Source organism: Prionailurus viverrinus, chromosome E2, assembly GCF_022837055.1.
Source record: "Prionailurus viverrinus isolate Anna chromosome E2, UM_Priviv_1.0, whole genome shotgun sequence".
Taxonomy (NCBI): domain Eukaryota; kingdom Metazoa; phylum Chordata; class Mammalia; order Carnivora; family Felidae; genus Prionailurus; species Prionailurus viverrinus.
The window spans coordinates 41,887,220-42,031,398 of NC_062575.1; the positions used below are offsets into that span (position 1 = coordinate 41,887,220).

A 144,179-nucleotide genomic window follows, 5' to 3' on the forward strand; every position below is an offset into this window, starting at 1 on the left:
AAATTTATAACCAAGAAAGACATCTTGTTTTTCTTACCAGTCATCAGGTAGGAGAGGGAAGGCTCACCTGTGAGGTGGGTGCCAGCTGCCCGGGGGGGGGGGGGGGGGGGGGGGCCATGCAAAGGAGGACGGCTTCTCACCTGTCAGAGGAGAGGGAAGACGAATTTACCGTTGGCCGTAAAACCAGTCAGCCTCATTTCAGCTCTGGGTGGGAGAGACTTCACCCGCTCACACACAAACTACAGGTTTGCTTCCTGAAAGCCTGGCCACTTAACCAGAACTGGAACACGAAAGGAGAATGGCCATGTGTCGGCTAGCCCCTCCATGAGCACTCAGATCCCCGCCCCGGGTTTTATTCTAAGGAAAGAGCTCAGAGAAACAAATAGCATCAGGGATGTTAAAAAATACATGTATCTGGTTTTCTCTGAGTTCCACCCTGGGCTCTTGTCCCTTCTCTCTCATCTGCTTGTATACACAAGTCACAGATAGTATTCACACTCCCAACAAACTACAAAGCCACACAATAGCTATTGGACGAGCCCGCACCATACTGCTGAAACACCATAATGTATCAGGGGACTGAATTCCTAATATTTGCATTCTAGATGCCAACTGTGAGCATATTTTGTGCTATTTTCAACAAATTACACCAAAATATGCAAAATGTTTATAAGGCTGCATCTTCTATTTTTGGCTCCTGTGTATCTGCAGCTTAATAGTCCCTCGGAGATTTGTTTGTCTCCTCAGGAGAAAGAGGAAAGTGGAAAATGCAAAAAAAAAAAAAAAAAGAGAGAGAGAGAGAGAGAGAGAGAGAGAAAGAAGCAGAAAGAAATGAAGATGCTTTGTTCATGCAACAAGTTGAGTTCTGCAAGTTTTCGGGAAAAGAGCAGAGCCAGCTGTCCCAAGGGACCTCTTCAACAAGAAATTTAATAACATTATTTGGATTCTTTGTGCCCTGGATTTCAGATGTATTTTTAATGCATGTGTCTTAAAACAAAACAACCATTGTCAAATGCTGTATTCTCTTCTCACCAGTGTAAATGGTTTCCTAGACAGCACAATTCTGGGAGCATCGTAAGGGCTGTGATCAATGCGAGCTCGAGCCTTGCATCCTGTGGCTTCCCAAGGATGCCCCCCCTCACCAGGGGAACTTTGTCAGCTCTCTTCCCGAGAAAGGTGTCTCTGCTCTTTCTGATGTGAGCAATGACAGCCTCTTGCCTTCTGTGCCATCACCATGGCTTCCACACTCACACAACCCGGTACAAGGACCTATCTCTGTCTCCAACCCCGTGACAGAGCCGTCCTGGCCACCCTGCATCCGTGCAGCATTAGGGTTGATATGCCGGGGCAGAATCCAGGATGCGGGAGTTGAAAAATGTGTCCGGGTTGAGGAGAGCAATGGTTTCCAGCTGCTGGATCACAAAACCAAGTCAAAAACTTTCGATCCAACTTCTCCATTGGAAATGCTGTCAGACAGATAAAAATGGCAGCAGCGGGGGAGGGGGTGGGCGGTGGGTATTGTTTTCCGATATTCTTTCTCGTGACCTTAACGTAGGAATTGAGCCTCGTGCTCTTGTTCTGTAACTGGACCAAGCTTCCTAACAAGACTGAAGCTTCAGTCAAACTCATTATTTAGCCAAAATGAATAAAGTCGGAGGAAGAGAGATTTAACTGAACAAGTCCCCGCTCTCGGCCAGCCTCCACCTATAAAAGAAAAATGGGAAGCAGGTAGGTATTGCCTCCCAAATCCTTATACTCACAGTAGGCCCTCCAGATGGACTCGGATGTTGGATACGCCAATGACACATGGGTGAATGAACTGGGAAACTGGATACAGCAGACTCAAAAGGAGGTAAAGCAACACCATTCAAAGGGAGAGATCGAGGAGGACCTGAGTCTCCAAACACATCAGGCTGCAGGCTGGCAGGTCCTGCTACTGGGCAGGTCCCAGCTACTGGGCTACTGGGAATGCTGGGCTGCTCGGGGCACCGGGGCCCGGGTCAGAGGATGCAGACCCAAGCCTGCGTTGAAGGCAAAGGCCAACAGCTCCCTGTCCCTGGGCAGAATGGAGAGCAGGCTTGATGGGGCAGGGCATACCTCTCGATGAAGAGAAGGCAGGCAGAGCGCTCACAAACCCCAAGCCCCACCCACCTCCACGGTCCCCACCTGTTCCTGTGGCCGGGTGCTTCATGCACAGAGACTTCTGTGACGTAGCCTGAGTGAGAGAGAAAGATCCCGGGGTCTCAGCAGACGGAACCCTGCCAGAGGCAGAAGAGCCCGTCAGGGCCGCCAGGACAGAAAAGTCGATGGGGTCAGAAAGAGCCCAGGAAACCACAACGAGAATAGCGCTTCTGCTTATGGAGAACGTGACCCACGTGCCAAGCACCATCCTTGGGGTCATAGGTGCGGAAACTCATTGACTCCTCACCACCACCCTGTATCCCACGGAGCTGCTGAGAGACAGAGCGGGGTGTCCGGGGGGTCCAAGGATGGAGGCCATCACGAGGAGGTGAGATGACGGAGATTGGACCCCAATGGGGGTCGGACCCCATCTGCATTGCTTACAGAATGACCATAAACGCATGCCAAACAAAACCCTTTCAAATGGATGCCAAGCTAGAACAGTGCCTCATTTAGCGAGCTCCATGGAAGACAGGGGTGGGGAGGGGAGGGGTGCCAATGCAAATGCAATTGAAATGGTCACGAGATAAACATTCGAGGACATCAGCAACGTGATTCACTTGGGATCCGCTCCCCAGTTGGACACTGGGGAAAATAATCGCATTCAATTACCAACAGCTCTGGCTTCATCCCTCCAGCCTGCAAAGCCTTGTGGTCTCCCGGTGAGCAAACCACTCCCAGGGCCTGCTGCCTGGTGGTCTGGCCCTCCCTGGGGCCCAGCCGTGCCCCTCAGCCTCTACCCCCGGCCCCAGCAGAGCGGAACCTCCTTGGCACCCCTTCCCCCAAGACACGGGGAGCATTTGGAAAATGCCCCCCCCCCCTTGTCTTGTGGCTCCGGAGGGAAGGGGCAAGAGAGCAGGGGGAAAGAGGCAATGTTCATCCTGTAGATTGAGTCAGGAGGAGGACACGGCTTGTTTAATCCTAATAAATCAGCGTGTCCCTGGGAGGTAGAAGCAACAGGAGACGGCACGCCAGGCGAGCCGCACGTTGACCCAAGGCAGAGCTCGCAGAGAAATGATGTCTCTTCAGCAGACTCCTGGAGAGACGGTCTGCATTTCTTCTGACAAATTAGAAGTGCCCTGAATGCAACCATTCCTCAGAAAATAGGCCTGATTTAGCAGTGTGCAAGCTGCCATTATCTCGCTGCATAAAAAGACCATTTAAGCAGGGCAGCGTCTAGAACACTGGCCCGCTGGAGGCAGCTTTTCTGAAAAATTACCCCCTCGACTGCCACCTAAGCCAGTCACTACCCATGGGGGCGGCCTCATTTACAACCTAGAGGACCAAGCAGGCTTTAATCAAAGGAAAGGCATCGTTTGTCTTTGGTCTCTGCGTGAGCGCTCCGGCACCCCCCCACCCCGGGGCCCCCAGCCCCTCACCTCGACTCCAAGGCCAAGCCAAGTCTGGAGCCACCCTGCGGGGACCTCCAGCTCCACCCCACCCAACGTTCCCCGCCCCGTGAGGGCGGCCATCCCCACCGAATACCGAAGCGATTACAAAGCAGATCCGGAGGCAACAATGCCCCAAAGATGAAACAACCCATTGGCTCCGTGTCCGTGTTTGAAAACTTTGCACGCAAAGATTACAACCTGTCATTATGTTCCCCAGAGACACACTACCTTTTTAAAAAGTATCTCTAATGAGATCTACAAATCTATGTTGAAGACAGCTTACTTTATTGTGTTTGTAAAGATGAAAATGTTTTAAATAGGTTATGGCTCCCGGGACTGATAGCCTCACCATGAGGGTAAGGTCATTTTGAAATGTTAATAAAAGTTTTCATAAAATATGACGGCCCTCCAAGAGGAATGTTGGGAGGTAAAAATAACTATAAAAGTATAATTTCTACCCGGGCACACACGCAGTTTTTCTGCGTCAAGATGTTTGCCCGATTCCCCCTTTAACAGGGGTTACAGCTTTTTCCAGCTGTTTTGACGGCCACGCTGGGATTCGATCCTTATTAGTCAGGATGGCAGCAGCCTTGCCCAGGCTCTGCCGCTTGCTTATATTAGAAACTTGCTCGGGAAGCAAAGTCTCGCACTGCCCTGACGGTGAGGCTGATTGTCTCGCACTCGACCTGGGGTTGGCTCAGCTTGCTCTGGGCGAAGCTCTCCTCACTCCCAAGAAGCGAGGCAGAGAAGCAGAACCACTAGAGGGACCAGGAAGGGGTCCCCTGGGGGCTCGGCCACCATGCTTCGGGATTCCTGGGCCACTGCACGGGGAACACGCCAAATTGGTATATTCAGGTATTTCCTATTCAATGAGCGCCTTGGTTTCTAAAGTTAACCAGCCCAAAGGAAATGTCTCCGAAGCATTTACTAGGTGATGAGCTAACAAATGGAACCAGGCCATCTGAAACCACCCGTTTGCCAGATTCCATCGGCTCACATCCATCCTGATGTTTCTCTTAGGGCATGTGGGATGCGTGGGGTCCTCAGGGGTCAAGGTTGGGAACAAAGCGCCATGTGTATACTAATGAAGAAATGAAGGGAAAACTCAGAGGTACTAGAATCTGGGCTCAGAGACCTGGGGCAAAGAGGACAGCACCAGAGCCTTAACTACACAATGTATTGGCTACATTACCTCCCATGAGAGATTTCCTTTCTCAGCACTACCCAAAAGCGTAGCTAAAAAATATCTATAGCACGTCACTGTCATGGACCGCTGGGGACATAGCCCAGCTCTTCCCGGCCCTTGCTTACCCTCCCACACACGCCATGGGACATTCATCTGGAACCCCAGACATCTACTGCTTCCCTGTCTTTCCAGACCTTCCGTTTAGGATACCAACTCGAAACCCTGAGGCCTTAAGGACTCTGTTGTCCACAAAGCCTGGCTCTGACGAAGCGAAAACTTTGCCATGAGTTGTAAAACTTATTTTGAAAATATTGCTTTCCTTTCCTTTGGCTCTGACCTGGCAACTTTCCTGGAAGTAGGGTGGCAGGATACCACAGTTCCGGAGCTAGAGGGAGGCCTGGAGGGGGCCAGGGGAACATGTAAGGAAACAAGGGATGGAAACAGACCTTGGTTAAAGTCTCAGAATTTCATTCCACGAGTCTCCCTAATTCTGGGTGAGATACCACTGACTCCATTCACTGCTTTGCTCGATGCCTCCTCCCCAGAGACGGCTTTCTGATCGTGTCGTAGAGACCAGCCCCGTCAGTCTCTCCACCCTTCCCTTTCCTCTACAGTATTTTTCTTCTTAGCATCTATTTCTCTGAGGTATTACAATACGGACTTACCTGTTTTTGTTTCTCACCTCCTCCCACCCCCAGCATTAGAATGGAAGCTACACAAGTGAAAGGACTTTGCCTTGTCCACTGCTCATTCTCGGTATCCAGAACAATGCCTGGCACACAGCAATGGTTCAATAAGTATTTGTGAATAAATAAATAGATGGACCCCTGTGAATAGAGCACTGTCAACTCCCAGGCTCTCACGAGACCAAGAGGCTGCTCAAAGCAGGTGCCCATTGCCAAAAGACCCCTGCCTTCTGTGTTCCGGAAGGAAGAATCCAAATCCATACCCAGAACCTACTTGTGCACCCAGCATCACGTTCGTGACACAGCCCTGGACAGCCAATCAAAAGTCCTGTTGGCTTTTGCAGCTTTCTACTGAGTTCGTTCTACAGAATTCCAGATCCAAGCCTGACTGAAACAAACAGACAGACAGGCAAACAGACACATCAATGTAAAGAGACGTTGAAGGAACAGGGAACAGAGCGTCTTCAGAGCTCATAGCTCAGAGCAGCAGTGGGCTCACTGTAGCTGGGCGTGCAATCAGAGGGTGATATGCATCTATCAGGAATGCTTCAGAAGGAATTCCAAACTAGCGGGAGGTCAGAGATTAGAATCTAAGGTTCCTTTTTAAATGTTATGGTTTGTAGCGGACATCATAATGACCCCCCCCAAAATGTCCACATCCGAAGCCCACAGACCAAGAATATGCTACCTTACATGGCAAAGGCACTCCGCAGATGGGATTAAGGATACAAACCTTTAAGGTGGGGAGATTATCCTGGATTATCCTAGTGGGCCCAAACTAACCACTTCAAGTCAAGAAAGAAGAAAGAAGAAAGAAAGAAAGAAAGAAGATAGGAAAGGAAGGGAAAGGGGGAGGGGGAGGGAAAGGGAAAGGGAAAAAGAAAGGGAAAGGGAAAGGATAGGAAAGGAAATCTTTCCTGGCTTTGATCACTTGAGGAAGAAAACAGGGCCCGAGTGATGCAACTTTGCTGGCTTTGAAGAGGAGGGCCATGAACCAGAGCATGAGGGTAGCCTCTAGAAGCTGGGAAAATGCAAGGCAATGAATTCTTTCCTAAAGCCTCCAAAAGGAATGTCTTGATTTCAATCCAGTGAGACCTGTGTCAGACTTCTGACCAACAGAACTCTGAGATAATACATTTGTCTTTATTGTTTAAGCCACTGAGTGCGTGGTGATTCGGCAGAGCAGCAATAGAAAACTAATACGTCTTATGATGTCTTGCCCAAATAAAAGAAAAAGTGTTGATCAGAAAACCCCGAGTTCCAAGGTTATGCCCCGTGTGATCTCCAGCGCGAGATAAATGAGTTCCAGCGAAGTGGGTCTCTACTCTAAGCTGAGCACAGTAACTGAAGGTGGCAGAGAGGATATGCCAAGTTTAGAAGGGATATTCTGACCCAAGAGAGCTCAATATTTAATCCATTTAAGCCCTAGAAAGTATTTTCTACTACACATGAATTAAAATTTTCACTACCAGAAGGTGAACCCTTCTCCCTCCTGCTCGGACTGGAGAAATCTGGGTGACTCCCCTGAGTTCACATCTCACACAGTCACACGGGTCCTTAAGACCCAGAAGGGACCACATCACATCCAAGGTGGGGACCTGACTGGAGAAATAAGCTGAGAGGGCAAAGCTCATTCGTTCCTCTGCAGGAAGCTGCCTCGCTAATATTTCTTGTCTCAGAATGAGGGAATAAGTCCTATTTCAGAGCTGGAGGAAAGACACCGCTACAAATATCAGCCAAATGCCACGCCATATTTGCATGTGAAGTTTATTCTCGTCTCAACTCCCAGTCCAGAGGCTTCAACCTGTCCGTTTTGGAACCAGCAAATATTTAAGCCTGTTGAATTGAAAAAGGAATCACTTACCTACCTTGTGACTCACTCTAACTTAATACCAGGCCCTTACACTATTTAATAGCATTCATATGCCCCACACATTGGGAAACCACAAGCTACTTCACCAAACCTTCACCGCCTTCTCAGCCTAGGACCCAAATCGGACTCAGCCCCTAGCACTCAACATCTCCAGCTTCTCTCTATAATCACCCTCTCTGCTTCCTGACAAAATGACCTGAGTGTGCGTACCTGGGGGCCAGGTGAAAAATGAAATCTTGGCCCAGATCCAGCTCTGGGTAGGTGGGTCCACCCAGTGGCAATCTCCAAGGCCCCAAATGTATAATTGAAATGGACATACTTGGAAGTTATTAAATCTCTAAATTGGTTCCTGGGGCCTTTGGGTAAGAACTATCATAGTTCCGAAAGGCAAGTGGAAGTCTCTGAAACTGCTCCCTGTGCCCAGCCAAGAGAGTAAATGTGTGTGTGTGATGAAAGGGTATGGCTCCTGTCATCTCTCATTTAATTCACCAGTCTGATCCCCACAGAAATCAGACAGATCCTGAAAGATGGTGATGGGCAGCCTTCGTAAGATGCACGCACTCCAGAGGGTGGGGGATAAACCCTAAGAAAATCCAGAGACCCATCAAATCAATGACCGTACTTGGGATCCAGTGGTCAAAGACACACAGGGACAACCCAGGCTAAGTTACTGCACTTCACGTTTCTTCCAAATAAAAATAAAACACTCTATCAGTTTTCCCCCACCCCCACCCCAGGTTCTAGAGCGAGTTAGTCCACATTTCAGAATATTGCTTCAACTCATTTACTGAGTGATGAGAATGTCTTCCAACTTTGAGAGGGGCCCAGATCAGGAAAGGGCTCGGCAGCAGGTCCAGGATGCAGGCGATCCCTGGCGACCCAGAAGACACAGTGTTATGAGAGGTGACTGAGGTGAGAAAAGACTGTGCAGAGTTGACACAGCCAGGAACTATACACCATACGAACAACAACGCAAATGTCCTCCTGGGCCCTGGGAGAGACAAGTTCCCGTGCAGTCACAGCTACCCGTGGTGACCTAGGTTCCGTCAGACCTACCAGATCATAAGTTCAGGCAAATTCGGCAGCAATCCATTGTGAGATGGAAGGATTTCATGAAGGGTTGGCCAAAGTGGGGCCAAAGGGTACAAGTAAGCTGCACGAGTTGGTATCCCAGACCTGTCCCATCCACCACTCTTGTGCCGGTGTCTCCCCCAGCTGATACCTCTGCTATCACAGAGACCTTATGACCAGCTGATGGAGAAGGAAAAGGTATGAGCTCAGTTCTCAGATCAGTATGTGAATATAAGCTTCAAAGATACCACTGGTGCACCACAGTCCCACTTAGTGATGGCCTTAAAAGACAGCAGGAAGGGAAATACTTCCCAACAGCCTGAGATTTAAGGTGGTGAACCTGGTAATTCACTCTGTAGATGAGGAAAAAGTGGCTTGACCTAGTACTATATATAGAATCATGGACAGGGGTGAATGGCTTGGTTGGTCGGTCAAGAGGCCTGGGAGGAAACCAATTGGGAGACTACGGAGAAAGGGATCAGGAAGAGAGACATACGGGTGGATCTATGGGACAGCACAGAGTGTGAGGATATTCGTATTGCATGATAATGCCCACCAGGAAGCATAAAAGAAGCACTAAGCAATCAAGTAGAATGAATGACTGAGTCAATGAATGACTGATCGTGCAAAGATTATGTATGGGCCCAATATCATGGGATCCCATTTCTCTAAGACAAATCTAGCCACTACCACTGCCAAATGTCCGACTTGCCAGCAACAGAGACCAATGTTGAATCCTTGGCATGGCATTATATCACAAGAGAGTTAACCATCCACTTAGGGGTAACTTGATTACGTTGTACTGTGTCTACCCTGAAAGAGGTAGTGATTCAATTTAACCAGAATTGACACATATTCTGGATAAAAGTTCGCCTTTCCTGTCCACAGGGCTTCAGCTAGTGCCAGTATCCAAGGGTTTACGTGAATACTGGATCTCACATAATGTGAGCAGACCATGGGATTCACTGGGCCTTTCAATTACGACACCACAGGGGCACCTGGGGGTCTCAGCTGGTTAAGTGCCTGACTTCAGCTCAGGTCATGATCTCGAGGTTCGTGGGTTCGGGTCCCACGTCAGGCTCTGTGCTGACAGCTTGGAGTCTTGGGCCTGCTTCAGAATCTGTGTTCTCCCTCTCTCTGCCCCTTTCCTGCTCTCTCTCTCTCTCTCAAAAATACATAAACATTTTTTTAAAAATTCAATTACCACAGCTCAAAGGAAGTTGCTGGCTTGACAGAGGAATAGAAAGGCCCTTTGAAGTTTCAGTCCAGGCACCAGCTTGGAGGTGGCATCCTAAAAGAATAGGATGTCCCTCTCCAGAATTCAATCTCCACTCTAAAATATTGAAAATTATACGATTCTGTTTCTCCAACAGGTAGCATACCTGGGGTCAGGAACCAAAGGCGGAAGTCCCTCTTAATGGGGGGCATGAACTTGGGGAATTTGTGCTTGCTGTCCCTGTGACTCTAAGCCCACTGTATCTAGAGGTCCTGATTCCCAGATCAGGAACTCTTTGACCAGAGAACTTGGCAAGAGTCCCATTACATTTTTAGCTCTTATTGTCACCTGTTTATTTAGGCTTCCTATGCTAAGCATCAGCAAGGAAGGAGAGGAGGATCTAGGATTGTTGTCACATGATATGCAGGCAGCCAGCTGATCCAGAGAACATCTCTTGTCACCAGAGCCCTACCTTGGAAACAGATGGATGAATGCAGCAGCTGTGGCTGGAAATGGGTGTGGTGACTGAAGGGCCATTCCCTTTAGAGATGGTCATTGCACAAGGTGAGTCACTCAGACCAATAGGAGTGCTGGCCAAGGAGAAGAATAATGGGTGGTAGAAGGCAGATATGATAAGTGACAGAAGTGGCCAAAGACCAGCTTCAGTGGTGGGGATTGTAGCTTGTCCCACTCTCTTCTCTTCTAAGTGTCCCCTGGCAGAGAGACCAGGAAAGATCCTGGAAGAGCTGTTTATAAAACACACTCCATGAAACAGGTAGATCTGCATGACACGAGGGGTGGACTGTCGTGGTCTGTGTGTGATTTACTCGCTCCCACTCCTGAGAGTATCGGTGGCCGACAGCTCTTAGCTGGGTTCCTCTTTTGGAAGCTGTCCTCTTGCTTGGAACTCCCCCAAGCTTTTTCCAAGATTGTACCCTTTCCCAACAGGCAGCTTATATCCAGTGACTGGCTGGTGGGATGAGAGGAGTGGTATAGGGACATTCCTACAGAGCCACTCCAGCTCCAGAATGCTCCAGCGGATTTGCTGAGACCTCTGTTGCAACTATATTATGGTTTCACTTTTCCCTCTGCCCAACATTGCCCTCCTTACCCTTTACAGGTGTTGTTCCCTAAGAGCACTCCCCCAGTGAACACTCTACACACAAACCTCCGAATCTCAGAAGATGCTTCCTGGGAAACCCAACTTAGGACAAATTCTCATTTTAAAATACAGACCTGTTTGCATTACCATGTGTATATATACACACACTCGCCTAAACTAGTCTCACTTCCTGTTCTGCTGAGGACAAAGACCAAATGTCTTACCCTGGACCATAAAATTCTGTTTGGTCTGCGACCCACCAACTCATTTCTGTAGCTCCTCTTTATACCCATCTCCTCTCTGCTCTCTGTGTTCTGGCTGCACTGATCGTCCTTGGGTTCCTGAGTTATGACACGCTTTCTCTTGCCCCAGAGTCTTTGTACGTGCTGATTCCGTTGCACCGAAGGGTCTTCTGTTCTATCGTCCTTCAAACTTCAAACCAAACGTCTCAAGGAGCCCTCGATCTTCTTTGGTCTTCCCTCATGACACTTTTTGGTTTGAATTACATGTTGGTGTCATCATCTGACTGTTGTTTATTTTGCGCATCGTTATTAGCGCCAGCATCTAGCACAAAACGTAACTCGTAGCCGACAATAAACATCTGTTAAATTAAGACACCAGTTCCACGTTAAACGAGATTCAAACCCAATACACCAATGCAGCCTTTGTCACCGGAGGCCGTCTTGCACAGGTAGTTTCCCTGCCTGGTGACTTAACAGATAATCCCGGGGCCTAGTACCTAGCAGGCGCTCTGTAAATAGTACCTGAATTTATGTTTGCATCTTAAGCAGTTAGTACATATTTCTGGTTTGGGGTTTTTTTTTTCCTGTTAGACTGTGAGCTCCTTGAGAGAAGGAGCTCCCTCTTATCTAAATGCTAAGCAAGGGGCTGGGCAAATGTTGATTGAATGAAATCCTCAGGAAGCGTGAAGGTAAGCATCTGCCTATTGTGAGATGACCCTTGGTTTCTACTTCTTCCGGACAGTCAATATCACGGAGGCACACACAGTGCTAACACGGGGTCCAAGTGTGCTGATCAGTTCATATTGGGAAGCCTCTTCTTTCTTAGCAGAACTACCCTGGCCTTCACTCTGCCAAACTGACACGTTTTTCAGATCGGTCTCGGCTCCCACGGACGCTGCAGGACGGCCCCACCACAGGGCCAGGGAACTCAAATGCTCACTGGGCTGAGTGTGACAAGAGGGAGACGGCCCCATCCAAGGAGGCACCAAGGACTCACACAGGATACGGGTCCGGTGCGGCTAGATATTCGGATTTGTCAAAAGAATGCAAAACTGGGCTTATATGGGACTCTCTCCATTTTATATTTATCCTCAATGTTAAAAAAGAAAGAAAAAAAAAAGAGGACAAAAAAAGACATTGCGCTCTCCAGATAAAATAAGCCCACAGAAGAGCCAAGTTCATGGGCTTTGGCAAGCTCTGGGTTGGAAGTCAGAATAGGCAGCCTCTCTGATCTCGCTGGAAGACCAGCCAGAGCTCCAGGAATACCCGTGTCTCAGTTTCCCCATCTGTCAAATGAGCCGATTGGGCCAGATGTTCCAGCTGTCCTATCCCGGGTGTCCTTCTGAACCCTGCTCTTTCTCTCACCTCTGAACAAGTCATGTTCATTTGCAGTTTGAAGCCAGCAAGGAGAAAGGTATTTTGCCGGAATTTCCATTTCTTTGAAGGGCTAATTACAAAAGACAGGGGGGAAACGGCACACCATGCTCGCTTTCACATCTCATTACATTTACTCAGCTTTATTACTAATTCTTTGTTCCTATAATTTTCCACCCCGGGATCTGCATTTTTGTCTAGTTACCCCAAGTCAGGAAACCCGCCTGAACGCAGGCGGCCCCGATCACCTCCTCCGGTGTTCGTGGATTTTCAAGCGATAAGATAAGCTTCCTGAGCAAAGTGCTTCTCCGAAGAGCATGCTGTCCAAGGACGAAGCTGCAACCAGCGGCAATCTGAAGGGCAGCTGGGGGACGTGCTCTCACGGTCACAGAGACCCCCTGCTTCCATCCGGGACCCACAGACGCCGGCAGGAGGCCTGTCCTCCAGAAGGGCCTATACGAAGAGCGGGAGGAGACACACATTGCTGCCAGAATCATCCCACATCTGCTCTGGGCTGGCAGCTGACGTTTTCTCGTGGAAATGTCCAGCCTCCCCCGCAGATCTTCACCCGGGAAGCCGCACACGGGGACACGCCAGCCCCGGCCACCTGCACTGGGTAGCAAGCGAAACCAAGCCTGGGGTTCCGGAAACGCATCTCCAGTTACTTTGCACGAATTCAGGAAACAGGTCCCCAAAGAAGCAAGAGATGGAAAGTACAGGAAATGTGCACACATTCACCATGAAATACCAACCCAAAGGACAAACTCGGTAATCCCACCAATGATGTTCCGAACCCGTGATGGCTAGCAGCCGACAAATACCCGCAGACCTCAATCCATTTTTATTGTATTCAGGCTGCAGGGTTGTATTTCCTGCCTCCCCTTAGCACCACACATACAGTGTACTTGAAAACAAAAATCTATAATATTGATCCCGCAATGTCACCACAATTATTCTTTTGAAACAGCCATTGAAAACAAATTACATCTGCACTGCCTTTTCATCCGCCCGCTGCAAGTGAGCAATGCTCACGGTGGCCTCCAGCACTGGGGCGTTAGCACTGTGTCACTGCCGACAGGACAGCCTAGGGAAAAGCGGTGGGGGAGGGGGCGGCCAGGACGAAAACCAGATCAAAGGGCCATTTTCGGAGGGCACAGGGCCTGCCCGGCCCAGCATCTAGGAGGCGTCCAGACCCGGTGCGGCCGCAAACGCGGTGAATCTGAAAAATCCTGGGTCTGCTTGTCGGGGCCCGGGACTCCTCCCGGCTCAGTAAACCAAACGCCGTCGTCGGACTGATTAAATTGACAGAGGTTTAACCAAGGCCTCATTTTCGGATACTCAGTTTAAAATCTAATGACAACATGTATTATTTTGAAGCAACGTGGTCTCCACCCGATGGCACATAATTCTATTGACAAATGGAAGCATCCTTCCTGGAACAGCGGCCTTTAAAACAGGAGAGAGGCCCACGCCCCCCGTCCTTACACCCCCAAATCCCAACAGACACTGGGATGATCCATCCAAAAGGTGGAAAGGGGTGTCCTCCTTCGCAGCAAGCTGCACTCCAGGAGTCTCGAGAGACCCACAGCGTCCCCCGCCTTCGAGCCATATTGCTAAGGCCTGCTGCAGACATGGTGTCCTGGCCTCAAACGAGATCATGACCCCCTCCGAAACCTGCCAGCCAGGTGCCCTGGGTACGTCTGCCGTTGGGGGCCTGCCTGTTTGTTTTCAATTGTCATACTTGGAAAATTTCTCCCTGCGCAGTAATTAAATTCCATGCCACCGAGCGGTGGGCAAAGGGAAATTCTTTTGTTAAGGTTTGACCACACAAGTCACAGTGGTGGCTCTTGCAGGCGGGAAGTGATAACTTTGGAGCATTAAAAAAACCAATAGCCTTGTTGACACGGACATGGGAACCTAACCCCTGAAGCCTCCTGGTATGACGCATTGATTTTCCTGTCCGTGTACAGTTCTAAAGCCATCCATTCTGCATGGTCAGGACTCAAAGGGCCAGAGAGAGGAAAAAAATCTGTTCTCTCTGCTGTACCTCCAGGCAAAGTTGAGAAATAAATTCTACGTTTTGAGAGATGATTTGTTCAAGCCATGTTTAAGAGAATATGATTGCATTAAAAAGGGAAAAAATATTTTGTTGCCCTGACCCTCACAACCTGTAGCCACTGACCCTCATGCAAAATCTTGACATCACAGACCCGGCCTAGAAGGGTACGGAGAGCGAGGGGGGTGTGGAGGGCCTCGGAAATTGGGGAGCCTATTTATTATCGTCCAAATAATATCGCCGAGCTGTCGGAAAACCGCTCACATAAGCCTGTTCTGTCCACCTGTCGTTCTTCGGGTCCTTCTGCCACTATTATTTTGCAAGATCTGCCATTCTTCCCCGTTGGAGGGCCCCTCGTGATATTACTATGCTCCTGCTTGCTTTCTGATCCTCCTTCCTCCGCAGATGGAACAGGCCAGGCTGACCCACTCTTCAGGGTCTGCCTGAGAGCGGTCCCCAGCCACACACCTCGCCCCGTCCCCGTGTGCGGTGGGGCTGCTGGCAGCCGGGCAGCAAAGGGCGCCCCCACCAGCCTCCCGTCTCCTCCTCCCGTGCACCCCGGGGCCCTCATTCAAAAATGCCTCCGTGTCACCAAAACGCCTCCCCGTTCTTGCCCGTGACAGGGGGTGGTATACTCTGGGTGATGGAGAGAGAGGCCAGGCTCCGGGGAGATTTGCTGAGACACTGCAGGGGACTCCGTGTGCAGCCGGTCTCACACGTTCAGTACTTTTTTGAGTGTTTAGCTATTTCAGTTCCAAATAAAGCAAGCCTCAGTGCCGGTCAGGAGGCAGAGCTCATAGAAGTGGAAGACGAGTGTTCGAGCTGCAAATTTGCAGTGCTATTCTGCAAAGCATTACATACATCATTTCCTGGTGCAGAGGAATATTGAGCTATTTCAGTGAAGCCAAAAAGGAAAGACCGAAATCGTGTAATTTCCCTGACCTAGACAGAACTACGGACTGAATACAGAAATAGAAAATGCTAAAGTGAATGTTCTTACAAGGTTTGTCTATATAAACATAGACTCCACATATCCCAAGTGTATGCAATGTGAACTCAATCTCAGCATGCACGCACACCACTGAAAGTCATAAACCCAGTCACACAAAACATCCCTACCGGATGATTCCGTCTTGCCAGACCTATAGAAGTATTCTTAAATTAGGTTGGTGTGAATGTGTGCGTATATTTATTATTAAAATACTTACTGTTCTGCCTTTTGAAGTAGATGGACAAATGATTTAGGAGTGGGAATAGACTAGAAACAAAATTAATGCAAATAATGTGTTGATTTTTTTTTAGCTTGATTAGCCAAGCCAATGGAAAATTCTAGAAAACGTATACAATTATTTTAACTGTCACAGGCTGGCAATTGTAATTGACATGATTTGTACGAGATGCAGTGTAATAACTGAATATATTAAAAAAAAATCTCATGCCTTGATTACCAGGAGAACATTACTAGTGCCACAATATTATTAACAACACAATTATCGTGGCATCCCTAGGATACGCTCTTAGCACTTCAATGCATTAGTGAACCTTTGCTAACGAAGAAAAAATTAAAGTACAGCAAATTTCAAAGCACCAGTTGTACCCAATATCATTAAAAATTTATAAAACTTCCCCTGAACATGACAAGTGTTTGGTTTAAATGAAGATCAGCCACAAGGAGAAAGCAGAAACCTTGTTACCCTTTGTCTCCTTCCCTACCCTATCTCTCTGCCTCTCTCTTTCTCACAGACCTCCCCCAACCGGCACCACCTCAATCCAGCTGAAATATGTAACCATTACAGAGTGACAGCTTGACACACAATGACCCGTCAGAACATTCATCTCTCAATGTTTTATTTTAGTGAGGGGCCAAACTGCAGAAAAAATAAGCAAGTTGTTTCAAGGCTTGGAAGGAGATCAAACATTTCTGGCATCCCCACTTACCAGACCTTTGATTTACAATGGGCTTGTCAGAGCCCGATTAGACAGTGTGTGGTTAAAAACCTACAGAGGCTCCTCTGTGCCCCAGCCCAGCACCATGTCCCCCACAGAGAGCATCCCTTTGTTCCCGGAACCAGCCAGCCAGGCTTAGGCACAGAACTTTGCACCCTTGCAAGAGGGCCGGGCAGCAAGCGTGAAAGCCAGTCTCGCTGCAATTAAATCCCTTTCCCCAAGGGGAAGAGGAAGAGAGAGAGCAGAGAGGGGAATGGAGAGAGAGGGTGCCGCCCGAACTCCTTCTGCCATTTTCTCTCTACCTCTCCCTTCCAAGTCAAAAGTCATCATCTTCCTCCAGGAGAAAACATACCCAGAGATTGCTACCACCAGTGAGCTTTCTCAACCTTATTCAAATGGAAACACTCAGCTTAAAAGAAAGAAAAAAAAAAAAAAATGAGTTGGACCAAAAGTGCAGGTGTTTAAAATATGTTCGCGGTATTACGATTTTTGCTAGTAATTACAACTATGAAAATGGCTGGAAATATATTGTTTCAATTTGTATGGAGAACAATTGCAGAGAGAGAGAGAGAGAGAGAGAGAGAGGCATGATCTGTGCCTGGCATTGGAACGTGTAATTCCTTAACCCTATATGGCAGCACAGGGCTCGCTGGAGCAAATTATGAATACATGTGTTTGGAGAGCTTGAGTAGTAAATTTGGGTTTTGTGCATCCGTAACAATGCAATCTGACATGTGTGATTTATGGAATATTAAGTTAATACAGTATTATGAAATTAGCTTAATGTACTAAAGCTGTAATTTTAAAGTGAAAAACAATGCAGCCAGACGTAAACAATATCAACATTAGCATTTTGTGAAAGCTGAAACCAATTCACTCAAAACGTGTCTGGAGAGTCATAGATTCACCTCGCCTAGACAGGCCCAAGTCTCAGGAAAGTTTCAGACCCCAGGACAACGTCCCGAGCTCCGTGGGCCAAGCCGCTCAGTCTCAACCCAAAGCGGGGTGTGCCGGCCACAGGGGCCAAACCAGGGAGCCCGCACCACCACACCTCTGGGAAAATAGCCAGAAATTACCCCGAGCTCTTCAGAACAGAGGCAGGGCAGAGTCAAGGGCCTCACTCTGCAACGCCCTGGAAAGAAACTCAGGAGAGAGAGGGCTGGGGTGTGAGACACCATCCCAGAAACCCGGGGGTCCAGTACCTGGAGTGAACGTGAGGCCAAGGAAGTGAGGCCAAGAAACGTGAGTGTGTGAGGCCAAGGAAATCTTATGGACTAAAAAGGCAGATCTAGAAGCTCAGTTCTTCAGCTCCTTGGAGGAGCAGCCTGCTTGTGACATGAAGGGGAGTCCAAAACCTTGGGGTTACATCAGCATAAGCCATCCCCAAGCCAGCCCAGGACTCACGGGAGGTGGAGGCTGAGCGAGTGCTGGAGGTTTCCTTCCCTAACTGTGGGCTGGGTGGACCGACTAGGGCCTGATGAGCGTCCCCACTGGTTCCTGAACCTCCCCCGTTTACCTTCTCACTCTCCCGGGGCTGAGGACCCACTGAGGTTTAGCAGGAATGGAGACTGGGGAACCGTGGCTCCCCACCAGACAGATGTCTGAAGAGCCAGGTTTCGAGATGGCGGGGAGAAAGAAACCCCTTAGAGAAGTTTGCCATGGCTTTCTTAGCTTTCCATTGAGATTGCCGGAAACGTCATGAGCATAAGTGAATGGAAATGTCTGGAGCCCAGACGGGGCCCTTTGGGGCATTTTGCTCCCTTGGTCCAAGTGTCCTGCCCCTTGGTGAGCGTCAGGGTGGTAACCCAGACATAGAAGTCCTCAAGCCTCGTGGAACTAGAATTAAAGCACGGGATCTGGGTTCACTGGGGCTTAAAAGGCATGCTTGTCCCAGTTTACTTAGAGTTCCAAGATTTGGGATTAAAGATAAGCCTGAACATCCTCCAGGGGTGGAGAACCACACATGTCGGTTCCGCCATTTTGATGAATACCAAACCTATCTGGTAAAGGACCAGATGCCAGGGACCACGCCCAGTCCACAGACAATAGGAGGCCAACTCTGATTAAATGCCCCATGAACTTTCTTGAAAGAGATTAGTCACCGAACCCCACTTTGGAGAGACCCGGTGTATACACATGTTTAAACATTGACACGAGGGTAAACATATATACACTGGGTTTCTTTTTTTTTTTTTTTTTTTTTTTTTTTTTTAATTTTTTTTCCAACATTTATTTATTTTTGGGACAGAGAGAGGCAGAGCATGAACGGGGGAGGGGCAGAGAGAGAGGGGGACACAGAATCGGAAGCAGGCTCCAGGCTCTGAGCCATCAGCCCAGAGCCCGACGCGGGGCTCGAACTCACGGACCGCGAGATCGTGACCTGGCTGAAGTCGGACGCTTAACCGACTGCGCCACCCAGGCGCCCCTACACTGGGTTTCTTAACGGCATTTTCCTTCTAAAATTCCCGACATGTGGCTTAACGTGGTAATCGGGATTATTTCATTTATCGACATGTCACAGTGTCTTCCCATACCCGCAGTAACAATAAAAGCATTCTACTTAAAAGAAATGAAAAGTATATGTCCAAGTTAGAGAATAAACAGTTGCCAGAGTTCACACTGGGGCAGATCAACTCTCAAGTCTCGCAGAGAGGTTTTGTGCCTCCTCTGTCTTGCAAAGGCGTCTGGCTGTTTTCTCTTGGTTTGTTGGCTTTTATTTTTAAGATGCCCTACATTTGTTACGGGAGCCAGGGAGGCAAGAACTGAAAGCCAATACTCGTGTTTTAATTCCATCAAGTACGTTTCAATTCCCATTCTGCATTTTGCATTAGGAACCTAGACTCAGACAATCCTTCACAGCACCGTGGCTTGCGGTCGGGCACAGGGGCTTCGCCTAACCTGACAAATGCTTATGCTTCACAGCACGAGGACAAACGGGGCTCGGAGTCAGGAACCCGCTCGCTGCTCTCTCTCCCTGCAAAGGGCAAACATATTGTCTGGTTACAATGTGTTTATAGAGAGAGGCCACCACACGTCTTACTCCTAATGTGAATGCCTTTGGAGGCACCTTTTTGTGTTTCTCCTCCAAAATTCTTAATCTCCGGAATCACATAACCCTCCCCAAGAAAGCAAGGGGCTCTATCCCAACCTCAGAGCCAAGCAACCCAGCCCTTCTTCCCGACTCCCCATCTCCATAAGCACACTCACTCGGCTCCAGCGAGGGACCGGGACCGTCTCTCTCCCCTCAGAGGACGGGAATGACAAGGCAGGCAGCTTGCTCGATTCTGAAAGATGAACATGTTTCAAATGAAACAATTAAAATTAGTATACATCTGCTCCCGCCTCAAATTTTGTTGTTTTTTGGTCACTGCTTTAAAGCGGGCAATGCCCGTTTTCGTCACCTCTGATTATTTCTGCATCACGTGTCAATATATTTTAACTGGAAGAAAGAGAAGAGTAGCGGCAAACCCTGGCACAAAGGGTCAGACTTAAAGGTTTGCTAAATTCAAAGTCACGCAACTTAAAAAAAAAAAAGAAGAAAAGAAAATCACACAAATAATGAAAACTGCACACAGCGTACAAAAGTATGCACGCAATTGTGTGTGTGTGTGTGTGTGTGTGTGTGTAAAACAGGCTTTCTGAATGCTTCCTATTCTAATAACACTTTAAAAAAAAAAAATGAGACTAGGAGCGCCTGGGTGGCTCAGTTGGTTGAGTGTCTGACTTCGGCTCAGGTCATGACCTTGCGGTTTGTGAGTTCAAGCCCCGCGTCGGGCTCTGAGCTGACAGCTCGGAGCCTGGAGCCTGCTTCGGGTTCTGTGTCTCCCTCTCTCTCTCTGCCCCTCCCCAGCTCATGCACTCTCTCTCTCTCTCTCTCTCTCAAAGACAAATAAATAAACTTAAAATAAATAAATAAAATCAGAATATATGCCTTGAGTTCTAAAAAGCAGTCTCTCAGTGAACTTTTTCAAAACCAGTCCGCACCTTCCAACTTCCGTCACACAGCATCCTTGCTAATCTCGCCGGAGGTTAATAATTCAGCCCCAGAGCTGTCAGCCATATAGGAGAAAATTCTTTCTTACCATCTGTCCCTCAATCACAAGCAACGGGACTATATGGGTTGACCTGTTCTATGATAGTGGTGGCTCGGAGGGGAGAAGCAACGGAAAGAAAAATTGTCTAAACAGGCTAACCGTCCCCAGACCCGGGCTGTGGGCTCTTTGCAGCCAGCAGGTGCGTGGACCCCATTCTCGCCCCCCACTTAGCAAATTATGTATAAACAAATTAACTTCCTGGGCTGGTTCCCTCTGAATTACTCCCTGGTCTCGGCGTGGTTTTCCATCAGGACAAACCTTTTCCTTTCCCTTATGCACCAGCAAACATACTGATACAATTTAAAGGTCATGTTCTTTTCAAACTGACAGAGCCCTCCAAAGTTTTGACGAGAGGCCCTCCAAGCCTCACACCCCTACAGGCGGAAAGGAATTAAGTAAAGCATCACTTGGTGGAAGCTCAATCATGTGAACTGATTAGAAAATGCATCCGGGGAGGGGGCCTCCGCAAGGTGACGGCAGCTCATCTCGAAAGGAGATGTCACACGGCGAGGCAGAGAGCCCCCGACACGGGGCTGGGGGAGCCACGTGAGGGTCAATGAAGATATAATGACCTCCCCGCGAAAAGCCTCTTCTTTCCCAAATCCCCAACGAACACCACCTCATCGGCCTCACCTTTTTCTTCGGTCAAACTTTACCCCAAACCCGAGACTGAATTAACGGCGTCGTGTCTTAACCTCCAAAGGACATTTGCTTGATAACTGAAGAATCGCCAGGAGTATGGATTCCGCATACACGTGCATGGTGTGTAGACATTGATATGTTTATTTGCAGTTGTGTTTGTGTTATCAGGGGACAGGCAGTTTGTGATTTTTTTTTTCTTTTTTATCTGTCCCTGGAACAAAAAAAAAAAAAAAAAAAAACCCTGGCACTGTATCGTTGATGTTATCAGCAGACGCTGTGCCCTGGGAATCTAACCAATAGTGTTGCGCTCTCTTCTGGTTATTACTATTTTTGTTACTGTTATTATTATTTGACATTTTTGCTTTGATGACTTTGTTCTTCAACCGAAACCTGCCGAGGATCACTGAGACATAACTGTGCTTGATGGTCAAAGAGGTTCCTAACGCTCTCTGTCCTAACCTGTGTGGCATGGTGACATCATCCTCCTATGATGGAGACTGGGGACCTTGATCGAGGCCTTGGATTTCTTGCACACCCCCTAACCCAAGGTGGCCTCCCCTCCAAGGTCTCTCCCTCTGGATTCTTCTGAGGGTCTCTGTGTAACCCCAGGCTTTATCTTTAGGGGGAAAGACCAGCCCACCTCCAAACACCCACCGAGAACTGAAATAATTTATCCCAGAGGAAAAAGAAAATGGTTTTGTTGTGATTGCACACACATCCTCAAAGTCAGCCCCGAGCTTGTTAGATTTTTACTGGAATGACTTTCCTTTTGAAGTTTCCCTCCTGGTTTAATTGATGCACAGAAATGCACAGCCTTGGCTGCCCCTGTCATGGAAGGCTGGGGCTGGAAATCCTGGAATCCAGTCATCAAATAGGTTTTCCTTGTCACTGTTCCCTTGACTTCATACCGCTTGTCTTTCCAAAATGAAGCGCCCCCTTCCCTCTCTCCGCCACAGACACGAGCTGCCCCAACCCTCGCCCACTTCCTCCAGCTGCCCATGCCTCCCTTACCAGACCTGCCCTCCCGGTCTCCTTCCTACTGATGCCCCTCAGCCGTCACAGCCTGAGACATGTGTGCTGTGGGTCCAGAGCCACCCTGCAGGACACAGGGAAGACTTCCCAGAGCAGGTGGTGGTTGAATTCAATCTCGGATGAAGGCATGCATTATCAGCAGCACAGTCACTGTGGACCACTTGTTCAGAAAACGTAAGGAAAAAAGCACTGAGGTTCTCATGAAAACTATACTCCATGTTCTTACAGTCTGGCCATCCGAACATTGCCTATCATACCTTCCCTCGGTCTTATTTGGGGGCGGGGGAATGGGGCGGAGAGGGTAGCCAATTAAAGTGAACCAAATCATCAATCAGCATCCATTAATCAACCTTTATAACCAAGCACTCGCAGCTATTGGCTGGAGATGCAAACAGAAAATATCTTTCCGCTCCCCAGGAGTTCAGTGAGAGCAAGACAACATTAACTGCCCGGCCCTTCTGGAAGTCCTGCGGGTTAACAGAAACTGATACTAAGCACCCGAGGGTCAGAGCAAAGGCAGCAAAGATTGGGGCCCCCATATCTTCATTTGGTCTCATTCCTAAATGCCCATGTCCCGTTGCCACACTAGTAACCGTCGCAGAAAAGGATCGTGAAATACGCTGGGAACGACGCAGTCGGGCCTCAGACCCGAGGACTCTTGTCCTCGTGAGAAGGGCTTCAGCTCAAAGAGGATCAAGGTGTTTCGTACCCGTGGGCTCTTCTGCGTCCTTGCTAAATCTGTCTTCCTCCATTTCTGGAGGGAACTTCAAAATCTGCATGGCTCCTCACATTTGCCAGGAAGGGAAGGAATCCAAGACCTTGAAATAGCGGAGGCTCTCTCCCTCATTTAAAACTTTCGTTCCTGGAAGAAGTTTAAGGATGTTGTATAAATGTTTTAAAGACGTGATGCAGAGGCATAGCCCGCTCCCTTCTCCTCTGGGGAGTCCGTCCTGTTCTCTGCAGACATCAGGCCTGTGGGTCAAGCAGGGCCAGTCATGACACCCTTGCTCCTGTGCCCAGGACAGGGCTGTCTGTCAACTGGAATGGGGGGAGGGGTGGACACAGGTCAGCGTGCCCCAGAGATTGGGGGGGGGGGGACACAGGTCAGCGTGCCCCAGAAAATGGGGGGGGGACACAGGTCAGCTTGCCCCAGAGAATGGGGGGGGGGACACAGGTCAGCTTGCCCCAGAGAATAGGGGGGGACACAAGTCAGGTTGCCCCAGAGTATAGGGGGGGACACAGGTCAGCTTGCCCCAGAGATTGGGGGGGGGGACACAGGTCAGCTTGCCCCAGAGAATAGGGAGGGACACAGGTCAGCTTGCCCCAGAGAAGGGGGTGGGGGGACACAGGTCAGCTTGCCCTGGAGAATGGGGGGGACAAAGATCAGGTTGCCCCAGAGGGACCTTACAGACAACAAACTCAGGCTACAGGGGTTTTATATTTTCAACCTTGTACTACTGTTTTACTGTCAACAACCACGTTTGAGAATACTTCTCTTTTTTTTTCATTGTTTTTAATGTTTATTTATTTTTGAGAGAGAGAGAGAGAGAGAGAGACAGACTGTGAGCGGGGGAGGGGCAAAGAGAGGGGGAGACACAGAATCCGAAGCAGGCTCCAGGCTCTGAGCAGCCAGCACACAGCCCGACGCGGGACTTGAACTCATAAACGGTGAGATCATGACCTGAGCTGAAGGCTGACGCTTAACCGACTGAGTCACCCAGGCGCCCTGAGAATACTTTTCATGGAACTTCTGTTTGGCTGTTTTATGGCACCATGCTTCGGGTGAGCCCGGACGAAGCGTTTGAGGGAAAATGTTCTCCGCTGTGTCCACGTGAAACAAGGACACCGACACCAGACCCTCTTGGTTCAGCCGGTTCGTCTGACCAATGATGGCAGCCCCCACTCCTCCGTGCCTCACGGCGCGAGGGTTGTTTCAGCCAAGAAGAAAGACCTCGCGGGGTCGCCCTGGCCTTGAAGTGGCTTCTCTGAGCAGGCCCCACCGATGCGTCTGTACCTTGCAAGGCTGCTGGCCCGGGTCTGACCCTCGGCGCGGCAAAGTGCTGCGTGCTATTTATCTCACCCCCAGAGTCTGAGCACAAGTCCCCACGGTGCGTGTCTGGGGTCGGCCGGGATGGCCCATCAGAAACCCATGGTTCTGGTGCTTCGGGTTAGACCCTGCCTGTTCCCTCAAGGATAGAGCATCACTGAACTGGATGATATTTTTGTCTCCTGTGCCAAAGCAATAAAAGCCACTGGCCTGGGCTGTGTATCCTGCCTGTGCCGCTAACAAGACACATTCCTTTCTGTTCGTGGCAAGTAGTGTAAGTTTCTGTCTTATGTCACAATCTCTGACAAGTGTTCCAGCACAAAAACAGTATCTTGGCACCAGGAAAATGACCATCGCTTTAAAAGATGAAACTCTCAAGGACACCAAAAGGGTAAGAGCCGCGGGAGAAAAGCCAGCCCCTCCCATGCCCGAAGACCACCCTACAAATCACGTCAGAATTGTTCCGCTCTTATCAAACTCCCCGGGGTTCACACCAACCACTCGGCCCAGGGATGCTGTTTGGCAATTCCACACACGCTGAGGCCACAGCAAACTGATTGGAAAGCCAGACCGGGGACAACCTCTTTCCTTCTTCCACTTTTTATACTTCGTTGAATTCTGTTTTACTTCTGGATCTTCAAGAAGAATGAATTCTCCAGGCCCCCGGGTGGCTTTGTCGGTTAAGCGTCCGACTCCTGGTTTCATGACTCAGGTCGTGATTTCACAGTTCATGAGTTTGAGCCCCGACTTGGGCTCTGTGCCCACAGCACAGAGCCCGCTTAGGATTCTCTCCTCCTCTCTCTGCCGCTCCCCTGCTCATGCTCGCGCTCTCTCTCTCTCTCTCTCTCTCTCTCAAAATAAATAAACTTAAAAAAATAAAGAATGAATTCTCGGTGCAGGGTATCACTTCTCAGTTTGGAGCACAGAAGCCTTATGCCTCTGAAGTACCTTTCAGAGACAGCATTTCTGATGGGGGAAAAAATATAATGGCTTTGAACTTCATCACATGGCCAACTTCCTTTTAAAAACACAACACAGTCTCCCTCTCTCTCTGCCCCTCCCCCGTTCATGCTCTGTCTCTCTCTGTCTCAAAATAAATAAACGTAAAAAAAAGAAAAAAAATTAAAAAAAAAAAAAATAAAAACACAACACAGGCTTGTTTAATAAACATGGCATCTATGAGCATAATATCTCAGAGAGGCACAGGGACGCCTGGCTGGCTCAGTCGGTAGAGTGTGCCACTCTTGACCTTGGGGTTGTGAGTTCGAGCCCCACGTTGTAGAGAGATTACCTAAAAATAAAATGTCTACAGGGGCGCCTGGGTGGCTCAGTCGGTTAAGCGTCCGACTTCGCTCAGGTCATGATCTCGCAGTCCGTGGGTTCGAGCCCCGCGTCGAACCCAGTAAGAAAAACATTAACTGAAAACTAGGGCTTATTTGTGTGTCGGAGCCCTGCATGTCACAGGGTGCTGGTGACCACCAGTCTAGAATCCACAACTCTTTCACCATCGGAATCCAAGGAGAAGCCAAAGCTGAGCCTAGAAGGTTTTGCCCAGGCAATACCAACAACTCCAGCACTGGACCCGGCAGCCCCCTGAGTGTGGGCGGCTGAACATGAGACCCTCACACCTCACCATCACGCCCCTCAGTCTCCCTGACGGAGCTCAGCCTCTGAGCCTAGAAGGTGAACGCAAGTTTGAAAGTCAAATTCTCTTTTGCAGAAGAACCGGCACTCTGAGCTAAAGTTCCGATTTAGTGCGTTGAGTCTTAGTGACATTATGCGTTGACAGGATGAGTGGTCGTGAGTATCCCTGCTTTCAAAATTACCCACAACCCTTAGAGTTCAGATCAGAACATGGTTTGCTCTGTCTGGGCAGGAGCCAAGTTAGATCAAGTTCAAGGGTCCTCCGAGGAGACTCAGGGTGTGCAGGTAGCCTTGTTTGAGAGGCCATGCCGGGTCACCCAGCCACACCCACTGAGCAGGAGCCCCGGTGCCCACCCAGCACACCATCCTTCTTTCCCTGTGACACCTACTCGGGGCACACGGCCTACTCCACCAGCCACGCCCAGAGCACGCCTGCCCCCCAGGTCTCTCGTACCCAGAGCCAGACAGAGCAGGGCACACAAGGCTGTCACAAGTGCATTCCACGACCTGAAGTCCCAGATCCCCAGGGAAATGTGTTCCTGCCTTCCCTCTCTTGTTCCAGGACCCTCGCCAGTTACACACTCCCACCCGGGACAGCTTGAGCCCCAGGCCGGGGTATAATGGAGCCCTCGCCACTCTGCTCCCGCAGGGAGTCTCCCACCACCAGCAGAGCCAACTTCCGGCCCGGCACAGGCTCCAAGCCTTTTATAAACTGAAAATGAATGAGGCTCCCTTAAATAAGGGAAGTGGGTGAGGGGATTCCAACTGCCCCTTCCCTAAAGAGCTTGAGTTGGGTGGGGGGGCCACTATGACAGTCCAGGCATTCAGCAGGCTTCCCTCAAGAGGGAGGGGGAGAGAAACCTGCCCGAACGACCATCCCCAGGAATCCTGGAAAAGGGAGAAAGGAGGATGTGCTTGGGCAAAGAACATTCCCGAAGGGTGGCAGACATGAAGACAGGGAAGGGGGCAGAGCAAGGAGACAGGTGTATGTATGTCTGTGTCTTTCAACCAGGCAGTTCAATCTCAGGTTATTTTATTTGACAAATAAAACCAAACTGCATATTTATGGACTAATGATGTGAGATATGGCTCTTTTATTCATACCCACTGCTGTTTAAAGACCAACTGTAAATATTCCTAAGACTTTTTGCAACTTGGTGTGGCACAGGTAGGCGGCCCTGAGCACAGCCTTGAGGCTCTGTTGATGATGGCACTGCCTCAAGGTCAAGGTCACAGTTTTATCACCTTTAGCAAAGTTGACTGCTGAGAGAGAACATCGCCGCTCAAAAAAAGGCACTCACTGCCAGGTTCGGTGCTGGGCTTGGGGTTTCAGAGCCTGCTGGAGCATGTTGGTCCCTGGTCCTGATGCTCGGCCATCACAAGGAGTCGGCGGCTGGGGCAGAGGGAGGCTGTGGCAAGATCATTCCACGCCAGAGCCGAAACATCTCCCCACTGCCCACCCCTTGCCATCACGCATGAGGGAAGTTTGTTAGCTCTCGGCCCAAAATGAGTTAAGGATGTATGGTTGCAATCATCATGCCTTCTCTGCCATCTGACTGAACCACATCTGACTCCAAAAAGTAGAAGCAAGGGAAAGAGGCCGGGTCACCCAAGGAGAAGAAGACAGTCCTCTCTGTCTCTCCAGGGGCAGAGTGAGGATCCCCACTGGCCCGTGTATCCCACCCAGAGCACATATTGCTGGCGGGTGGGAGCGGGCCGAGGAGAAGGGTGACCCCGGAACTGAGCAGAGACGGTGCAGGTACCGGGGAGACACCTGCCAGCAGACCTCAGGGGGCCGAGTGTGCTCTCTCCCGGGTCCCACCAGGTCTGGACGGTCGGAGCAGACCACGGGCTCAGGCGGCTGAGCCTGTCCACAGCGAGGGCATTAGAGGTGGGGAGGGGGGCACACAAGGGAAGCCCCAGCCGGACCCCGTCTCAGGAGGGCCCCCTGAGTAAATGGAGTCACTATCACAGAAACACCACCTGCCGCGGGCCCCTGGGGGACATCTCCCAGCTTAGAGATGACCCAGAGCAGCCGTCACTCAAACAGAACAGAACCTCCACCTTGCAGAAAGCCCACCACAGGCCAAGGACCTGCTCAGGGTGCCCGGATCCCGGGGTCGGCGCGGACACAGGGCTCCACGCGGCACTTATCTGCAAGAAGTTGTCCCCAGCAGCAACTCCTGCTCACGGACGAGTGAATTCCTGATTGCCCGTGGTGAGAAAGACACACCTTCCCATTGGCTGTTTAGTGACAGCTCTGGATCCCATGCGGGACGGGGCACATCTCGGAAAAGTTCGATCCCGGTGGGTGGAGAAGAGGGGACTTTCCCAGGGAGGGAGCAGCACAAGAAAGTCACAGGCGTGAGAGGCTAACAATGCAACCCGACCGTTGTTCCAGGTGCAGGGCCTTGCGCCACCCGGTTAGGCCTGCCTATCTGACTCCTCTCCAACCACCGCGGATGCGTTCTCTCAGCTTCCATCACACCAGCTGCTCTGACCCCAGGGCCTTTGCCTGTGACTTGCCCCGCGTCAGGAATGCTCTTTTGTTAGGCCTTCCCTTGGCTGGCTTTCAGATCCCGAAAGCCTAAATAAAGCCGCCGGTCATATCCACCTGTGGTATTTTCTTTTCAGAGAGCACTTCCCGCTCTCTGAAATCGGCTTCTTTCTTTGTCTATTGGTTCCTGTCCTGCTCCCCCAAAGTCTACCACCTCCACGAACGCAGGCATCTTGTGTGTTTTGTCCACCATCTTCAGAGACGAGGACAATGTCAGCTAAGGGTCAACCCTTCACAGCTAAGGAATATTTGGTGGGTGAGGGGAAGGCACAGTCTGGCCTCTCTGGGGCCTGGGCGCCCGTCAGCGGAACCTGTGGCTGTCCATCCTTCTTCGGGGTTGCGGAAACAGCATGGGAAACATAGCTCGGGTGGCTGGGAGCCAGCCAGGGCAGAGCCAATGGGTTCTGTGCAGAAAACACTAGTCATTTTCCGCTAGGGATGGTCCGGGCTTGCTTGCACAGAGGGTCCCTGAGACGCTGGAGCAGGGCCACTGGTGGTCACAACGGAGAGGATCTTTGCACTCACTCCATTACAAGTGCTACAGAAGGTTCTGCCCAGGCATTGCTCCCGGGGTCTTTCAGCCGGGCCTCCAGGCACCAGATCCTTTGGGAAATCAGCCTGTGTCTTGGCTTCCCAGGGAAGGCTGCCGCACACGGCTCAGCCGGGGCCAAGGCGTGCTGCCTGCCACTGTGTCAACCCCACGGCACAGGGGCAGCCTGGCAGGTCTCGGGGTCACAGCCTCACAGAACTGGCATACACCCCGAATCCGTGTGAGGGCCAAGGGACCGATTCCCAGTGCCCATGAGAGCTTCCTGCAAGACTCTGGAACACGGGGGCCCGTTCAGAGGAGAAAGGTATTCAGGATGCAGAGAAAGACCCCACGAGAGAGACCACAGCTCTGCGTGTAAGCCGCCAAGGGCCCGGGGGGCCAGAGGAGGAGTGGCCTTGTGCATTCGCAGGGGGTCCCCGATGAAGGAGTCCACGACTCACAGGGACACCTGTTGGGTGAGATGTCCGCCATGCCTCTCAGCCGCTGAGGGAGTGTTAAACCCAGATCTCTGGACCCAGGTTGAACCACTTACTAGGTTCAAATGATAGGACGTCTCAGTGAGCCGGTGTCCTAACCTAAAATACTGAGGCAGTCGCTACCTATGCCCGTGGATTGTTGAGAAGAGTGGACAAGGTCACCTACCTCAGGAGCTCGGCGATTCCTGGCCCTCAGTTTGTGTTCCGGGCTATTAGTGCTGCTTCTCCCCGGCACCTCGTGGGCCTGTCCTTCAGGGCCCGGCCAGCAGAAACCCCATGAGTCCCTAGATCTTTAGATCCTTCGCTCTAAAGCAGAAACCCCATGAGTCCTTAGATCTGAAGGGGGAGCCTGGCTGAACACACTGTGCCCTGGCTGAAGTTTCGGGACCCCCTGAGTCGTCCACTCTGCCCCTGTCCTGCCCCCGTCCCCTCTCACAACCTCCACGCCATGATCCTCCTCTGCGTTGCCACCCAGATAGGATTCTTGGCCCATTTCTTCTTCATTCCAGACAGTGGATGTCGGAGCCTCAAATAGCTTGCATCATGAGAAGCTGATATTCGAGGCCACATCAGAACATCAGAGATTTGGGCCACATAAGGACACAGAAAATACCCACTCACCAGGCTCTGCACAGCTGCTCCTCTCCCAAAAGGAGATTGGAAAGGGACGTCATCTATAGAAAGAACATTCCAGAATCACAATTATGTAAGGCTCCTTTGACCAAAGGGAGTCGGGTGCCGTAGGATGAGAGGGCCCTCCCTTCGTCTGTGCAGGAGAGAGACCAGGTGAGGCTCCCGGCCTCCCCTGCCAGGGAGGCACCGGCTCGGGAAGTTGGGGGTTTCCCTGAGGAAGCAGAAGATGAAGCATTTGTGTTTTGTTTGAATTGATAATGATGTCAGTTTCTGTTACGGGCTCGTTACAACAAACCTGGGACGTATTAGCGGCTCTTTAATTGAATTTGGAAATAAGAAGGAGAGTTTTGAACTGTCTTGTAAATAGTGGATGCATGGGCCTCCGTGGTGACTGCCTACAGCATGAGACAGAGGGAGGTGGGGACGTGGCGTCCCTCTCACCCGCCACCGGGCCCCCGAAGTGCACTAGGAGGTCCTGCTGGGCTCGTCGGGTTAAAGAGGAAGATCAGACCAGAAGCGATTCCCAGAGAGGAGAAGCGGACCCGATGAGATGCAACCTTTTATTTTTCATCCCAAACCAACAGCACAAGAACTGTTGACCGCCCAGCCCAAGCAGAGTCTCCTCCTGGGAACCCCACAGGGCCCCCAGCAGCCCTCGCCCCGTGACAGCCTGCCCCCCGTCAGCCTTGCCCTCCGGGAGGTGAGTTCATCAGCCCAGGACCTCCCTGCCACATCCTCCCGGAGCCCTCGCTGTCCAGCCCACGCCCTGACACAGGAAATCTAGAAAGTCCTTCCTTTTTGCCTCACCCTCTCCTCTCCTCTCCACTTGTGTCCTCTACCCCACATTCTCCTATCAACCCCTATGCAGCCCCTTCCAGAAAACCCTTGTGAATGATCCAGGATGTGTGTTTCTTTATTTACTCATGCCTGCAAAACCACATACAAATACACCGTGTGCACACATACTATGGGTTGGGGAGTGGGAGAGGAGTGACCAAATTTAGCAAATAAAAATACAGGACATACAGTTACGTTGGAATTTCAGACAACCGAATCATTTTTTAAGCTATTTTTAGATATTTACCGTTTGAAATTCAAATTCAAATTTACTGAGCATCCTGTTGTTTTGTTTTTAATTTTTTAATGTTTATTTATTCTTGAGAGAGAGAGAGAGAGAGAGAGCGTGAGCAGAGGAGGGGCCGAGAGAGAGGGAGACAGAATCCGAAGCAGGCTCCAGGGTCCGAGCTGTCAGCACAGAGCCCGATGTGGGGCTCGAACTCACAGACCATGAGACCATGACTTGAGCCGAAGTCGGAAGCTCAACTGACTGACCCCCCCAGGCTCCCCCTGAGCATCCTGTGTTTTATCTAGCACCCCTGGGCAGAGGGTGGTTTTATTCTTTTGTAAAATCTCACGACAGCGCTCACACACTTCTCTCTCAGGGCTCTGTGCATTTATCTCCAGGCCAACAGGTACGGCTCTAGCACATTCTTTTTAATGGATGCATAATATTCCGCGGTGGGGGGTGTTCCTCGATCCCCAGGCGACTGATCACCTCTACTTTCAGTTCATTGTCACGGTTGTTGCTTTAGTAAATCCCCACCCTTGGCCAAAGGGAGACAAGACAACATGATTGGCTCTGTCGTGCCTCCTTAAATTAGCTGTCACGGCAAAGGCAGATCACAAGTCCTGAGCAGGAGAACGCGTGGCTCAGAGCGGCCAGCCCCCGTGAGACCCTGCGGCTACACGGGCGCCCTGGGTGGGGAGGAGGGACAGCAAGGAACCCCCAGATGCCCCTTCCCAGCCGGGAGCATAACAATGGGGACGCTGAAATGCCTCGGGGCTCAAAGTCTGAAATGTGCTCAAAGGGAGAACCGCAGACCCACCCGTCTGCCAGAACCCACGCCGGCATAATTATTTTGCACGCACACCCCCGCCTCCCATCAGTCATATCTTTAACTTCATCCTTGCTGCTGAAAACACAAAAATAAAAAATACGTAGCAGCTCGGCTGACATTACAGCAACAGCATAAGCCTCATTTTACCAACCATTTAACTCCCTCTAAGGACCCCGCTCAGACACACGGGCACGTTGATGGGAGCTGTACAAAGGTCAGTGATTTGGAGGCTCTTTCCGACAATTTGCCAGGATTTTGGCATTTGTAAGCATCCATAGGACAGCTCTCTAGCAAGCTGACCTTGACAGCGCATGGGATAAATAAACCTTCAATTTACCCCCTCCAGCTCTCCGCGAGCCGGCCGGTCCCCACGGAGCCTTCACCTGTCCATATCGTTCAACTGCCTGCAACTTCCGACTGACGAACATCCACAGCTCCGCGGCCCAGTGACAAACACCATCTAACAGATAAGGCTTCTGGAAAGTCAAAGCCAATACTGCTTCCATTGAAAATTTAATGCCAGCTCCGTCTTTGCCCATCACTCTTCCGATTGTTGCACGTGTCCCAGGAGGCCCTTGAAGGTACAGCACTGCTCCATAACAGGTAATGACGTGGCATTTAATGATACTGTCCAAAGTGATCCCGGTCTTTGGGAAGTAATGTGCTCTCATGTACCAGATAAGCACCGCCGAACGCACCGAGCCGCCGTATCTTTCACGGCCCTGTCACCAGATACAATGTGACACATCCCCGGCCATCCTACCTGCCGCTCCTCCGACCCCGCCAGCAGACAAAACGCACACTTTCAGAGCAGAGCTCCAAAGCGTTAAGGGAATTCAGGCAAAAGGTAGGCTGGGAACGTGCCCGGAACGAAGAACCCACAGCCTCTTTAATACTTGAGCACTCTCGGAGTCACTCCTAAAATCTGTGCATTATACCTCATTGAAAAATGTCCTTAATCGACTCTGACGTGTTTTATTGGAGGCAGAAAAAATGTTTCAGTATGATAGATAAGGTTAAAAATGTTACTACTCTGATCATTTACTCGAGTGCCTGGCAAAAAAAAAAAAAAAAACAAAACCAAAACTCTGAAGCCCAAACCACTTACATCATTCATCAGATGCAACAGAGGTGGGGGGGGGGGGGGGGGTAGGGAAACACACACACACACACACACACACACACACACACCCTTATCTGACAGCCCGTTTTAGCTGATGGGACAAAGTACGCATTTTCAATTTTTTGACAAAGTTATGTTGTTTACGTAGATAAGGAGAAGAACAACTGTCCCATTTCTACGGCACGCCAGAAGGCCTGGAAATGAGGCTTCAACTGTAACGTATCTGCAAGCCACGCAGAGCACAGCACACGGAGCAAACAGCACCTTCAGGCTGCAGACCAGATCGCGCATCACCCCTCTTCCCAGGGGCTTTGCACACAGCCCCAGAGCCCAGAGCGCCCCGCTGGGACGTGCGCGTGCCTCGACCACAAAGGCAAGACGTCCTCTCCCCAGTGCTCGCCCCGTGGAGTGGCCATGTGCGGAGGCTGCCAATAGAGAGGGCCTTTCACAGGCTGGTTTCTCACAGAAACACCAAGCCTCGCTGTTTGCTCTGCACTTCGGCTGGCACCGCTGGGTGCAGAGCTGGGTGGCCAAAGCCCTCGAGTCCAGCACATCGTCCCGCGGGACCGGTCTCGCGCAAACGAAACCTGGGAACGTTCTGGGCAAAAGGGCCTTCCAAGTCATGTTAACTCTACGCCAGGTGTTCATCCAAACACCACCTTCTGCCGGACCACACGGGCATCTGCCTAGACAGATTCTGCGTTCTCCCACCGCAGTGACAAAGATCCCTAGGGACGATGAGTCTGAGTCCTAACCGCCACGGATGGGGACGGCTCTCGGGCCCAAGGCCGAGCAGCTGCATGACTGTGGGCCGGCGCCTTCATCCATAAAGAGGAGGGGGCGAGAGTGGCAGCGGTAAAGACGTGCCAAGCACCATGCCCGATGCCCTGGTGACAGTTGCTGGTGACGCTTGGGACCGAGGGAACTTACCCTCCAACTCTGACCGGTGAGCAGACGTGCTCGGAAACGCGCCACTAACATTCCGCTGGTTTGTCGAAAAGCAAGTCTGTTTTAAACCAGTCGTGGACACGATCGTTTTCCAAAAAGACTCCTGCCCTGAGGGATTGAGGTTCATTGTAAACCTGGCAGAGACGCACCGGCTCAGGCCACATCTGGGGAAAAGAATCTCAGCAGAAGTTTTCCCTGTCAGGGTCAGTGGGACCAGGGAAAGCCAGGAAAATGGTTACAGAGCCAACAGTGATTCAACAGTAAACCTCCCCGAGAGTGAGGGGAAACCACACAAAGCCTGCAAATGTCGCTTCTTTCCAAATCCATCATCCTGTGTAGCCAACAAACTTCCTCCAGCAAAGAAACCACATGGGCCACGGCCACATGGCTGGGCAGGGCTTGTGGGCATGTATGGTTTGCCTTGTGTGGCACACAAGTTTTTAAAAACGCTTGGGGCACCTGGGCAGCTCAGTCAGTTAAGCATCAGACTCTTGATTTCGGCTCAGGTCATCATCTCACGGTTCGTGGGATCGAGCCCCGAGTCAGGCTCTGCACTGGCAGCATGGAGCCTGCTTGGGATTCTCTCTCTCTCTCTTCCTCTCTCTCTGCCCCTCCTTTGCTCACATGCGCTCTCTCTCTCTCTCTCTCTCTCTCTCTCTCAAAAATAAACATTGAAAAAAATTTTATGCCATGATGAGCACCAGGTGATGTATGGAAAGTGTTGAATCACTATATTGTACATCTGCAACTAATATAAATAACACTGTATGTTCACCCTGCTGGAATGAAAACAAAATTTTAAAATAATAATAATAAAAATAATTAAAAGTTAAATTGAATTTTAAAAATTAAAAATAAAAACACTTCATCGGTTGCTATCGCAGGTCTTCCCTGACAATCGTGTCCAACCTGAGAAGGACAGCGTTCCTTCGCGTCTACGGACTCGATGTAAGTGAGACCTCCTACCTGGTAGTGACCAGCATTTATAACCCAGTAACACTCAAAAATTGGGAAACACCACGTGAAAATATACCATCTTTATGAAAAACTTTTCTAGACCTACTCTTGCCTCTATGAAAAGCAGGAAGAACATTCTAGATACCTGGCCAGGATTCGCTGAGATGGTCGAAGTCACGGGAAACATGAGGAACCATCATGGGCCAGGAGACACGATGGCTACCTTTCAGGTGGGATCCCGGACTGGCTCCTGGAACAGAGAAGGACGCTAGTGGGAAAACTAGAGGACTCCCAGCGAAATCAGGAGTGGAGAAGCAGTAATCGCTTCATGCCGGTATCTCAGTTTTGACAATTGTGCCCCGGGAAGGTCAGCTGCTAACGTGAGGGGCGTGTGGGAATACCCTGTGTTACCTTCGCAACTTTTCTGTAGCTCTAAAGTTAGTCCAGAATAAAAAAAATCATTTAAGAGAAAAGTGAGAAGGGGCGCCTGGGCGGCTCCGTCAGTCAAGCATCCAACTCTGGGTTTTAGCTCATGTCATGATCTCATGGTTCCTAAGTTCAAGCGCACCACCGTGGCTCAGTGGCAGCTCTGTGGACCCCATTACACACGGTGATCCGTGGCCTCTTGCCAGGCTGTTCTCCACTGACACCGTCCCTCGTGGCCGGTGCAGGGCCACAGCTGATCAAGACTCCCCCCCTCCTCCCCTGCCCATCCTCAGGGCCACTGGAGCCATGAGAGAGGGCGATGCAGGGAGGACGGAGGGCTATGCTTGAATTCTCACGGGCTGCTGATTCCCAAATTCTCACCCGAAGGGCTTATTAAACCCCCAGCCCCAGCGTTTCTCATTCAGCATTCGTGAAGCCCACGAATGCTCATCTCCTGAAGGTCCCAGGCGCTTCCACTGCCAAGGCTGTGGAGTCACACTTTGAAAGCCACCATTACAGGCAATGAACGCCATAGGCCAACATATTGACAGTTTACTCTTACCCTTTCTAGGGAGCCCCCCAATAAAGAAAAACAGTAAGCAAACACTGAGATCTCGGGGTGGGGAGTGGGTTGGCCTGTTGCAAACGGGCAGGAGAGCTGCATTAGGTGGTTCCGTGGTCAAGAGAACCAAGTTGGGGGTCACCCAGACCGCAGTTGAAGCCTGACATCTCTGCCCACTGGCTGTAAGATCCTTCCCAATGATGGGTCTCTGCCTCCGTGGGACTTGATTGCCTCACGTGTAGGACACAAATAATAAACCTTTGCAGGGCTCAACCTGCTGCTCGTGGTCCCTGAGCTTGCCCTTCACCCCAGACATCCCTCTTGCCTCCAGATTCTTATAGCTAAAGCAGTGGGTATTTAACACTCAGATCTCTGAAGTTTCACTCCTACCCCTCCCCTCACACCGCTTCTCCCACAGTCTTCCTGAACTCAGCTGAGGACTAGCGATCCCTCCCTCGAACAGGAAAGTCACCCCACCTGCTATGGCAAGAGCAAGTCCCCTCCTGCCTTTGCCCCAAAGGAGCGGCCGATGCTGCCTTACCTTTGCAAGCAATGCCTGCTGACCACCCCGGGCCAGGGAGACCCAGCGCCCCGTCCTCCATGGTCCTACCCGAGGCCTTCTCAAGCCTTCCCCTCCTGGCCCGGCTGGGACCGCCTTGCTCTGAACACCCGTGGCTCGAGTCTCTCCTCCTCACAAACATTAAAGAACCCTTCTGTCCCAGGTATGGGTGTGCGTATCTTACCCCCACTCCGAAGATGGGGCCAACACCTTATCTATTTCCCTTTCCCCAGAGCCCTCACCCAGGGCCGGGCACAGGGTCTCAGTTCTGAGAACTTTTGCAGAATGATGACAAGTCCCCGCTGGGCTGGTCCCAGAGCTCTCATCCAGCCGGGCACCCAGGCCACCAGCTGCTCAGCACCCACGTGTGCAGGACCCTTCACTGAGCGCTGTAGGGAACACGGGCAGGCACGTGCTTGCCCCTGCCCTCCGGGAGATGACGGCCCCGCTGATGTGATCGCCTCCAGGTCACAGGCCTGGTCACTGGAGAAAAACATCACCTGGGAGTGCCACCCTGGGTCAGAGTCAGGGAAGGGGCTAGGATTCCAGCAGGACTGGGGAGCGGGTAAGATGCCATGAGACGCTGACAGTCACTTTGGGGGATAAAGGAAGGGGCAGTGGGTGGGAAAGGGGTCCATGTAGGAAAGGTGTGGGGGCAGGGAAGGGCAGGGGAGGGTCTGGGGCGTGGACAGAGTTCCTGCGTGTCTGCAGCTAAGGACGAGCAGGGTTGGGGCAGGACAGGAAGTTTCTTTGCTACTTTCCAGGAGGCGGTACAGTCACTCAGACTGTAGCTCATAGACAACCCCGGAAGGCAAAGGCACTCATCAAGCCTCGGCTAACAGGGCACCCCTGAACCACATCCCTGGGAGTGAGTGCCCCACGAAGCAACATTACTCCCATAAATCTAATCATTATCCTGCGACTGGGATTAAGGTTTTGTGCCTTAAAAGTGCCCCTATTTTTAAAGGCAATCATATCAAATATGCCGTGTGTTTAATCCCATTTTGAGATCCCCTCATGTTTAATTTATTATTATTATTGTTATTATTGTTTAACTTTGTTTGAGGCCTCTGTCCCTGACCCAGTAGCTGGCAGCCTCTGGCCAGAGCCTGATACTCAGGTTTGGAGCTCGGCTCCCCTGGGTACCCTCTGGGCCTCCCTGTCCTCACCTATAAAATGAGGATAATAACACCAGCAGCCGCCTGTGAGATTTCAGTGAGCCAGTGCATGTCAGCTGTTGCTCACAGAGCCCGGTACGTCGAAAGCACCCGTGAACATCATGATGTGCCCCGGGGAAAGACGAGCCTGGAAAACAGTGCCAGAAATGGGGGGTGGGGAAAGTGGCTGGACGTGCAGGGGCTGAGAACCTCAGGAGCAAGATCGACCTCCCAGGGGCCACGTTTCAGGGGAAAACAGTCCTAGGGGGAGGATTGGGTCACCGTGATCTGGAAGGCTGGCTCTGCGGACCCGGAGGGCTGGCCCAGCCCATTTCACAGACTGGTACTCTGCCCCCCTCCCCATCCCCTTCCACTGGCCGGCTGGCCCAGAGCCCTCAAGGGGGAGCTGATGAGTAGGGGCCCCTCCCCATCCCCATCAGTGTCTCCTCTGCCCCACCTGCCCCGGGGACCCCCCAGCTCACCCTAGCAGGGCCTGTCCACACTCCCCCACACAGGCCTGGCTCGTATCGAGCCTGCCTGAGTCTCGTTTTGTTCCGGAAACAGTAGAATAAAATGAGTGTATTTTTCTGGTTATTAATTTCCTGACTGTTGTTGTTGTTGTTTATTTATCGAAATGGAAGATGTTTTATTTCCCAACCAGCTGCTACATGAAGTGTGAGGCCGAAACCATCCCAGTGCACACTGAAAGAAACATCTCTTCTTCTTGCCGGGAAGAAGGAAAGAAAGAACCCATTTGATTAGGTCATGTTCACTGCTCCGTTGCTCAGGTAACTTGCCTACTTGAGTCCACCTGCCAGGCTGGGTCCCCAACCCGGTTCTTGCCCTGCGGGGACCAGGCCCGGATGGGACCACGACGTCTTGATTCCCGGAGCTGCTGTGGGCCCAGTGCAGGCCAACGGTACAGATGGGGGTGAGGGGTTGGTAAGCCCCCCCAGAGTCAGCCGGGGCTAAGGGGCGTGGGAGAAGATGGGGCTCAGGACTCGGTCAGGGTCAGGGGCGGGCGTGACTTGCTGTGGGACGTGAGAGACAACAGTCCTCAGACCCAGCAGAGCAGTCAGCTTCAGGCTCCAGACTGTGAAGCCCGCTCAGACCCGGGGACAGGCCTGGCCTGATCCACCTGGACAGAGAAGAAACCAGGAAGTCCTTTCTTTTCATCTTTACACACCCACACTGTCACTCACCAGGTCAGGTGGGCGCTTTGGAATGTAGTTCACCTAACGGGACCTCACCATCGACCCCATAAGAGACGAGAGGCTGAGACTCTAGTGTCCAATAGAACCCAACGGTCATCCACAGGAAACTCTTGACATCCCTAGTTCCTGCCCTCCACACCACTGTGATGGTTAATCTTTGCCAAACCTGACTATTTGGTCAAACAGAGTGCCCCGATATTTGGTCAAACATTATTCTGGGTGGGTTTGGGACAGTGTTTAGGGGCAAGATTAGCATTTAAAATCAAGAAATGGAGTAAAGCAGATTACATACCCTAATATGGGGGGGGGGGGGAGGCTCATCCAATCCACCGAAGGCCTGGCTAGAATGAAGAGGCCGGCCCTCCCCAAGCAGAAGAGAGAAGTCTCCCGCCTGACGGCCTTTGTATGAGAGCATGACCTCCTCCCGGGTCAGCCGTCGCCTGCTGGGCCTGTTTCCCTGGAGAACCCCAATGAACACAACCCCTCCCCTGAAAAAAATCACATCCAGAGCCTTTACTGCGAACCTTGCTGGAAGGAGGGAGGGAGGGGTCCCTCTCAGTAGAGGCTCTCCAACCACAGGACTTGTCCCACTGGGTGGGGGTATGCATGGAGCTGCGAGAGAGGCATGGGACAAAGCCACAGAGTGAAAGGGACATGACCTTCCTCGAAATCACTTTGCGTGATGTAATCAGGCTCACACATTCTCTTTCACATTAAAGCGGACACCGACATATATGCAAAGAATGCAAACTTCGCATGACTTTTTTTTAAAAAGGAAGTCACGAGATGATACAGTTCACAAATGCGGTGGGTTCCATAGCCTCTGCCCTCATGACCCCCATTTCCCCGGGGTGGGCTGTGTACCAAAGTGATAGAGGCATGGTGGGCTGGTCAGTCTGTCTGACCACCTGTTCCATCCCGAAGTCCAATTCACATGCAAGGAGTCCAAAACCAGGGCATGGCTTTGACCCTCAGACTCGAATGTTGTCTCCTCTGCCTGCACAAAACCCTGTGCTCGGTGACTGCAACCTTGCTCTGGAGAAGAAGGTGGCTCAATGGAGGAGATTGCGGAAGCCCCTTCTGGACTCCAAGGGAAGGCCCTCTGGGTTCCCTTTGCTCCCCGCTTCAGCCTTTCCCCGTGGAGCTCCCTGCGGTCTGGGGAGCACACAGACCTTCCCTGCGCCTCACTTGGCCCCAGCCTCTGACCTGAAGCAGAAACTCAGGCTCATGTGTCTGGGCAAGGAGAAAGCCAGCTTCCATATTTGAGCCAACCTGAACTCGAGTTTGAAGTACTTCAAGCCCTCCCTGAGGGCTTTGTTAGGTCAGGGCCATGTGCTTGGCAGAAGCCAGTGCTGAGCTGTGTGGACTTGGCTGGGACACTGAACTCCTCCTGGACACCCACGGAGCATGACCTCATGGGTTCTCAGAAAGCAGGCAGCCCTAAATCAGGAGCCGAACAAGTGGAAGAGACTGATATGTAGGAACAGTCTTTGTTGGCTGGAGGATGGGGCATGGCCACCCAATGAAAATCTCCCCTTATTACACTGTGCATGTTACTTAAAATGTGCATGCGTGTGTGCACAAACACACACACACACAGGCAGGTGCGCACACGCTATAGACCACGCCTCTGAAACTTCACAGGGTTGTCCAAGATTCACTCGAGGATCCCTTTCTCTGGATTCCCCCCGGGTGCCATATAAGCGCACATGGCCACTGTCCACTGCGCCTACCGTCTCCATTTGGATGCTTCTCAGCTCCCCCCCCCCTCTCCATTCCTGTGACTGCCACCTTTTCTCCTGTTGTGACAGGGAAGGCTGTGTGGGGCCAAAGAAATTGGGTAAGAAATGAAGCCGGGGGATCTGATCGAACACTTACAAGGAATCATGCGCCCTCCTGAACTCCTCAGTGTTTCAAGGGGGTTGACGCTGGTTTCCCTGGCATCTGCTTATGAGACCAGAGAAATGAACGGGTACTTCCTAATCTGTGAGCCTAAGATGATTGGCATTGACTGCATTCTCTGTGACAAAGCACACACTGGGTCTTTACAGAGTTCTATGGCTTTCAGGACCCCATGACGTCCGCTGGCAACACAGCACCATTATCCCCCCTCTTCCATGCTCTCCTGTGGATCACGGAGGCTAGAAACCCAGAAACTACATTTTCTGGAACCTCCTGGATGCTGCGGATGAGAAAAACTCGCCCAGTTATTTAGAAGGCAGAAGCCTTATCACTGCTCGTCTGGTAGCACTGGGCAGGCGTGTGGACTCTGCAGATAAGAACTTTCGCAGCAGCTCACAAAGTGCCCGGCTATGCGCCGGAGTCACCTGCGGTCACGGCCGGTGGTACCGAGCAGTCTCGACCCTCCAACAGCCAGAGCCGTTTCCCGGACCGCCTTTCTTCCAGCCCTTCCGGGCCGGCAAAGCATCACATCCCCTGTATGAAATCTCTTCCTCCTTGAGATATCCAGAGTTATTCCCGTTTCCCACTGGAATGTATCTGGTCACAAAAAAAAAAAAAAAAAAAAAAAAAAAAAAAAAATACGCAGCACCACTTGTGTATTTAACTCAATGTAAAATGTTGACCTCCCTGGGACCACCCAAGAACATTGGCATAAAATAAAACAAGGTACGGCTGTCAGTTGAGGACTCTTGGCCCAGTGAGTGACCCACGTGATTAGCAACAGGTGCAGTCCATGGTGTTTTCAACCAGGAGGATTTTGAAACATTTTATCAATTGTCCCATTTCACTGGCTTCTATCACCAGACCCTGGAGGGAAGCAAGAGAACCTTTCTTTTCGTGAAATTAAATTCCTGTGTAATAAAATCCAAGTACCTATCGAAACCATTGGTTGTCCTATAACGATACAGCATTAAATACTGCTGGCAAACATGTTTAGCTCTCTGAGAAAATGAGATCATTGCCCATGAAGGTGGCAACCTTCAGGGATTTGAGACGGTTGCCCCAGGCACGCCCCCCGCCCCACCCCGCAACGAGAGCTGTGAGCTCTGCAGGTCAAGGGCACAGGGGCTGGTACCCAGTGCCCTGGGGAATATTCAGCTCCACCACCCTCTGCTGCTAAATGTGCCATCACCCCCTTACCAGACTTCCTTCCATCTTCTCTACAATGATGGCCACAGTCCACTTTTGAAAATGCGTCCAGGGTATCTGGGTGGCTCAGTTGGTTAAGCACCTAACTCTTGATTTCTGCTCAGGTCACGATCTCACGGTTCATGGGATCAAGCCCCGCATCGAGCTCCACGCTAACAGCAGGGAGCCTCCTGGAATTCTCTCTCTACCCCTCTCTCTCTCCCTGTATGCTCTCTCTGTCTCTCTCTCAAAATAATTTTTTTCAATGTTGATTTATTTTTGAGAGACAGAAAGAGACAGAGTATGCATGGGGAGGGGGGGCAGGGAGAGACAGCGAGACACAGAATCCAAAGCAGGCTCCAGGCTCCCAGCTGTCAGCACAGAGCCTGACATGGGGCTCAAACTCAGTAACCATCGAGATCAGGACCTGAGACGAAGTCAGATGCTTAATCCACTGAGCCACCCAGGCGCCCCTCTCTCAAAATAAATAAATAAACTTTAAAAAAAAGAAAATGCGTCCACAGAAGAGGTCTCCCTTTGAGGTCATCGAGGACAAGCCAAGCTGTTTAGATGCAGGGACACGAAGACACAAAGCAAGACAACCTGTCTCCGCACAGCTATCTGAGCACCTGCCGTGTACCGAGGATATGGCGCTAAGTTGCGGGAGCACCGAGGCGGGCCCGGCAAGCTCGCAGCTCACATTCGAGCAGCCGACACAGCCGACAAGTGAGTACATCGTGAGTCAGCCAGATCACTTCAGCCAGCGGTAACTGTCGTGCAGGAGACCAAACAGTCACTGTAATAATGAGTGACCCGCGGGGGGTGCGCACGTGGGCAGGACCGTCTTCTGACACAAGTCGAAATAGGCCTCTCCGGGGAGAGGAGGTGCAAGGAGCCACCTCAGAGAAGAGCCGGAGGGAGGCACCCGGGCCGAGGGAACAGCCAAGCAGGGAGGAACCTGGCATATCGGGGGGACACAGAGAAAGGCCAGGACGGCCAGAGCAGAGTGAGAAAACGAGGCCAGGACCAAAGGCCAGGTGGGAGCATGTCAGGCCTGACAGGTAGAAGGAGTGGGGTGATGGCCGGGGCTGTGATCTCAACCGAGGCCCAGGGTCCCCTTCCCAGCTCACTGGGTGTCGGCAGAAACCCAGCTCTTTGTGTTTGTAGGGCTGGGGCCCTCAGCACCTAGAAGCCACCACACATTCCCTGCCCTGTGGCCCTCCTCAACACAGCCGCCTGCTTCTTCAAGACCGACAGGAGAGCCTCTCTGCTGCTTCAAGTCCCTGACTTCTAGACCCTCTTCTAGAGGGTTCGCCTGATTAGGTCAGGCCCACCCAGGATAAGCTCTGTTGTGATTAACTCACAACCAAGTCACGTGGGACCAGAGTTATAGCTGCAAAACCCCTTCACCTTTTCCATACAGCACATTACAGTGACACCTACGTTCACGGGGAGGGGTCACACACACACATCCCCTACGTTCACGGGGAAGGGTCACAGGGCACACACACACACCCTACGGGGCAGCAATCTCGGGGCCACCTGGCACACTGCCCCGATGGCATTCCCACTCCAGCGGGGAAGCAAACCTTGACACGGGGCCGCAAAGGTGGCGGCCTCCCAACGGGGGCACCGTGGGCAAGCATCTCAGCTCCATCCCGGGCCGCCGGAGGGCCTGGCTGGGTGCCACGCGCACCGCTGCGTGCCGCCCAGAGTTCAGCTCGGCCTCCTCGCTGCTCACACATGCTCTCACACATTCTGTGACAACTGTCAGTGGCTTATTCATCGTTTCAGATTGCAACTTTCTGTTTTCCCAGACACCCACTTGAATACCCTGACATTTCTGTGCAGCCCATAACATTCTGTCAATTGTTTACATCTTCCTCGCACACCGATCGGCTTTTCGGTTACTTTCTTGGCCCTTCCCGGTCCTGGTGCCTGAGGCCTGCTGAGAGGCTCAGAGTCGCTCCCTCACCGTCCACACGGGCGGATCGTCAATGAAGTGTGCCACATCCCCGCGTCAGTCAGCCCCCGAGACGCAGCTTATACCCCAACCTCAGAGTGGAAGCTGCCTGCAAAAAAGGCAGCCCGCCTGAGCAGAAGTTTTTCCTCTGTCCTTTTCCAGTTTGTAGCTAAAGGCCCGTTCCCAGAAGCTGCAGGGGGACAGAACTGTCCCCAGGCTTTTCACCTGCCTTTCCATCTGCCCCGCGTCTGGCTCAGCAGCGGGACCTGCTAGCCAGCCCCCCGGGCCGCCACCCCGCCTCCCCTTCTGTTTGGACCGCCTTCACTGGCCCTTGGCGACCACACTTGCTCGCCGGTGCTCCGCCCTCCCCAACCCTGCTCCTGCAGCCCTTCCTTCCCCCCCACCGCCCCCCCCCACCCCCACACGCCGCAGAAGAGGGCTTCCGAAAACACAGCGCATCACTGCCCCGCAGACAACCTTAAAGGGCTTCCCGCTGCACTAAGAACGCACTCCCAACTTCCCTCTCTGGTCTACAAGGCCCGGCAAGACCTGTCGCCTGCTTACCTCCTGCCCCTTCGCAAGCCCTCCCACGTGCCAGCTACCGGCCACGCAGGTTTTCCTGCCGCTCCTCGGGTTCTCTTCCACGGCAGCGTGTGCGTGCACCTGCCCTTCTCGTCGCTCGCCACGTGGGAAAGTGAGACATTTTAGAATGAACGGCGCCGGGACAAACGGACAAGTGTCCGGAAACAAAACCCGACGTTTAGCTCCTGCGTGGCTGCTGCCAGACCTGCAGACGTAACAGTGAGCACAGGCTCCCTCGGCCATCCTCCACCTCCCCACCTCGGATGTTTGTTGCACAGTCAGTGTTGTGATTTTCAGTTATGTTCTTAATGTGTCTGTTTACTTTTGTTCCCTGCCTCCATGCTAGAAGGCAAGTCCCGGCCAGGCAGAAACCATGTTGCTGTGGCTCACCGTCACATCCCTGGTCGCTGCGCTGCCTGGCACCATGGCAGGTGCCCTGTGCAACGCGAGCTCGAAACACAGCTGTGTGATGAAAGAATGGACGAGTGCATGAAGGAATGCACGTTGGGACGAGTGCATGAATGAATGCACATTGGGGCGGGTGCATGAATGAATGCATGTTAATTCTGTAGTGTGAAAAATGCGAATCCGTTGTACGACCAGAAATGTAGGAGGCAGGAAGGAGGATCTCATCACGCTTTATGTTAGAATCTATTCTAAAGGTGTAATAGTTAAAACTGGGGCACTTTCAGCAAAGACTCTAAACAGAAATGAATGAATGGAATGGAATGGAAAGTCAAGTAAGCAGACATATCACAAATACTCAGACAGTTGTTTTTCAAATCAGCAGGAAAAAAAAAAAGAGATTATTTTAAAAATTGGATGGGACTGGGGCGCCTGGGTGGCTCAGTCGGTTAAGTGTCCGACTTCGGCTCAGGTCACGATCTCACTGTCCGTGGGTTCGAGCCCCGCGTCGGGCTCTGTGCTGACTGCTCAGAGCCTGGAGCCTGTTTCAGATTCTGTGTCTCCCTCTCTCTCTGACCCTCCCCCGTTCATACTCTGTCTCTCTCTGTCTCAAAAATAAATAAATGTTAAAAAAAAAATTTTTTTTAATTAAAAAAAAAAATTGGATGGGACAGCTAACTAACAACAAAGAGAAAAATAAGCTAGAGCCCTATTTCTTTACGAAGAAAGAAATACATTTGAAGGACTAAACATTTGAATGGTAAATTAAGCCATGATATTGTAGAATAAAATTTCTGTTAATTAACAATGTAATTTCAGGATAAATAAATCCTAAGTATGACACTAGAAAAAACATTGATATATCTGACCATGTGAAAATGAACAAGTCAAACTTACAAGTAACAGTTGTGTTGGGGCGCCTGGGTGGCTCAGTTGGTTGGGCGACTTGACTTCGGCTCAGGTTATGATCTTACTATTCGTGAGTTCGAGCCCCGCATCGGGCTCTGTGCCAACAGCTCAGAGCCTGGAGCCTGTTTCGGATTCTGTGTCTCCCCCTCTCTCTACCCATCATGCTCTGTTTCTCTCTGTCTCTCAATAATAAATAAACATTTAAAAAAAATTTTTTTAAAAAACAATTGTAGCAGGACTTCAGCCGCGATGGAGAAGAGATACCAGCAATCTCTTGCCCCCATAAAACAAATACAAAACTGGACAAAGTCATCAAATACAAACTGTTAGGGATTCTGGGATTTGACCAAAGATAAACGACTAATTGGAAGTGGGTCTCCACGAAAACCTGCTAGAACTTTGAGTCAGTGCAAGTCTGTGGCTTTCTTCCTTGGGGCTTCCCCCATCCACCTTCCCACATCAGTCAGCACTATAATTTTCTCAGGACAAAGCTGGCTGTGAAAACCATCATCCATCATCCCTTCTGACAAAGGGGGCTGACCTGTTTTGGAGTGGAAGGCAAACCTGTACCTGGTGTATTGTCAGTAAAAGTGCAAACTCAGGCGGGACCTGAGTGTCTGACTCTTGATTTCAGCTCAGGTCATGATCTCACGGTTTGTGAGTTCGAGCCCCACATCTGGCTCTGCACTGACAGTGTGGATCCTGTTTGGGATTCTCTCTCTCCCTCTCTCTCTCTTCCCCTCTGCTGCTTATAGTTGTCCTCTCTCTCTCTCTCTCTCTCTTCCTCTCTCTCTCTCTCTCTCAAAATAAATAAATAAACAATTAAAACAATTTTTAAGTGCAAACTCAGAAGGAAATTAATGGGGGAATAAACACAGATTTGTTCATATAAGGTTGCAGCCCCACTTGAGATGACGGGTGAAATGGCCAAAAATTTAATGAGGAAGGTACTGGAAGAGCCAAATAAGCTACCCACACATCCGTGGCTGCCTGAAGAACCACTGGCATGTGCAGGTAAGACTCAAGAGAACGCAGAAGAAATGAAAACTAAACCTTAAGACAAAGGTGAAAACTGCCTAGCCATGAAATACACTCCCTGACCTAAGTACAAATCACTCAGCAGAGTGTGGTGTAGAGAAGAGCCCAAGACATGTGAGGTCATCTTCCTAATCATTGGCTGACTACGAATCGACACAGATCCAGTGGCTACTCTGGGAAGCCAAGCTAAAAAACAAAAATAAGAATTTAAAAAACAGGGCACCTGGGTGACTCAGTCAGTTAAGCATCTGACTTCGGCTCAGGTCACGATCTTGTGGTTCATGAGTTCGAGCCCCACATACAGCTCTGTGCTGACAGCTCAGAGCTTGGACCCTGCTTCAGACTCGGTGTCTCCCTCTCTCTCTGCCTCTCTTCTCTCTCTCTCTCTCTCTCTCTCTCTCTCTCTCAAAAAAATGAATAAACATTTAAAAAATTTAAAAACTAAGCAGGTACATCTGGCTACACATGCTTAGAAGACAGATTCTACCAATTAAGTTCAGACAAGTTATTAAAGAAAAAAACCTTCAGGATAAAAACCCCAATCCAGAGTTGCTACAATAAATTTTTACAATGTCCAGTTCTCAATCAAAAGATCACAAGACATGTCAAAAAATAGGAAAGCATGAACTATACTCAGAATAAATAAGAATCATTATAACTAATGATGAGTTGGCCCAGATGTTGAATTTGGATTTAGCAAAGACTTCAAAGCAGCTATTATAATAAATATGTTCAAAGAATTAAAGAACACTATGTTTCAAGAATTAAAGGGAAAACCTGTTTCACACCATATGCAAATACTAACTGAAAAATGGACCAGCAACCTAAAAATAAGAGCAAAACCATAAAAGTCTTAGAAGAAAACACAGGGGAAATCTTCATGATCTTGAACTTCATGACCTTGAATTCTCAGATAAGACACCAAAGGCATGAGCAGCAAAAGAAAAAATAAATAAATAGATACACCCACCTGGCAGGGGAGATTCCATGATCAGGAAGGTGGTTTTCCCAGGGCAAGGCTTACCCAGTGCACTTCAGATATGCTGACCCTTATAATTGTCCCAAATGTGGGAAACTTGACTGCATAATTTGGGGTCGTGGGGGCTGCATTTGTGCTCTCTCAGAAAAAAAAAAAAATAGGTAAATTGAACTTCATAAAAATTAAATATTTTTGTACATTAAAGGGGAGTATGAAGAAAGTAAAAAGGCAACCTACAAAATGGGAGAAAATATTTGCAAATCATATATCTAATAATATTCTAGCATTCAGAATATATAAAGAACTCTTACAGCTCAACAGAAAATGAGGTAACACTTCACATTTCACATAAAAATTAAGATGAATTGGCAAGGATGTAGAGAAATTAGAATCTTCATACATTGTTGATGATAATGTAATATGGTACAGCCACTGTGGAAAATCGTTGGTGATTCCCCAAAAGGCTACATCTAGAATTACCATATGACCCAGCATTTTCCACTGTTAGGAGTATACTCCAAAGAATTGAAAACACATACACAAACAAACACATGGGCATGCACGGTCATAGTTATAATAGTTACAATAATAAAAAGGTGGAAACAACCCAAATGTCCATCAATGAATGAATGGATAACAAACTGTGAGATATATATATGTGTGTGTGTGTGTGTATATATATATATATATATATATATACATATATATACACAATGAAATATCTCTCAGCCACAAAGAGAAATGAAATATAATATGGATGAACCTCAAAAAAATTATGCTCAAAGAAACCATATACAAAATATTGTGTATGATTGCATTTATATGAAATTCCCAGAATAAGTAAATTAATAGAAACATAATACAGATTGGTGGTTACCAGGGACTAGGTTGGAAGCAACCACATAATGGGTACAAAACTTCTTTTTGGAGTGATGAAATGTTTTGTAATAACACTGTAAGTGTACTAAATGCCAATGAATTGTATATTTTAAAATAGTTAATTTTACATATGTGAGTATCATAGTTAACTTTACATATGTGAGTATCATCTCAATAAAAATTTGTTTTGATGAATTAAAGGAAAATACGATGACTCAAACCAAGAACCAAAAGAGAGAATATAAAATTTTTTTAAATAATAGAATAAAAATGAAAGAAAATTCTATAGTGAAAAGTACAATAATCAAATGAATATTCACCAAATGGGCTCAATATCACATCTGAGATGGCAGAATAAAAAATCAGCAAACTTGAAAATAGCAAAATAGAACTTACCCAACATGAAGAACAAAGAAATTTTTTAATATAGACAGAAAGACTTGTAGGACATCAAGCATGCCAACAGACACAGAATGGGAATTCAAAACTTGAGAAGAGAGAGAGATACAGACAAAAGAATATTCAAAGAAATAAGTTCCAAAAAGTTCCCAAAAAGTCAAAAAGTTTCCAAACTTGATGAAAAAGATCAATCTACAGATGCAAGAAACTTATAACAAATATAGGATAAGTATACTGTATTAAGCCTGTTGAAAGACAAAACATTTTGAAAGTATCAAAGTAAAATGACTCTGCGTGTAGAGAGGAATAACAAAATGAGTAACAGCTAACTTTGTCTCCAAAACAATGGAAGCCAGAGGGCAGTGAAGCCAAAAGGCACATATTCAAAGTGCTAAGGGGAAAATTAAAGCTGTCAATCAAGAATTCTATATCCAGCAAAATAATGCTTCAAAAATGAAAGCAAACTAAATGTATTCTTAGATAAACACTAAGAAAGTTTGTTGGTAGCTGACCTGCCAAAATACTAAAAGATGTTCTTCAGGATGAAAGGAAATGATTTAAAAAAAATTTTTTTCAACGTTTATTTATTTTTGGGGGGACAGAGAGAGACAGAGCATGAACGGGGGAGGGGCAGAGAGAGAGGGAGACACAGAATCGGAAACAGGCTCCAGGCTCTGAGCCATCAGCCCAGAGCCTGACGCGGGGCTCGAACTCACGGACCGCGAGATCGTGACCTGGCTGAAGTCGGACGCTTAACCGACTGCGCCATCCAGGCGCCCCTGAAAGGAAATGATTTTAGATGGTAATTCAAATCTATAGGAAGAAATGCGGAGTCCAGAATAATGAATATAGCCTAAAATAAATTGTGATACCTCAATACGTGTATTTTAAAGCCATAGAGCAACCACTATTGAAAAAAGTACAGAGTGTAAAAAAAAAAAAACAGAGGAGGGGCACCTGGGCGGCTCAGTCAGTTAAGTGTCTGACTTCAGCTCAGGTCGTGATCCCACGGTTTGTGGGTTTGAGCCCCACATCAGGCTCTATGCTGACAGCTCAGAGCCTGCTTCAGATTATGTCTCTGGCTCTCTCTTCCCTCCTCCACTTGTGCTCTCTCTCTCTGTCTCTAAAATAAATAAACATTTAAAAAAAAATTTTTAAACAGAGGAATAAAAATGATACACTAAGATGCTAATTTAACACAAAATAATGCAATAGAGTAGGGACAAAAATATATATGAGACATTGAAAAGTAATAGCAAAATGGAAGATGTAAATCCAACCTCATCAATAATCATATTAATATGAAAGAGCTAAATTCTAAACAAAAGGCAGCGATTTTCTGATTGAATTTTTAAAGCAAGATTCTATTATATTCTATATATAAGAGACATACTTTAAACTCAAAAATACAAATATGCCAAAGTAAAAGAATAGAGAAAGATATCGCATGTAAACAATACAATTAAAGTGACTATGTTAATTCAAGCAAAATCTCTTTGAAGACAAGATATGTTCCTAGAGAAAAAGAGACATTTCATAATGATAAAAAGGTTTACTACATCAGGAAGGTATAAAAGTTGTAAATGTGTATGAATCTAATAATGGAGCCTCCAAACACAAGAAGAAAAACCTGACAGAATTGAAAAAAGAAATAGAGAATTCAGTAATTATAGTTGGATATTTCAATAATTCACTCTAAATAATAGAATAACAGGACAGAAAAATCAGAAGCAACAAGGAAGAGTGGGTGGAAGGATTACAAAGAACCACTAAATTTTTGAAGGTTACAGAAACGCTTATTACCTTGAATGTGATTCTTCGATATTTATACACATGTCAAAATATCAAATTGCTTGTTTTAAATATGTGCAGCTTATTACACATCAATTATGTTTCAGTAAAGCTATGAAAATGTGTAGAATGCAAGTAATAAACAGTGGTAAACTCACAGTATTAAAAGTTCATAATAAAGAGAAGAAAGACCTCAAATACAGACTCCAAGTTTCCACCTTAAGAAACTAGGAAAGAAGAGCAAATTAAACCCAAATCAAGAAGAAGAAAGAAAATAATAAATGTTAGAGCATAAATCAAGGAAAAGGAAAAAGAGAAAAACATTAAAAAATCAGTGGAATAAAAAGCTGACTCTTTAAAAAGATTAACAAACTTGATAAACCATTATCAAGACAGGCCAATTAGAAGAGAGACAATACACACATTACCAAAGAATTTAAAAGGTTTCATAACTACCAAACCTATAAAAGTTAAAAGGATTACAAAGACAGACTATGAACAACTTTATGCCAACAAAGTTAAGCAACTTAGATAAAATGAACAAATTCCTAAGACAGACACAAATTACCAAAACTGACTGAAGAAGAGAAAATCTAAAAAGAACTATAACAAGTAAAAAATTGAATTAATAATTTAAATATCTCACAAGTAAAAGGTTGGACCCAGATGGCTACATTAATGAATTCTACCAATATTAAAGAAACAATACCAACCTATACCAAATCTTGCAGAAAATATAGGAAGAGGAAACATTTCAAACTCATTCTTTGAAGCCAGTATTACATTGATATCAAGGTCAGAAAAAAAAAATCACAAGAAAAAAAAAAAACTAAAGATCAATATTACTAATAAAAGTATAAAAAACTCTTGGTGGAAATTAATATTAATTAATCCTTGATTAACTGATCTACATTTTTAAAGGATTATTATACAACGTTTCAAGTGGTATATATCCCAGGAAGACAAGATTGGTTTAACATCTGAAAATCAATGAATATTAATAAAATAAAGGAACAAAAACCCAATTTCTTCAATTTGACAAAATCCACATTCATGTATGATAATCACAGTCAATAAACCAGGAATAGAAGGAAACTTCCTTAATCCCAATGAAGGCATCTATGAAAACCTATAGCTGATGTCATAATGAGTGATGAAAAACTTCATGATTTCTCCCTAAGAGCTGGAATAAGGCAAAGATGTCTACTGCTACTTCTACTCACCATTGCAGCAGACTAGCCAATGCAATAAAGCAAGAAAAGAAAAATTAAATGCATATAGATTGGGAAGGAAGGAGTAAATCTCTTTCAGGAAAACATTAAAAGCTACTAGAACTAATAAAATAGCTCACCAAAGTCACAGGATCCAAGATCAATATACAAAATCAACTGTATTTCTATATACTAGCAATAAAAAATCCAAAATAAAATTTTAAAAAACCTTCATTCATAATAGTATCACAACAAGTACTTAGGAATAAACAAAGAAGTGCAAGATTTGCACACTGGAACTATAAAACTATTACTACAAAACGTGGACCCTGAAAACTACAAATCATTATGTGAAACAACATGAAGGGTCCTCAATATCATTATGGTGAGATGATGATAGACACAAAAGACTACGTGTTGTATGATTCCATTTAAATGGACCTTATAGAAAATGCAAATCTAGTGCTAGATAGTGTGTCAGTGGTCATCTGGGACTGAAAGCTGGGGATGAGGATTTGATTGCAAATAGTCATGTGTGATAGAAATGTTCTAAAGCTGGATTGTGATTATTTTTTTAATGTTTTATTTTTATTTTTGAGAGAAAGAGAGAGAGAGAGAGAGAGACAATGTGGGCAGGGGAGAGGCAGAGGGAGAGGGAGATACAGAATCCAAAGCAGCCTCCAGGCTCTGAGCTGTCGGCACAGAGCTTGATGCGGGGCTCGAACCCACAAACTGTGAGATCATGACCTGAGTTGAAGTTGGACGCTCAACCGACTGAGCCACACAGGTGCCCCCTGGCTTGTGATTATTTTTGTACAACTCTGCGCATTTACTGAAACCCATTGGAATTGTACACTTACAATCTCCAGATGCTACAGTATATAAACTATACCGCAATAGGATGTTAAACATTTTTTTAAATTATTGTGACACTTCCACTTTTGACAATGGTAGAATAGTTTATTTGTTCTACAGTCTCTCCACCAACAAGAAAAACTAGGTGGTGTATTAAAAAATGAAAACTAAGGAAACACAAAGCTAACAAAATAGTGAAGAATTACTAAGCCATGACCAGTGGGAAACGGAGGCCCAGAGAGCAATCAGAGATTGTGGCCCACGACTCAGCAAGATGGGATAGAAGAACCAGCTTTCAAAAGGTTGTTTCCAAAACTGACAGTAAGTCAAGAAAGAAAAAAAATACATGAGTTGGAAAGTAAGTAGTTGTGGATACAGAAAATCCAAAAGAATCTGCAAATTGGTAAAAATGAACACATGAATTCAGCAACATCGCTACATTCGAGATAAAAAATGTTGCTTTTTTATTTCTAAGTCACAAAGATAAAACAAAATTAATAAACATCCTTTACAACAAACCTCAATAAAAGTAAATATCAAATGTAATAAGTCTAATAAAAAGGTGACAAGCTCCATATAAAAAGCTAAGATACATTGTTGATAAAAATTTACAAAAGCTGGGGATATTTCATGTTCATAGATTAGAAATTCCGTTTTTTAGAAATGTCAATCTTCCCCCAAAATGCATATCTAGTGCAATCCCAATAAAAAATTCAACCCTGGGGCGCCTGGGTGGCGCAGTCGGTTAAGCGTCCGACTTCCGCCAGGTCACGATCTTGCGGTCCGCGAGTTCGAGCCCCGCGTCGGGCTCTGGGCTGATGGCTCAGAGCCTGGAGCCTGTTTCCGATTCTGTGTCTCCCTCTCTCTCTGCCCCTTGCCCATTCATGCTCTGTCTCTCTCTGTCCCAAAAATAAATAAACGTTGAAAAAAAAAAAATTCAACCATGTTAGTTTTTCTGTTGTTTTAGAAGCTGGACAAGCTGGTTGTATTCATTTTCTATCACCATGAAACAAGTTACCACACAATCAGAGGCTTTAAAAAGCACATGCTCATTATCTCACATTCTGTGAGAATCAGAAGTCCAGGCACAACTTAGCTGGGCCTTTGTTCAGGGTCTCACAAGGATCCAGTCTAAGTGCTGGCCAGGATGTGTCCTCATCTGGAGATCAGGGTTCTCTTCCAAGCTCACTAGAGGCTGCCTAATTTCCTGCCACATGTTTTTCTCTATAGTCAGTTCATATAATAGCAGGTTGTTTCTTCAAGGCCAAGAGAAGAGCCTTTCTACTTTCTGCTAGCAACACCAGAGGTTCCTGGGTGGCTCAGTTGATTAAGCATCCAACTCTTGATTTCGGCTCAAATCATGATCTCACAGTTCATGAGATCAAGGCCCGCGTCAGGCTCTGCGCTGACAGTGTGGAACCTGCTTGCGATTCTCTCTCTCTCTGCTCTCTCTGCCTCTCCCCCACTCATATGTGTGCACTCTCTATCAAAAATAAATTTTTAAAAAATTTTTAAAAAGACTGTGTTATGTGTGTAGGTATTTCCTAATCATGGGGGTGACACCCCATCACCTTTGCCATATTTTATTGACCACAGTCAAGCAGAGGAGATTGTACAGGGTGTGAACATCACAAGCAAGATCTTGGGGCCATTTTAGGATTCTTCCCACCATTCCAATCCTAAAATGTATTTGAAAATGCAAATAGAGAAGACAGTCTTAAAGAATAAAGGGAAGAAAAACTTCCTCTACTGGATATCAAGATATCATTATAAAGCTACACTAACTGAAACAGCATGGCCTTGGTTCAAGGACAGATCAATTAATCAAGAGAACAAAATAAGGGGCGCCTGGGTGGCGCAGTCGGTTAAGCGTCCGACTTCAGCCAGGTCACGATCTCGCGGTCCGGGAGTTCGAGCCCCGCGTCAGGCTCTGGGCTGATGGCTCAGAGCCTGGAGCCTGTTTCCGATTCTGTGTCTCCCTCTCTCTCTGCCCCTCCCCCGTTCATGCTCTGTCTCTCTCTGTCCCAAAAATAAATAAACTTTGAAAAAAAAAATTAAAAAAAAAAAAAAAAAGAGAACAAAATAAAGAACATGCATGGATCCATGCTTTTAGAAATCTTTGTTTTGTGGGAAAACGGTACTTCAGAGTCATAGGGAGATGGCAATATAACCACTCGATATTTATTAAGGAAAACAATTAATGCCTACCTCATACGATCCACCAAAAGCAATTCCCAGAGGAGTGTAGATCTAGATAGAAGGCAAGCCGATAAAGCTTGATGAAAAACAATAGAAGAGAGTGTCTTTAGGACCTCACGGTAGATTTTACTACATTAAAACAAGAAATTCTGTTAATCAAAATGCACCAAAAGGGGAGAAAACCAATAGATGATGAGAAGGTATCTGTCATACATAACACTAACAGAGAACTGTTAACCAAAAGCACAGAGCTATAAGAAAAAGGAAAGCCAGAATAGACATGACCAGGCTCTTACAACAGAGGATATCCAAATGGCCAATAAACATGTGAAAATGTGTCCTACCTCATCAGTCATCTAGGCAATGCTAGTTAAAACCACAAGGAGATACCGCTAGACACACACCTCGATGACTAGAATTTAAAAATTAAAAAAAAAACTAACAATACTATGTTTTGTTGGGGATATGGAACAACAGGAACACTCATACACTCTGAGCGGGGTATAAATTGCACAACCATTTTGGAAAAATGGTTGTACAATATATACCCAAGCTGAATTCACCCATGCTTTTGCACCATTTTAGTTACACACCCAAAAGAAATGCACACGTATGGGCACCAAGAGACACATACAAGAATACTGATGGGCACATCAGCCCTTGCACCAAAAACTGGAAGTTATCTAAATGTCCAATCCACAGAATAATGGAAATATATATTGTGGCATAGTAAGAAAAAAAAAAAAGGAAACCTGCAGAGCAATGAAAAGGAAGGATCTACATCTACAAACCCAACAACACTGAAAAGAACACAGTGCATGGTCTCATTCTATAAAGTTCAAAAACCTAACAAAACTGAAGGTGCTTAGGGATACACGCTTGAGTGGCAAACTGTAAAACAAAACAAGGAACTTCATGCCATAAAAGTTAATATAGCGTTTTGTTTTGCTTTGCTTTGCTTTTGCTGGAGAAGAGAGGGCAATGAGCAGGAAGAAACATGGGAAGGTTTCAGATCACCGGCTTGGATGGCAGCTACATGGGTTTTCACGTGGGATTATTACTGAGCTGCATGTTTCTACTCAGTGTACTTTTCTGTATGTGTGCTCTATCTAGCAATAACATAGTTTTGATAACATTAAATAAAAACATATTGCAACATAAATTTTTTTTTAACTTGTGGGACTCCTGAGTGGCTCAGTTGGTTGAGTGTCCGACTCTTGATTTCATCTCAGGTCATGATCCCAGGGTCGTGGGATCGAGCTCCACATCAGGCTCCATGCTGGGCATCAGGCTTTCTCTCCCTCTGCCCCTGTCCCCTGTTCACGTGCTCTCTCCCTCTCTCTCTCTCTCTCTCAAATTTAAAAACAAAAATTTATGCTTGTAAAACATAACATTTTTTACAAATCACATGGGAAAATAATTGCCAAATAAAAGACAGGAATTCACAAAACTAGAAACACAAGGGTCAATGAACATTTTAAATAGTCCACCTCTTCGAAATCAAAGAAAGTTTATTATACAATAATAATGTCCAACCAGAAGGCATAATAGGCAACTATTAACCATTAAAAATAATGTTATAATCATCATGATTTTGACTGTGACCAAAATCCTAATCATGACATAGTGAGTGAATATATAATATATATTACAAAAGAATTTGAGCATAGCAAGGGAAGCCATTGACGTATTAAATGAAAAGTCCACATAATAGAACTGAATACAAACTGTGGTTCATTTCTTTTTTTTTTTTTTTTAATTTTTTTTTTTCAACGTTTATTTATTTTTGGGACAGAGAGAGACAGAGCATGAACGGGGGAGGGGCAGAGAGAGAGGGAGACACAGAATCGGAAACAGGCTCCAGGCTCCGAGCCATCAGCCCAGAGCCTGACGCGGGGCTCGAACTCACGGACCGCGAGATCGTGACCTGGCTGAAGTCGGACGCCCAACCGACTGCGCCACCCAGGCGCCCCATAACTGTGGTTCATTTCTAAACAGAAATCTAGACGTGGCTATATCTCTATGTCTAGGAAACACGTGCATAGGAAACATTTCCTATGTGCATAAGAAACAATGGAATGATGCACTTCAAAAGGTTGAGTTCCCATCTCTGAATGCTGAGATTACAGATGATTTTAATTTTATAATTTTCTTTAGGTGCGTGTTCTAAATTTTTCATCGTGAGCGTGCATAATCAAGAATGTTGATTTTTAAGGAGACCAAGGATCACAGAACATCAGCGGAGAAGCTGTGGGGGCAGGGCAGGTGGCAAAAGTGGATGTTGCTTCCCGCCCCTCTTCATCCAACACCCATTTACCCCATATGTCGGCAGGGAGGATCCTTTTTAATAAGATAGATTAATACCTCACCTGTCTGGCTAACATAGATGGTTCATCAAAGAGATAATTCCTTGGCCAAATCACAGTGCTCAGGAGTAGCATACGCGGAGACCTCCGATGGAGTCCCCAGGCCCAGCCCAGAACGCCAGTGGGGAGCAGGGTGAGGATTTCCATGAATGACCCCTATGGGTGGGGTCGGTAAACATGGCAACCACAAACCCGGAACAAAGTTGGAGTGGAGGCACTCAGTTACAATAAGTAAAATCTCCCGGTATTTTGTTGTTCCTCCTTCACGGCCACTCATCAGATTTTTTTTTTTTATTTTTTATTGAAGTATAATTAACATTCAATGTTATATTAGCTTCAGGCGTACAATAGAGTGGTCCAACATGTCTGTACCTTACTCAGAAACTTCACTCTCTCTTTCTTGCCCAGTGAGCAGTAGGAGCTGGCCAGCTGTGCCCTGAGACCCCTTGCAGACAGAAGCAGAGAGTAGGAGAGGGCCCGGTGGGGAGCAGGGGGGAGGGGGAGTGCGGCAGGGACGTCTCTGGCAGCTTCTCCCAGTGTCAGATGGACGCTCGGAATGTCTGAGCCCCAGAAAGATTATGGGAAAGAGAACAGGGCTCCCCAGCTTCCCTCCCCCACAATGCATAATTAAAACTCTAAATAGTAAACATGCATTAAGTTCAAGGGAGTCCAAAAAGGGTACCAGATTTTTCCCCATGAGGTCCATTCCGAGTTTTAAAGTTATCAAATTTGCTTTTCCCCTTCCTGCCCTGCTCTGAGGGGTCTCAGGCACGTTGCCCAGTCGTGACACTGCCACGGGCTTATCTCCCACCGCCCCTTCGAGAAAGCTTCTCAGTTCAGCTTTTCTTCACAACCTACATCATTCCAGAAACTCATCAGAAAAAGTGGGCACATTCTTAAAATATTCCAAGTAAGGGAGCCCAGACACCCCAGCACGGCACTCCAGCACTCCGTCACCGATGTATTTGCATTTAAGCAGACACGAGCAGTAAGTCAGTCACCTGCCGGAGGAATCTAAGGACTAGAAATCAGGGTGTTCTTGTTTGTTACTGTTTTCTTTGGGTTTTATTCTTAGAACTCACATGTTCTTAAAAGTGGGAAGTTGTCTGGGATGGCTGGGCTTCTTCAGGCTAAATGTTAGGCAGAGATGGTTGTGTTAGCTCACTTGGCCAGAGCATATGCCCTTGACGAAGAGGCAGACTGGGACTCAGGGCAGCCCGGGCACCTGCAGAGGTAGAATGCTCAGGACAATCGTCCAGCCATTAATGGGCACTGACCACATCAGCAAACACCTCTTCCCTTTGAAAACACCCACCTAGCACTGAATGGTAGAAATGCCTTCCCCGCAGCCTGCTGTGCCAGTGTGGACGCAGCCTTAGGACCAGTCATTCCTTTAATCCAGCTGCAGTGAAGTGCTCCTGTGGCCCTGACAATATTCTCTCACGCACCAAAGGAAGTGAATAATAATTAAAGAGCCCTTTGGACAATATCCTTCTATCTGAGGAATCATATACTCAAATAATCTAATTTATAAAACCTCTTCGCCACCTTACTACCCAGGTTCCGTTTTCTTTTGCATATATTGTCACCACTCAACTAATGATGGATAGAGGGAATTAATACATGGTTGATTGCATCTCATAAAGGCACTTGGACGCATTTAAGATCCCGGCGTCTTTTTTTCTTTCCAGCACCTTCTAACGTTATGTGGTCTCAGAACATATATGTAAGACACACGCTGATATTAAAAGCTGCATTCTATATAGCCTAATAAAAAGGAGGCCACATCAAAAGCCGGAGTTAACATCTAACAGGGACTATAATCATTTAAGGGATGGAAGGAGCTGGTGTAAGGTTGATCCACCACACAGCCTTCGTTTCACTCACTGCCTCTGTCCCTGAGGACAAAGCTGAACAGCCAGGGGACAATGGCAGGGTTGCAGGTACTGTGGAGACGTGAGGTCTCTACGGCAGCATACATGTTGTCCTCACTTGGCCTAGCTATTTCTGAGAATATGAACAAATGCAGGCAGCGATAAAAGACACTCGGTATATCTTGGGAGGCTTCTAGAAGCAAAGGAGGAACGTGGTATTCGGGGCCTGTGTCAATAGCATTCCCGAGTCAGCCACTCAGCCTCGTGTCCGGAGCCTGTTAAGCAGAACCTAGGTTGTCGGGTGATGTAGAAATGAGTTGGGATGGCCCGTTTGGAGGCAGAAGAGTGGGGTGGCCACGTGCTTGGGCTATACAGAAGACCTCCTGTTGGGGGGGGGGGCAGTGCACAGACCAAAGCCTGGCTCTACCATGCCCTTGCCATGTGACCTTGGGCACGTTACCAACCTCTGAGAGTCCCACTCCCCGCAGTGTGACGGGGGACCCAATAACAGCCCCTCGGCCCCTTGCCTCCTAGGATTTTTGTGAGGAGTCACGGAGTTAGTCCGTGCACATCAGCACATGATCAATCCTCATTATTAGGGCAAAGAATAAATTTGACATCATCTTAAACCACCATTTCCCAAACTCTATTCCAGGGAACAATGAGGAGGGTAAGAGGTGCTTCACAGAGGGAACAAAACCTTACCTGGTCGGTTAAGGGAGGTAAAGAAAGTTGACCCGGTCTCTCCTTCTCCCCAGCTGTAACAAGTGGCAGTGGTGAGTATCTCACCACTGACCGCCATTCCCTGAACACAATTTGGGAATGGCGAGCTAAACAAGACTGCAGATGTCCAGCCCGTGCAAGAAGCTTCTAGGGCTGGACTTCTGTCAAGAGCTTTAGCGTGTGGCCAAAGCAGAAGCAGGAACATGTCCGGGATGACCCTGGAGCCACCTTCAGACTCTGAAGTGGCAAAGTGCAGGGCTCTGCTCAGATGAAGAAACACACTCGAAAAGGAAGCCTGAGTGCAAGGAAAAGATCTTCAAAGATTGCTCAGGATGTCAGGTGAGGAATGGAAATGGTACAGACTTGACATTTGTTTTGATCTCTCAGGGGGAGCACAGTTTTGAAGGTATTTGTAGCCAGTGATGATTTTTTTTTAAGCTGTGGATTTTCCTACATGGCTCTCAAACTAAGCTCCACTTCCTCCGTGGAATCCTCAGGCTCACCCCCGCCGCTCAGGAGACCTGCACAAAATCCCAGATGGGGAGCCCAGGGACCGGGTGGGTCTCTGGCACAACAATCGAGCCCCTTTCTCCACCCTCGGGCCTTAAACATCAGCTAGTTTTGCTAAGTGGGAACCCTACGGCACTTGCCAGATGCTGTGACAGACAAAAGAAAACCACTATGGCCCACAAGCCATCTTGTTCTCTTCTCCAGGAAATTGTGTCTCACCCAAAGCGACCAAACCCAACTTGACCACAGCCGGGGGACACAGGAGGCTCAGGATGACTTCGGGCCATCCTGAAACCCACCTGAACACTTTCAAAGCATAAAATCGTACCAGCCCAAAGGCATCCACTTAAAAGCAGGCATATCCCTGAAGGTCTAAAAATGCCTGTGACGATAATAGCTTTGTTTTATTGAGTATTATGGATAACGGGACTATTTATAGGAGCCCGTTGACTGGTTTTAAAGTACAAGTCTCTCTATTTAACAAAAGCACATTAAGTACTAAATGCGATGCACCATGCCGTCTCACTAATTTATATTAAACAGCCTCTCTGTCTTTTAAACATCATACTGGAAAGCAAAATTAGACACAGGAAGACACGCTTCCTGTCCGAGCAATCCGGGTGCATTTTCTAGGAGATCCCCCAAATTCACCTAAGTCAGACTCGAAGACGTGCCTGGGATGAGCTCGAGCCTAAGCCCCCCGACGCTCCACAAAGCTAAGGCAATCGTTCGACAACCCAAGTTTTAAATGATGAGAAGGGCAAATCCTGACAAGCGGGAAAGGTGACACCTCAACTCCCAACGTTTCCCCAGATGAAGCCAATACGATCCTAAGGAGGCCTTTTCTTTTCAAGGAAACACGTCTTCCTCGAGAAGAGCCGTGCAGCCGATTAAGACATTTCCCAAGCATCTGCTAACCTACTTACAGGCATCATTGCTCCCTTGGGCCTTGGGACCCCTCCACCTTCCTGAACGGAGTAGCTGAATAGGTAAATGGGTTATATCAGGCCAGGAAATCAATGTGTATACTGTGTTCTCAGCCACAGATGAGCATGTCGAAGCCATTTTATTATAGCTCTAGGAGCCGTATTGATCCAGCTGTAACTACTCGGAGGTGGCCAGCAATCCAATGAGGATGCATCCTTCTGTCCATCCAGCCGCCTCTTTCCCCAAGTAGTGCTTGGAGAGTAAGTGTTTGCAGATTGGATTAATTTAATGTTTGCTTAATCAAAACTGACTGCCCTGGAACTTAAATGCTATTAATTACTAAGAGAATCCAGAACTAATCCTCTAACACCGTGAGGCCAGGGAGAAAGAGCAGCTCTGTGGAGAAGGGGGCACCCTTAAGGAAATTCTGTGTGTCATGCTTTACAGATGTTCATTTCATCTCCTTCTCCACTTCCACCACCACCGTCCTCCCAGCCTCTTTCCCCCACAGCCTGCTAGAAAATACCTGCCACTTTCATTACCCTTCTTTGTGGTGCAGATGGCACGTGCTTTCCAAGTGCCGGCTGGACGCAGAGCCCCAGACGCTGACGTCGTGCAGTATTCGCCGGGTCCTGGTCAAAAGCCGCCCACCGTACCCTGTTGTCAGTCTAATTAGTGACGGAGGTGGATCTTTCCCAGAGCCCTTCTGGGACACTGGCTGTGCCTTATCCATCTGTGACCTCACCAGCACCTGCCACTGAGCCTGGTACATCACAGGCATCCACAGGTGTTGGCCGAACTGAGTTTGGGGAGGAGACAACGGTCCCTGCTCTGCTGACACCTCTCCAGGCACAGCATTTCCGGGGCACCTCCATCAAATCCTCCACCTTCCCTGCCCTCAGAAAGGCAGGAAAGTGTCCTTGGCACCAAAATCCAGTGCCTAGTTTGCTTACGGACTGAAGCCCACCGCAGGAGAGATGTGAGAGGGTGTGCCTGCCCCCAAACCTATCCCACTGCTTTGCAAAAGGGTGGCCATGAACCTCAAAACACCACGCAGCTCCGTCAGAGGGCTAGCACGCCCCGGGAGGGATCCTGCGAACGCCCAAAACGCGCGCGTTCCTCCAGCAATACCCGGAGCTTTTAACGAAAATCCCCTGCATCTGCACTCTGACCACCAGCACGCCACGTCTCTCGAACACCCTCACCGTTGGGAGCAGGTGGCCCCACAGTCCACCACATCCGTGTATTGTGGACAGAAAGCCTGCTCCTCTTCAAATAGAGCAAGCCTGGGGATCAGGCACCTTAAAGCAGAAAGCCTTCCTCCAGTAGTAAGGCATCTCGGCATCCCGCTGGGGGGCTTGCCACAATTATTACAGGGGTCACCAGCTCATGTGCCTGCACGGCAGAGTAAATGACCAAAGGAAAGGAAGTAGGGCGTATGCAGCACAGAGTGGTGAGTCCACAGGAAATCACGGAGTACCTTCTCCAGGAAGGGCCACCGGCACGGGGCTCTTGCTGGCTGTCTCCTTGCAGAACACAGGCTCAGTGTGCACAAGTCTGCCTTCCGTGTGACCTCCCCCGACTGTGAAATGCTGGCGACCAGTGCAATTTAAGAACCTACACAGGTAATCCAAGCAAGGTCTGCAGCATAGTTAATAGCGTTGTGCCCTTGTCAATTCCTGGTTTTGACAATGCACCGTGGTCACATGAGATCTCGTCGTTGGGGGAAGCTGGCGTAAGAATTCACAGGGACTGACACTGCCGTTTTTAGGCTTTTTGTGCGTCTTAGATTATTTCAGAATAAAAAGCTAAACACACACAGAGTGCAATCCAAAACTGCATGCCTCAGCATGACACAGGTTTTCTCCTTTAAGTTTCTTGACATCCCGTGATCAAGTCCAAAGAGGCTAGGGGCAGCTGGGCCTCACAGGCAGGTGAGAGAAGGTCCCAAAGACCTGATATGTGAGCCCCACTTCTGGTCAGCTAACCTGTTGACCCCTTGATGGAACCTGCCATAGATTCAGCTCACGAAACTCCCTCCCGTGGAGCCGTTTCCAGATTTCTAAAATTAAGTCACCACGGCTCCACACAACGCCTACTAATTCATATGCATTTTGCACAAATAATTCTTATTTGATGAATAGAGCACCAGACTTACAATTCAGCCACGGTGTGGTAAATTACACTGGCCAGATTAACTGTATAGCGAACACGTCTCAAAACAATGATTTCACTTCAAGCTAAGGAGGAACAAGTGCCCTTTCCTTCATTTCTAAATTACATTTTCAATCATAAATATTGAAAATTATGTTTCTGATCACTGCTGTCACCCTGTGAGTACTGGCACACGAGCCCCACAGACACACGGGTTTTTACAAAAGGAAAGCAAGGGCCATTAGAACACCCAAACCACTTTGAGTTTTAAAGGGCTCCTTCCCCCAGCCCGCAAGATCATGAAAAGATGGCACCCTTTGGAGCTTGTCGAGGCAGAGCCTGGCGGTCCTGTTGGCACATCGGTTGTTAAACATGTGAAATGATTACTCTGGGTGCATTTTACCCACTATTATGCATGAGCTATTTCAAGTGGTTCACAGGTAGGCACCGTATAGCCATTACCCCAGAGATGCGGGCAGGCAAACAGCCTACCTTCCCCATGGTAGACCCCTAAAACATCTGAGCTACAGGCAAAGAAACCTTTTTAATGCACAACGTGGGCTAGCAGCCTTATCTTCCTCTCAAATAGTAACAACAGTCAAGGCTCTAAGGATGGAGAGAGCCTTCAAAGGAAGAAAGACTGGGATGCTATGCCTGCTTCTCTAGAATGGCAGGAAAGGGTCAGAGCTGGCCCCAGGGTTCTGGCTTGGGGAAGGGAAGAAACGCAGGACTGAGAAACAAGAGTCAGTTTAAGAGATGGTGGAGCCCGAGCTCACTTAGTTGCAGGTATTTGGAAATGAGCAGGAAAACAGTTTACCTACAGAGAAGAAACTAAGTATTGCCTTCAACCAAGGACTATATCCTTCAAGACATGCACCCAGGGGCCTCTAGATACAAACAACATTGGGTTTAACTCTTCTCTGGGTCCTCACACGTGCCAAGCGTGTGGATGAATCATCAACAGATTCTATCTGTCTTTCCCTCCCACTCACCTGCATCCAAAGCGTACTGGCCAACGGGCCAAACCAAGGCAAAACTAAGCTATGGCAAAGTCACACATGGAATCTTTCGTATCACAAAGATACACCCAGTAATACATTCCTTGCATTCCTGAACTGCAGAAGCCACCACCACCAAAGGTAGAAGTCTATCATTTTGAAGGATAAAGGTTTTTTGAGCATCAAGTTTTATAGACCCAACATGGCCGTCTTTGGAACGTAGCTCTCCCGTGGCTTGCCGTATTTCTTGGTGGTCACAGGGCTAGTACGGGGGCCAAGGGTTTTTTGCTGCAAGCAGGTGCCAGAGAGTTAATGCTCCCAGGACAGCGCTCTGCCAATGGCATAGAAGTTGGTGGGTTAACACTCAGCCATCTCCCCACTCAGTGAGAACACCTCTCGGGCTTGTTTTATACTCTCCTGGAGTTCCTATCTGACTGAGCCCCCACTGCCCAAAGCAGAAACCTGCTCATTAACCTAGCCCACATCGGCTTCCCTCTCTTCCCTTTCCAGGCCAGAGACCAGGACTAACAACCTCCTCTATCAGCCAGAGTTCTCCAGAGAAACAAAACTAATAGGATATGTATGTATATATGGAGAGAGAAATTTATCGGCTTGTGGTATGGGTGCTGGCCAGTTCAAAATCTACAGGGTGGGCTGACAGGCTGGAGACTCAGGAAATACCCAGTGCTGCAGTTCAAGTTCAAAGGTCACCTGTTGGCAAAATTCTTTCTTGCTTGGGGGAGCTCGGTCTTTTGTTGCACCCAAGGCCTTCAACTGATTGGATGAGGCCCACCCACACTATGAATGGTAATCTGCTTTATGTAAATTCCACACATTTAAATAGTAAAGATCCAGAAACATCTGGAATAATTTTTTTAATGTTGGTTTATTTTTGAGAGAGAGACAGAGCACGAGTGGGGGAGAGGCAGAGAGAGAGAGAAAGACACAGAAGTCGAAGCGGCCTCCAGGCTCCGAGCTGTCAGCACAGAGCCCGACACGGGGCTCCAACTCACGAGCAGTGCGATCATGACCTGAGCCCAAGTCGGACACCTTACCAACCGAGCTACCCAGGCGCCCCCAGAAAAACGTTTGAGCAAATATTTGGGCACTTTGCCCAGCCAAGTGAACACATAAAATTAACCATCACACCTCCCTTCCCTACCTCTACCTGCCAGTGTGTCCTGGAATCACCAGTCGAATAAACAGCTTGCACTCCCATTCTTGTTAATGAGGTCGGCTTTGGGGGAAATCCATCTTGAAGACATTGTATTTTTTGGCAAACTAGGATTTGGGGGGGTGGTGGGGGGAATGAAAGTTTATAAATTGTCAGACCTCTGTCAAAAGCCCGGTGTTCCATGAAGGAGCCCGGCCCCCTGTTTGGGAACTACCGAGTCACAGGTGGTGGAGTTCAGTGCCTAGAAAGGCCCCGGCAACCTCTGAGGGAATATAAACACAGATGTTTCCAAAGTCACCCATCAAAGGGGCGCCTGGGTGGCTCAGTTGGTTGAGCGGCCGACTTCGGCTCAGGTCATGATCTCGCGGTCTGTGAGTTCGAGCCCTGCATCGGGCTCTGTGCTGACAGCTCAGAGCCTGGAGCCTATTTCGGATTCTGTGTCTCCCTCTCTCTGACCCTCCCCCGTTCATGCTCTGTCTCTCTCTGTCTCAAAAATAAATCAACGTTGAAAAAAAAAAAAGTTTAAAAAAAACAAAGTCACCCATCATGATTTCAGAAAGACCGCAGCATTCCTAAAAGTGACACGGACACTGGAACATGCTGTCCACGAAGCCCCTCCCGGGGGCTGCAGCCTCCTTACCTCCAAACCAGCCAGCAACCCCGGAGTGGGGCCAAGCCTCCTCCCGGAAATGCCCCACAGGGCCAAAGGCAGCAAACGACTCCGTTTTGAAACACCGCCTTTTTTCCAGGGGCTTACGATATTTTCACAAGAGAAAATACATTTTTTGACATCCCCCCCAAAATACAGGATCGTATCCTATGTGGCATGATGAGACCCAGTGACTCATTGAAGTCATAATCACTGCAAACTGAGGTATTGTTGTCTTTGAACGAAAATTGCCAGGACTCATGTTCCGTCGTCTCGAGAACCCTAGGCAGTCATTTGCCGCATCACGAGACCCAAATCATCTGAAGTCGGAGATCATCTCCTCCCCTTTGTATTTCATTAGCAGGGATCAGGTTAATAAAAAGTTTAAAAGTTGACTGCCTTCCCCCTGAGATTTATTTAGACCTCTCCGTGGGGATGAGCCAGGAATGGCAGCCGACACTCTCATTTCTCCAGAGCTCTCTCTGTCATCTCCCTCTGTGGTCCCTGAAGTCTGCCAATTAAAGACCTCCTGGATGACATTCCGCCGCTGAAGTTATGCACACATAAATCATTGTAATAAGAGAAGATTGTTATGTTAACCTCCGTCATGCAACCCTTTTCCTTTTGTGAGAAATATGGAGAACATTCATTCGTCTGGCACAAAGGAAGCTATTTCCCAACAGATGCCGGGGGACTCGAGGGGATGGTGCCCCTTCCTCGTGGTTAGGGAGGCGGTGCCTCGTGCACCAGCAGGCATCACTCAACTCCTAACGCAGAGCCACGAGGCCCGTAAACCGGCCAGCAATGCATCGGAGACGGGATGCCGCTCCTATCCAAAGGCACATTTTTCCATGTTTAACCAAGCAAAACTGAGACACTATGGAGCACGTGGTCTCAAAGGTCAGTTCTCGAGGAGACCGGTTCTGGGAAGGAGAGCCGTGTACTTTCTACAGCCGTGGGAGGGTCCGCCAAGGTGCTGTGCAGCCGCTGTGACTTCCACTCTGGCGTGGGAGATTGCATCCTCCGGGCGGGGGGAGGCCCTGCAAGCAGGCGACAGCAGGAGCGGTGGCCCGGAGGTTCCAGGTGGCCGCCCCTGTGTGGTCCCTCACCTGCATGGCAAATCTTCCCGGGCGGGGCTTGAAATTCCCCCAAGAGTCAACTTAAAAAAAATAAGAAAATTATCAGCCACAGAATAAATATTAATGATGTGTTAATTACTTATAGCTCCAGGTTGGCTTTAGAAACTGGTATTAATTGAAAGATCTGAAAAATAAAAGTCTATTTTTCAAGTATGAAAAAATATTTTTCAAATATGGGCTGTTCTTGCTATACTCCGTCACCCCCTTATTAGCTAACGTAAGGCAGGGCTGCCTTACATACTTACATACACCCCTCCCGGGAAGCTGGCTCGCTCTGGACGTGAGTGGGGGCACCCGCCTTGGTCAAAAGTCCCCTTCTCCCATCCCTAGAGACCTACTTTCCAAGCTGCTCCCAGGCACATCCACCCTCGTGCAGCAAATCCACAGCTTGGAACATTCCCGGCCCTTCCCTCTCAAATCATGCTTCTGTAAAGGAATTATGCTCGTCTGGAATGAAATGAAACTGTGTGTATTAAAGGGGTCGAGTCCGTCACTTCCGTTAACGTTTAAGTCTTTAGTTTAAGCCTCCCAAAACACGCAAATCCAACAGCCTCAAAGTTTTAGAGTGGAGAGCGAATTCACCTCGTACCAGGAGGCTGAGGGCTTCCAGACGATGCTAATGGGAATAATGAGGCCCTGAGTCAAGGGATCGAACAACAATGGGCAGAGAGAGCAAACCCTCCCTGCACAGAGGTATGGTAGACAGCTCCAATCCAGCAACTTCTACAAAGTTTGCCAGTCAGCCCCAGCTGGCCCCAGAAACAGTGTTTCACCTGAATCTCCAACATGGTATGACATCCACGCCCCTAGCCTATGTTGCTAGTGCACAGTCCCCTGGCAGCCCTTGTATTTTTAATTAAAACATAGGGGAACAATTAAAGTTTACAACCAGTATACCCTGACCTTTGTAGGCAAAAAAACCAAAATCAAAGTTTTGGGTTTTTTTTTTTTTTTTTTACCTCATAGCCCTGAGAAGCATCATGCCTGCAATCCTTTAAAACACAGATAGGGGGGTGCCTGGGTGGCTCAGTCAGTTAAGCGTCCGACTTCAGCTCAGGTCATGATCTCACGGTTCGTGGGTTCGAGCCCCACGTCGGGCTCTGTGCTGACAGCTCAGAGCCTGGAGCCCGTTTCAGATTCTGTGTCTCCCTCTCTCTCTCTGACCCTCCCCCGTTCATGCTCTGTCTCTCTCTGTCTCAAAAGTAAATAAACGTTAAAAAAAATTAAAAAAAAATAAAACACAGATGGGGGGCTCAGTGGCTCAGTGGCTCAGTCAGTCGAGCATCAGACTGTGGCTCAGATCACGATCTCACGGTTCATGAGTTTGAGCCCCTGCATTGGGCTTTCTGCTGTCAGCACAGAGCCTGCTTTGGATCCTCTCTCTGTCTCTGCTCCTCCCTTGCTCATGTGCTCTGTCTCTCAAAAATAAATACATACATAAATGAATAAATAAATAAATACAAAAACAAGCCATAGAGTATCATGGGCACCTTCACACGGATCCAAAGGATACACAACATGGAAGCCGGCCTTGAGGTTGGTCAAATTGGCCACCCACCTGCCCTGGGCTTTCAAGGGGAGCCTGAGATGCCTCCGTGGAGTGTTATGCAGGTGAGTTGGTTTGGATGTTATTAACTAACTCACTGTTGGTTGGTGTTTTTTTTTTTTCTTCTTGCTCCAAATTGATGTCATGTGGACATCTGAGGTCTTTCATGCATCTCAGGTCCAAGTTAGAGTTTTCCTCCCTTGGAGGCCTAGGCTGGAAGATGGACGATGACCGTTATCAGGTGGAGGACAAACCGCTAGCTAATACCAGCACTGGGTGTCTTGCCAATGCTTCCCGTATTACTGCCTGAAGAAACTGCCATTTTTGTGGGTCCATTTTTTCTATTATTCATCCTAATACATTAGCCCCTATAATCCTCACAAGCACAGTGCCAACCACCTTTATCCATTTTTTGCAGCAGCTCGCCGAGGTGTGAGAAGGACATGGAGCAAGCCCATGGTAGCTAGAGGCCAGCCTGTTCCAGAGACTTGCCCTCAGCCACGATCCTTGGACGCCCCTCTCTGACCCAGTCCCCCAATCCTTTATCCGCTCCCCGTCCCTCCCCAGCAGCGAGCTGAGGACGACACACGATGAGCAAACATAGGGGACAGGATGTGCCACATGAACAGTCACGTGCAGACGACCACGTGGAGGAGAGGGTGGAGCCGACTGACAGCCACGCCCTCACCCCCCGCGTGCTGGGCAGCTCACCCTGGTGGAACCTGAGCGAGCGCATGCGCGCGCGGACCCTGCGAGCGGAAGTGGGCGGAGCTCCTCGGTGAGCGTGTGTCCCGGGAAAGCGTCTGCGTGGAAGGGCAGAGGGCGCAGCCTGCAGGTGGTGCGACGTGACCGCGAGGCCTCTCTCGGCCCCGGGTCACCGTGGCTGATGACCCAAGCACCGAAGCCAACGAGGCTTCCACTGAGGATGGCCTGACGCCCCGGCTGGATGGGTCGACACATGGCCGTCTGCGCCTTCATCTCACAGTTTGAACCTTGCCTGTTCAATCTTGAAAGTATCTCAGCTATGTGTAGACTGTGCTCTGAAGAGCTTCCACGGACACTATTTATTAGTCACTTTGATCTAATTCATCACACACAAAGATCTCAAACGAGTACCAAGCGTCCTCTGGAGGGGGGCCTGTTGGGGCAGTATAAGCCGCCTCGGCCCCCGTTTCCCACAGCTCGGGCGGTTGGTGCCACGGGTTCAAAAATGCAATTAAAAGAGACTGTCGATTTAACCGTTGTCAAAACGCCTTGTCACCCCCCGAAGGAGAGGCGCGCGTTAGTCAATTTCCCCATCCGTGCCAAAGTTTCGGAGAGACCCTTCACTTTATAAATCAACTCACAGCTTAGAACATCCTGGCAGCCCCTTCAAGGAACCAATGGGAATGACAGGGAAAGAGCGGATAACCATCATAGCTTGACTGGATACAGGTGTTTGCGTTTACAGACGAACCGCAAACGCCTGGCTCTTTGACAGGCGTTGATGCTATCAGCGAATCGCAGCTATTATTGGCTCCGGTCGCCAAGGGCTGGGGGGCCTTTCCCTTAGCAACATCTCTGAGGCTGATAACATTTGGCTGAACTTTTCAGATCTTAACCTCCCTTCTGACTTTCTGCAGTCAAACCCGCCTAAACTGATCAGAAGAAGAGACACGCAGTGGGAAGACAAGTAAAATATTATTGACTGGACTGTTTCATGTCTATTAGGAAGAAAGAGCAAAGAGGAGAGGGAGAACCTTACAGCTTGACAGGCTTCAAGATAATCAGGGGAGGAATCAGGGCTGCAAAGTAACCCTCGGTGAAGTTGGAAAGCACGGGCTTCCGAGAGAGGTCATTGTTCTGTGTGGGAAACAAACAGGGTGCTCGACAAACAAGGGCAAGATGCCATTCCTCTGCGGGCTCCCCGCTCCACTTGGCCCCCTCTCCTACAACAAAGCACAGGATGGGAGACAAAATCACGGAGTCGCGTGGCAGGAGAAAGAGGCCGGCCGGCCTCATCCTCACTGAGAGGGCTTTGGTTTCTGGATGAGTGCACAGACTGGTCCTCCGTGTGCTAGCCCGCAGACGTGGAGCCTTCAGGCACAGTCCACACGGCCCCAAAGAATTTGGCTTTGGCAATTGGTATTTTCCTTTTTTTTTTTTTTTTTTTTTTTTTGAAGTTTACTTATCTTGAGAGAGACAGAGACAGCATGAGCAGGGGAGGGGCAGAGACAGAGAATCCCAGTCAGTGCGGAGCCCGATGTGGGGCTCCAACCCACGAAACCGGTGAGATCGTGACCTGAGCTGAAACTAAAGGTTGGCTGCTTAACCGACTGAGCCACCCAGGCACCCCAGTATTTTGAATTTGTTTTTCACTTCCCTGCCCCTTGCTGGGAGGTGCCAGGAATGACCTCCCAGCCTCCACACTGTCCCCACATGTATGGGGAGGACAACACCCCACTTGATAAGGAAGTATAGGATCAAGATTGCCACCCAAAGCGGAGGCCAAGGTCTTGGACACTGAGAGAAAAAGCCTGGACCGTGAGGCCACACCCTGCACTGGCCCTCCGTCCCTCCCCAGCCCCTTTGGTTTTGTCAGGTAAGAGCACTAACAGACCCTGCTCCAAGAGCCATCAGAAAATCTACATAACATTTCCCACTGTCCTGTGGGTCTAATTCACCATAGAGTCATCTCTCTTTCAGCGAAAGTCTTCTCCAAAAATGTTTGTGCTTTATACCGCAGCATCCTTGATCTGTGCAAAGAGTTGAATTATGGTTGGCCACGAAGCACCATCCTTCCGTTGGGAGAGACATAGGCTGCCCCTGGGACCGCGTGACTATGTCAATGGGAGCGTCCCACCCTGCAGGAAGGACAGGTAGAGTGGCTTTTCACCAAAACACCAGGACTGGAAGACAGAATCAGAGGATGAAGTATAAGAAGTCAGTCACCTTCTCCAATTCATTTTCTCTCTCTTTCGTTTTTTCTTTTTTTTTTTTAGAGAAAGGGAGGAGAGAATCCCAAGCAGCCTCCGTGTCAACAGCGCAGAGCCCAATGCGAGGCTGGAACCCACAAACCACGAGATCATGACCTCAGATGAAACCAAGAGTCAGACACTTAATCGGCTGAGCCACCCCGGCACCCCACCTCTCTTAATTCTTTATCCCACATATGGGCAAACTGAGGCACAAGGCAAGGAAGGAAGAAACAGTCGGGTCTATAGGGACAGTAAATCCCCCATGGCCCATCTCTGCCTCACAACACTCTCGGGCATGTGCCCATCCGGGCTCCAGATACCTCCGGAATGGGGCCCTGCCCATCTCCCTAAGACCTGGCCAGGCTCTACAAGAGACCCTCGGCTGGGCCTCAACCAGACACCCTGGGCCGTGCAAGCTCCCATCTCTGTAACATCCAGCCTGAGGGACCCGTAAGCCCTCCTCCCCACACCCCGGCCCCTAAACCTCCTTCTGTCCCCACCCCTGCACTGCCTTGTGCCTCCCCACTCCTCATTCTCCCGGTGTTGAGCACCCTCCCAGCCCTTGCCACAGAACCTTCCAGAACCCTGGTTCCATGTCGTGATGATGATGATGCTAACAGCAGCAACTATTTCTCAAGTATCACACATCCAAGCCCTGTCCCGAGGCCGACTCACGGGTCATTTCCTTCAATCCCAACGTGTTTCTGCTGTGCATTATGGCAACTTGCGAGCCCATCATGGGAGCTGCACCATGTCTACTCCTGTTCGCAGGGGGATCCCAGAGAGGTGAAGTATGTCACTCAAGCTCACACAGGACAGCCAGAATTCGAGCTGGACTGTGCCTCCAGCACCTCCACCGGCCCAGAGTTTCCCGGGAGGGCGTGGTCAGCACACAGAGGCTGCTCTCACCCCGGCATCCACTTGTCGGATCGCAGCTGCTCGCCTCCCAGTCTTCAGACACCCTGGTTTTGACTTCCTGGAGAGCCCTGGGAACTTGCTCCCACTGTCCCCTCCCTCAGCAGCTCCTCCTCGCCACTGCTCTGCCCAGCGCAGCCCAGGGTCCGCCTGGTTGCTCTAAAGTCACTACTCTCAGCCCCTCGCTCATTCCCTCACCTCCTCCATCTTCTCCCTCCTGTTGACCATCACAGGTGGAATCTTCCTCCTGAAGATTCCATCCTGCTGAATCTTCCTCCCCTTCCCTAAACCCATAAGGCTGAGCGGTAGTGATAAAAGTCACGGCACCATGCCGAGTGACGTCCTGCCTCCCATCTCAGATTTGCCCTCGATGCTCCCAACAGAGCTCCCCACCTCTGTCTCCCAACAGCTTCTCACTCCTCCCAATGCTACTGTGACCCTTTCCAGTTCCTCCACCTGCAGATTTAGAAAAGCTCATGGCTGTTCCTCCTTCCCATCAGCCCCACACAGCCATCCTTCTGTTGAAGACCAGCCTTCCCACCCTGCTCTCTCCTGCCTCCCACAGTCCTTTCTCTCTCCTCTTCTCTATTCTCTGCAGCATAACTGGCCAAGGCTCTCCCACCCTAAACAAAGAAGCCACCCTTGACTGCGTGTAGTTTCAGTTGCTCAAGTCACCAATGACCTTCCTGCAGACAGATCCAAAGGACACTTCTGAATCCTTATAGTGTTGACATCTCAGCGCACTTACCACTGGCAACTACTCCCGCCATCTTGAAACTATCTATCCCCTTGGCCTCTGGTTTTCTTCCCTCCCTGACCACTGGGCTCAGTTCCACCTGTGGCATCCTAGTTGTCAACCTGCCCCTGGGTTTTGGTGCTCCCCAGGTTTCCACTCCCCTCGCTTCTCCCACCCTTTCCCCCTCCCCTCTCTCCCTGCACCAGCCCAAATTCTTCCCAGACTTGAGGCGAAGGTCCAAACTGGCTGGACATCTCCAGTTACCTTCAACAAAAGAATATGCTCACCATAAGGACAACGTCTAGGACTTTTCTTCATGGTGATTTCATGAGTTTTGCTTCAGATTACAGTCTGACTTCTGAGGGTGATTGACTATGGAGATAGAGTGTACTGATAGCACCAATGGGTACATCTCCAGGTCAGGGTCATTATATGTTTCCTGTCAAATTAATAGTTTATTCCCCCAGTTCCAACGAGAGGTGAGAGTCCATCTCAGCTCTGATAATCCAGCCTCTGCCAAGGGCAAGATCCTGGCATTTGAGGGAAGATCTGAGTCAGCCACCCTCCTTTCCACAATAAGCACGGCCATGTCCCCCTGCCCTTCTCTAGGCTGATCTCCACTTGCACTGATTCTGAGTCCGAGCCATTGATTTAGAGAGGAGTTGAATGTTGACGGATGAGCAGAACCGGCCTCTGGCTCTCTGCGCTCGATGTTTCCAGGGCACACGTGAGCCATGGGGTGGCTCCATTCCTGTTGCACGGGCAAGGCCCCCATTCACATCCACTCCACTGGGGATGGGGCAAGCCCTGCAGTTATGCGATGTCACAGCCCTAGGAATGTGCTGAGAGATGGCCGTTGGAAGGAGTGCCCTCCTTAAGGGGTTTGATGTCACTCCGCGGTCAAAGTTCATGGAGATGATGCACAGTCATTGCTTTTCTCTGCCATACCTCCTACAAGCTCTGTCGGCCCACAGAGAGGGCAGTGGAAGCAAGTGTGAACCAGGAAGCTTGCCTCCACATGCCCTTTTTGTCACTTATTATCTGTGTGGCTTTGGGAAGGTGGGGTTCATTCAAGGCTCTAATGGGGCTGTCATCAGAACTCTTATGAGTAAGCCGAGACAGGGTGTCACAGTCATTACCTGAGCCCTCCCCATGAGGCCTCTGCTGGTCAGCCACCCACAGCTGCCTCCTTCTCATCTTCAGGCTGCAGGTTACCAGTCCCCTCCTCAGAGAGGGGAGTCACCAACCTCTGCCACCCACTCTAAGGGAGTCACCACCATCTGTCACTTTCTAAATGATTTCTCTGTGTCGTTTTCTAAAGAAAACATAAACAGCCATTATCACCACGTGGAATTTGTAACTTCTTTATCCTAACTCTTATTCATGGTCTACATCTCTTGGATCTAACTTCTTCGCTGAGGTCACACATGCCCGGCTCGCACAAAGTCCTCAATTAGCATTCATTCAATAGGGAATAAAGGGATAATTCAGTTGTCATCCTCTGCCCGAGGCTTGGGCTACCTCAGGGCTCTTAAGAGTCTGGTTCTCAGGGTTCAGCCAGTTCTGCTTCTTTTCATTTTCTCCTCCAACCACTTCACCCACGAGGTAAAACCTGGGGCTCCCCTGATGGATGCATTTCCACTTTGAACTCACAGAACCCAAGACTTGCTGGGGTCCTACGGCGGACCCCAAGCCCCTTCAGAAGAGCCATCCTGGATCCAGTCCCCTGAGCACCTCTGTGAGCTTATGTCCCCTGTGGAAAGTGAGAAATCCTTTACATTAGATATGATCAGACCTTATCCCTGAAGAATTTTCTATTGATGCCTTCTTGGAGCAGTGCGCTCCCTCACAAATGCAGCTGGAACGTTTACCCTCCCCAAACCACCCCTACAGAGCAGGGCCAGGTATCTGCCTCATCTCAAAGCCCTTCTTCCCTTTGATCTCATTTGATTCCCCCCAAACTCGGGAGGAAACGGGACTCTAATATGTTATTTGGCATGTGCAACAAATCCTACCAGTGCCCAGGGTCATCGTTCTGGGTCTGAATGTTCCAGAGGACTTCCACCCGAACCTCCTGCTGCACAAGAGCCCTTTACTGTCTGTTCTCTGTGCCTCCTGGCCATTTTTTCTCTCCACTTGCATGCAGTCCTCTGAGGGCTAATGTTGGGATACCTCCCACGGCACCTTGAACAGAACTCGCTTGTAGAGAGCGCTGAACAGACCAATGATCCAACTCATCTGGATGAAATATACATTCATTCTGCAGCTTGGCCATCAGGAGAAAGGTGGGAAAGAAGAGAAGCCACAAAAGAGAGAGACAGTGTGACAGACAAAGTGGAACTGGAGAGAAAAGACACAGGAATAAAGAAAAACTGCTTTGAAAGAGAGGTGAAAAGTCAAGGAGTCCCATACAGAAACAAGAATGATGAAGGGAGAAAATTTACTAAGATCTTTCAAAGAGAACTCTCTATGGTATCCGAGGGAGTGAAGGGCAAGGAAGTAAAGTTGAACAGTGCTGTCCACTTGGCCTGAAGGATCTAAAGTCTTACTTTGTCCCTGTCTGCCATCATCCATGGTGCATGCCCTAAGAAGCTCCATTCCAGCTCAGATAGCCATCCCACACCAAAAAAGTCATCCTCCAATGCAATGATGGTCATCCAAGCTGGTCACCCAGAGTTTTGAGGAAATCATGGGGTATGCTGCTCTGGCCTGGCCAGAGATCTGCTAGGCACCCTCGGAAGACCTGTAGTTAAGGGAGCTAACTCGGCCCCACTCCTGTCCTCATCGCTTTTAGTCAAGTGCAGCCCCCCACCCAGCCTCCTGAGAAGCCACAGCAAGGAGCCCAGAGCCTCATCCCTGATGGATGGGCACAAGTTATGCAAGGTCCCCAACTGACATCACTCAAAAATCTGAGGTAGGCAGTGTTTGGGGACAGTAGAACAGGGCTCCAAGGCAGCTCCTGCCATCTCCGTGGACCATACTAGAATTCAAGTCCAGACCAATAGCCTAGAAGTCTCTGGAAGACCCCCAGGGGGGCCCCCTTAGCCACCAAGAGCCTGCCCTTTTCTGTATGTTCTGAAGGGGCTTTCACAAACACAGCCTCCTTCATCAGCAAGTTTGAATTTATAAACAGTTACCCTTATTCAGGAAAGCAGAGATGAGCAGTTTTATGTAAAAGTTACATCTCCATTTAAGAAAGAATATATAATTCCACATTCCACTGTCCCTCGAACTTTATTCCCGTTTATGTAGATCTTAATACAGTTATATAGTCGCGGGGCTAACGTCCCCTCTGGATGGTAATGAGGTCCTCTCGAACCCTTTAGCTGCTGTAAAGTATGCAGAAGTTAAATGCACAGATGGAAAAAAATTTGTCTCAATTTTATACTTCTGCAAAATGGTAATTTTGTACTTAAAATGTACAAGATGGATGTTCAGAAATATAGGCTGATAGCCTAAATTATATTTGGTCATAATTTATGTAGTACAGTCCCAAAGAGATACAAAAAGGCAGAGCATAATTTATCTGCTGGAATCAGCGATAGCTTTGCTAAAACTCCCATTTATTCCATCCCCCATAGTTTTAAGCAGCCTCCGTCCTCAGGGCTCACTCTATTTAAGTTCCCCATACTGCTGTTTGATCACATATTGTAGTCTATAATTTGCCTATCATCTGAAGCAAATTTCGGTCCCAGAAGTTATGATCTCTACATAGCAACCACTTTATTTGGTAAATGCAAAATATTTATAGCAATAAAAAAAACCAGATGAAAATAAAACTCCTATAATCATTGGAACATACACACTTTATCATTGGGGCTCATAAAGACCATTAGAGAAGGACCAGCACGTTGCCTAATACAATTACCTTGGACACGTACTCAAATTTGCTGATGCTTAGGAACCAGAGAAACTTTTTCTCCAGCAACCCCTCCATCTCGCCAGTGGTAGGAAACGTGGGGCATGAGCTCCAGGGAGAGTTGCTGCAAAGGAAACTGCATGACAGGCAGTGTTAAGGGAGTCTTTCTCATGCTTCAGAAGTGGAAAGAATTTCCAGGCAGAAAAGCAGAAACAAACCACCTGGTGAGGGCACTGTCTGGACGTTGCCCACAACCCCGTCTCGAGGCCAAGATGTGTGAATTCCTACACTGATGGCATCATTTGGCTTCTTCACGACATTGACATGGACGTCAGTGCTAGACTCCACAAACCTCTAACTCCTTCTCTTTGCTTTTCCAAAGTGCTAACCCGGAGATGTTCAGGTTGGGACCTACACTAGATGCGGACTAGAAACACAGTCCACTGACAGCCATAGCACTTTCAGAAGCAACCAACACTGCAAAAAAGTGTGAGGAGAGGCCAGAAAGGACAAACCCCAGCTGGAACGGGCATGTGAACACCAAAGGAGATGATACGAATCCATTTAGGAACAATGCACCTGTGACGTACCAGCTGCACATAATCTCTCTATTCTCACAACAATCCTTCATGGTAGAGATCATCATTCCCCCTTGATAGGTGTGCAAATGGAGGCACAGGGACATCAGCCAGTCAAGTAAGGAGTCCAGGTGAGATGAACACCCAGGACTGGTGCCATTCAAGCCGGCAGCCTCACCTACTGCATTTTTCCACAAGCCAAGACAGGACGCCAAGTTTTCCCAGGCACCTCTGCAAGAATATTGCTTCTCTGTCATCAGCCCTCTCTCCGCCTACCTCAACCCCCTTCCATCCAGCCCTCAAGGTTGCCTTCAGCTGAGTGAAGATTAAACAGAGCCCCAGATGCATCTCTCCGATAAAAACTTCAACCGAAGCCTCATATATTTTGTAGATACTACAGATCTCATGGCTCTGTGAAGACGAGCGTTAGTATTAATCATTGTAGTTTTTCAGATTATTTCCTCATTTTTAACATCACCCAAGACCTCCCACCAAAGAGTCACCATTTCTGTGTCCTGAGCAGCCAGACCCTAAACGACGCACAGGATTTCTCTGGATACTTACCTCCTTTATTACAACCTCTCTCCAGCCCCAGCTACCTAAGCCTGAGGGAATATCCCCTTCTAAATCTTTTTCACCCCCAACATGCTTAAGCAGGAATCACCGGAGCACACAATTTGAATAGAATTCTGCTCAAATCCAAATATTATTCTACACAGTCTATTTTAAACAGTTTTTTTTTTTCATTTATCACACTTAGGGGGAAAGAGAGAGAGAATGACCCAAAATAAATGTGTTACCCAAAATTAGAGAGGACATAAGGAGGGCAAAGGAAATACCTTGGGCTAATTTATCTCCTATAAATTTATCTCCTATCTTCTATAGTTGTTTCAAACCAAATATAGGCCCATAAAGTATCAGAGAAATGGAAGGAACTCTAACGCACAAGAACTGCTCATTCTCCAAGGGGGGAGACTGAGGCTCAGAACAGAGAAGTGACACCTCACTAAGAATGGCTAGGATTAGTCTTTGGGTCTCCCCTGTAGCATGTGAACAATGTCTGTGTTCTCAAAAGGCAGTAGCTCTTGCAATCGGATGCAATTTCTAGAATATCTGATATCAGAACCAGCCACGACAGGCTCCAAGCCTTCCTCCCGTCTAGGAGAGAAAGACGTGAAGGCAAGCCCGTGGGAGGGAGATGGGTTTCATTTGTCTGGGGTCTACCAATCACCTCTCCTCCCCAAGAAGGAGCAAGGAGGCATGCGACTTCCTCCCGTCAAGTGCTTGCGTGCTGGGCACCTAGTTTGCGCTCCCCTTCTAACTTCAGGTGATCCTGATAGCAGTCCCACTGCCGTGGACGGTACGGGTGCAGTAAAGGCCAGCTACTCTCCCGAGGACAGACACAAAGGTGATCATATGCAAACGTTGCCACAGAGGTTATTTCAGAGGGAGGGATTACTAGTGATACCTGGGGTGGGGTAGGAGACAACATTCCGGTTGAATCTTGCAGGATGGGGTGGTATTTGTGGACAGAACTCAGCTCCGGGGCAGAACTTCTAAGACCTCAGTAAATGATTGTCAATGATCGCGGGGCCAGGGTAGGACAGAGGTACAAAGGCCCAGACCAGAGAAGCTATAAAACCCCCACAGGAAGTGCTTCTCCAAGTGTTGAGCAAAGGTTGTTCTCAGGAATCATTCAAAAGGGCCCTGCCTCCCCAACTCCCTGCCACCAGGAGCTCTCGACGTGCAATATTATAGAGTACCGGAATGGGAAAGGCACCACATAAAATCAAATTCTCTTCTATTTTAAGTTGAGTGGTGCACCGGTTCAGCTTTAAAACCTAATTTCTTAAAAGTTTCAGAGGGGGAAAAAAAATGTCCCTTTGCAATTGGAATCGAGTCCACATAAATTAACAGGCCAGCTATACGTATCCATCTTCCAGAACTTTCCTTGATTGTTCATTTTAATCAAGAGGCCCACATTCTTTGACTTTTCATCCTTCACTGCCCAGAATGATGCACGGCAGCTACTGATGACACACAAATGCTAATTTTGTTCAAGTTCAAACATCATCCAAAAAGGACCTATTTAAAAGGCTGCTTTGCAAACGCCAGCTGAAAATGAGGATGAATCAAACCCACCAAGAAATTCCGAGGAGGGAAAGCTTTGGTCTTAGGGAAACTCCTAAGTTTTTGTCCCCCAATCTTCAATCTCTCCAAGGTCAAGGGTCGAATCATTGATTCCTAGAGCTGGAAGGGAACTCGGACATCAACCCAGCCCTGCTCAAGGCCATTCAGCCTGGTAGTGGAGGGGCTAGCTAACACAGTCTCCCTTGCTGAAGGAGCCTTCCATAAAATGTGAAAGTCCTTCTACCGTTTAATAGGGTCTGGGAATCGCAGGGTACACCTTTCGCGTGCACACGTGCGTGTGCGCGCGCACACACACACACATTTAACTAATAGACCCCAGGCCCACACCTTCCCAAATCACCCACTACCTCTATCCTGTCTCCTTCAGCATAGGATGGCCCCAGTGCCTAGGAAATGGCATGGGAATGACAGCCACTGCAAAAGGAATTGTGTGATCTAAAGGGAAGCAGTCATCCAAGCTCTTCTCCAGAACTTGTAGAAATCATAGCAATGTGCCCAAGAGACTGAGCAAGCAAGATCCAGATTCATACCCATCAGTGATTTATTGTGCACCTACTATTTGCCAGGAGGCCCCATGCTGGGTATTTCTGCATATACGGTGTCATCGACCACACCCACACACACGTAAGTTCACACGTATTACGGTTATAGAGGTTTCCTATGGCAACAGAATGGATCAAACCCTACAAGCAAGTAGGACGCGCTCAGAACCCAAGAACCCACGTAGACTTAGTCTTACTCCTTCCTAATCATTCTCCATCAGATTACTGGGTTTTATTTTCTTTATATTTCCATCCTAGGTGAACTTAGCCAAAATATATCGTCCATTTGTTTGTCTCTACCCTCCATGAAGCTCCATAAGAAAAGCTATAAGCACTATCTCAACCTATATCAATCACTACTGCATCCCCAGAGTGCACAGAGAATATTTTTTAATGAATGAATGAATGAATGAATGAAATAGTCTTAGTCTGTTTTTTTCACCAGGATTCTCCAAAGTAAGATCATGCTATGTAACAACCCTGAGCAGAAAGGACAGGGGTCTGAGGGTCCCCGACACTTGGAGAAGCATGTCCCTGCAACGTGGCCCCAGAGAATAAACCCAGATGAATGCTACGGTCCAGGCATCCCGGTGGCTTTGCCTCTAGAACACGAGCATCCTGTAAACAAGCCATCAGCAGTGACGATTACCAGTTTCCACGGCCCATCAGACTAAACTGTTCGCAGTGGCGGCCCGTCTTTTGGAGGAAAGGCAAGATGCTTCCACAGCGGCGTCAACAAAATAACCACAGCTATTCCCTGAGCGACAACGGCCGATCTTGAAATGCAGGACGTGTTTCATTTGCTTATAATTATCGTGCTCTATCTTTTAACCCTCAAAGTGTTAAGTGTCGTCATTTCCTCTGGGGCGCAAGAGATCTGGGGTTAACAACTTTCTCTTTTAAAAATTCATAAAGGTGCGAACAAACAGCCATGCATCCAGTGGTACACATTGCAAGGAGCCAAGGAAGAAAGAGGGGAGGGAAAAAAAAAAAAAAAGCATTTTCCCCCACAGGACACTTGGCAATTAACTCCAGCTATGTCAGCAATTTTTTGAAAAATTTCCTAAACATGGGGAAGGCTCATCCTCACCACATGAAAGACAAAACCACGGCAGTGACTCTCCCGTGCATCACAATGCGTGTGTCTTACTTCTTAACCAAGCCGCTAATCACGCAAATTATTGCAACTAATTACATCTGAAGGTCTAATTAATTCTTTCAGTACCACATCATTTAGTGCGCATTCACAACACAGCACCTGTTTTGAAAATCCTTGCAGTTAATTTGTTTATAAACAAACACTATTTGCATAAAATGTTTAATGAATGGTTTAACAGTTAGTACAATACTCCAGTTTTGTCTTAGTAGATTTGAGGTCATCAAAGGCCACAATAAATTAATTTTAAACTATACAAATTAATTTAAATAGAATGTGTGAATTTCTCATTAATAAAGGAAACATTTCCAACATGTTAATTAATATCTCTGTAACAGGCTAATTACTCTGTGCACAACAAGCACATCTTGCGAGCAAACCTTAAAGATTTGGGGGGGGGGGGCAAGGGGGTGGGGACTCCTTTAAAGCTACAAAAAAAAGTGCAGTTCAGAAAAAAAAAAAAAACATGCAAAGCCCAATTATACTGAGGAATTCACTGTTCAGAGCAGGGAAGCCAGGGAAAGAAGCCATCCCCTTGTTTTATGGAGACAACACATTTTAGTCATCAGGAACGGGATGGTTGAAAAACGTTTCTATCACGGACTCTGTGGAGATGGTTAGAGGATTCCTGCCTTCTGGTAGAAACATGCAATTAATGAAAATATTAGTCCCCAAAGTAAATTTCTCTCCTGTGAATTCAGGACATATCGGCTGTATTTGTGCCCCAGTGTAAATACGGATTTCATTAAACAAATCTGCATCTTAACACCAGAATCCGAGGCTCAGCCATCATAATTTTCCCTGTGGCAAACCATGGAAAGACACTTCATGTAGAAACTAAAGAGGGACAACATTATTGCTCAGCATCAAGCATAGCCCTTGCAAAAGCCATCACTGAAATATGTTCACAGCCCTAAAGTTTGTTTCTGATTTGCAAGCATTTTCACATTTGATAAGCACCTGTTGTAAATTTACATCCACTCAGGAAGCATTCTTATGATAGGGAGCTGAGAATTGTAAAGCATATTTATATTCTTACCCTTGTGCGGTGTTGCCGCTTAATGCACAGGCTGATGAAATCACGGGCTACACAGGACCCAGAGGGATGTGCTGCGCCACCTGGTTCTCACGGCATCCGCCCCTGAGGAGCCGCCGGTCCCTTCCTCCCTGGCAAGGGTTTTTATCAGCGCTGATCAACAGCACTTGGTTTTTGTTTTAAGTCCGTTAACTTGAAGAGTGTGTGTGTGTGTGTGTGTGTGTGTGTGTGTGTACACGCACGGTGTAGGGATAGAATGACAGATAAACAAAGAGATGCACAAAGACTTCACAATACTTCCCTGGGACCTGCCAGTATATATCCAAGAAAACAACGGAAAAATAAGTGGGACACCCCTCCCCCCCCCCCCTCCCCGTAGCACCAGGGAAACACAGGCACCGTCCCAGCCTTCCGGCCTGGAGCGGCTGCCTGGAAGGGAATACGCTAGACACCTCGTGCCTCTGTCCTGACATCTCTTCGGAGGCGCCTGAAGAATGAAACTGTCCCCAGCACCCCACTACCAAGCTGCCCTGGCGAGCCCGGTGGGGTGTGTAAGCCCCTGACTTCGGTCTTTTGCCAGATCTACGCCAGGCAGCATCATTGCCCCTGGGGACCTGAAGCGGCCTCCACACTCACTGCCCCTCGGCTCCCCCCACGAGCCCAGCATTTCCTATAAACCTGAGGCATCGATGGATGACGTAGTGGAATGATACACCCCACAAAAGGCAGGCGCTCTCCACTCTTCTACGATTAGTTTTATTCTTTCCAAGTTTCCCACCAACTGCCCCGCAGTAAAAAGTCAGTGCTTGAGAGACAAACATTTCAAGAGTACAGGCTGTGACTTGCAGAAACGCGCCATTCCCCCTCTGTCCATCCCAACACAGATGAAACCTGCTTTCCCTCTAAAATGCAAACAAAATAAATAAATTAAAAAATATATTAAAAAAAAAACAAGAAATAGATGTTGGCACAGCGCTCAGGACCACAGGCCAGTTTCCAGGCCGACTTCCCTTTGTGCAAACGATGCTTACGAAAGCCACGTGGGCGATCACGCGCCAGCTGGGGCACCGAGACTGGGGTGCAGGGCGCAGGCGCTCTGCGGGGCGGAGCTAGCGCTGGGGGAGGAGGGGACTGTGGGAGAAAACGCCCCCATCCCACCACTCGCGGGAATCGACACCCCACTCTGCAATGTAAAAAGGAAAAAAAAAAAAAGTCCGAAAGCCTCGCGGCGTGGGTGGAACCTGGGGAGCCCCCAGAGGTCAGTTGCCGAGGCAGCTGTCGGACACGACGAGGCGGTGTGCGAGCCTCCCCGGGTTGGTAACTTCTCCCCAAAGTCTCTGGCGGTGCCCCACCTGAAGTGTCCACGTGACGAACTCCTGCCGCCCCTCTCGCACGAAATCATTCCCAGATCTGGAGCCTGGCCTTCTCCTCTGCCCATTAAAAATCACCAGCATTTTGCAAATAAAGGCGATCACCATGTGAAAAATTATCTTTTAAAATGGAGTTTAATTTGCATATAAGGAACGAGAGATTTATGACGAGCAACATCGTCCAGTACTGCATCTGCCTAGCATCCGTCGTAATTTAGATTGTTTGTGACTGATCTTAAATTCTAAAGCTTGGAGAAGATGAAGTACTCTGTTGCTGTATTATTGTCAGGAGTCTAAGACTTACCAGAGATTTATTAGTAATCTTATCACAAACATGTCTCAAGTTTTTGCTTTTAATATGTGCCAAGCTCCTCTGAGGAATTTTCCTCACTGCAATTATATTCCTCAATGCATGCCTTCTGAAGCTGAGTTGATTTCCTTCCCAAAATAAAGCGACCTATCATTACACCACAGCAGCTCTTGTACATTTTTCCTCTGCTACTTAATAATCAATGTATTCATCATTAAAATCTGAGCCCTGAAGCAATGGTTTTTAGCATATTCTAATGACTAGCGACTTGCAAATTACAATGACCTTTCATGTACATTCTGTAAGCACCTTGTTCTAATGTGTACTGTATTTATAGTTTGCCAATACAAACTAGCCAAAGATTGGATAATTACTGTAATCTATTAGCTCGATTGCTTTCCCTGCTCATTTATAGCATGTGCCACGCAGGCCATTTTCAAAAGCTGGCCTATCTTTCATGTCCCGCAAGCTCAGAAACTAAGGGATACTTCATCTGCACAATATACACACTTACTAATGTCTGAAGAGCGGCCCATCTCAGCTCAAGGAGGTTTCAAAAATAAAGAATCTTCCTTCCTATTAGTGTCATAATGCTATTTGTGACTGACAAAAAACACCGCTCCAAGAGTGTAAACTTTCGTTGAAGAATGTCAAGGCCAGTTCCATTTTCTGCCCATTACTCTGACCTCCAAATAGCATTTAATAAGATCTGCTTGTTTCTTCGCTTTGAAAGAAAAAGATAAAGGCACTTCTCCTAAACAAGAAACAATTTTTTGCCATAAGTAAATGTTTCGAGTGAAGCATTAAACTTTTTTCTAAGCGCGCCGCTGTGACTGGAGAGCCGATAAAGCTCAGCGTGGAAGTGTTCGTTGGGGTCGCCTTCTGACCCTCTGTGACGGTCTATTTCAGGCAGTTATGGATAGATAACATTACAGACACTGGTAATTAAAACAACACTAATTTTGTCTCGGTGGCCACGCTTTGTTGTTAGAAGCCATCTATCATGGCCTTCACGCATCACACAATGAGAAGACATTTGTCTACGTACATTGTGCTTGGTCAACGGTTTTACCCATCTCCCCGTGTACCTGGACGCCCAGGCACTTTTAAAGACGTAGTGCTTTCATTTCTACGCTATTGCTCTGATTAATAAAACATTTTGCATGCTTAGTCAAAACACGCTGGAATCTCTTCACCGCATACATCCACGGGGGGTGGGGGGAGCAATGTTAATTGTAGAAAGAAAATAACAACAACAACAAAGAAATTCTCTTCTGGATTGTAAGAGAAAGAAAAAAATCAAATATGGAAATATTCGCCTTCTCTGTAGAAACAGAGGACATCCTAATGGAAAGCAGAATATTAAAACACACACGCACAGTACAAAAGCATCTCCTTTAAGACGCTACGCATTTGCGACTCTATGTGTGGTTGATTCCTTCTTGTGCATCCATTTGCTTGATTTATGGACACTCGATTTCACGTCACCTTTTATGACAAGATCCGCAGCTACATTAAGAGTGATAGCGAGTCAAATGTTTTTATATTTTGGTAATAAAAAAAATAATAATAAAGAAGAGATCTATTCCATAGGCCCTTGTAAGAAATTAGAGGTAGCTAAAATGCACCCTGACTAGTTTGGTTCTGTTTTAATCAACTAAAAGGAAACCGTAACGGTGCATTTCAAGGGATCTTTAATAAGTGACACAACAAGAGAAGCAGCAGACAGGACCATTTAACTTCAAACTCCACCAAAAGGAGCCACAAGGTAGGCTCCCCTCCAGCAAGCCCGGCTGGCTGCGTGTGCCAGTCCTCATTTCTCAGCGGAAAAGCCACCCCCTCGAGACTCTCCAGGCACCCCCAACTGCATTTTTCATCAAGTGTCTAAAAGGTGGGAGCTGTTAGAATTCTCTTCTCTATTCACAGATGATCACAGCCCTTTCTCCCCCCTTTAGCTGCAGACGCACATGTAGTTTCAAATATTAGCTAACACTCCAGCCTCCACCAGCCCCTAATTGCTCTCTCAGGGAAGGTATCATAAACGCAGGTAAGGATGACACAGATGTAACTTCAACTTTATGCAGGCAGGAATCCTGCATCAAAGCTATTTGCAAAGTGACACAACTAGTTATTAAAAAGTACATTTTTATTATACTCCTTAGAATTTGCATTCTTCAGAAACCACGTGTCTTTTTCAACGTGGCCGCAGAAATGTCGGGGTAATTGACCATCGGTGACATCTGCAAGGGAAAGACGCCTAAATATTTTTCAAGCCAGTTTAATAAGTACACAGTGCTTCTGCCAATAAAGGTAACCCGGTGACTTAAATAAGTTAATATTAGCACATCTCCTACCGGCTGCTGTGAGCAATCTGACTGCTGTCGTGAAGCAAAAAAGGCCAAGACAATGTGAGTGTATCTGGTCCTACCTGCAATCGTACTCCTGATTCTCCTGAAACAAATGGGAAAGAAAAACTTACTGACTTTTGGCAAACTACAAAGGTTAACTCTATTCATCATGGAGGATCGGATGCTAAGTGCTTTCTGTCTGTCCATATATTTTAAAGATTTAGAAGGCACCTGGTGGTGTTCTCGGGATAAAGACAGGAGGGTTGCTCTTTGGCACACGCAGAGTTATCTCTTGCTCTCTCTTTATATTGCAGGGATTGTAGAGTTTTGGAAACAAGGTTATTTTTCAATGATATAAAAAGCCAAAGCTTTCCCTTCTTTGGATCCTTTCGGAGTCCTTTAGAGTAAGTGAGACGATTTGAAGACGCAGTTAACCCTTTGAGGAGAAGCAGGTCAATAGTTGCAAAGGTAGGAATATAATTCGCATCACCCATAGTGTAATAAAAGGTGCCTCTCCCGAGGCCAGTAAAGTCTGTCCTGGAGAAGAGGTCCAGACACTGTGGGAAGCAAGGGAAAAGGCAAACTCAGAAGGAAATACAAGGTGGCCTGCTTCCTAAATTTTAATTCTTAAAGCAACCCCTGCCAAGTTCAGAGCCCAAATTACAATCTATTTGGCAGGGAAGTTCAGATCCCGACATCTGCGGAGGTAACCGGAGCCTTCCCAGCACGCTCTCACCGGGCTCCCCACCCCCTTCCCCACCCCCCTGCAACAAATCTTTCCACTTTCTATAACTTATTTGCATGAATTTACTTTTTTGCCTTAAGAGGTTGTTGTAATGTGTGTTAAAACACACAGTGCAATTTTATCTCCATAATATCACAAAAGAAATATTATGTTAGTATAAAGTACAAAAAAAAAAAAAAAAGGAGAAAAGAATGCTGTGAAATCTTCGGCTTGGCTTGCAGCAAAGCGCTGCTCAAAAGCGCCACCCAAAGGCGGGAGGGTGTACCGGCATCCAGGGAGGGATCGTTTTTGTTAATTTCAGCAATCCGAGTGTAAAAAATGACAGCGCCACGCAAGTTGACGGAGGCTTTTGATTGAAGTGACTGATTGCCTCAGCTGCACCTGCGGAAAATTGATGACAATGCTGTCTAAACCATTCATTAGGATTTGGAACTTCACGCCGATGAATGCCGGATTCATAAATTTGCTAGACATGTGTTGTAGATAATATGACAAAGCACTGTTTTCAAATGAACATTTCTTTGACCTAATTTTATCGAAATCATGCAAAGGAATGAAAGAATATTTGTGCCCAAACTCTTTGGAGACAGCTGCAACTAAGGCGCGCACTCTCTCTCTCTCTCCGTATCTGTCTCTCTCTCTCTCTCTCTCTGTCTGCCTTTCCAATAAATTTAAGTGAAATATATTTGGAATATATCTGCTGGTTTGGTTTAACATATTTGTTAAATGACAAAGCATTTATTTTTGCCTATTACGAGCAATGTTACTCTCGGCCAGATGAAGGAAAATTATTTTAAGGGTTTTTTTTCAACGCCCAAATTTGCTAAATTGAACACAAGTGGAAAATAGCCTTTTTTTTTTTAATGATAATAATGTCGTCTTCATGGACGTTTCAGGAGGAACCATTTCGGTACCAATTGGACATGCTCTGTGTAATAGCTAGACTGACCGCAGGCTTTGAAGAGAGAAGAAAATCCCTTTAAAATATTGACTCTTCCGGTCCAAAGAGATGAAATTGGGGGAAATGCCATCTATACACAGTTTATCTAAGATTCCTGACTTGCTGTTGATTTTAACATATCAAAACACTATCAATATTGAATGAAGCTTTTTCTGCGTGCCCCTCCAAAGAAACCAAGGTGGCTGAGAAGGAGAGAGTATACCGTTTTCACACCTGGTTTTGCTTTGCTCCATGCGGGAAGAAGAGGCCGTAACAGAACCCATCCCATCAGAGATTTGAATTGTTAGGACAGAGTTACATTTTTAGAAAAGAATACCTGATACCGAAGAACCTGCAATTTTCGCTATAGAAATAGATCTTACTTCTACAAAAAGGACCCTCTGCCTAAGTACTTGGAGTACCCCCCCCCAACAAAACAAAATGAATATTTATTAATGTAAGAAGAACCTGGCACAGGTTGGTCTCATGCATCCCGATCTGCCAAAATGCTTCCAAATCTCTTGCCTGGCATTTAAAAGACATCTCTTTTTATAAATCCTTGTGAATTTAGGTTTTACTACTAGCAAGGTAATTTCTGATGAAGAGCTCGGTTTTTTTTTTCTTTTTACCTAAAGAATCTTTGCAAATACCTGAGGCGCTTGTGTTAACCCCACACCTGGATGGAGAGAAACTGCAGGTGTGAACGGCAAGGCTAATAGATCTGAGTTTTGCCAAGCATTTGCTTACTGCTCGAACATTACTTTGAACTGGAAAACATTACCCAGACAAATCCAAACAAGGCTCTTTAAAGATGTTAAGCCCAAACTGCTACCAATATGAAATTACCAAGCAGATACGTGAAAACCCCTAAATGCAAAACAATCCGGGTTGTCTTCTAATTGCCTCATTTTCTAATGGGGAAAATGTGTAAAACAAATAGCTAGGGATGGAAAGCTCTGAGCAGTAAAAGCAGAACATTCCTGTGTTTCAGTAAATCATAATTCTATAGCCAGATTTCGAGAGCCTGGAGCTCCAACCACCTCCAGACTATTTAGACCCAATGTTTGCTTCAAATTCAGGACCATATATTTATAACAGTCCCTCATGGGTCTTGGCTAGCCCTCACAATTAGAATCCCAGGCCCGCAAAATCTCGGAGGTCAACTATTCATCGAGCTCACCAGGTCACCTGCAAGGTGGGTGCACGGGTCCTTGCTGAACTGCCCAGTCCCGGGGACTGCACGGGGACCGTAGTACTCAGCCTCGCCCTGGGATATGTTACAGTCTGGTCAGTCTGTGTGCGTGTGTGTGCGTGTGGGGGGGAAGTGTGGGGAGCAAAATACACATAAATTCTCAGATTTAGTCCATTCTCATTTGATAAGAACTTTGGCACTCCACATATCCATTTCTATCATTTTGCCCTTTTTCTTTTTTTTTATTATTTTTTTAATGTTTTTATTTCTTTTTGAGAAAGAGAGAGACAGAGCATGAACGGGGGAGGGGCAGAGAGAGAGGGAGACACAGAATCTGAAGCAGGCTCCAGGCTCTGAGCTGTCAGCACAGAGCCCGACTCGGCTTGAACCCACAGACCGTGAGATCATGACCTGAGCCCAAGTCAGACGCTTAACCGACTGAGCCACCCAGGCGCCCCCATTTTGCCCTTTTTCAAACTAGGTCTTTCCTGTGAGATACCAATGGCCAGTGTCTCCAAGAGAGATCTCCGCTTTTAACTAGACAATCGCGTTGAGCTCAACTTCCTCAGGGACGGGTTGAGCAATGGGGCCCCTTGAGACTTTTCTTCCCTAACTCTATTGACAAAGGGAGGCCTAAGGCATTGGAAGGTGCCCGGAACAGATTTTCTGCCCAGAGGCCAAGTCCAGAGGAGCTGGTAGGGAGCTGGCCTCCCTTGTGGGGCCACAAGGAGCTTAGCTACTCGTCTTACTCTCAGCTTTATGCTGTCCTCATCTTCAGTGAATAACTTGGGCCGTCGATGTCTCTATTCCCATCCCCTGGCACTTTCTTTCTCTACCTAGGCCTTCGCCGTGGGGATTCAGGGCCAGAATGTCAGAGCCGTGTCCTCTCCTGTCAAGTGGAGAGTCGGGCCCCGTTCTCCCAACTTGGAGAAGAGTTGGGCAGCATGCGCCCACCCACAGGGCTTGCCTTTCAGCCTTACCGTTGGCCACAAAAGACACTGGGCGTTTGAAGGAGCCCAGCACAGAATGCTTGCGTGTCGGCAGGGACAGAGGAGAAAACACACCAAAATTCTTGACAGCAGAAGGCAAGAAAAACCCAGACGCCCAGACGGACACGACTCCAGGTTAACTAGGGGCTCTCGGGGGATGGGAGCATGACATGGGCACAGTTAAGCAGCGACAATTTGGGAAGAGGGGTAGCAGGGGCGGGGATGACAGAGAGATGCGTCTAGGTGAGCTTCCCAGGACACGCAGAGACTGACCTGTGCCTGGTCCTCCCTCCCTTGGTTCCCATTCTGGTAGAGCCCAGCCAGGCAGAGACAGGAGAGTGGTAGGCCGCCAGCCTGGGGTCCTCACTACATCCCATCTGGCCTGCCTTGGCACCTGAGTCTGTGACCCTCCAGCTTCTATTCTGACACCATTCCAGGAAGCCTTTAGTCTCAATACAAGAAGAGGCTTCCTCTCCCCCAAGACCTTTAGCCAAGAACTCCTTCACTCACCCGATGCATTCCGGTCCTCGGCTTTTTCCAGTTCCCTCTTCTCAGAAAGCCTATGCTGTCGACGCAGTTAGGGAATCTACCCTTCTTCTGTCCAAAGCTCCTCGGCCAGAGGGTTTTGTTCCCTTGCCCTGGGCGTCCCTTCAAAACCCACTCCAAATCCCTTTTCCTTCGTAGCCTGAACGGGACCCTGTGGAACGTGATAGGAGACAGCCCCTGTCCTTACTGGCTCTTCATTTCCCCTTAGACACAATGTAAGGAAAACAAAGCCTTTGAAGGCGGATCTCCGGTAAAACCAAAGCCAGCCTGGGCCAGGTGCTCCTCCTGGGGGCCTACCACCTCAGCAAACACCTTCTCGCTGTGGAGTTGCACAGGGGAGCCTTGAGGTCCAGGCCCCTTTGCCCAGGAGCCAGGTCCTACCACCAACCACGGCTGCTGTGGGATTCAGGTGGGGGTGCTTCCTGGAGAAGGCAGAGAAAGAGTAGAGGCCACGTGTCCCCTTTGGGGATAGCCAGTCCTCAGATATGAAGGCTTTGTAGCCCCCACTGACAGGTAGGTGACGGTCCCTCCAGCCCAAGTCCGTGTGAGGTCTCAGAGGCCCTCAAGAAAACTGTGTTCCAGGGTCAGACTTGGCAGTTATGTTGACCAGACAGCAGAGGGGCCGTGGAGAGGTGAGGGGAATGAAGAGGTTCAAAAGGCAGGAGAACCTTAACAATCCGATTCAGTCCCTCCTTCTTTTAGGAGGGGCAGTGGCTGAGAAGTGGCAGTGTTAAGCCTAGGACCCCGGTCCCTGGACCTTTTTGGCACACCTCCCCCAGCTCAGGCCACTTGTGCACCTGCTTCACAAGCCTGCTCTTCCACATCCTGCCCCCACTGCACAGAGAAGACAAAAGCAATTCACCATTAACCTATCCATCCAGGCATCTAGTCAGCACCAGTTACAGGAGTCTGTGCTGGAGATACAAACATGAAAATGACGCAGTACCCGCCCTCCAGGAGCTCCCAGGCCAGCAGGACAGAGTGACCATAAACAGGACCTTCAAGCTATATGCTAGCTGTTGGGGTGGCATTGCAAAGAGCCATCACACTCCTGGGCTCCTCCCCTTACCCCAGACAAGAGTACCCGGAGACGCCCTGAGCATGCAGGTACCTTGTGCCACCACTGGAGGGAAAGAAAAAACTGAATCATTGCGAACAGCATGTGAGACCCCAGACCTCAGCAAGCGCCAATGTCAGAAGCAACAGCATCTTTTTTTAAAATTATTTTTATTTTATTTATTTCATGTGTAGGTAAGGGGGGGGCGGGTGGAGAGAGAGAGAGGAGAGAGAGAGAGAATCCTAAGCAGGCTTCATGCGATCAGCACGGAGCCTGACACGGGGCTCAATCTTATGAACCATGAGATCACGATGTGAGCCGAAACCAAGAGTCAGATGCTTAACCAACTGAGCCACCCAGGTGCCCCAGGGGCAGCAGCATCTTTAAGTGCAGAAGGAATGCCCTCGTACCTAAGGCAGGTGCATGGATCTAACCTTACACCGCAGCTGTCTCAGACTGCAAGGGAGCTGTGCTGTAAGCCCCTTACACATCAACCTCCGTAGCCTTCCGGAAGGCTCTGAGGATCGTGTCCTCAGAAGCATGGCTGTGTCTGCGCTGAAAGAGCATGGTCTCAGTGGACAATCTGAAAGATCCCACCTCTGAGCAACATGGCTGACACTCTTAGACCAGTTGTCACTTGTTACAAATCCCAGCTGGCTACACAGGGAGGGGAGGGGAGGTAGGGCCATCCGAGGCAGGGGCCAACTGTCCCCACACAGACACCGGTGTTTTATAAATACCTGCAGCGGCAGAAAAGCCAGACAGATAAGCCAGGTGGGAAAGCCCGAGGGTGCGAGACCCAGGGAACAGGGGCTGTGGACGCCTGGGGTGGGGGTGGGGGGTCCAGGCCGTCTGAAGGGGTAGATGGTCAGCTCTGATGGATCGTTCTGCATGAACGCAAGGACCCAAGGTTCCCGACACTTCCAGACATTCAAATGAAGCACGAAATCCAGATAATTGTGTAAAATCTCCAATTATTAAATGTTAGCAACAAAGTCGTATTGGTTTTCAATAATCTGAGAACCAAGCAGAACACATCTGTGGGTAGATTAGGACCCCCCACCCCCCACCCCCAGATGCCCATTTGCTGATTCTGGCTTAGGATCTTCCTCCAAGGACCCTGGAAGCTCACATATGAACTCTTTTGTTCTTCCCCTTACCCAAGCCAGGTGTCTCTCCATTAAACAGATGAATGGGTTAAGCTGAAGGTCAGCAAGGTCTCCAGCCGGGCGAGGCTGAACCATGTTTGTCTTGGGGGCCTGGGGCTGGTCCGCGGGACCAAAGGCTCTCCTCAGGGCATGTGACAAGGGCGGGGAGGGGAGGGTTTCTGGGAAGGGCCCGCAGGCATTCCTGCAGAATTGCCAGAAGAGGAAGCATCCCCCTCTAGCCCAGCAAGATATTCCACAACCTCTCAGGAGAGAAGGGTTTGCCGGGATTCGCTTAAACGTGACCCATTTCTGCTTGCTGTTTCTCCCTGGAAGGAGGCAGAATTACCCCTTGGTTGTAAGGGAATCACTTTTTCTTTTTTTTTTTTTTTAAATTTTTTTTTTTTTTCAACGTTTATTTATTTTTGGGACAGAGAGAGACAGAGCATGAACGGGGGAGGGGCAGAGAGAGAGGGAGACACAGAATCGGAAACAGGCTCCAGGCTCTGAGCCATCAGCCCAGAGCCCGACGCGGGGCTCGAACTCCCGGACCGCGAGATCGTGACCTGGCTGAAGTCGGACGCTTAACCGACTGCGCCACCCAGGCGCCCCGGGAATCACTTTTTCACAGCAGCACGATAGCATGTGTCCTGGGTGGTTTGAATTTTCGCTTTTGTCAACGTTCGCTTCCATCATGATTGTTCTTTCTATAGATACATTTTCAATATATTGTATATAACATTTATACATATATAATTTATTATAGATTATAAATATACATAAATAGAAATACATTGAAGTATATATTTATATACGTATTTATTTTATGCATTATCTATATTTTTTTGTCTTTTATCTTTCCTTGCATCTACAGATTGAGCCCAATACAATAGTTGCAATATCACATTTCTCCAAATGGCTTTTTCTGTATTGAAAGGTGATAGCGGGAAGCTCAGTGGGAATCAATTTGCTCTCAAGTTCCCCGATCCTGTGCCCTCTGGTTTCAACGAGGAAAGCCGGGGGCCCCAGGCATCACGATTCAGGGGCTGCGGCTCCCACCCCTTCACAAAAGGGATGTTGAACAAATTCTCTTTCTATTCTCTTGTGTGAAACTGTCTGGGTGAACATCCGTGAGTGTTTGCATCCCGTGTATTTAAAAATTCTATTTAAGAATGCAAAGGTCCATACAGTGTCATTAAAACAAATGAGTATATAACCCTTTGGTCATCTAGGTGAAAGCATTTTGTTGGGGTTTTTTTCAAATTGCTATTGCTGTATATAAATGTAACATATAGCAATAACCGTAGAAAGATACTGTGCCCTTGTGTATGGATAATTAAAATAGGAACATCTCTGGACTAAATTAAAATGTGTAAAAACCAAATCCTTATAGCGTCCATGAAATTACAGAGGCTACAAGTGATCGCCAGCCCAGGAACGAAGTATTTCTCTCATTACTTCAAGAACCTGTTCCATGATCACAGTTTTACATTTTCACAAATCTACATGGTTCTTTTTATGTCACTAAATATCTCAGCTCACTTTTACTGCCCTCCTTCTATAGATGCTACTTGGTTACAGCAAGCAAACTGTCTCCAACCGTTTAAGAGAAACCAACACGGTTAGTGCTTTTGATGACGTGATTAATACAACTAGGGGTGAAAAATCTGAACAGGATACATGGGGATAAATCACATTTTTGTGAACATAAAGGGGAAAAGATCATATTTGCCAGTTTTATATCATCAAAACCCCCGGGGCCATCATCTGGGAATTAAGAAAACCTCGAATAACTGAGAACCCGCACGTATTTTTTTCGCCATGACCCGTGACCCGCGCAGTGTGCATGACTCCCCGCGACAGAGAGCCCCTGATATGCCCTTTTCTCCTCTGTACTTTGAGCGTAAGAGGTGTTATTACCCATAACTTTTTATTTAAAGGGATTGTGCAGCTGGGAAAATGAATGAATTTAATTATCAATGCAGTGTGAAAAAAATCATTAGAGCAAGGGCCTGGAACACCACATATTAAAAATAAACAAAGGCTATTAAAATACAGTTCCAAAAAAGAATGTCAGTTTTTCTTCAATTCTTAAAAGGTAAATACCAAAAAGAAAACCATATGTAAACATCCATAGTTACAGAAGAAATTACTCTTTAAGAAAATGTTCAATGGCTGACTGGATCATTTAACTTTAAATCCATACTTTATGTGGCAGTATAGGAAAGGTCATTTGATTGCTGTGCATAAAAAAAATGAGAATTCTAATATGTTCTCAAAGTTTCACCTTCATAAGACAAAATTTTCATTATAAAATTGTATTTAATGGTGAGCACACAGAACTTCTTCCTCGGCTATAGAGGATAACACCTCCATAACCAGAGCAAGCTCGCCTTTGGCTTGTGAAAGACAGTAGGACTCTATCTTTTAACTAAATTATAAAAAAAAACCCTTTATATTAATATTCCCTCCATGACTGCAGAGTGAAGCATGATTTAGCTCGAGGACTGGAGGTAAATACTAAGCAAAGGTGCCTTAGAAAGGCCTTTCTGGCTGGCAAAGGCCGCAGAGAAGCATGGTTTCTAGACAAGCAGGCATGGTGACAGGTGCAGGGTCTCCTGGTGGGGACCAGACCCAGCTGCAGCTGCACCGACTGCCATGGGGTGTTTGCAGCAGGGCCACTTACAAATTCAGGTCGGGAGGAGCCCAGGGGCTCAGCTGTTTTACATCAGAAGAAGCCACAAGACCACCCAGAGCGTGGCCCACAGTGGTCCGTCTCCAGCCAGAGAGATACGGTTAAACAGAAAGCAGGAGGAAAACTCCAGAGTCAGCTGAACGAACAGCAGACGATTCTGCCTGGGACGGGGAGAGCAGGTGCCTCCCCGCCATCGACTCAAGGAAGCTCAACGTATTCATGTGGCTTGACCCTGGGACACCGAAGTCGGTTGGAGCTGTTGAGGAGCTGATAGCAACAGAAATGAAGAGTCCAGTCCACATCCAGAGAGAGAAGGCCCAGGGGTGGCCGCGTGTCCTCGGCTATGGCCAAGTGCCCTGGTGGATGGACCACAGCTTCCATTTTGTGGCTGGGAGGCAGACCTGAAGATCAAAACCCACCACAGACGATGGCCACTGACCAATTCCACATAGTTCTGGTCCCCTTGGCCAAAAGCTTTGGTGTGCACGTGGTTCCTACTTCACTCATGTTCTCATCCCCTCTCCCCTGGGACCCCTGGAGCCCCTCTGGAAGGTTCTAGGAGAGAGTCCAGCAGGGCCTAGCTGGGTCTCCGCCAGGATCAGTCTCCAATGAGCCCCCCAGAACCGAGCCCAGCTTCCCGCCAATCCCCTCTCCGAGCCTCCGTGGTGCCTTCTGTAAAACCAGGGCGTTGGACAGAGGCACACGAAGGTGCCTGGGTCCGAGTGCCTATAAATATTTGACATCTTAGTCCCTTGCTAGACAAGAGCCTTTTGAAAATCCAGTGAAAACTAGAGACTTACCCCCCACCCCCGCCCAGAAGAAAGCACAACATCCCTTGCAATTCCAAGAGGTCTATGGACCACCCCAGGTTCATGCCTGGACTCCAGCCTACAAGCCCCTGAACCGGTTGTAAGACACCACCCTCACCACCACCGTGAGTTTTCATATCAAGGAGACTGAGGCCCAGAAAAGAGGGCAGAGTGTCCCAAAATCCCCCCAAAAATCAGCGTCCAAACTGGGGTGAGAACCGGTTTCCTACCTCCCAGGCACAGTCTGTCTTCTGGGCTCTTCTGCCCTCTGCACTCTCTTCTCTCACAGACGGGTTTCCGGTAAGGGCAGGGATGTGGGGAAGAAGTGACTAAGGTAGGACACAGCCCAGGACAAAGCACCACGGGTCCCCAAACGCCATGAGGTAAGCCCTGGGTGGCCACTGCTGAGGAGGGGGGCTGGAAGGGGCCACCTGTCCCCTCCCGTGCAGAGTAGGTGGCCCTAAGCTGTTGTCTCAAAAAGCACATTTGCTATCTTTAAAAAAAAAAAAAAAATGTGGAGGAGGAGGAGGAGGAGGACGATGAAAGGGTGCTCAGTCTAGATAAATTCAGAATGATTTGAATACATTACTGTGGTTAAGTTTAGTACATAAAGTACTAGGACGGCTCTCTGCGCATTTCAATGAAGCCCAAAATAATGAGGCTCTGGTGGGGTGTTGCTGCTTCATCAGAGCGATTCTGCCCTAATAAGTGGGAAGGAGGTGTCCACGGCCCCTTGCCTGTGAATCGTCCTCACGGGATTCGGCCCGGCCTCTGAGGGGACAGGAACCCTGAACGGGCAGCGGGGAAGAGAGGTCAGACACCATGCAGGTCGCTTCCTGGCCGAACCAACGGCCCAGGGAGCCCCTCAGGATGTGGCCAAAGGCTTACTCGTCCAGGAGTCCCGAGGTGACGGGCTGGGACTGTGGGGTCCCAGTAGTGGGAGGGCGGCCTCTGGCTCCTTCTCACCGCTCTTCCTTCCACCCCTGCCCCAGACCCAGCTGTGCTGCACCCCAGCCCGTGGCCGCCCAGTGAGGACAGAGCAGTGGCACCAGTTAAGGGGCTGAGAGGCCATCAGCGATTCCTTCCAGGCCCCGTAGATGGAGGTGCTTAGGAAAGAGGGAAGGATGGAGAAGAGAAGGGAGTGTGGGTAGGAGAAAGAGAAGACTGGAGCAGGAGAGAGAAGAGACACAGAGAGACAGTCTCCCAGCCATAGCCCTTGAATGGAGAGATCCGAGGTGTGATTTCCTCCAGCATTTCCAGGACCCAGATGGTCAAAGCTGCCAGAGCTCAGGGAGAAAGGCCTAGCTGGGCAGCCACCTAAGGAGCCACATGTTCCAGAAATCATCCCGGCAGCCAACGTCTGGGACTCTTCCTAGAGTCCTGTTTCGGACTCCGCACTCAGGAGGCTGGAGGGGAAGGAGCCGGTGGAGGCACCCGGCCTGACCCCCCAGCCAGGGACAGAGCAAGGTTTCCCGTCCAGTCTGTCCCCAGCACAGGGAGCTCCTGAGCCTCCGCCAGGTGAGCCCAGCAGATGCCATGGGCTTGCAAATAAGGGTGAAAGTTACTAGCATCCATATAAAAGGAAACCCGCAGACTGTGGGCCAACCACTCACTGAGAAAATAGAGTTAAATCAGTGGAATCAGACTCCTTTTCTGTTCTCTGGATATAACTTGCTCCTGGACTTCTGTGAATAGTTAACTGAAAAGCTGTTGGGGTGGGCATCTGTTGTTTTTGCCTGCCCAGCCGCTTTCCTCCTTTGGCTGGAAATAGCATCCCAATTTTCCCCGAGGACTCTCTCCTCCCCCCTGCTCAATCCGTGTGGTCTTGGGTAGAGCCGAAGCTGCCGGGAGCTTCAGGAATAGGCGGGTGACCCAGACCGCGACAACAAGGACATCACATTCCACCGGCCACTGTGGCTGGCTCAGGGGTGGGTGTAGGACCCACTCAGGGCCAGCCTGACTCAATAATAGGTCTCTGTGTAAAAAGAGAATCTTTCCACTGGAGGTCCTGAGACGGTAGATAAATGTCTGGGGCTGCTGGCAGCCATCTTGCCACCAAAAAGAGAGAGGCCAAGCTTCCCGGAAATGGAGTCAAGGGAGAGGAAATCAAACGTAAACCCTACTGAGAGTGTTCTTGCCCCTGGATCCAGCCCTACCTGAAGCTCGGCCCCCGGGGATTCTCAGTTACATGAACCACGATAACCTGTGGTTTGACAGGCCTGTCTGACTTGGGCTTTCCTGGAAGAGCGAGGCTTGGCTAAGGCAAATTGTTCACTGACAGACTGATGGGCGCATAAAGCTTACTGGGAAGTCCCAGGAATGATAGGAGGCAGGAAAAAAAAAAAAAAGGCACCTACTGGCCCGGTTACATTTTGGGAGGCATTGTGACTGAAGGATAGATTCTCTGGGAATCTATCAAGCTGTGAAGTATTCACAGTTTCAAAATTACTCATCAAGAGCTGGAGGTGTTTTTTTTTTTTTCCCCCCTCTGCTACCTTAGTTACTGATTATTTCCAGATCCATCAGACACACAAACTCTTGTTTTTAAAATGCAATCAGCACACCCACGCACCCATCTATAGATAGTAGAGAATAGGTAGCTGAAGCCCCTGGAATGTAATACTATCACGCAGGATGAAATGGATAGCATTACAAATGTACACTCAGCAGGAAAATACTATTTAGCTGGTAATTCAAGCTGGGGATGAATAATCAGTTCATTTTGAATAATGAACCAAAAAAGCGCTGCCATTTAGAAAACTTGGGGTCCATTCTGGTCTTTGAAAGCCTGGTGCGGCTGTGTTCACCGTCCCTCCCAGAGGGCCCAGGCCACAGTCTCCAGTCAGCCCAGTGGCCAGTTGAAGACCGCCCAGGCAGAAGTCTCGGGCTCCATTGTCTGCTGGCTCCAGTGTTTTGGGAGCCCATACTGAGACCTCCCATTTCTCTGACCACCGGCCCTGCAGACAGACAGTCAGTATACAATTCTGTGGTCTCCGGACATAGTTAAACGCCCCATTTGTTGGTTTCTTCTGCTCTGTGCATTGGGCCCCACCCCTGGACTGCTCTTGCCCCAGAGCCACAAGATCCTGGGAAGGAGGGATTCTTCCAGTGTCTCCTGACGTGGCTCCAGAAAACGCTTGGATGAAATTATGGACAGTGTGCTCTCGGGACTTGGGACCAACTACGTGAAGCATATCCCAGAGGAGCATCAATACAGGAAAACATCTTAGGGGAATTCGCATAGAACCCCGTCATAGCTGACTTTCACCTATTTGGAAGAAAGTTGTTCCCTTTGTAGCAGGGAAAGTGATCTGATCCACGCGGCCTACATTTAACCTCTGTTTGGGACATGGAGATGAGCGTCCTCTCCTTCCTTACGAGCTGAGTCACCAGCCTCTTCAGGCCCGGGCCCTGCACCCCCTCTCATGGTTGTCCTGCGTCTTGCCTGAGCCAGAAGCCGCAGACCTCATCTGGGACCTACACCTGCCAGACAGGGGGTCTGAAAAATCCACACATTCTGCGCTAAAGCCATGCCCGCCCCAAGCCAGATTCTTAGCCTCCACAGAAAGCTCTGGAACTCCATTCTCCCGAAACACTGACCTAATCCTTGCATTGAGACTGCTATTTACATTAAAATTGGTCACATAATGAAAAAAAAAAAAGTAGTTCATTAATATGCTAAGAAGTGCTAATTTGAACATTGCCAAAAAGCAATTGCAAATTCCATTTTGCAACTTGCAAATGTGATGCAGTGCAAATTAAGGCTGATGGGCCCATCTTCAGACACTCAAACTTCTGGGCTTTCCTGGCCTCAGCTGTATTCATGGGCTCCAAGACCCAAGGGGTGACCTCTCCTTCCTCTAGGAAGGAACAGCATGCCTCCAGCAGTGGGAACGTGCCCCTGTAAGCCATTTCTGCACTGACATCAGGTAGGCCTGAGCATTGACAGCACAAGGGATTTTTCTGAAATGACCCACAGCTGAGGAACAGGAATAACGGAATTCCCTCAGTAGAAGGAAGCCGTATCAGATCCACAACCTGTAGCCAAGACAACCCACTCCGGCCTCCAGCCTCAAGCCCGTCTTCCAACAGGTGGCCTGCGATGCCCTGCTGTCCCAGGTTGGCTTGAGAAGCAGCCTGCACTGCCCTGGGAGGAGAGACCGCGGGCGTCAGAGCCTGGTTGGCAAGGGCTGAGCATCACTCAACCGAGGGGTTCACTAAGGGCAGCTCCGTTGGGGGATAATAAAGCCCAGCGGGGCTGTGACACGCTGGGCATCGCTTCTACCCTCCTACCGTCCTCCCCGGTCTACCCAGACAGTGGGGTCAGCACTCGTGTGCACTTAGGTCCCAAAATCGGCAGCATGCAGAGGGAATCTGGGATGGGGTCGAAACTATCCTCGAAGGTCCCTAAGTCAGGAAAGCATTGGAGACCACCCCACCTTCTCCAGGTAAGTGCCGCACGGCCAGCCTTTCCGCCATCTTTGGTGGACGCTCTTTCTTCACCTGAATGCCAGATGAAGTGGTTGGCTAGCTTTGGGGCCATGCTGTATTTTTTTTTCATGTTTATTTATTTTTGAGACAGAGAGAAACAGAGCATGAGGGGGGAGGGGCAGAGAGAGAGAGGGAGACACTGAATCAGAAGCGGGCTCCGGGTTCTGAGCTGTCGGCTCAGAGCCCAACCCGGGGCTCAAACTGACCAACCTCAGGATCATGACCTGAGCCGAAGTCGGATGCTTAACCGACTGAGCCACCCAGGCGCCCCTTAATGTGTACTTTTAAACATGGAACAATCCCTTAAACACAGCAAGCCATTCCAACTCCAAAAGGCACCTGTCAGAGGCCCCAGTACAAGCTGCCAAGGCTCACCAGCTGCAGGGAAAGCGGGGCAGGCCCCCCCACCAGGGGTCCCCCGCCCCCCCTCCCCCCCCGTCCCGCCCCCCCCCCCCCCCCCCCCGTCCCCCGACTCCGCGCACACACCAGGCCATTTCCCCAGAAGATGAGCGCCCCCACCTGGCATCCACCTTCATGGCAGGAGCGTCTGACTCCTGACTGCATTCCCAGCCAGGTGCCCCTGCCTTCCTCTCTGCCTCACTCCCTTCTCAAAAAGATGTCCACAAAACAGAAGGCCGAAGGAAGTGGATGAAGGAGCTGGGTAACGGAGGAGTAGGGAAGTCAGCGCCCGAGCCAGAAATGAGGTTAACACGTAGTCACGCAGACCTGCAGCGCCCAGACGGGAACAGAAAACGTGGCTCTGAACTTCCCCGGGCGGCCAGAGCGAAGAGGGAAACAAAAGCCATCAAGGAGAACTCTGCCCATAAAAACCAAAAAGGCTGCGGGCCTGCTTTTTCCACAGCTGAGGCCTAAGAGACACGGCTCTGGTGGGTCCCCTCCGAGGGAACAGACAGAGCAGTGCACAATGTCCTCACCACGGAACTACAGCAGGTTTTAAATTATGCGTTTGGCAGGTCACTTCCTGAAACGTCACTCCACAGAAGCCCACGGATAATTTGAAAAGGCAATTTTACCCGGCAGTTCCCTGGCCCCGAGCCAGAGCTGGAAGTGTGCTTAGCTCTCAGAGGGTTCGTCTGCTGGGCTATTTCTACTCCAAGACGAAGCGGAAAGGAAGAGAACCCAGGGGCACCCCACACGCACCTCACCGGGGCCTCCCGGGCCCCACCTGCCTCTCCAGCATGACTGTGCCCTGATGCCTCATCTTTCCCTTCATGCCAGTCTCCCACCACTCCCTAGACAGCCCACGCTCAGTCCCCGGTGGGACTCACACCCGGGCTTCCTCTCAGACGTCCTCTGCGCAGGAAGGTCCTCTGTGACCCGTCTCTCTAAGGTTGGGAGTTCCTTCAGACTGCTATTCATAATCCGAAATTACCTCTTTCTCATCATGCCAACGGGAGTGTAAACCCCATGTGGACAAGAACTCACACGTGCTCAAGTTAAATTCCAACCACTAAGAGTTTTGCCTGGTGCATGACAGATAGTTAATAAATATCTGTGGAATTCATGGACTTTCATAACACACCCTTACAGAATGTGTCCTGTGTGCCAAGCACTTCCAAGTCCTTCTTGAAATAACTCATTTGGACCCTCAGATCAGCCATCATATATGAGTTTTATCCCTACTCCATTTCACAGATGAGAAAACTGAGGCACAGAGAGGCTAAGTCATTCGCCTAGGACCACACAGCGAGCGAGTGGTAGGACAGGGAGGTCTGGCTACAGGGTCAGAAACTCTGACCCCCCAGCTGGCGAGTGATCGGGCAAGTTGCCCTGTGCAGGGCGAGCAAAATTTTCGTCTCTTTCCGGGAGTCCAGAGATCTTGTACACGCGTCCCCCTCTTCCGCAGGGGCCGAGCACAGTGTCTGATTCAGGAGATCAGCAGCCTAATCCATTTAAATTCTTTTTTCTTTAACATTGTTGATTTTAGCTGAAATGCAAAGTGCAGCACCGAGGAGCCCCCACGGCCTCCGCTGGAGAGTCTAGGATTAGTTCATTAATAGGTTCGGCTGCTGCCCATGCAGCAGCATAACATTAGAAGCTCACTGCTTCCAACCACGCGCCACTTAGAACCTCGCATTTGCAAATCAGCTCAAGATGCACATCACCGTGAGCTGACGGTGTTAAAGGAATGCATTTTTCATTTATTCTATTAGTAATAGCTATGACTGAATAGGACTGGTGTAGACAATGCAAAAGGTAGCTTTTCTTATTTGTTTTCTAAAGCAGCCAGCACACCCCATCCCGGCCAGCTTTGTTCTGTGGGGAGCCGCTAACTGTGGGGATCTCCAACAGGGATCCCCCAGGCAGCAGCTTAGGACCATGCAAAGCAGACACGCCTGGCCCGGCCAGGCCCCCTTCAGCCCTGCGCACAGCCCAGGCTCACCCCCAAGTTCAGAGGGGGAACAGTGGAAATCACGGGCAGTCCCGATAGAACACAGGGAAACACAAAGCAGGTTCTGGGGAAGGAGCTCCCCATCCAAGAGGAGAGGCCCTCCTACTCGTCCCTGAGCCACACGCTGTGGGGCGAATGTGCTGTCTGTCATTGAACGACCTCTCCGGAGCCAGGTCTAAGATACAGTGCCACTGACCCGGCAGAGCATGCCTGCCATTTTGCACATCAGCCCTGTCCTCACGAGACCCCCTCTCTCTTCAGCGCCCTTCTAAGTGCTGGCATGCTTTCTCTGCCTCCTAGCTTCAGCTTCTCCCAAGTTCCCGCTTCCCTGTGACCTCCCACGGGCCCCATCCACCTGTGTGACTTCTTCACCGCCTTCGGTTTCAGTGTGGTTTCCCACACCGAGAAACGGCAGTGCCCGGGAAAATATCCACATATACCAGGGAATCACCCTTCTCCCACTTCCCCCTTCTCCTTCCTCTGCCACTTGTTCAAGGAGGTATCCAGGAGACGTCGAGTCTCCTAGCAGCCTGGAGGGCCAAGGAAACCAGCACAGTCCATTTTTCCTAAGCAAATTTGAGTTTATCAGGCATGCAGGAAGGCAGAGCTAAAAATCAAACTATTCCGGAAAGGCCCTACCTGAATGAATATGTTGTTTGAGACAAACGGCCTGACCCACTTCACCTATGGGGGCAACTACCTGTCTAGGGGGGGAAGATAGAAAACACGGCTGCAAGAAAATAGCTTGGCTCCAAGAAAGACCAGCTCATACTGATGCAAGAAGCCCAGGTTTTGTACCATTAGCGTTGTCACTGTTACATAACACACTGGGTTTCTGGATTTATACATCAGTCTCAGGACCTTGACTAATGTGAGTCTATACCCAAAAGATAGCTCCCTCTCAGAATCTGCATAAAGTCTAGTTTCTGGATTTGTGGGCTTGAAAATCAAACCTGTGATAAGGTTTCCAGCTTACAAATGCCACCCTAGAAAAGCTGCCTTTGGTAAGTGCCAGTCCTCCCCCACCAGGCCCCAGTAAAATCCCTCCTTAAGGGGAGAGAGCAAGCAAGAGGGCACATCAGCCACAACCTAGGATGGTGATTCTCAACCGTGGCTGCACAGTGGAATCAGCCAAACCTTATCCCAGAGACTCTGATTTAAATGATCCAGGGTACCACTCAGGCTTTGGGGTTTTCCAAAGCTCCCCAGATGGTTCTGCTGTGCACCGTGAACCCTGACTAGGGCCTTGAAGCCCTCGGTTCACACATATCTACAGAGATCTCGGTCTGATAAGGACCAGAGGGTAGAGAGGAAGAGCAAGCCACTTGGAGGCCTGAGTTTCTAGAGACGGGGCATGACCTCCGCCAAGGGGATACCCCACTTCATCCTTCTCCGCCTCTTTTCTGAGTTCTCCTTCTCATCCGGGATCCTTTGCCCTGGCTGAAGTTTGCAACTGCCTTTGGATGCCAGTTGGAGCCGATAATTAGAATTCACCATGACTCCCAATAACACGGGGCCTACCCACAGCCCAGGACTCCGACGACATCGGCGTTGGCCCAGTGATTTAAAACCTCGGTGGACAGATTCGCCACACCTAACGTGCATCTCCTGGTGGGCTGCCCCCTCTGATGTCCACCGAGCAGGCATTGAATTATGGCCTCAGATGTGAGACTGAGAAGTTGCGGGAGGAAGTCGCAATTATGCACGGACCTGGCTGGGCAATTTGAAGGGAAGCTAAATCTGTCTCCCCTTCGTCCTTCAAGAATCCTTCTGGAGACCCGTCCCAGTACCCACCCCGGCAGAGCAGCAGCCTTCGGTGTCTGAAGCAATGCAAGGGGGGGTGGTGAGCTTCCGCAGGAGCCCCTCTCAGATGCCAGAATCCAGACAGCATAATTAGTCTTCACTTTCACAAGTAATAAATACACTCAAATTAAAAATACATTTGTACCACTCATTTTAGCCCTGCATATATCATAACATGTAAATACACATTCTGCTTGTCTTTCGCTAATCATTTACTTTATATTCTCATGTTGGTCAACAGGGTAAATAACCATCTTCCTAGGTATCTCGATATCATTAATATTCTTTAAAATTTATAGGTTCTCACTTAAGACTGAATGAGGGTCATTGCCTTTGGCAGGGGAAACAATTGGAAAATTCGTGAATTATATGCCCGGTTGGCTTCTATTTGCCAAGCTAAATATTTAAGAAAGCCCTCCTGTCACGAACACTCAGAAGTTTTTAGTTAGCTTAACAACTCGGTGGGAAGACTTGTGGAAATACAACCGAATTTGGAGAAAGGAGACTTTAGTTTGTGACTCGGCTGAGCGTAGAACTGTTCTGGGACTTTGGCCATCAGCACAAGCTGGGGTTTTAGTTGCCTCGGTGAACACCCTTACCTGCCCCGCTTACCTTGCAGTATGATTATCAGCAGGTGCACCGCTAGGTGAGAGAGGCTGATGGGGGTGGGGGGCACCGCAGGAAATGGAAGTCATCTCCGAGGAGTGTGGGCTCGGTGAAGGGAGGAAACCAGGGACAGTGGGGCCCCCAGAGGGACCAGGGAGGAATCAGTGTTCCCAGAGCCAGTGCACACAGGAGCCTCAGAGGACGACCCCCTGATAAGAGCTGAGGTTGGGTGGGGTGCCCCAAGGCAGGGAATACTGAGCATGCCCGCCTCATTCTTTCTCCTGCCTCTGATTTCCTTCCGGGGCTCCCAATGGCCAAGTCCTGTTAGAACCAGCCAGCAAGGGCAGCCCATGCACACAGCCTCGGGGGGCACCGGGAAGGGCCGAGAAGGCTGGAAATGGATAGGGCTGGGGGCAGTCACCACCAGCACAGAGGTCTTAAACAGGGTCAAAATCTCCATTCAGCCCGAGGTATGAAAAATGCGGTAGCTCTCTGAAAAAGAGTTTTCAAAACGCCTCCGAATTGCGAACAAAGCCCCTGACACTGAGTAAAAAGGAACATGCAGCTCTAGGCAGAGCGTTGATTAATAAACTGCACCGTAAGAAAGTTCAATATCCAAGAAAGCAAAAGTCAACGTTAGACTAGAGAAAACTCATCTGCCTGCAAAGAGTTCTGCAAGTACTTTGCACAAGGATCCCTCCCCGGGCTCTTTCAGCAGGCAGGACCCGCCCTCCGCCCTGGAGTCAGAGGCCAGCAGATCCACAGGGAGGGAGAGCACTTGCCCCCAGTTCTGTCCCTGCCAAAGCCGGCTCCCTGGCCCTCAGTACCACCTGTTGGGTCCCTGACACCGAAGCATCGATGAAGAAATATGACATCTGGGGCAATTTTTACAACGCCACAGCAACCAGGTGCACCTGAATGCTTGCTTGGTCCTGGAAGGGCTCAGGAAATGCCCCGGTCATGTCCTAGAATTTCATTTTCAGGAGAACATCCTGACCTGGAAACCGGGTGGATTTCGGAGGGTCAATCCAGTCCACCCCTCGGTTTGATAGATAAGGAAGTTGAGAACCAAAGAGCCTTACTCAGCGTGACTTACTCAAGACCACAGAGCAACTCAGAGATGAAAGAAATGAAGCTTCCTGGCTCGTAATCCAGTGTCCTTATCTCCCAGCCGAGCAAGGTCCATGTGAAAATACACGGGGGTGAGGTCTCTGCCATTCGTAAAGAGACCGAGAGAACGGGTTTGAATGCTGGGACTCAAACCCCTGCTGCACCTGCGGGGCAAGACGGTTCATCTTTCCAAGCCTCGATGTCTTCATCTGTAAAATGGGTACGAAGAAACTCCCCTGCTTCCGAGAGCCATTAGGAGGAGGAAACAGAGCATGTAAAGTGCTTGACACAGTAAGCAAGAAGACAATTTCCATTTTTGCCAGTTCATCAGAATATCCGGATTAATGATAATGGCATTTTCTCATCGACACCACCGCACATCCATCGCTCACTGGGACTTGGGATCCAACTTGATTAGAGAACTAGTGAGTCAGCTGAGAGCAAAGCTCCTTCCATCATTTCGTGAAGAGTGGAAATGCAACCTGGCACTGCCCCGGGGACACGGCGGCCCACACCTGCGGGGACAGGGAGCGGAACGGGCTGCCTGGCCTTGGGTGAGGCTGGGAAATTGTACGTCCACATGTCCCGGCAGCCAGGAGGCTGAAATGGGGCCACGCTGACATTAAATACCAAAACTACAATGACCTGTGGTTCCCACCGCCTCGATTCTGGATCCTGGCTTTCCCCCGACACCCTGCCTTCCGCAGAGCACCCCCTCCCCCAGCTATTCCTAGAAGTCTTCAATGGAAGGTTTGTTCGAACACACACATCACTCCATCAACCTGCTGCACACACCACCCCCCACCACCACCACCACTCCCGTGTCCTGCCTTTGGCTCCCCAGTGGGTGTTTCCATGGTAGCTGCCTGTGCCCTCTCCCCAGACCTCCAAGGGGGCGCCAGAGAGGATCCTGTTGCAGTGTCGAGGGAGGGGAGACGGGGGTCTCAGCCACTCCCTCTCACCCAGACCCTTGGGACTCTCTTCGCCGCTTCTCATCCCTCAACAACCCTCCCTTTCGCTCCCCACCCGTCCTGCCCTGCCCTGAATGGCCCCCTTTGGGGTCTTCCACTATCCACCTCCACTTTGGGATCCAAGTGCCCTCAACAGTAGAACATTATGGAGCAAGGCACCCCGACATCCACTGAGGCTGTGGCTAGGGGGCCCCCACTGGCCAGAGGAGGCGGAATTAACACATTTAGCAAAAAGAATAAAATTGCTATTGCTTCTGGATGAAATATCCTGATAATCACAAGAAAGGCGAGCCTGCAACCATAATCATAATCATCTGTGGTCTTTGCCTGTGTAGACCTGGCCTAAGGCTTAAATGTAAACCCATGGTGACTCTAAAAGCTACATGAATAGTTCATTTCCCAACAAAACTGCCATACAGGGAGACAAATAATTTAAGTAGGGACAATGTTTCACCAGTATGCACATATTAAAAGTTTGAAATCACAACCCAGGGAAAGCCGGAGAGAGAAAGAAGGAAAAACAAACTTTTGTTTCATTTCTTCTAGCTGGTGAGATCATTTCATTCTGAAGCTGTCTGCGGTCCCCCCTGCCGGAGCCCGCCGCTCCCTCCCAGCAAGGGAGTCAGGAGGGGGTGACTGTCACAGATGAAGTGTCCAGGTGGCTGTCCCTCCTCAGAGGGGGAAATTTAGAGGGAGAAAGACCCAGGAATAATTTTGCAACCCCAAAAAGGTCCTCCACAGCGGGGGATGTGCTCTGCCCCCAGAAAAGCAATCAAATGCTTATTGGCATCAGATTGATGAGAGTGAGGTCTCATTTCTAACCCCGGGGAGCACTTCCACGGTCACGCGACATTATATTTTCTGAGCATTTCGCCACGCCGTTCCCCACAGGATCAATGTATGGGTTATAGATTATTGATCACCACGGACCCAGACCACAGCCTCTCTTTCAGTGTCACAGTGAGAGCTATCGTTCCCCCTCCCAGGCTTTTAACCATGAGTCATCATACACCTTCAGTCACAGAGCAATTACTCATAGTCAAGTTATCCTACCCGAGCTTATCAAGAATTTAAACTGGAAAATATGCATATAGCAGCCTCCTAGATGCATGAGGAGAGTCAGAAAAACGTGATTGGGCCGAGAGTGACCTCGGAACCGTTGGCTCTGATCCTCTCTCCCTAATACGCAGCAGTCTCGGTGAGACTAATATCTCCATTCTGCCTATCCGCCAGCAGATAGGAGTCACCACGTCATTGTGGTCTGTTTCCGAGGACAAATACAGCATGCTGCTACCCCAGTGTTCTGCAGAGCACGCCACACTATAGACAGAAGTGTTTCAAGTCAACACAATATGAAAAAATTCAAAATAAAATGAAAAGTGTCTGAAAACAAACCAACATAAATATACAGCAGTCCTGTTAATTATGATTATTTATGATCATAAGAACTGGCATCATTACCGTGCTTTCCTTTCCAAAATCTCACAAACTTGTTACTATACGGCGGTTTCGGAGTTCTATAGGCTTAAAAAGGTGGCGTGCCGGAGGCAAAAGTCATTTTGGGCAGAGATCACGTATGTCCCGGGTGCGAGGGGCTGCTGGCGCACGCGCGTGCGCATGCGTGATGCTGACGCACAACAAAACCCACTCGGACCTTCCAGCGTCCCCCAGCATTAAACCGCTGGTAATGCATTATAGATGTCTCTGATGAGCACCGCCAATCTATTAAACAGAGTGTTCCAGTCGCCTGCAAGGGGCCTGAAGAATGATCTAGAAATCCACCCCCTTGGGGGAAACAGCGTTATGGAACACCACCGATAACACTGAATATTTCATCAGGGATGACAGGACTTTTCTCTTCCCGGTGCCCCCCCACCCCTCCTCCATCGCCCTGCCTGCCACGTCCCCCCCCCCCCCCCCACTCCCTTCCCGATTTTTTTCTCCACTCGCTTGACAACTAGTCACGGCCACATCACTGCCGTCCCGCTGTCCTTGCAAGCTGACCTCTGTAGTGCGCGGTGCCCAGTGGTCATGCTGTCCTCGTCTCTCGCCAACCACATCTGACAGGAGACGAGGCCATCACGGCAGCGGCTCCTGGCACCTGAGACGCCCTGGGACTACACAGGTAAACCAGGGGAGGCCGTGTTGTCTCCGGACTAACAACAGAAGGGAAGACATGACATCTCCAGCCAGGAGCCCACGTCCGAATATTCAAAAGGTTCATCATGCGGGTGATGAAGGCGGCCCCTCAGCCCTCCAGGATGAGACGTGCGGGAGGCAGGAGGGGGGCCGGGGTCGAGCACCTGGCCCCATCCTCCGTCGGGGAGAAGAAAGACGCAGGTGGAGCCAGGCAGTGACGGTGACCTGGGGCCGGGTGAGGGGGTGCCGTCCCCACCGGCGGCTGGAGCACCACCCCCCCCCCCACCCCCAGGCAGGCTCCTGACCCCAAAGGCATGTGCGGTCATAGGGACCGCAGAGAGGCCACACCTACCCACCGGCAATACCCCAGGGGACAAAAAAAAAAGGTTTATTTGTGGAGAAGAGAGAGTCCCTTTAAAAATGACATTGTGGTTTTGAGTTGCTATCTTCTCTTTTTGGTGAAGTGTCAGAGTAGAGCAGAACATGAAGGATTTTGACTGAAATAAATGCTTTCATAGAAAACAGAGAGCCCTGGAGAGTATTCTAAGACTTGAGGAACGTCATACTATTTTAAGCAGGTGACAGTAATGTCATTGTCTGAGGGGCTACGGTATTTTCTCTAGGCTTACCAGAGGAAAGAGTAAGTTTTCCTCGAATAGAGAAAGTAAGAGAACACACTTCCCAGCTGCGCGGGTCGCGCACGCAACGCAGTGACCCTGCTTCTGGCCTGTGATGAAACCACCCAGCGCTGTTAGGGAGAGAGCGTTTGTTAGCTCCAAGCAGAAAACCAGATAAAGTACAAGCACGCCGTTCAACTCGCTCGGGTTTTTCCAACTTTCATTACACCACCCACATCAACACGACCGCAATTTGTTTGTTCAAAAGCCTGTCGTCACGTCCCCTGTAGTTATCATGGAGGGAGAAGGTCTGGGGCGCGCCCAGACGGCGCGTTTGCTCTAACCTTCAGCTTACAGCTTACCCCAGGCCACCCCCTCCTTTTCTGCCTTGGTCTTACTGAATAGTCAATAAAAATAGAAACTATCTGGACACCGCCTCCCAGAACTACAGGCGCTGGTGGAAATCTTTCCTCTCTATGCACTAAGAGACACAAAAAGGAGTCCGGCAGAAATCTTGTCGGGAGACCTCACCCGGACGCACCTGCGCACCAAGGGGCTAGCTTCCTCCCGTCCTTCTAGAGCTGTTGGAGAGTGGCCCTTAGTTGGGGGGGGGGGGGGGGGGCGGTCCCATGGCATCCCTGGTTCTCTCCGGTCCCCTGGGGAGGTCAGACACCCTCCTGCCCCAGGAGCTGGAGCCGTGGAGATGCCAGCTTCACAGGCCCTGGGGAGGTGTCCCCGTCCACCTGTGTCCCGCCTTCCCTGCACAGGTGCAGCTCGCCTCACGAGGAAGAAGCACCCCTCCACGCCCAGAGCCCCGCACCAGGGCCTGGAGCCATGGCAGCGGCAGGGACAGAAAAGGGAAGTGGCTTACGAGGGGCTCCTCATGCCTCTGAGCTCAGGAGAAGCCCCAGAAGATGACAGGGACAGGTGCCCAGCAGCCCAAGGGCACTCCTCTGCCTGTGAAATTGCTGCTCTTTCATTAGATCCTGAAGTTCCCAGGGCAGAACCAAGTTTGCATGCCCTCGAGGACAAAGCACACACCACCACCCCCACCCCCAAGCTGAACACCAGTGACAACCCTTCTTGGGCACAGCCAGCTCCCTGGAACCCGTGCCCAGCCTGGCCGGCCCAGCTTCCCTTTGGCTGGTAGACCTGTCCCCTACGTGGCTTCAGTGGATGGGTACAACTCTGAAATCCCTTACGGGGCCATCGCTGAACTGGAAGCCCCTGGGAATTCTCTAGAACACAGAAGAGCACCCCGCCCGTCACTCAGTGCCTGTTGAACAGGTGTCCCTCCAGCCTTGGGATAAACCTCTATTTCTTCCCTCAAGCACCAGGTGATGTGGCCGACTTGCCTACAGGAAACCTGTAAATTATAAATGTTTATAACCACGAGGCCCTCCCTCCGAGGGCTAAGGGGCTGGCTCTGAGGGGCAGGCGGACCCAAGACCCCCAGAGGGCACCTGCACGCTCTGACCTCCTCCCTCCAGAAAGATCATTCTGGGGAAACACTCACTAAGTGGGTGGAAAGTGGGTGAAACCAGTGAAACCACCCCATATTTGATTGTTTCTCTTTCCTTTCTTTTTTGTTTTGCTTGTTTGTTTGGGTGGAGTGTTTCCGTGGCTGGAGGATCTGGAGTCGGCGGTGCAGATGTTACAGCCATTTGCGCTTCACAAACCCCGGTCCTCACTCCCTCACACCCCTCGAAGTGCATCCCCCGGTGAGGGAAATGCAGCTGGGAAGGGTTGACCTCAGCACTTACTGACATTTGGCCCGGATAATTCTTCAGTGCGCGGAGCGATTTGACCCAGAAAATTCTCCAGTGCGCGGAGCGCTTCTGTGCATCACGCCCTTTCCCTGGCTTCTGATGCCCAGTAGCACCCAGTTCCCAACGGTGGCGACCAAAACTGTCTCCAGACGATGTCAAATGGTGGGCGGGGGGTGCCCAAAGGACCCCCATTTGAGAACCACGGGTTCAAAGGACTTGCTAAAGTTGCCATGCGTAGTCAGGACTCGAACCCCAGACTGCTGGCCCTGAGCCTCCCCCAGGGAGGCACACACTCACCCCTACCCCACCCCCCAACACCTCCTCCTTCCCAGGCTCCGCCGCGCTGATGCCATTCGAGGCGCTCCAGGACCCTGCAACCACCAAGTGCAGAGCTAGGCTTTTCCTCCGAAGGAAGCGCACCTCCCAACAATAGTGAAGGAAAGATTTTGACGCAAAGATTTTGATGACTCGCCTGGTGTCTTTAGAGCTAGGTCCCAAAATTTCAGTGTGCCCCGGAAGACGTGGCCTCAGCGATAACGGGGCTTCCGGGAACAACGTCATCCTGTTGCCGCTGCTGAGTTGTCGCTTCGCGCCAGCACAGGGCTGAAGGCGCAGTCCACCACACAGCGAAGCCCGTGCTGGGAGGAGGGCACTCCTCGGGGCTGAAGTCCAGGGAACACCGCCAAGCTGCGTAGCCTGGGTCCCAGGGGCTGCAGGAAGGTGGACCTGAGACCGGCAGCATGAAATCTAGAGCGGGGGCGGGGGAGGGGGAGGAGGTTAGGGATTGATCAGTAAAGGAAAATCCAAACCCAGGCCAGGACTTCAGCCTCGAATCTCTCACCGGGGCTTTAAGAGCAGCCCCGACTTCACCCCCACCCCACCCCCTGCCAGACAGCCAGACGCCCCGACCGAGTCACTGGCTCCAGAGAGGGCAGTCAACGGCTCCGGTTTCCCCAGAGAACGCTCTGCCATCCGTGGGATGCCCCCCACCCCGTGTGTGGCTGTGAGTTGGATTTTCACCCCGGTTATTCGGAAAATCCTCCTAGAGCGCGGTCCAGTCTCAGCTGGGGATTCCAATCAGCAGTTTGAGCTATCAGACAGATGTTAGAAGCAGAGTGCCTCTGAGGCTTGTGCTAAGAAGGAGAGAGCTCCCCATCCCCCCCTCCCCCCCATCTCCTGGGCCCAGGCCTCTCCAAGCAAGAGACATTTGGACAGAGACACCAGTGACAAGGAGCAGCCTACCTCCTCCAGACAGCAAGTGCAAGAGCCCTGAGGCAGGGTGGAGAGTTGTGTGCTCAAAGCACAGAAGGGAGATCGTGTGGCTAAAGCTCAGTAAGGGCAAGAAAGGTAGGATCACAGGAGGGGGCGAACCGACCACCTGCCGCCCTGTAGGCCATGGTCAACAGATGATGTTTTAAATGAATCAAAACCCTTCCCAAGGTCCCGAGCAGATGAGCAATATGACTGTTGCCAAAAAGGCCCCTCGGGCTGCAGGTGGGCCAAGGGACCGTGAGTGGGAAAGAGTGGGTACAGGTGACCAGTCGCAGGCAATGACAGCAGCTTGGGGACCAGGGGAGATGAAGAGAAGAGGGTATCATAGGGACGATGTGGCAGGAGGCGGGTCTTGCAGAGAAAGGAGGCATCGAGGACGGTGCCTGAGTTTGCCACCATAACGCTGGGTGAGAAGACCCCAACCGCGGGGGTTTGTCTAGCTCACGGGTCTGAGCTGGACAGTTCTGGTCATGACAGGGCTCGCTCGCACATCCATCAGTGGGCTGGCCGTCGGCCACGATGGGGACAGAGGGGCTAGCTGGCTCTCCTCCTCCTCAGGCCAGCGGGCATGGTCCCAAGGTGAAGGCCAAGGCAGAAAAGCAGACGAGCCCCATCAAAACGTGTCTGTGTGCCTCTGCCTCCATCCTGTTCGTTAACACCGCCAGGTGACAGCAAGTCACAGGACGGGCCCAGGAATCAGAGCAGCAGCAGCAATGCCAAGGTGGATGGCCACGGGTGAGGACACGGGCCACTGACGTGGTCGGCCTGCCACGCACAGTCCTAGACATTTGGCTTGCACAACTGGGTGGCTAGAGCTGCCCTTTACTGACATGGGGCAGATGGGGGAAGAATGCACTGGAGATTTCAAGAATCAGGGATTTGTTTTGCTTAGGGATGTGCAGGGCAGTCAGAGGCTCCCTAAAGTGCCCTTAGAGGCTCATGGGAGCTGCCCGATGCCTCGCGGGTAGTCCTTCTTTTCTCATTTTAAATTTTTTTTTAATGTTTATTTATTTTTGAGACAGAGAGACACAGAGCATGAACAGGGGAGGGGCAGAGAGAGAGGGAGACACAGAATCGGAAACAGGCTCCAGGCTCTGAGCTGTCAGCACAGAGCCCGACGCGGGGCTCGAACTCACGGATCGTGAGATCGTGACCTGAGCCGAAGTTGGCCGCTTAACCGACTGAGCCACCCAGGCGCCCCCTTCTTTTCTCATTTTAAACGAAATTCACCAAGCCGGAGTTCCAAAGTCCCAGGGCCACAAAAGCTCCTGGTGACGCCAACGGGCCTGCTTTGGGGCGGCAAGGTGGCAGAGAGCAGCTCCTGCCCGGTGGCACTGTCAGCTGGACAGTCACGGGTGTCTGTCACTTCACAGACAGGCCGCCTGCATCCACTGTGCCCACCATTCTGTCTTCACTGCAGAGCAAACGGGAGCCTCCATCTACGCGGAAAGACTCTCTGATTTTATGCTGATCGTTAACTAAGAATATCTCTCTCCAGAGATTTATTACATTAATGAGCTCTGAAATCACTCATAGCAATTAACTATATTGTTTTTAAACTCTCCAGAAATCATCAAAACATGTTGGTTGTTTTTTCGGGAAACATAAATAAGGGGTACAGCTGACACCCAGACAAACCCAGCCAATAGCTCTCTGCCCATGCTTTTGGCTTTGGGAGATTCTCGCCCCCGGTTTCCAAGGTAGATGTGTGCCTACCCGGCCGAGAGAGGCTCCCCGCCCCATAGACATGCCAATTTCTTTGTAGAGAGAGGACCGGGCCCTGAGTCTGTGCACGGGACCGTTATGAAGGCTGGGGGCTTGGCCTGCAGACAGCCCCCCACCACCACATACAGGAAGCAGAACGAGCAGAAGGCCTCACGTCCCGGGTAAGGAGGCCTCTGGCTCCCAAGAGCTGAGTGTCCCCACTTCCCTTGAATCCTCTGTCCTCTCAGGGCACCCCTCACAAAGCAAACCTGCATGACATTCTGCTCCCCAGACCCCCCACAGCACAAACCCGTCGATGCAGCCACCGTGAGTATTCACATGGGGGCCCTGAATCACACCCACGGCTCACCCTGCCTTGACGGTTCGCCATCATTTCCCTCGCCCTCACAAGCCACTTCCAAGGTCAAATGGAAAAGGGCAGGTGCTAAGAACAAGCCCTCAGGCACCAAGTTGCCTGGATTTGAACACGGACCATGATGGCCCTCACTAGTCACACATGAGCACTCGAACAATTCAATGCACAGCAGAGAACTTGGGTCCCCCGAAAAAACATCCGAACTCCTTCCAAATGTGTTTCAGTGATATGCCCACATTCTCTCACTTGGTTTTTACAACCGGGGGACAGGGACTATTATTCCCCATTTTACAAATAAGGAGCCTGAGACACATGGGGGCAGGGGGGATCAGTTTCCCAAGTTGGCTGCAGGTGGGGGGCGGGGGTTGTGCCTCTCAGGATCCTCTCTCCACACAGCAAAGCTGCCCCTTCATGGGCCATGACATGGGCTTCCAGTCAGGTCCAGGTTCAGCCGGGGAGTTCCTGTAAGAGGTCAGAGGGAGGAGGAGAGAGGGGTGGGGACGGTCATCCTCTGGGATGCTGCTGGCTGCTGACCCCCTCCACACAGCCTTCTCTGTCTTCCAGCTCCAAACTGCTCTGTCCCCCAACACTCAGCTCTTGGCTTCCCCTCCCCCACCCTACACCCATGGACTCCTAAAGCCCTCCTACCCCTTTGTAAATGGTCCGCTCATTAAACTCCCCTCCATTTGACCCTCAGGGAGTGCCATCTGCTTCCCACTGGGCCCCAAACTCCCGAGCCTGTACTGCCTGTGTCCTGAGCTCCAGAAAACAAGATTTTTGGTGGGGGAGAGAGGGACAAAATCATCTGTGCATTTTTCATCTATGAGGTTTATAGGAAGACTAGACAGGTCTTAATATTCTAAGCCCTTTGGCTGGGCTTCATTCAGCTTACTGACGGATGTTGGGGACAACAGAGGAGCCTGGCATGACCACCAACACCCACTTTGGTGACCCCTGGACACCAGTGGAACCCTGGCTATTTAAATACAGACAGAGACAGTCCTTTCAGCTCCGCTGTAAGCTTTGTGGTCCAGGAAGGGTGCTGACCATGTCCAGAGGGTAAAGGAGACCCCAAACCCCAGAACCGAGGAATAACTCCCCAGTACACCCTTCTGGAACCCCATCTACAAGGAAACGAGCTGATTTCCTCCACACTCCCCAGCTGAGTGTAGCCCTGGTCACTCCAGGCCCAGGATGGCTGGTGAGAGCCAGGCTTGGAGGAGGAGAGGCCTCTTCCTCCTGCTCCCTTGCAGACCCCTGGGTGCACTGGGGTGAAGGCCCTGCCCTAGAGCTCCCGAGGAGGGCAGTGTCCCGAGTGAGGTCCCCAGGGTCACAGGACAGAGGAGATGGGTTGGGAACAATACCACGTAATTTCCTTATAGCTTTGCTTCTCTCGCCGTCATCCCCTGGCACCAAACCCACCCATCTGCAAGTGGACATAAAATCTGGGCCCCCCTAAAGGCCCAGATCAAACCCCTTTCCTCTATGGAGCTCAGCCGTGGGAGCCTGGCTGAGTCCGCTGCAATGTGCTAAGATGCCCCTCGCTGCACTGTCCACCCTGCAGAAGCTCCAGGAAGGACGCGCCTCAGGCTTCACGCTCTCACATGTACCGATCCCCACTCCCAACGCCTGCAGGCCCGGACGCAGCCCCAGCTCTAGAAACACTCGCTGGCCGTTCCAACTAGCAGTCAAAACAAAGAAAATTGCTGGTTATTGGGGCCAGAGGGACAGCAAAGACCGGCTGGGCCATTTTACAGGTGGGAAAACGGACGCACCGGGGGAACCTGGATGCAAAGCCAGCAGGTCCGACCCCCCAGCCCGGGGCTCCCGCATTGCCGGAGAGCCCCTGCGGTCTGCTGGCAGGCACTGGCACTCCTCGGTTTCCCGGAGCCCTGTTTGGACCACGCCGGGAATAGCCACTCCGAGGAGGGTCCATACCATCTGGCCTCTTATGGTTCAGGGAAGGCAGTCTTTAGTGCTAGATGCGCGGTGGCACCGGGACTTCTAAAAAGTGATGGAGGATGTTGCCACCATTGTTACCTCAAGGATTATAACCCAAGGCCACTTGGAGGCCAGAGCTACGTGCCATCTGACCACATTGGTAAGGCCCTAAGTGCAAATGATGGCTCACTTTTAAAAGTGTCCGTTAAAAATGAAAACCTCCTAGGAGTTTAATGCCAAACGTGTAGATTTCACCCCCTTTCACTCTCCCAAGCCCCGGGCCAATAAAGTGTAGTTGTTTCAACACCCCCGCAGATGAACCTTAGAATAAAGCAATCACATCAAAGTAGCGCTGAACCGCCCCAGAGAGACTGACAAAATGGGGCAATGGGCTTTGGAGAAGCGAGTCCTGCTACAGGGCCTCAGACTTGGGGAGAGACGTGTTGTTGAGAGAGCGTTGTTTTTTCCAGTTTTTGAAGTGAGACTTTCACTTTCAGGGTACTACAAAAGCCAGCTCCATCAAGGAGGTCCTGGGAGCACAGTGCAAATCAGAGCATCCCAAACTGAGCCACCCTGAAGAGCCACTAAACTCTGTGAACAGCATCCAAGGCAGCAAGGCCAGGAGGAGGCATCGGCGAGGAAAAGAGGGCCTCGTCCATCCTCGGGCACAGCTCCAGCCCCCTGCTCACTTACCTCATGGCAACAAAACTCAAGATTCTGAACAACATCCACCTGCCCTCCCCCGCCCCGGCCAGGCCTGCCCCCTCTCCGAGAAGGTGTGTTTTCATTGAGACGATCTCCGATGGAGCCAAACAACTCACACCGGGCACGACCAACGATCAAAGGGGGGGGGGGGGGGTGGCTTAGACCCACATGACCAGAATTGGCTGGCGTGATGTGTCCAGTGGAGAGTTTTGCTAAAAGAGGCCCACAGTGGCGCCACAGACAGACCCTTAGCTACGGCCAGGCTCACGGGCACCATGGTACGACAGAAATAAAACTAAATTATATCACTTGTCATCATTAAGAAAAATTTTCATCTCTGTTCTTCATTTGAAAAGCACTATATTTAATGAATGAGTACTGAGTCATGACACGTAAATGACTAAAATATAGGAATTAGACTGAGGTCAACTAACGTAATTTTAAACCATGAAATTAAGGGACCTATTCGTGGCCGTCGATGGTGCCACGCCCAGTCATTATGATGCTCTGCAAGGCTGCCGTGAGCACTGGGAAGGGTGGACAGTTCCACAAGAGGCAGACCAAGTTTCCAGGCAAACTGTCACATGATCAGGATGAAGAAATCTTGCTGACTTTTCCCAGGTTCTGTGAGTCCGTGAAATCTCGGAATGTATCCAATGAAGGGCATTGCTGGTCTCATGCCAGGCTACCTCCATTCCAAGGAGCATCTTACAGATTTATCACTGATGGAAGGTGGGTCATCAGTTCCTTCGGTGCTTCCAAAATGGTGGCCCACACAAGATGTGCATCAGGAGAATGGTTCTTTCCCAACCACATATATCTCTTTTAATTTCTCCAAGAAAATGAAGATGCCTCACAGCCTGAACTCTGCAAAAGTTTGGATGAAAGATGGCAGAGAAAAAAAATTAGAGATGTTGATACCCCCCAGGATAACTGAGACAAGAAGTGTTCTGGTGGGGAATCATCTTCCAAGAACTTGACACATTCAGGTTGCTGTGGCCACGTATTGGTTTCTCCACCCTGAAGCCACACCTTCATTCCTCTGGTAAAACAATACTCCAAACTTCCTTTGGTGAAGGAGCCCCCTCCATTCTCATTCATGAAGTTTGAGTGGGGTTGACCCCACACACAGCACCAAAGTTGGGCACTAACTTGTCACAAATCAATCAATATATGCCTTTACATGGACCACAGGAATTAATGACCCAATGGTCCAGTAGTTGATGGTTGTGTATGGATACAAAGCTTGTAATGCTATACACATTGCATTCATGGAGAGAGGGCTTATAGCTATTGGGAGGGATGTAATATCATGTGAAAGCTGAAGATGAAGCCAATAGCAAAAACACCCTTGGTAACATCCTATAATCTGCTAGATCAAACCCCACCTGAAGCAGAGGTACCTTGAAACGTTTGTTTTACAAAGGCCAAAACATTTCCCTCTTATTTAACCCAGTGAGAGTTGGACGGTTTTCATGACACGCAGTATTCGCAGAATGTACAAGGTCCTTTCTAGAATCCTGTGTCCTACAAAGCACAGGAGCTTTCTGACACCTCCCACAACACAGAAAGATGACGGGAACTCCAAGTAAGTGTTCCACAAGAGCCAGTAACAACAGTAAAGAAGGGATCCCATGGCTTTCACAGAGCCAGGGGTCAGGGATGATGGCTGTCCAGGACTCACCCCTCTCCCACTGTTTGCAGCTGACCTCTGTTATTCATCAAACCCCAGGCTGTCCCAGTCTTTGATATTTGGAAATGACCCCTTCTTTGAACTGTCCAAGCCCATTGTTGATTAACTGCCCCCTGTCAGCCAGGCTTGCTAGCTTCTCTGGGATTCTGCCGGAGGCATGTGAAGAAGAATCATGTTTAAAATGCCCCTATGCAAACTCTCCATAAAGGGATTGCATAGCTCTCTCTGAATTCAATCGTGCACTATGAGGTCGCTGCAGGCTTGTGAAGCCAAAAGCTCACAAAACGGGGAAGGAGGATGATATGACAGAGGAGCCCACATCTTGCAGCCTGGTGGTAGGAAAGCGTGGTCGAGGAACTGCTCTGTTATTTCTTTCTATCATTCAAGTCAGGGTACAACCATGAAATTCCAAGTGATCTAAGAAATTCTTGGAATTTCCAAGAATTTCAGAATTCCACTCTGCAGGGGTAGAAAGGACCCTAAATGCCGTCTACTCTGACCTCTAATTTAATGTTTACTTCCTCCTCAACTTCTTCTGCAAATGGCCACATAACCTGTGCTGCTTATGCCTGGTGATGGAAAACTCACTCGCCACTTCCCTTGGAGATCATAGCCAGTGCCAAAGTCTCAGGCTTTTCCTTGTCATGGGCAGGTATCCACATCTCCAAAATTCCCAACCCTCCGAGCTTCTCGGAACTCACTGGTCCCTCTTCCCCCCGGAAGCTCGTCAAACAGAGATCCAAAGAGAAATCACGATCCCCCTGTTTGTTCGTATGTCTGGGTTGAATCTTTTTTATTCATTTCTCATATATCCCTGGTCCTGTGTAGCTAAACCTATCCCAATCTTCGTTGAACAGTTTGGTCAATGTGGTTTGGTCAGCCAAGTAGCATAGGGCTCCTTCCTATCACCTCCATTGTCCTTTATACTATACTCCCATTAATGCAACCACAATTGCATTATAGCTGGAGAGACCTTATGGAGAGGTCAGACCGATAGATTTTCCCTCCACGTTTTCCAACAAAGGTAATATGCCCTGCCAATAGGTTTCAAAACGCCATCGATGGCGATAACGTCTCATCCCTTGCTTTAATCTACTTTTACAGTGTCCCCCCCACCCCGGTCCCTTGGGCTGGTGAGAGCGCACACCTCCTCCCCGTGGTGAGGTGCCCGCACACCAGTATCCGCAGGGTGGGGGCGCGGGGCACGTTGCTGAGCTCCGGAGATGAATGTGTAACGAAAAGTGAAGGTTCCCAAATTGAAACTGATCTATATAGGCCACCCATTGCTAATTGTCACCCAGCTATTTTGCTTCCACTGGTCACGTGGTGGGTGACAGCCACAGACGTTGATGGATTCTGACCCTGACGAGAATTCTGGTTTCTAAAAACGAGAGAGAGGACAGGGAGAATGAGGCAATGAAGTCAGCGGCCCAGCGTGAGGAGAAGGGAAGGGGAACAAGGGGTGTCTCTGACAGCTCAAGCTGAGGAAGAAAATTAGAAAAGAAAGCCTCCACCACCGCCATATGCGGCAAAGCTGGCCGGGACAGCTGGAAGAAATATCGGCCGACCCGAATCCCTGGCCGGGATTGTGATACATGCCTGCATACGGCTATCAATAACCCTGCATGATTAATGCTAATGATTTATGTTAATTTTGCCATAAGCTTTATTTGTGCCCGGTGTTGAACTTAAGGATGTCAAATCATTCCTTAGGAGGTTGTTAGAGATTTTTAAAAGCAAAGTCTAAAATATAACGCCTGACATCCCATATATCATAGCCCCAGCCTCCCCAACATTCTCTGTGAGACGAGGGTCACCATTCCCCCATGTAATTGCCTCTCATTCAGCAATGAGTCCTTGGAAAAGGATTCCACGTTACAAGAAGGACGGCTCCATAGGGCCTTCTGGGTTCCTCTTTCTTGGTGGGGGGGTGGATTTCAGGGCAGCCAAGAAGGCAAAGTCCATCGCGGGCACCCCAGCTGCTGTCCATGAGCCACTGTGGGCAGTGAAAGGGCCTCGATTTCCCTCCTGCTAAATGGGGCGGGTGAAACACTCAGCCCACCTCATAGGAACGCCGGGGGGGTTCAGACACAGTAATGCCCCCATAGAAGTACTCTCTTCTCCTCAATACCCCAAATACACAACTCACTGCTTTCTCCAAGGCGGCTCTGGGTTCCAGTAGCTTCCCCCGGGACCCAGGAGTGGTCCTGCCTGGTAGTTAGTTGGCCTAAGTGGCCCCTTCGCTACCTCCTTTGCTTACCCCCACACACGGGGAACACCATCTGCGTGGCTAGCCCTGGACAAGGATAATGAGAAAGATGGGGGCGGACAGCAACTGAAACCTCTGTGCCAGGAGGAAACTTGGACCTCCAAGACTGACCGAATCACAGAGCCTGACACCTTGTGGTGTTGAAGCACGTGACCACCGTGTGGACAGAAGGAAGCCAGGTCACTTGGATGCAGCAGAAATGGAAAGAGAGTGGCAACTCCCAGGCCGGTGCAGACCTCTCCTGGGACCTGGAAGCTCTCGCCTTGCACCACCGCTCTCTCTGTCCCTTGCTCCTCTTTGAAATCCTACCCAGGACCGGCCCCACCCTCTTTGGCCCCAGGCTCCATCCATCAGGATTCCCTCAGCTCACGGGATGGTAACTTCTTCCACCTATAAACCAGCCACCCCCATTGAGGGGGGGGTGGTGCCTCGCCTTCCAAATAAAACCCTTCATACTCTTCCCTATCAAAGCCAGGACCCAGTAAACCCCAAGGATGGCGGAAGTAATTCACATGGGAAGAAAACCCAGGTTCCTCCCTCCCTCCCTCCCTCCCTCCTTCCCTCCCTGCCTCCCTCCCTCTCTCGCTAGAAATTCATTACCTATAGCTTAAAAGCAACAATTTCTATATGAATTTGTACCCAAAAGGAAATATCCTCTCTGCCCTCCTGGCTTCCTGGGATGGGGCTCCAGTAAACTGGCTCAGTCTGGGCTGTACAACGAACACCTGTCAAAACGTATGGACCACGCCATTTATCAAATAATCTGCTCCAAGAACAGATAGGCACTATCAGCAATCTGGTATTGATCTGTACAGGCCCCTGCTATTGTTCATCCCTGCATCCCAAATGGCAGCAGGAATTAATGAAAGAAACAAAACAATGCATACCAATCACTCAGCCCCGCAACTTTGTTTGCTGCTCTCATTAAGTTGGGCAAAGTTTCCCCAGCTAACCCAAAAGCTTGCTTGGGAGGGGTGGACCCAGGACGTCAGCTCTCTGATCTGCCAATGGACCCTCCGAATGCCCTCTCCCTCTTCCTGACCTCCACGGGCCCCTTGAGTGTTTGTCGTCCTGCAGCTTTGAAGCCTCTGAAGTGGCCACGCAAATGGCGTGAGGAATCCCACCTGGGTGCAGAAGCAGTTCTTGCAAGGTCTGAAGAGACGGCCTTTCTCTGACAGCCCTTTGGAGGTTGTGCTTAAGCTGCCCTTGTCTGGGACTTTCTCCACACAGTCTGCTTGCTTTGCACGAGCACAGACTCACACGGGGAGGGATATGTGTGCAGATACCCACAGGCAATCAAAGGGGAGGTGAGCACCATGGGGGGGCGAGACTGTCAAAACCCAGCGTCTCCCCCAAGGGAAGGTCGTGCAGAGACACTCACTAGCCCGCATCTCCAGGACTCCCCGTGAATAGCAACCCCCTCCCCACCCTGCACAGATACTCCTGCCTCACTGTCACTGTGTCCACACCCATGTAGGCTCTTCTGGAATGGCATCTCCTAAAGTCTTCCCATCCTTGCAGCCAGAACTGACATCTCCCTCCTCTGAGCATTCACCATGCCCTACCTGAGCCGAAACAAATAATAAACTCTGTCTCTCCAGCCTATAAGACTCAAAAGGAGTAATAAGCCAAGTAAAACAAGCACATAATTATGAGTCTGGCCCTCTGAGGGCAGGGACATGGATGCAGTAATCTTTGCAGCCCCACGTGGCGCCTAAGACCATTAACAGTGGATGGATGGGTGGAAGGATGGGTGGATGGAACAGTGGTTAGATGGGTGGGTGGGGGATGGATGGACAGATGGAACTGGGTGGGGGATGGATGGATGGATGGATGGATGGAACGATGGATGGATGTATGGATGGATGGATGGAAGGATAGATGGACAGATGGAACTGGTTGGGGGATGGATGGATGGATGGATGGATGGAAGGAAGTGGATGGATGGACAGATGTAAGTGAACAGATGAGTGCGTGGGTGGATTGATGGATGGGTGGATTGATGGCTGGAGAGGTGGATGGGGAGGTGAGTGGATGAATCTACACCAAGTGGGACGAGAACTCAAGAGCTACCAGTCCCATGGCTGTGAGCCCACAGCAATGGCCTTCTACTGATGGACAGCACCATGAGATTCACTTTCCTTCCCAAAGTGCAAAACACCCTCACACTTTTACCCACAGTGTCAGAGAATTTTCTCATCCTGATGGCACAAGGTGAGGCACCGGGGCTCAGCGAGAATGAAGGATTTGTCTGGGATCACAGAGCCAGCCTTCACACAGCCAACCTCCTGAAAGGAAACAAACTTGCTTTCCGTCTGGTCTAAACCAGCCCCACCTCCCCACCCGGCAACTCCCCAGACTCCAGAGAATCTCCTCCCCAGACCAGCCAAGCCAGCGAGTGTGCCTGAGCTCCTGCCATGCCTGAGTGTCCACAGTCCTGGTCCCCTTGGAAGGGCCCCTGCAGGGCTGCCTTGATTGTCTGTGTGTGTGTCGGGGGGGGGGGGGGGGGGAACCTTTGTGTCCCCCGTGCTGTAGATAGCGAGGTCTTCCCTTTTCCTCGGCTTGGAGGAGGCCTCTGCAGAAAAACAAAAAACAAAAAACAAAAAACAAAAAAAAAAAAATACCCACCAGGAACAGAGCTCTCCACTATGGCTCAAGACTTTTCAAGAAAGGCAGCTCACCCCGTGTCCAGGAGATGAAGCAGAAACACTAAGTGGCACTGACCGAGGCCTCGCTCAGCTGAACAGGGCCTCTGGGGGGCAAGAGACAGTTCCAGTCTGGAAAAGCACAGACCAAGGGGTCAGGCCGGGCCAGCCAGGCATGCGACATGCAATTCTCCGAGGACAGACGGCAAATCTCCACCTGTGCAGGGCTCTTGGAGGTCAAGCCAGGTGTGGGGGCCGTTCCCCCTTCACCCCTGCCCTGAGGCTCCCCACAGCATCACCTGGACACGGGCCCCTCCTCCAGGGCCACATCACATGTCTGCCTGCAGGGAAGAAAGAGCGGCGGCGGCTTCTGTTTCCAGCTGAGGAAGACAAGTGTGGCTGACGAGGGTGGCCGGGCAGTCGTGAGAGAAGAGTGAGGAGGGAGGAGGAAGTCAGAGGGTGACAGAACGAGGAAAGCTCCGGTTCCTGCCCTTGAGGACCGCAGAGCCCAGTCGGGGAGGAGAGTCACGAGGTCACGAGGTCAGGCAAGGACAAGAGGCGGACCACCGCCCGTCACCAGGCCCCTCGTCGGAGCACCTCTTCTTTAGGAATCCCAGGGGAGTGCAGAATGTTGCGTGAGATCTCCCCAATCCCTCCTTCCAGAACTTCCAAACAACCCCTGCCCACTGCTCATCTAGCAGGCACAGATTTGTCCCCTTGAGTCCCTATAAGCAAAGGTGGCAATAACCAAAGGTCGCGCTGGCCCGCAGTCCAGCTGACCTCAGGAAAGGACTGTTCTGGGAAGACTGGCCCACCCCTGCATTGGCCCGCTAACGTTCGGGAAGAAATGCATCCTGAGCAGCCGGGCCCCGCTGGGACCTGAAGATACGGGCATGGAGGACAGGTCCTTCCTCATGGAGCCCTGTCCCACGACAGCTGAATCCACTCGGCTCCAAGGGGGTGCCAGAGAGAAGGGGAATCGGAAGGCAGAAGGGGCCTTGAGAGAGAGGATGCCAGAAGAAGAAAGGCGCGTGGGGAGGAAGACAGTGCCCATTTCCAGGGAATCCCACCACCTTCCAAGGAAGTGTGAGCGGCAGAGCCCTGGCCTGAGCTCCAGGCCCTACAGCCATACCATGCTATGCCCTAGTTAGCGCTCTCCCTGCGAGGCCCCCTCTGTGAGCCCACCGTGATTGCACTGGGAGCTGGTAATGGGAAAGTCAACGCACAGCAATGCTGCTCAGTGTTCCGGAGAAAGACATTAGGCCAGGTCCCCATGCTGTCATCAGCCATTGAGGGTTGACACCCGCACAGAACCAGATAGCCAATCAGCGCACGCGGGCTATGCAGCGACTTCCATCACCTTTGGAGGCAGAAGCCGTGGAAATGGGGCAGACCACCGAGCCCTGGGACTCCGTCAGGACCTCACTGGGACAGAGCACACTGTGGGTTCAGCATCAGGTCTCTCCTCACCTTGACCCTGATGAATGCCCGGTTGGTCCCCCATTGCCTACACTGCCTGGCCTAGCCCCTCCGGCGCCCACACGTGCCTCTAGGACAGCAGCCACTGTCCCTTGGAGACTGACACCCTGACACTCTCAGCCTTGACTCCAAGAAAACTGACAGAGCAGCAGAATCGGACTTCGCGGCACCCGGGAGATGGCGCCAGGCGGCCCGGGAGCCACTGTGCCAGCAGATTGCAGTCGCCTCTCTGTAGAAGGATATTGCTTTTAAAATAGGTTATGTGTGCTGCCTGCAGCCCCGAGGATCCAGGGGGATGCTGCTCAATGGGTTCTTCTCAGGACCTTGGACAGCAAGGTTTCCACCTGCCCTCCTCTCCCTGGCACCCTGGAGTTTAGCTGCCGGCTTGCTCAGCTTCCTCGCTCAGGATGGGCTAACTTTCCTCTCTCTCGCTCACTCTTTCTAACGACAGCAGCCCATCAGCGCGCACCACCTCCCTAGGAAGGCAGGACCTTAAATCAAGTATCTACCGGTGCAGAGGCTAGTATGAGACACTGAGCAAGGAGAAAAAATTAAGAAAACCCTAGTTCCATCCTTAAGCATCTCAAAGTACTGTGGGGAGAGAGCCATGAGGTCAAATAGTCAAGCAAGGACAAGAAACCACCCCTCAGGCCGCGCTCCCAAAAGCATCTTGTCAGGATTCCCAGGGGTGCACAGAGTGTCAGGCCAGATTCCCCAAAAGCCCCCTTCTGAACCTCCAAATATCTCTTGCTTAGTGCTCACCCAGGCTCTGATAAGTTCTGGAATCCCCTGGCAAAGCACAGGTCTGAGAAGCCACTGTTTAGTGGGGGTGTTGGCCCAGAGCTGGACTCTCCAGCTACAGGTGCAGGAAGGTGCCCAGGTGGCATTGCTGTCACAGGAACACCCCCCTCTCTGAGGACCTGGGATCTTTCACACCATTGGACCCCAGACTGCTCAAAGGCTATGAGAGACAGCGCCTGCGAGGCAGGTGGGCTGAGACAGTTTCCAGACAATTTCAGCCCCACCCCCTTCCCTGAAGCCAAGACTGAAGTCGCACGGCACATCCAGGATATGGGAGAGGTCAAGGAGGGAAAAGCAGCACCAGTCCAGGGTCCAGCTTGGTTCAGCACACACAAAGCCACAGGGCCACCAGGTGACGCTTGGCCACAGCAATCCCCACCATCACATAGCCCTAAAAGAGTATGACCTGAGAGAGCCCATTTCCCTTCCAATGAGGTTCTCTCAGGCCTCCCAGGTCACCCTGGAGCCAGCAAAACTTTACAGATGGGGGGAGTAAAATTTTCAGTGAGGCAAGGCCAGGACTCTAGAATTCTCTTTGAAATGAAACCGGCATCCTGGCTCACCCCCGTCTTAACTGCAAGAGGGTCCTGGTGGCTGTTTCCGGGAGGCAGGCGGGCTTGCTTTAAATTCAAGGAGGGGCTGTGATTGACTGCCCAGATCCAGTAAACAAAGAGGGTTAAAAAAAATAAAGCCGGGCTTCCTGTCTGCCCTTTGCACACTAACAGCCGCTGTTTGCTGGGGCTTCCACATGAGTAACACAGGCACGCTGATTTCTATTACACAGAACATTAATAAGAGGAGGCACTGACCCTCTATTGCCGAGAACCAGGTAAATGACGGGGAGGGAAAGGGGCCGAGAAATGGTAGGCATTTTACACCGCACGACTTGAAGGGGAATGCGTTGCCTATAAAGATGACGGGTGTTGTAGCACCGAGGAAAAAAACATAATTTTTCATTGATGTACAGCAGCAAGGCTGGAAGGAACACAAATACTACAGTAGATCCATTAACTGGATGACAAGAAACAGTGTTCACATCCACTGACTAAACTGTTTTTGATTCTTTAGTACCAACATGCAGAATGATCCTTACATTATGTTGCCAGGGAAAAACCTAAAAATGCATTTATTTGGTAATGTAACTTTCTTGTATTATCATAATAGAGCCATAACAGTTGTTGCAAACACTATGGGGTCTAAAAAAAACACCTAAGTAGAGTTATTAAATCGGAAATTTTTTAAAAGGGAGAAATTTGGAGTGTCTACAAGATTATCGGCGCCTGTGGGAACAGGGAAGGTGGCCGGTGAGGTCGCCCCTTCGGCCACTGCCTCTGGCTATCCTAGCAACAGCCCCTAAGCGCCACCTGCCACAGTCAAGCAGGAACCGGGAAATACCCGGAGAGGCCAGGGAGAGAGACACAAAGTCATTCCTTTGCATTTACTTTGTGAAAAGTGAGATTTGCAGGGAAGTACGCCAGTCACTCTCTCCATCTTCAGCCTTCTCTTCCCAGCCTTCCCCCTCCCGCCTCTTCGGTCCCCTGAGCCGTGGCCCATTTGTCCCATCTGTGAAATGGGGACAGAGAAAGCTATCTCATGGCCCGTGCTGAGCACAGAGCTGGGACGTGCGCTGGGTGTTAAATGGATGGTCATTGGCAGCACAACCGTTGTCTGTGGTTCCCACGATGGCCGCCATGATGACAGTCCACCCCCTTGAGTCTGTGGTAGTCAGGTCCCACCAGGCCCGTCCCAGGATGCCATCTTGGCTCTGCTCTACCCTCTGGCCCTCAAAACCGGAAGTTACCGTTATTCTCACTACTACAACCAGTATGCCCTGTCACGGGCACCATGCTCGGGTGTGAGAGGTGCCCAGCCCCATCTGGAAGGCCCTCACCTGCAGCCGGTGTTGGGGGGCTACAGTTATGAAGGAGCTACGGCAGAAGCGGACACTAAGTGTCAGGAGGTAAAGGAGGAACATAAGGGTGTCTTCTCCAGGCAGCAACCTTATTGCCTGGGATTTAACAGACACGGAAGGTGGTGAAGCCACTCTGGTGAAATGAACAGGTGGACAGAGAGATCCAGGAGCAAGTGGGGAGCAGGTGGGTACAGTAGGGTTGTCTGGGCCCAGTCAGAGCCCAGCATGCGTATGGAAAGCAGCAGGTCTGAAGCCAGAGAGAGGAAGGCTGGGGCAATGGTGGAGAGGACCTGATTCTAAAGCCTTGCTTCCCGTCACTCCCGGTTACCTCCATGACAGATCAGAAATGGCGGGAGGGGCCAGAAGGCAGGCCAAGAAGACTTATTTACTTGATTTACTGTGTGCCTTGGATGGTCAGCACCAGCAAAGGGAAGAGGAACCAATTTGGAGGAGGCAATGAGATTGAAGATAATGGCAGTGGAGGTCCTACGGCTGGTCTTTCAACTGAATGAAAATAGAAGGGGTCTGTAGTAACAGCAGCAGCCTGCATTCACTGGGCACTCTCACAGGGCAAGTATGAGGATGCCTGCTGAACATCCGGGATCTCGTTCAGGCCTCACCCCAGCCAGGGATGGGGTGTTACCTGTTCCCTGGTGAGGAGGCAAAGGCTCAGAGAGGGTAGATAAGTCGTCCCACTGAACAGCTGGTTACCGGCAGAGTTTGAACGCAAACCCAGACCTCACTGGCTCCAAAGCTCATTCTCTTAACTGGGACTCTTTCTTTTAATCTCAGCGTCTCTGTGGGCATCGAGGAAAGAGATGACCACCAGGCCAAGTGCCATAGACTTCCCAGTGCTGAAGAACCAACATCACAATGGATGGGCCATTTGCGAAAAAATAAAATGGCTTCTTATCTGTACTTGACGCCATAAAAAAAAAAAAAAAAAAAAAAAAAAAAAAAAGTCCAGGCAGATTCAACATTTAAATGTGGCAAAATAAAAAATAAAACCATACAATGTCAGGTGAAAAATAGATGAACATTCTATAATGTTGGGATGGGAATGGATTTGCAAAATACCCCCCAAAATGGCTAGACCTGCTGCTCAAATTATCACCATTGCCTGCCTCTCCCTTTGGCTGGAAGAGCTTGGTCTTCAAGCCTCCCTGATTAAGACGCAGATTCTCCCTGAGAGGGAGGGATCACCTTCTGCAGATGGACTTATTGGCTTTCTTTCCAACACAACAGCACACAGAAGGGAGGGGCCTTGGGCAAATACATCTTGATTTGGGTTGGGGGAAGGGAGCTGAGGCAGAGAAGAAGGTCTCCTTGGAATCACGAGGTGGGGAGGGCATCCTCCCCTCATGACTTCTAGGCTGAAGGGGGCATTTTCCTGCAGCCCTCTACCCAGATTCTATAAATCCTCACATCTTTGCTGAGATTCTACCCGGTGCCAAGCCCTGTGTCATAGGTAATGCAAAGATCATTAACAATACGGATGTGCTTCTTGCCCAAGGGCCAATGTCGAGAGACAAAGGCAAGACACCAAGGTAAGCTCTCCCAATGCAGTTAGCCACGCCGTCAGCCACGTCCTAGCCAAGAGAGCGCAGTGGAATTGCACTCGGACAGAGGCCTTGGAAGTCAGTCTGCTTACTTTGACCCATCTTCTTTGACCCGTCTTCATAGAAATTGCCTGTTGATATGACTTCGCCACATTTTAATTCAATCACATTGGACAGCTTGGTATAAAAGGGACTCACAACAGGACCTGGACAACGTAGTTAAAAAATATCTGAGGGGCGCCTGGGTGGCGCAGTCGGTTAAGCGTCCGACTTCAGCCAGGTCACGATCTCGCGGTCCGTGAGTTCGAGCCCCGCGTCAGGCTCTGGGCTGAAGGCTCAGAGCCTGGAGCCTGTTTCCGATTCTGTGTCTCCCTCTCTCTCTGCCCCTCCCCCATTCATGCTCTGTCTCTCTCTGTCCCCAAAAAAATAAACGTTGAAAAAAAAAATTAAAAAAAAAAAATATCTGTAATCTGCTTAAGTGCTGTGGTTCGTCTCTGGTGCTCCAATCAAGGCCAGGATTTTGCAACCCAAAATCTCTATTGGCCACATATAAGGAAACACAGAGACCTCATCACCAGTACCATTTCTTGGCGCAGAAAATGGTCATGTCCTGTTTTGGTTTTTCTTTTTTTTTTTTTTTTAATTTTCCAATGAGCATGCTTTGCACTAATGTGATGTTTGTGATGAATATATATACATATATATGTATATATGTATATATATAACATTACACTGTTCCTTGGTGCCATTTCCATGAATAATTCAACGTGAAAGGTATGTCTTAGGAAATCATCACACACAATCCACAGTGATGAAGGAGCCAGAGCAAAGTTGGAGGGTCAGCTGTCCGACTTCTTGTTATCTGTCCAGAAGCAGCCATAAATTCACTGCAAAAAGCAAGAGCCCAGTTCCTGGGAGCAAAAGGGTCACTGGAAGCAAGTCAGGAGGACGTGGCTTTATTTAATTGAGAACTAAATATCTTTGGGATTGTTTTCTCTCTCCAAAGGAAGGTCACTTTGCTGTGCAAGCATGTCAATGCCTCCTTGGTGGTCTGTCCCCTGATTAAGCCCAGATTCCCCCTCTGCATTATAGGTTCCTCTTCTGTATTACAGGGACACAACCTGCCAAGCCAGTATGTGGATTTTCAACATCATTCCCCACACCCTCAAGCCCATAGCGCCTTCTCCCCCTCAGTCAGGTACTCAGAGGCCCCCACTCATTAGCCACAGAGTCACAGAGACTCGCAAGGTATTAAGATGGCAATATCATCTTATTGGCTATTAACACAAATGTGCCAATAAACATAGTGCATAAAAATTATACATATTCCCTCGGAGTCCATAATCCCGAACTGATATGGCATAATGCAAAACACACTTCCCCAAAAGTAGTGCTTAAAGTCACGATGTACAAATTGAATTTTAAATAAATTTCCTGAAACATCACCAGTGGTTCTAGCCACATTAGCTACACACATTTGCTAAAAATAAAGCACAGAGCGGCCATGCCCACCCCAACCCCAAAGGGATGGGACCGGTGGGCATTTGTCTGCCCTGCCCATTCTTCTAGAAGTGGACTCACTACGTGCCCATTTGGGCTCGATTGTTAAAACAACCCAATACATTCCCCTCAAGGGTTTTTCCCTAATTATCAGTGATCATCAGGTTCCAAAAAGTCAGCTTGTCTTCACCTCACTCTCTATCAAAGAGGGAGATGTTAATTGCATTATCGCCTTGCCAACACCCTCTGAAATGCTGTTGTGATCATTAGCGGCCTACCATGGAGCCAGGTTTGGCCCAAATTTGGAACCAGCCAGTTCTTCCCAATCCCACGTGTGTGCAAACATGAAAAATACAGGGCAGTGGCCACAAAAAAAAAGGGGGCTCTGGGGGGTACTGAAAATCAAACTGCCTCCCACCAAGAAATTACAGGAAGCAGCAATCTCATAAAGGGTCCAAACGGCCGCGCTCTGGGATCCAACCCTTCTCCATGCTCTCGCACACACACAGGCAAAACAGCGAAAAACAAGTTCCCCCACGCCTTGTCATTTTTTTCCCCAACCCCCTGCCTCCCTGATCAAGCTGACAGTCCAAGGAAGAAAATCAGAGTGAAGCCGGGTTGTCCTGTTTGACAGAGAACCTGTCCATGAAGGTTGTCGGTATGCCTCTTCCCTTAGATAAAAAAGTGCTCGTGGTCATTTACATTATTTTCAGCAGAGACCAAGACCAAAAATATTTTGCCCTTGCTCATTCCGCTTAGTTTCCTCAATGCACAGAGTGATGTTGTGGTTTTCGTCCCATGCCTCACCCCCCAGGTACCTTTTGGACTGATATCGGATCTCACTACCCAACCCACCCCCCAACTCTTTGAGGCCTGCCTCAAACCCCGGCCCCCCACCTCTGCTTCCTCAGCCCCGTCAGAAGAGAGGAGATTAACTCCTGAGAAGTTGATATCTTTATGCTGTAAAGAGCTCTTTCAAAGACTCGCTCCTCAAGGAAGAAAAAAATGGGCACATGATCAAACAATTCACAGGAGGAGAAATATACATATGCAATAGACATATGAAAATGTATTCAACCTCAATCATAAAAGAAATCCTAATTTTAAATATTTTCATCTATCAAACAGGCAGCTTTGTAAAAGACCATCACCTGCTTGAAAAGCAAGGCTACCATTTTCCCTCCCTCCCGGCTCCCTGGACCGACCCTCCCTGGGGACAAGTTTTTCAAGCTAAAGGGGCCTCCCTACGCAGGACTCCCTCTTCTGGGAATTCAGTCGCAGGTAAAACCAGACGTGCACCCAGCGATTAACATGAAAAGATATTTGTCACAATTTCGCTGCTAATGTCAAAAAGAATGAGAAACAACTCAGTGGGTACCAAGAAGGAAGGAGTTAAATGATGTGGTACATCCAACAAATGCAATTTTGTGAATTCTTAAAATTAAAAAAAAAAAAAAAGTTTGTGGGAACCATTAAGGACATGGGAAATGTTTACAATATGTTAAGAGGAAAAAAGAGGGACATAAAAACTGTATGTATGGTAGATTCCCAATTCTGAAAAAAATAATAATACATCTAAATGCCCATGGGTCTGTAAAGAAATGCATTAAAAATTTAACAATGTTTATCTCTGGGTAGTGGGATTACAGGCAGTTTTTATTTTCTTCCTGAAACTTGCCTGTATTTTCAAATGTTCCAAAATAAATTTGTATTCCTCCTCTATTTAGAAGGCAGTGTTTTGCTTTTGTTCTTTACACACACTGAACCCCCACAGCACTTGCTGTCGGAATGACTTACAGCAAAGTACATGTTACCCCACCTCCGTGTGAGCTCATTCCGACTTCTCCTCTAGGCTGAGCACACACCCCCCCCCCCCCCCCCGCAGGCCCAAGAGAAGACATCCTCCTCCCCTGCTTTCAACCCAAGGTCTACAGGCTCAGTTCCTTGCCCCCAGCTCCCGCCATCTGACTGCCTAGCCCGACCCTACAATGCCCAGACCAGGGCAAGCACCCGACACTCACATACAACATCCAAGAAACAAGGGTCAGCTTCGGCTGTGTGGCGTCCCATGGAGCACAGCAGTGTGCTTGTCTAGCACCCCCTCAACCACATTGAACCCTGGGCTTCAGTTCAAGGGAAGCACCTTCTCCGTGATCTGCTCATGGCAGGAATGGGAATTGGAGGAAAGCGGTAGGGAAGGAGGACGGAAGGAAGTAAGAGGTCTAAGAAATTCTCCTTGGTCTTACAGAGGATTCCATTTGTGCTCCTGTTTGATTGACAGGAGTTTCTTGATATGCTCACGTCATAAGACAGAGCGTGTGTGGGAGCGGGGGGGGGGGGGTGCCAATGCGTGGCAATACGTACTTGTTACAGAATAAACCCTCTCAGCACCCATTGGCTCTTCCCTATAGGGCTATTAAAATTGCAATTTCGGCTTCAAGGAGCTCCCACGGGGACACAGGTTCTGGCCAGGCTCTATCTCTGGCTGGTTTGGTCAGGCAAATCAACCACCCTCTTTGGCCGCAAAATATCAAGAAGACTGATCCAAGCAGGTGAGTTCCACCTGATGGCCTCCTCTGATCCTGAAGGAACACAGAGCGCAGACAGCCTTCCTTCCTCTCCATGGAGCCAAGCCCTTCCCACCAAAGAGCCAGGAGATACCAGACCACCTCCGTAGCTTATGGTAACTTGTGGCCACTCCTCTCTCACCCAGAGCCATTACCAGCTCTCAGAGCCTTGTCCCTTGTCCCAACGAGCTTTTCCTGGCAAAGTAGGCTCACCGGGGACATGGCTCTCAGAACCCAAGGGGACACGGGGACAGAATTTCACTTCATCCCAGAAGATTCTGACACAACACTATGGCCTTTCAGCTTTCTCCACCCTCTAGTGGATCAGGCTGTCCACTGGCCTCCACTCCTGTTAGCCTGAGCCTCAGAAGAAATTAAATGAGGCAGGGAGGCCATGTGGCGATCATTCCACTATGTTCTCTCTGTTCCCTTTCCACGTGTGAGTCACACTATCACTTTTAGGAAGTGAGGCATCTTATGGAATCAATAGTTAATCTCAAGGTGGCATGAATGCAGAGACCCTCACTGGTGACGCCCCAAGTGGGGGACAGATGAATTGTGGGGAACCTTGACCCCGTTCCAGGTAAGCTTCTAATTTATGGTTCATTGTGCTTTCTAACGAATAATTTTTACACAATAATTCCACCAGTAAGCACCAAACCTTCTTCTTGGGAATGCAATTAAGGGAAAAATTAGCAATAAATTGTTTTCAGTACTTAACCCAGCTCCAAATTTATGGTTGCTGGAATTTATTGTTTCAGAGGCCTGAAAAATGGCAATTAATTTTATCCCATTTCCTGTCATTCACCCTCAAAATTGAAATGTAAATAAAGAACCGTCCACGGTCTCGGGTTTTCCTGCTCTTTGCAAAGCTCCAGACTAAACCCGTCCAGCCAGTTACCACTGCCTGCTCCTGAACCGTGGAAGCAGAGAGGGAAACACTCCTCTCCAGGCATCACCTTTCCTTCTCTGGTTGCTGCTGAAGTGCACGCAGCTCTGAGGCGGTCCCGGTGCAGGGATGTGCCTCACAGGAGAGAGTAAACGAGCAAACGCTAAGTTAGATTCTGACGCCCATGCTGGATGTATCCGTCTGCCCTATAAATAAGCACTGATCACCTCCATTTTATTGAACTCATTTTCCAGGCAAGCAAAGACCACAAGATTCTTCTGCACATTTTCTCTTTACACCCTCTAGTGCTGCCGCCAGTGTCAGCTCCGACAGATTTATAGCCCATTCATTCATGGGAACAAAAACCCTGCCTGCCACGGCTGGTCATGGGACCCGCAATAGCAGTTAGTTCAAAAGATAGCAGCTACAATAGCTCACCTCTCCATTCAGCGCTACACAGCCGCCACTACTTTGGAGGTAATAAATGCTTCTTGTTGTGTGTTTTGAGTCATAATCCAGAAATAAGTGTGGTCGGCCTCACCCCAGGCCCCGCCTCCACGGGTACCGCTCCCCGCCTCCCTCCACCCCTCCCACCCCACCCCTCGCTCCAGGCCCGAACTCCAGCCCCTCTCTGCCTGCCTCCGAGGTGGCGTGGGGGGGGGGGGGCGGGGTTGTGGGGGGAGTAGGGGGGTACCAAAGGCAGGCCTTGTGGAACCAGAGTGAAGACCCAACCTCTTCCTTCCAGCCAATTCGCTGAACCCTTGCAACTCAAGCTGTTAGGCAAAGTTGAAAACTTTGAAACCTCCTTCCTCCATGGTGAGTGGCCATGTGGGCACATGCATTTGTCCTAGCCTGGCAGGTGACCCTCAGCTGGCCCCAGCTTGGTCACACATGCCCTCCTAGCGTCCTCTCTCAAGCAATAAGTGAGCCCTGACTCAGGACCCACCCTTGCTTCGTGGCCAAACTTGCTCCCGATGGAGGCCACGAGCCTGATGGAGAATACAAAGAGGGATGGCCCTTACCTTGCAAACCGGCAAAAACCAGCGCTAGGGTGTGAGCCCTGATCCCAAGACAGGAGGAAGCTGCTTTGACTAGCGCATCACTGTCCCCAGACACTGCAACATGCCAGGCAGACGTTGACTAAACCAATGGGTTTTTTAAATGTGCACAACCTGGAAAGGATAGAGAGGATCCATTCCAAGCCCCTCCTGTGACAGATAAGGAATCTGAAGCTCAGAGCAAGGACAGGTTTGGACAAAGAAGCCACATGGTAGGGAAGCATTCTGTCTCAGACACTCAAGGAGTCTACTCATCTGTAATGGGGGTATTGACTATACCTAACTCAGAGTACTGTTGCTAAAATGGAATGAGATCAGGGTGCCTGGGTGGCTCAGTGAGTTGAGCCTCCGACTTCAGCTCAGGTCATGACCTCACAGTTTGTGGGTTTCAGCCCCGCATTGGGCTCTGCGCAGACAGCTTGGAGCCTGGAGCCTGCCTTGGATTCCGTGTCTCCCTCTCTCTCTGCTCCTCCCCGCCCCCCATACTCTGTCCTTCTCTCCTTCAACAATAAATAAACATTAAAAAAAATTGTAATTGAATGAGATCTATAAAAATATTAAATGCTATATGTAAAAAATACAAAAATATACATTTTTTTAAATACATGCATGTAATAAATACATATAGTCAATAGATACATAGAAAAGTAAATAAATACATATAGCAAAGGTATAACAAGCATAAATAAATAAATACATAGCGTAGAGTAAATAAATGTATATCAGACCTCTGCACAGTGCTAAGCATAGCATGTGTTGTGAAATTAACTCGGTTAGTTGGAGAAACAAAAGATCCACGCAAGAAAATTTTTGAAAGCTCAGTAGAAGACAGAGAGGACTGTGGAGGGCGAGACAATGCTTCCAGGCAAATGCCTGCAGTGTTGTGAACCTTCCAGTAGTACACAGACACCTGCCTCCACCCCGTCAATGCTCTGTGGCCTGTGTTCCTTGGGAGGCGTGTGATTGTTGCTGTCCTTCTAATGTTCCGACAGCTAAACACCAAAGAAAACACAGGCTGATACCACAGGAATCTAATGCCATCCCTCTGGGACCCTGGGATCTCTGGACTTTGGGGTCCAGGCGGGAGATGAGGTGCAGGGCAGGCAGTGGCCATGGAAGTTGAGAGCCTCCAGGCTGTGGAAGGTTCCAGAGAGGGAGAAACCAAGGTTAATCTCCAAATGAAAACAAAATCCAGGGGGCAGGAGAGGTTGTGAAATGCATAGAAAATGACACTGGGCATCAGTTGCTGTAAGTACATTCTTTGCTAATCAATCAGCTTTTATTGTGACGCCTCTAGCTCAGCTCATAACGCAGGAAAGCAGCTTCGGCAGCAGTTTGAAATGTTTCCAGTTTAATAATCCCTGCTAATTGAAAGCAGCTCGGAAACGGGGTGAGGTGGGGGGCGGGGGGCGCACCAGCACCGTTCATGGCAAACAGAGCCATTCCTACGGGGAACAAAAAGACCTTCCGTGCTGGAGGGGAAGCCTGCGTCCCCAGCCCCACACAACTAATTCCTACGACTGTCTGCTTTGACGGTGAACCTTTCCTTCCTACGTTTTAATTGTGGCACGTTAGAGCTGCAGAATTGCTGTGAAACCTGTTTTTATCCGTGGAAAATTAACCACCCCCTGCTGCAAACACTGGATCTTTTTTTCTTCAACAGAGAATTACATTCATTTTTATAATTGTTCTTTCCTTTCAAATCACCTAATATGACAAATGCTGGGCGACGTTATAGTTCATCTGCTAAAGAGTGTCTTTATGAGTTGAGGCTTCAATGCTTTAATGGAGAAATTGCCTGATTTAAGTAAATCATGTCGCCTTCACCCTTGCAATCATATTTGTTGCAGACGTCTGCTGACCTAACCTGCAGAGCAAAAACAAAAACACATTTACATTTCCAGGCTGAGATATTTGGTGCGAATGATGTACAAATAGGTCATAATGAAAAGTAATTTTAGCCCACGGCAAAGGTACGACTTAAGTATACTTTTGACAGTTTTTACACATACATAATTATTCAGTATTGTAATTTAAACAGGTAAAAGACAGATTTTAGCACAAAAGCCCCTGATTCCTCAGCCCTGGTCTTTTAGGCTTCCCAAGCAGAGCTACAAATGAGGACATAGATCGAGCAGAGGGACGTCCGCTGTATGATGTGCCAAGAATCAGCTGGGCCTGTCCTTCCTCCCTCGAGTATACACAAATCCATCCCAGTGGCTGGGCTCAGGTGCCCAGATCTTGGTGCTTCCTCCTCTCTCTGTGACGTCAATTGCTCCTGTCATATGATAGGGAATCGATACCCATTTGTTGAATGGCTAAAACATGGCCAAAATTTGGCGTCAAAAAATCTTCTAAAAAAAATCCACAGTGGGGGCGCCTAGGTGATTCGGTCAGTTAAGCGTCCGACTTCGGCTCAGGTCATGATCTCACAGTTCGTGGGTTCGAGCTCTTTATCAGGCTCTGCACTGGCAAAATCATTTTTGGGATTCTTTCTCTCTCCTTCTCTCTCTCTCTCTGACCCTCCCCCACTGAGCATTTTCTCTCTCTCTCTCTCTCTCAAAATAAACTTTAAAAAAATTGCTCAATTGTGTGTTTAGTTCTTCCGCATGCTTTGTAATCTAACCCCTTATCTGATCCATGGTTTCCAAACATTTTCCTCATTCTGTAGGTTGTCTTCATTTTGTTAATGTTTGTTTGCCGTACAGAAACTTTTTTGAGTTTTATGTGGTCCCATTTGTTAATTTTTGTTTTTGTTTTTTGTGCCTTTGGCATGGGGTCCAAAAAATCATTGCCAAGATCAATATTTTTTTAATGTTTATTTATTTCTGAGACAGAGAGAGACAGAGCATGAGTTGGGGAGGGGCAGAGAGAGAGGGAGACACAGAATCCGAAGCAGGCTCCAGGCTCCAAGCCATCAGCACAGAGCCCGACGCGGGGCTCAGACTCACAAACCGTGAGATCATGACCTGAGCCGAAGTCGGTCGCTCAACTGACTGGGCCACACAGGCACCCTGCCAAGATCAGTACTGATGGACTTCCTTGCAATTTTTTCCTAAGACTTTTATGGTACCAGGTCTTGGGTTTCAGCCTTTGATCCATTCCAAGTTAGTTTTTGTACGTACTCTAAGGTGGGGTCCAATTTCGTTGATCTGCATGTATCTCTGCAGTGTTCCCAGCACCACTTGTTGAAGAGACCGTCTTTTCCCCCATTGGGTGTTCTTGGCTCCCGCATCGAACATTAGGTGCCTGGATATGCCAGGGTTTAATTCTGGGCTATTTTGTTCCACTGGTCCATGTGTCTATTGTTGTGCCAGAATACTGTTTTTATTACGATGGCTTTGTAGTATAGTTTGAAATAAGGAAGACTGATACCTCTAGCTTTGCTCTTTTTTTGTCAAGATTGCTTTGACTATCTGGGGTCTTTCGTCGTTCCACACAAATTTTAGGATTGTTTCTTCTATTTCTGTGAAGAATATCATTGGTATTTTGATCCATGGTAATGATTCGTTGCAGGCAAGAATCAGCTAAGCAAGCAGAAGTGTGATAAGAAACAGGATATTTGCAGGGGCGCCTGGGTGGCTCGGTCGGTTAAGCGTCTGACTTCGGCTCAGGTCATGATCTCGCACTCCGTGAGTTCAAGCCCCGAGTCGGGCTCTATGCTGACAGCTCAGAGCCTGGAGCCTGTTTCAGATTCTGTGTCTCCCTCTCTCTCTCTCTGACCCTCCCCTGTTCATGCTCTGTCTCTCTCTGTCTCAAAAATAAATAAACGTTAAGAAAAGAAAAAAAAAAGAAACAGGATTTTGCATAGCTTCAAAGTGTCTCCTCACAAGAATTAGAAACCTGGTAGACAGCTCTTTAACCAAGTTTTCAAACTTAATATTACTTGTAATATGATATAGAAGCATCATTTGCAACCTGATATGATACACTAAGATACTAAAATACGTTTTTTTCCTTTAAAAAATTATGTTACTGGGGCACCTGGGTGGGTCAGTCGGTTGAGTGTCTGACTTCAGCTCAGATGATAATCTCATGTCTTATGGGTTCGAGCCCCACATCGGGCTCTGTGCTGACAGATCAGAGCCTGGAGTCTGCTTCAGATTCTGTCTCCATCTCTCTCTGTCCCTCCACACTTGCACTTTGTCTCTCTCTCTCTCTCTCTCTCTCTCTCCCTTATAAATAAAACATTAAAAAAAATTTTTTAATAAAAAAAATTCTGTTACTTGTTATTCATAATGGGGCAAATGATTACATGAGTAACAGCACAGCTTACAAATTGTAAAAAAAAAAAGCTGGTGTCATAATTTTATATAATACAATAAATAATACTTTATTAATCTGATATTTTGATTGATCATAAGATTTTTTGGCTCTCTTTTCTGCAAATATCTGCAACATCATTTATCAGGTCCTCAAAAATTTTAGCAACTTCATCTTCAATTGATACAATTGAAAGTGACGTCAATCAACCTTGCCAGCTGTAAGACTGCAAATAATATTTGATCATTTTTAATTTGAGGATGATCTTTCTGCTGATACAAATGTTAGTGGAGTTCTGAAGAGTCTTTTACAGGCTTTGACAGCCCTGGAATTCATTTCTGATAAATTATTTTGAAATACAAATTTTAGGACATCTAGAGCTGATGATTCCCATGGAACAATTTTTCTAAAAAGATCTAACTCTTCATAAGAATCAGTTTTATGTGGGGCGCCTGGGTGGCTCTGTCGGTTAAGTGGCCGACTTCGGCTCAGGTCACGATCTCGCGGTCCGTGAGTTCGAACCCCGCGTCGGGCTCTGTGCTGACAGCTCAGAGCCTGGAGCCTGTTTAGGATTCTGTGTCTCCCTCTCTCTGACCCTCCCCCGTTCATGCTCTGCCTCTCTCTGTCTCAAAACTAAATGAACGTTAAAAAAAAAATTTTAAAAAAAAGAATCATTTTTATGTAAGTCTGAATTTAATTTTCAATGTAAATGTGTACAACGGTATTTTAATGTTTCCTCTGACATCTCCTGTGGAGGTCATACAAGAAACTGAAAGTAGCTCCAACATTTGTATACACGTCAAAATGCCTGTTGATGTAGTCTATCACTGTGTCTTCAATTACTAGGAAAAAATAATTTTACAATTGACCCCTTCGCTAAGAATTGATTCTTCGGAAGCTCCTATCAAAGCAGTGTTCTTTTCCATCAAATGGGACAATCTTTCCATCCAAGCCTGTGGATATCTGCTTTGTAATGTAGCAGTTTATAAGAAAACAGAGATTTTAGTCTTTGAAGATTCGAATAACTCCCTGATAATGCTTTATTATAATGTCCACAATCTCCACGTGTGAACTTTTATTTCGTAGTAATTTACCGACAGGGTTTACTGCCTGGGCATTTACAGCTCCCATCCTGGCACTCAGATCAAAGAGTTAATATTTGTGCAGACGCCACAGGGACCAGCTCCGAGGATGGACAGGTAAGCTGGCCTCCTACTGCGGCTCCCAGCGCGGTTCCCACGTGGAGCCCCTCCCGTGGCCACTGCTGTCACCACTGCATCCGGGTCCCGGTCCACGTTTCAACCGATACAGCCCCTCGTGCGCATGGGCCATGAGACTTCACTTACCAAACACTGCTCAAAGATTAAATCGCTAGGAGTTGCAACATTTTTTTTTTAATTTCAAAATGCTTAAGGCTGCCTTAGCAGAGATTTGCATGCCCAGCATTCAGTCACATGCCTGTGAGGCCAGCCCCCGCGTGGAGATCCACATTGTCTCAGAGGGTTGCTTTTGTTTTTGTTTTTTACTGAATATCATTCTACCACGTTGTGGGAGATAACGTGTGTCCACGTTGGTACACGGAGAGCCCCCTGAGTGTTTGTGGCAGCCACACAGGGTCCCGTAGAAGGACACCAGCGTTTGCTTACCCATCACCTTGCTGATGAACATTTAGGTGGTTGTTTCAGTGTTTAGCACGGTGCTAGGAACAATTCTGCAATCCACATCCTTGTGTACTTGTGTTATTCTTTCTTCGGATACCAACAAGTGGAAGTGCTAGGGGTTTTTTTGTTTGTTTGTTTTTTAATTTAAAATGTCAGGGGCGCCTGGGTGGCGCAGTCGGTTAAGCGTCCGACTTCAGCCAGGTCATGATCTCGCGGTCCGTGAGTTCGAGCCCCGCGTCGGGCTCTGGGCTGATGGCTCAGAGCCTGGAGCCTGTTTCCCATTCTGTGTCTCCCTCTCTCTCTGCCCCTCCCCCGTTCATGCTCTGTCTCTCTCTGTCCCAAAAATAAATAAACATTGAAAAAAAAATTTTTTTTAATGTCTGCCTTTTATGGGGTTGTTACCATGTGCCAGGCGGTGTGCTGGTGTTTTTATATACACATCTCATTTGATGCTCTTACAAGAACTATGCACTAAGGAGTATTTCATCCACATTTTACGAATGAGAAACCTAAGACTCAGAGAGGCCAAGTAAACTCGGGACCTACAGCCAGTGAGGAGAAAACCAGAATTTTTCACACCAGGCAGCTCCAAGTCTGATAATTACAAGCCCAACTACTGTGCTGTTCTGCCTCAAGGTGTATATAGATGGACCGGCTTGCATTTCTGATCTGAGAACCCAATGTGT

The 144,179-nt window shown here is 49.1% G+C and overlaps 1 long non-coding RNA gene and 1 other non-coding gene across 2 annotated transcripts; one reads left to right on the top strand and one right to left on the bottom strand.

Annotated features, from left to right (window-relative positions):
* Positions 1–18,748: 18,748 nt before the first annotated feature.
* On the bottom strand, positions 18,749–83,430 carry LOC125153151 (uncharacterized). Its single transcript, XR_007147425.1, has 3 exons — positions 83,138–83,430; positions 19,533–19,609; positions 18,749–19,299 (listed from the first exon to the last, which is right to left on the bottom strand). It is a non-coding gene; the product is annotated as an uncharacterized LOC125153151 (long non-coding RNA).
* LOC125153839 (U1 spliceosomal RNA) lies at positions 47,794–47,956 on the top strand. Its single transcript, XR_007147589.1, has one exon. It is a non-coding gene; the product is annotated as a U1 spliceosomal RNA (small nuclear RNA).
* Positions 83,431–144,179: the final 60,749 nt, after the last annotated feature.